This window comes from Culex quinquefasciatus, chromosome 1, assembly GCF_015732765.1.
Source record: "Culex quinquefasciatus strain JHB chromosome 1, VPISU_Cqui_1.0_pri_paternal, whole genome shotgun sequence".
Classification (NCBI taxonomy): domain Eukaryota; kingdom Metazoa; phylum Arthropoda; class Insecta; order Diptera; family Culicidae; genus Culex; species Culex quinquefasciatus.
Window position 1 is genome coordinate 49,417,900 of NC_051861.1, and position 144,179 is coordinate 49,562,078.

Consider the following 144,179-nt stretch of genomic DNA (forward strand, 5'->3'; position numbering starts at 1 on the left):
CCTTCAAATGCCAGGCAAAAATATTCTTAAAATTTTATCCTTTTTTTTCGTTTCAGCTTTACTATGTTCTTTACTAATTTTAGTTCTTCTGACAAAAGAAGAAATGGATGAAAGCAGCAATTCTAAACTAGCTTGTGAACGGTCTTAAAATGTGTTTTTATCGATTGGTTTACATCAAAGGAAACGTTTAATGGTGAGCCAAAGAAAAAGGAGAAAGAAAACTTCTTCCCCTGTAACCAATACCTCAACGGAAATTTCTACTGCCATCAAAAAACTTCGTAGTGATAGTGTTGTGAATCTTTCAAAAAATGAAACAAGATTTTCCAATAGTTCCTAAACGAAAGTAAAGTGCTTGCAAGTTAATCTGGTTATGTTGCATTTATATTTAAACTCAGTTTGAGTGAGCCTACGAGAAGAACTGATTTCGCACGGTGAACCACCGCAAGTTTCGCTAGGCCACGTATTCGGTGGTGATGATGCCGCCGTGTTCCTTCCGAGTGTCCTGGCGAACGCAACGGCCGCAAAAACGACGACCCCGGGACTACTGAGCGCACTCAGTGAATCCGTTGCAGCCGGCTACTTGAGCGTAACGGGCGGTGTAGACCACGAGCAGCAGCAGCTCGGATCATCCGTGACGGATGGCCTCACGACCGCTGCAGACTTGGGCAGCAGAATCGGTCGATTGGTGTTGAACGCCAGTGTCACCACCGGCCAGGGCTTTGAAGATGAGTTCTTCAATGGCAGTGGCAGCAGCAGCACCAGCAGCTTCAACGAGTCACTCAACGACATGCCACAGATTCCGGAGTACATCCGGGCGACCTCGATGGTGTTCTGCATTATCATCATGTGTTTGGGTGTCATCGGAAACATTATGGTACGATATTGGTGAATGCTTCCATCAGTGAATGCCATTTAAATGACAATCCATTATCTTTCAACCACCAGGTGCCCATTGTCATCCTCAAGACGAAAGACATGCGCAACTCGACCAATATCTTCCTAACGAACCTAAGTATCGCGGATCTGCTAGTGCTGCTCGTCTGTACGCCAACGGTTCTGGTGGAAGTAAACTCACCACCCGAAGTATGGGTACTGGGAGAGGAAATGTGTAAGTTGTGTACAAAAAAAAAACTAATTATCACAGTCACTTGTTAAATGGACGCCAACCCACAAAACCGCGCACATTATCACTATCGCTGGCAGCGACCTTAATTGCATGCAATTTATTTGAAAACAATTCTATTCATCGCGGCTGACAGCGAACAAGAAGGTTACTTCAGGGCACGGCTGAGGAACCACCACGCGCGGTTCATTCCGCCAGTAATTACCGAAAATTGTCCACATTCCAAATGACAAACTTTAATTAACGCGAACGCCTCATCTCGGTGAAAAGGCAAATCGTAATCGACACTCCGGGAGCAATTCCGGCGCTGACTTGAGAAACTCCCCCTTCAAACAAAGTGTTGAGCTTAAGCGAAGCAATGTCAAAATACCTCTGTATTGAAATTTAATGTGTTTTGCTTGAACCATAGACGGTACAGTGGGCTCCGTTGGGAAAGGTCTCCTCTTCCGACAAATTCGACGGGCGGACGGGTTTGGCTTGGGAAGTAACCGGTTTAAAGCGAAATGCTTGCGAAAACTTAATAAGCACCAAGCACAGCCAGTGTCAGCTGATGTTGGTTGGGTGAACTGTTGATTGGAGTTGAAAAATTTAATTTCATTCTAATTATGAAATCATATTGGTTCGAGTCGTATTCACACACTAAAAAATTTGGAATATTACATTTAATGGAACCACTCATTTGTTGTAATATTTGTTCATGTAAATGAGAATTTGATGTGAAATTAGGTTTGTTTTGACGTAATAATCCCAAATTTACACTGTCATGCCTTTGCCAAACATTACATTATGCGAAATCTAATAAAGCATAAAATTTAACCTAATATTACATCAAATTTGATGCACATAATTGGAGCGTGTTTTTAGATGTAATGTTACATCAGATAAAACAGAATATCACGCACATTTTTCATTCCACGTGTGCCGAATGTGTTGTGCAAAAAAGTGACAGCCATATTGAAAATCGTGGATGTAGCTGTGACTGGAGATTTCCCCTTCAATTATTGCCGGTATTATTACGGAACTTGGATCAAACGACCAACGGAGGCATTTACAAGCAGTAAGCAAAGGTAAATATACTATTTTTCTGTATTAATCGGATCAATTAAACCTCAATTAACTCGGGTTCTCATTACAGGTGGTGCTTTGTTTACTTTCTTTCAGACATCTTACAGAAAGCCGGTTGACCAGGAACCAAGTTCTGGACGCCGTGGATCTGCAGTTTTTAAAGCGGACTATCCGGTCGAAGAAATCATTGCCTTTTTAAAGTGAAAGATTCAGTGAAAAGTGACGGTGTGGTGAAGCTCCTAAGTAGAAGCAGATTCCCATGAACAGCGGATTCCTTTCAGCAGGTAAATGGACGCAGTAAAATACAAAGTAATTTCAAACAAATAAGGAAAAAAAGCCGGAAAGAATTGTTTTGGTTATGAATGAACAAAATTTGTATTTAATTATAATGAGGTCCAATAAAACATCGGTTTTGGTCAAGCTAAACATGTGTTTATTCGTCTTATAAGAAACTGCCATTTCCAATAAGAAAATCGTCCAACAAAAATTGCGTGAGATGTAATTTTACACGACCTCGATTTGTGGGTTGGATCGTGTCATTTAAAATTTGACGTAATTTTACGTCTCATTTGATGCTCCAGTTATGTGCATCTAATTTGACGGAAAATTACACGATTTTTTCGTAGTGTGCACTGTCAACGGGATTGTAACATCTTCTTATACCAACTTATTGACTTTGTGACAGTTTTCCATTATCGTGATATCTTGTCGCACGTGCATTTTAGACCAATTTGTGTTAAAGAACGCCATTTTTGACAGATCTCAATGCCTCACATTTTGACCTAGATAAATCCCCAAAATATCAATCCTTAGATATTTAATAAAAACCGAATAAACTCCGTGCATTGTTGTCGCTTTGTTATGTAAGAAGTTTCAATCTTGTCGTGCTATCTGGACACACTCTGAAAATTGTAAGTGCGACAATTTTTCCAAAGGGATTCCAGGTCAGAACGCGTTTGAGACACGTGTGGCAGGTTGATTTATTTTAACGCGAAGCTCTCATCTCTAAAGGCACTCACTTTTGTGGTTTAGGTGAGCGTTTGAGCAGAATGCATTACTAGGAAAACAAAGGGACGAGTTGTTCCTTTTAATTCCGCTGTATATACAGTGAACAACTCGCTCACTCACTTTTCACATTAAATTTTTCAAGAACGCAAATGTTCATTTTAGGCATTCTTTCATTTTACTAATATATACTGATATACTAGAGTGTAACAAAAATGACTTTTTGGCAGGCATTCAAGGGTTTGTTCCGGTGGGCATACTAAGCCCAAATTCAAAATATAAGCTTGATTGGACGTAACAGGAGCTGGCGCTTGGCATTTGAATTTTAAATGGGATTTTACCCGTAAAAAAAGATTTTTTCTAAAATGTCACTCTTTGAGGCATTTTGGACCCTGAAGTGTTTATTTTCAACATCATAGGCGTGTAGGCCAGATCCTTGCGCACTTTTTGGTATATATAACATTAAATTTGGAGCACCCTGGAGCTCAGTACTGACCTTCAAAGTTTGGCATTTTTTTTCGAAAAATTGACCCCAGCAAAATCAAATTAAAGTGTCTAAGGCGTCGCGAGGCGCGACGCATATCTTTTTTGCCGGGGCCGATTTCTTGAAAAAATGCCAAACTTTGAAGGTCTGTACCGAGCTCCAGGGTGCTCCAAATTTCAATGTAATAAATACCAAAAGATGCGCAAGGGTCTGGCCTACACGCCTATGATGTTGAAAATAAACGCCAAAATGCCTCAAAAAGTGACATTTTCGAAAAAATCTTTTTTTAACGGGTAAAATCCCATTTAAAATTCAAATGCAAAGCGCCATCTCCTGTTACGTCCAATCAAGCTTATATTTTGGATTTGGGCTTAGTATGCCCACCGGAACATACCCTTGCCCGCCAAAAAGTCATTTTTGTTACATCCTACTGATATACCCTACTGGTAGTAAAAACGATTCCATTCGAATGAAAACAACGATAGCTCAAATGAATATATCACCCAATTCAATGTAGCTATCTGCGTATCAATATGAAATTGATTTATCAATCTAGTCTTGGTGTCTGATAACATCAAAAACAGGGGAGATATCTATTTTTTCCATGTGTGATCCACACTCACACAAAAAGTCTAAAAAGACAAAGCAAAATCCCGCTTTCTTTGTGCAAATGTCAGGTATAAACCAGTGAGCGTGCGTTTTTAAGCAACACACAAATTGATAAAATTTTATCGGTCATAAAAAAATGGGCACAATGCATGATGTGCTCGCTTTTATGCCGGTTTATAATTTATCGTTGTTCAATATGGTGCAGTATGTCACGGTGCCACCGACTCGCGAAGGTATGGGGTGGGAGGAAATTTACTACAAATATGGTATAGAATGAGCTTTTCCTTCCTTCCCGCCTGCCTGTCAGCCTGTTGAAGTTAGCCAGACCAGTTGGTCACGCAGCGATAAGCTCGCGAGCGCGAGTTGCGAGCCGTCGAGGAGGAGGCGCGTTCTTCCTCTTTTGTTGTCTGCGCCGGTTCATTAGCGTAAACAACAGGTATTAATTGGGCAATGTTCTGTGTGTCAAAATTGACGGCAGGAAACAAAACACAGACACTTTTGGGTCGCGTTGGATCTATTTCCAGCCTAGATTTGAGAGGCGAGTGTTGCTTTGTTTTGTTTCGATTCAACTTAAGCGCTTTTGATTTATGATTAGCAAAGAATGGTTTCAACAGAAACAATAGTTTCATTTGCTTTCTTTAATATAACAAGTTGATGACACACTAGCATTCATGAACGGATTGATTACCAGAGAAACTCGTGGACTACGAATTATTATCTTGTATTTAAAATTGTAAAAAAAAGATTTGTACAGTAACATAGCACACTAAAAAAATAATAAATCAAATTAATATGAAATTTCGCGCTAAATATAAACAAAAAATTGAATATCAAGTTTCACTTAATGTAGGGGATTACTTAATGTAGGTAATCAACGATTTCAAACATGCATTGCTATTAAATGTTACGAGTAAACCACGTACTCCCATTTCTTATATTTTGAATAGAACATTTGTTAAACAACTCAATGCAAATTTGTTTTTGGTCAATAAATCGTGCTTTGCTCCTTTTTCTAGATGCTGTATTTAAATTGGATTATGAACGTAAATTTCTTCTGAAAAATATAGCTCTCTATCAAGGTATTATTATAATCCTTACAAATTGGCAGCTTTTGCTATTGATTTCGATAGCATTAGCCGCCCCAAAAAAAAGCTCTACATGGCACAAACAGACCATCCACCCCCGCATCCGAACTTCCTCCACGCCATTTGGGAACGTTTTTAAGGTGGACTTGATTCAGGTCAACACCGCCTCGTGGGAGTACGCGGACCTCAGTCGCGGCCATCGCTAACGAGCGAGCTTTAAATATTGAACCCAGGTAAACATCATCGCCGTATTGGATGTCACTGACTGTTAAAATAAACCATAAATCAGTGCCCCGGAAAGGGGAGGGTTTACACTTGTGTGTGATACATTTGGACTTTGTTGTCTAAATTGCTCGTTCTGAGCGCACGCGCTTGGAGAGGCGCCGATAATTAATTTGGGCCTGATTTCAAACCCATTCTTGTCAAGTCCACTCTGTTTCATAACAATTGAAATTAACATTTTATCAAAGATAAATTAAATCAATAATGCAAAAATGGTTTCAAAAATTCTGCCTTTTTTCGATACTGGACTAAAATTTTGTTTGGCACATGTCACTTTATGGGAAATTTGATGTACTTTTCGAATCTGAAATAACCCAGATGAGGCATTTTTCATTTAGTCAATAATTTTTCACTTAAAAATTTCGTGTTTTTGTAACTTTGCATGGGAGCAATTCTCTAAGAAATCGGTCTTTTTTCTTCAATTTTAATTTTTATAAAATAAAATTCAAAAATCTGTGGGTAATTCTCTGCCAACTCATACAGCAGTTGCCCCGACCCCTCTTCGATTTGCGTGAAACTTTGTCCTAAGGGGTAACTTTTGTCCCTGATCATGAATCCGAGGTCCCATTTTCCGTTACTCGACTGTAGAAAATTTTGGAACAATTTATTTTATGGGAAATTTTATGTACTTTTCGAATCTACATTGACTCAGAAGGGTCATTTTTTCATTTAGAACAAAATTTTTCATTTTAAAATATCGTGTTTTTTCTAACTATGCAGGGTTATTTTTTAAAGTGTAACAATGTTCTACAAAGTTGTTGAGCAGACAATTACAAAAAATTTGATATATAGACATAAGGGGTTTGCTTATAAACATCACGAGTTATCGCGATTTTACGAAAAAAAAGTTTTGAAAAAGTTGGTCGTCATCGATCATGGCCGTTCATGGTCACCCGCGACAGACACGGACGACGAAACTAAGAAAAACGCAAAAAGTAACTTTTTCCAAACTTATTTTTCGTAAAATCGTGATAACTTGTGATGTTTATAAGCAAACCCCTTATGTCTATATATCAAATTTTTTGTAATTGTCTGCTCTACAACTTTGTAGAACATTGTTACACTCTAAAAAATAACCCTGCAAAGTTAGAAAAAAAAACACGAAATTTTAAAATGAAAAAAATTGTTCTAAATGAAAAAATGACCCTTCGATGAAAAATACGTTTTTTTGGAATTCTGAGTACGCCATCAAATCGGGCGTCTAATTTTACATAAAAGTCCCTTTGACACCAAATTTCTATCTCATCACCGTTTCAGGCTGTAAATTATTGAAAAACACCTCTCTTTTCGCATGTTCAAAAATGGAAGGGGTCGTACCGCCCCTCCGTCACGAGATATCAATAAACGGACCTCGGATTCGTGATCAGGGACAAAAGTTACCCCTTAGGACAAAGTTTCACGCAAATCGAAGAGGGGTCGGGGCAACTTTTCCCGATTTCGTGTGAGTTGGTAGAGAATTACCCCTGTATCTTTTGAATGAATGTTTTGATCGATTTGTTGTCTTCGGCAAAGTTGTAGGTATGGATATGGACTTCACTGGAAAAATGATACAAATGAATGGAAAATGATGGAAACGATACACGGTAAAAAAATTGGTGATTTTTTATTTAACTTTTTGTCACTAAAACTTGATTTGCAAAAAAACACTATTTTTATTTTTTTATATGGTTCAGAGGACTTCAAATGCCAACATTTCAGAAATTTCCAGGTTGTGCAAAAAATCTTTGACCGAGTTATGAATTTTTGAGCCAATACTGTTTTTTTTTTTTCAAAAAATTGATATATTGGTCGCACAAATTTTTCAACTTCATTTTTCGATGTAAAATCAAATTTGCAATCAATCAGTACTTTTGTGAAATTTTGATTAAGAGCATCGTTTTCAAGTTAAATCCATGTTTAGGTGACTTTTTTGAAAATAGTCGCAGTTTTTCATTGTTTTAAACATGTTTGCCCACTTTTAATAAAAATATTTTTGAAAAGCTGAGAAAATTCTCTATATTTTGCTTTTTTGAACTTTGTTGATGCGACCTTCAGTTGCTGAGATATTGCCATGCAAAGGTTTAAAATTTTAAAATGAAAAAAAAATAGTTCTAACTGAAAAAATACCTATCTAGTTTATTGCAGATTCGAAAAAAAAAATAAATTTCCCTTGAAATTACAGATCTTAATTTTTTGTACGGTTGTGTAACGAAATATGGCTGAATTTTTGAAACTTTTTATTGTATATTTTTCGATGAATATGCGTGTTTATTAAATTTAGAGTACACCATCAAATCGGGCGACCTATTTTACTTATGATTCCCCCAGACACCAAATTTGTATATTACACCATTTCAGACTGCAAATTATTGAAAAACACGTATTTTTCGAATGTTCAAAAATGGAAGGGGTCGACAGCCCCTCCATCACTAGATATCGAAAAAGTTTTCTCTTAGGAAAAAGTTTCACACAAATCGGGATCGGGGTAACTTTTTCCGATATCGTGTGAGTTGGCGAAGAATCGCCCCTATTGTTTTGTCAACATGTCAGACGAAACTAATTTCAGCAAAATTCAAGTTTTAATTTACGCACAACTGAGTTTAAAACAGTTCCTTTGCTGTGGTGTCACTTTACGGTGTGGCCAAAAATATGAGTCACTTATCACCGTGTTTCCAGTCGAATAACCAACTAAATATGGCGAGACGGGCGCTGATTGACGACGACACAAAGTGCCTACAACGCGCAGCCGGAAGGCGTTCATAAATTACGAAATGTTTGTTGAGGGTGGTAGATATTTGGTGTGAAATGTGGTAATTGGACTGTTTATCACAGTGTACGCATGAATAATTTAAAAATAAATCTGTGACGGGTTTCGTGGATTCTCTTCCTCCATCCAAAATATATCGGCAGAGGCGTGAAAATTGAATCGTTAACGGTCCTCGACGCACTTTGGTCATCTTGACACTCCAGTGGCTGCTTCGCGTTGCTACATTTGGCACAGGACGGCCTTTGGAGGACGCTCGCTGGGGCAGCTTTTATGGATACCCAAATTACTGGCTGAAAGGAAGCCAGTTGCAAATGATAGTAGCTTAAATAAATTACAATTAGCATCATTAGCGCCACACCGCGGTGGAGCCCAACTTAACCTCTTGGCTCGTCGTACTCGGAGGGTTCGTCAACAGGTCGATCGTTGGAGAGGAAGCGGTTTTATTGGGTGCGTAGGAGAGCGAGTACAGGTCTCGGGGATTACCGAAATTGTGGGCATAAAATTGAGCAAATGGTGGTAAACAGATCCATAAAGTCGCGCTGAGCTGAGCCCAAAAGCAGGCGACAAAGACGACGACGACGATGATGATGGCGAAGAGATACGCGCCGAAAATCTGTCTGATTGACTTCTTTGAGCCTGCAAAGAGTAATGAATGGGGGCACGCTTTAAGGAATTTAACCAAGTATGGATCATAATAGTAAGATTGTGTCGACAAAACGGATCATAATTTATGATAAACAAGCTGTCAGTCAGGGGTACTCACGGCGTGGATTGGAATTTAAAATAAATCTATAAAAATAAAAAATAAGTCGAACTTTGCATCATCATTTTACAAAAAAATCTTTTATCCAATTATTTTGACTGCACCTATTCTTTTCATGTTTGGTCAACACCATCAACTCACATGTCGTCAATATCGTACTAACTTGTCGTACGTGCATTTTGATCAAAATTGAGTTAAGAACGCCATGTTGTGCAGCTCACAATGCCTCACCTTTCCTTCACGGATCTCGATTTCAATCCTGAGATATTCAATAACAACCAAAAAAAACTCCGTGCATTTTTGTAATTTTTCATATGAAAGAAGTTTTAATCTTGTCGAGCTATCTCGACGATGTAAGTACGACAATTGGGCAGAGGGATTTCAGATCAGAACGCGTTTGAAATCAAAAATCTAACCACTAGCTTGGTTTCAAATTTGAGCTTGATCTGACGGTTCAAGTTTGAATGGGAAAATTCATTTTACGGTTAAAGAATCTTTATATAATTTAAGGTAACTTTCTCCAAGATACGGGAAAAATATCCTTAAAAATATGGTGTCTTTGAGAAATACTCTAAATCCGTTAGGATCGGACAACGCCCTAATAGTTCATATCTTCATAAATTTTGAAGATTATTTCCTATAAAAACTTCAAGGACTTACAGGATGGGCTTCGCGTGTTCAGATCGAGCTAAAATTTTTAGACAATCTTAGTTTTTATTGTCAAAGTTGTTCCCTATCTAGGACATGACCTAAAAGCTATTTCTGAAGATCAAAGTACAGTTTGATTCGATCTGACTTCTACATAATGAAACGTGCAATACTCAAATCAGTTTTTGTCGAGCTGTGTAATTGGTTATACTCAATTAGGTCATCAATAATATTTTTTTTTCAAGACTGGAAACGATTACCACGATGAGTGTTTCAATCGTTTCGCCCATACACAACAAACCAACCGGAGAATCTGCACGTCAAGTGAATTAATTGAGCTAAAATGCATCTCGCTAATTTCTTCAGCCTCTCATCACTTGAGCGAGGGGAGTAAAACTGATGGTTATTTGGCACGAATCTTGTGTGCATGCTAATTAGCACCCAACCGAGAGAGTAAGGCGTCATTGCTTGCATACCTGCTACCGTCCCTATCTACTTCCATTTTGCGCTTTCAATAACCGAAGGACTTTGATTACCGGACAAATTAAATTACGGCCGCCGCCGCTGCCTCCATGCCGAGGCGCGAACGTTGCCAACAAGTGGTCGATGTTAATAAACCTCGCCACTGCTGGCCAACCAGAAAGCTGAAGTCCGTCATTCACACTGGTTTTTGGTTCGGATTCCGGAGATGCAAATCCGCAATGGAAGTAGCAGGGGCGGTTGGACCAAACTGCTACCACACGCTACCACAAATGAGACCCCCGACCGATGAACTATCCAGGCAGAAGTTGAGCAATAATGCACCTCCGGTTGTGGTCGGCAATGTGGGGTAAAATAGGTTTTTATCGAAAACAATTAGCAGTTTATGACATGTTTTCTTACAGAATCATGACGGGTCTCTGTTGACTCACAGTTAATCTGAAAAAATACCTAAAATTAATCCTGAAGGGTTAACCTCACAATTCTGTAATCTGCATTTCTTTTGAATCTAAAATCAAATTGAGAGATTCGTTTGATAACATACTCAAAGTCCGACTCACCCCACTGTCCAGATCACACCTCTCTAGCTACCCCCGGAGCTCGTAAGAGATGGCAATGCTGGATAGTCTACAACAGCGGGCGTAAATAACGGCTTATAGAAATAAATTTTATTGCAGTCCATTAATCCAACAGCGAGCATGAGCCGGGTCGGGCTGAGAGTGGCCAGAAAAATTATGCACTTGTTGCACTCTGGCTGCTGCAGCTGGCAAGAAAAATGACAAATATTTATCTGTCTCCTTCTCCTGTTAGAAAACTTTTGTGTACAGAGGAAGCTTTTATATTTAGATAATTTGTTGATCAAAGATTTTTCAACTTATAATAACTTTTATTAAAATTATTACAAATTTGCATAGGAACAAAAAGACAAAGCTAACAGCATACGTCATTACTTAAATGAATTTCAGAAATCCACAAACTGTAGTGGCCACTTCAAAACTGAATAACATCACAATTCGCCAGAAACACACGCGACCTACGGCAAGAGCAACAGATTCAACACACATGTTCAATGTTCATAGGGATTTAGGCGAGAGTTGTTGCAGAAGTCAACAATCACTTTACTGCAACGTTTTTGTTTCGATACACCAGCATCCGTTGCCGTCACGTGCCGCGTGATGTCAATGCTGCACTCTGCCAAGATGTGGTGTATCTGTGCAATGCTGTACAGTTTTTATTCATGTTTGCTTGCGATCGCACGATGCACCTCCCACCGCACCGTCAGTTGGACTGCATTCGGTGGAATCCGTTTGGGTGAATGCTTGAATGAATGTAGCAATAGTATTATTTGTATTTCTCTTTATGTCTTTCTTTTTTTTATTGTATAATGGAGTTATTTTAAATCCTCCGAAAAAGTAGCAGCCAGATCATCAAACTTTGTGAATAATCAAAAATGAATTCAAAGTTACGAAAGATATTTCTATTCAATGTTCAAAAGTTCGTCAAAGACGATATTCGATGACAGGGTTGTCAAGTCTACAAAGTTGTTGAACGTTGGAAAAGTCTTTGTAATTTCTTCACAACCATTTTGGCAATAATTTTTATCAAATTCACGACAGAATCAGATTCGCTATTATGTTTCTTGCCAGTTGTTTCTGAACTTTTCCCAGTCATCTCGGAGATCCCTTTTAATAAATAAAACATAGACCATTTTGGTCGAAAATGAGTTAATGATGACGTTTTGCTATAGAGCGATTCTCTGAGATTTCGGTCATTCGATTTTTTTTTGTATTTTTTAATCCGGCTGAAACTTTTTTGGTGCCTTCGGTATGCCCAAGGAAGCATTTTTGCATCAATAGTTTGTCCATATAAATTTCCATACAAATTTGGCAGCTGTCCATACAAAAATGATTTATGAAAATTCAAAAATCTGTATCTTTTGAAGGAATTTTTAGATCGATTTGGTGTCTTCGGCAAAGTTGTAAGTATGGATAAGGACTACACTAAAAAAAAATGATACATGGTACAAAATAGTGATTTTTTATTAAACTTTTTGTCACTAAAACTTAATTTGCAAACAAACACTATTTTTATTTTTGATATGTTTTAGGGGACATAAAATGCCAACTTTTCAGAAATTTCTAGGTTGTGCAAAAAATCTTTGACCGAGTTATGAATTTTCGAATCGATACTGATTTTTTCTAAAAATCGAAATATTGGTCGCAAAAATTTTTCAATTTCATTTTTCGATGTAAAATCAAATTTGCAATTAAAAAGTACTGTAGTGAAATTTTCATAAAGTGCACCGTTTTCAAGTTATAGCCATTTTTAGGTAATTTTTGCCTTCCTCACGTTACTGAGGAAAGGCTATAAAATCACTCGAAAATGAACTTCTCAATTAGACCTCCTAGACCCACCTTCATGTATACCTATCGACTCAGAATCAAATTCTGAGCGAATGTCTGTGTGTGTGGTGGGATGTTGATAAAAAAATTGTCACTCGGCTGAACCGATTTTGTCCGTTTTGGCGTCATTCGATCCGTCTTGGGGTCCCATAAGTCGCTATTCAAAATTATGCAGTTTAGTTAAGTACTTCAAAAGTTATGCTAAAAAAACGATTTTAATAAAAGTCCGGAAGATTGTAAAAGGGTGGTTTTTGTAAGAAAACCCGTCATGCTATACATTTTCAGGAAGGTATTTAAAAGAATCTTTCCAACGCATCCAAGACATTGAAGATCTGACAAATCTATCAAAAGTTATAAGCACTTAAGTGTTATTTATACGCATTTTGGAGGCCGGATCTCAGATATGTTGATGAAAACGTTGTCCGGATCTCTCATGCGACCTATCGTTGGATAGGTATTCAAAAGAGCTTTCCAACGCGTCCAAAACATTGAAGATCTGACAACCCTGTCAAAAGTTATAAGCACTTAAGTGTTATTTACGCACTTTTTCGAGGCTGGATCTCAGATATTTTGATGAAAACGTTGTCCGGATCTATCATGCGACCTATCGTTGGATGGGTATTCAAAAGAACTTTCTAACGCGTCCAAAACATTGAAGATCTGACAACCCTATCAAAAGTTATAAGCACTTAAGTGTTATTTACGCAATTTTTGCATTTTGGATGGCACCCTTTAAATGTGAGGAAGGCGCCAACCACCTAAGGGTGGATTAAGTAACGGTTTTTTGAAAATAGTCGTTCCATTTTTTTAAAATTAGTGCACATGTTTGCCCACCTCTGAAAAAAAATTAAAGGCTGAGAAAATTCTCTATATTTTGCTTTTTTGAACTTTGTTGATACGACCTGAGATATTGCCATGCAAAGGTTTAAAAAGCAGTAAAATTGATGTTTTCTAAGTCTCACCCAAACAACTCACCATTTTCTAACGTCGATATCTCAGCAACTAATGGTCCGATTTTCTATGTTAAAACATGAAACATTCGTGAAATTTTCCGATCTTTTCGATTTTTTTTTTCAAATCAAGACTAACATTTTAAGAGGGCCAAACATTCAATTTTACGCCTTTTTGAAATGTTAGTCTTTGCCGAAGACACCAAGTCGATCAAAAATTCCTTCAAAAGATACAGATTTTTGAATTTTCATATATCATTTTTGTATGGACAGCTGCCAAATTTGTATGGAAATTTGTATGGACAAACTATTGATGCAAAATGGCTTCTTTGGGCATACCGAAGGCATCAAAAAAGTTTCAGCTGGATTAAAAAATACAAAAATTAAAATGAAAAAAAAAAGAAAAGATTTCGTAGAGAACTGCTCTATACATAACAAACACTACAAGATGCTTTAACCCGATTTTGGGAACACGCTTCCGTTTCCCGGATATCGCAATACACAATTGTGACATAGACCAATTTATCATCAAAATGTTTGTACACACTTGTGACACGTCATACATGTTGTTGGAAAATGTGGAAAAATTTTCTTGTTTTTCAGAAATTTATGAAATATGCACACTTTCTAAAGGCAATGCAATCTTTTGTTTTTGAAAATAGATTAATTAAGTCGGTTGAACTATTGATTGAAGCCGCATCTCGGAACAGGGCTAATTTTCCGAGTCCTGCCAAGACTATTCTTATGTAAAAAAGTCCTAGGAAGCGATTGGAGAGAGTTTCATCCTGGGTGCACCACGGGAAACCGATATGTGGCTGGATTTTCCCTGGAACTTGTATTCCGAGAATTTTACAAAATATCCCCTATGGCAAATTGTGTGACGTGTTCGTGCTATTTTGACACACCCGCCATTTCAACGTCCCGAGAAAATGCGTTTAAATGTTTGACCTTAAATGAACAAAAAATAAAGCACGCAATAAAAAGTTCTTCATTTACATGCACGGATAGAAATCCTGTAAGAAAATCTGATAACTCTGTCTGCCCAATTTGTCAACATTGAAATGTTTCCAAAATTGTCAAATTGTTTTTCGATTTCATTGTAAATATTTTCAAAATCGACAACATTGTACCTAAGATCGAAAAAAATGTTGACGATGTTGGAAACATTTCAATGTTAACAAATTCGACACCACGGAGTAACCGGATTTGCTTGCAGGATTTCTATCCGTGTGCACTAGGGTGGTCCAAATTCGGGATATCTTGGGGCTACCCCCTGAAATCAAAGATTGATCCATCGTTAGGCTGAATTCTGTATAAGGCATTTGATAGTTATTGCGATTTCCATAGGTAAAAACCGAAACAGTTGCTTTTCTCCATACATTTTGACGATTTTTCCTAAACAAACTTCAAGCGATTAGAGGGAGGGGTTCTCGTGGTCAGAATGAGCTCAAATTTGAAATTCAGCCCAGCGATGGGTCAATCTTTGATTTCAGAGGGTAGCCCCGAGTAAACCCAGATTTGGACCACTTTGGTGTGCACGGTGGTCCAAATCTGGGCATACTCGGGGCTACCCTCTGAAATCAAAGATTGACCCATCGCTGGGCTGGGTGAATCTATGACATTTCCCCGAAACACACATTCCCGAAGAGACATTTCCCCGAATGCCACATCTCCAAAAAGACACTTTCCCGAAATGTCATTTACCCGAAAATCATTTCCCCGAACGATCCATTTCCCCGAACGGCTACATCCCCGAATGGCGACTTCCCCTAAAAACCATTTTCCCGAATGGCCACTTCCCCTAATTTTCCACATCCCTGAAAATCATTTTCCCGAATGACCATAATCCCGAACGGCCATTTCCCCGAACGCCACTTCCCGAACCCGGTCAGGCGGGTATGGCCGTTGCCCAGAACCGCGCGCGGTTCTGGACAACGGCCATACCCGCCTGACCGGGTTCGGGGAAGTAGCGATCAATAAAGTATCATGTCCACAATAGAGCTTTATGACGTTTCGCGTACGCACACTAGTGCACCATTTGATTTTGCTGGCAGACAACATTTAACCTCACTTATTTTTTGTGTACGTACACGCAATACAAACGAACGTTGATTACTCTATTGAACGTTCAAAAAATTCCGAGCTTCACTTGAATTTTGAATATTCAAATTGATGTAAGTGCGACAACTGGCCAAAGGGATTTCAGGTCAGAACGTGTTTGACACACGTTCAGGCCCGACTACCGCAAAAATTTGTAATTTTTATTCGGGACCTTGGCAACCAAAATCATCTGTCGAGCTTAAGTATAGCCCCTAAACTACTTTAAAGTGATTTAGTAATTTTAAATCTAAAATGGCGGCGATGAAATATTCAAAAAATGCTTTTTGTAATTCAATAATCAACTATTTAGATTTGATTAAAAGTGTTGGTCACAGAACTCGGATTGGACGTAAAAAAATAAAAAAAAAATTGTTCAAAGCCTTCATCCAGCCAAAATTGATAAAGACAAATCAGTTCAGTTAAACAAAATCTAGAACAAACTGAATCCTGCGCATCGAGTCGTCGCATGAAGCTATCGTTGCTGTTCTATCCTTACCACGTAGATACCGTTTTGGAAAATTGTCCTTTGCTGAAAATGGCCGCTACAAAAAAAATCTTTTTTTATGGAACGTGGATGATCTCAATACCCCGCACTCTTGAAGTGTCCGCGTGGTTTATTAATGGCCTTCTACGGTAATTTGTTTTTTTTTAATCTTACAAAACACGTAGGAGAATTAAATATTAACGTCATACTTTTATAAAAAAAATCCCTAAATAACAATTTAGTTTATATGTAGGATATTTTGGTGAAGTGACCATTCGGGTATATGTAAATTCGGGAAAACGGCAGTTCGGTAAAATGGCCATTCAGGTAAATGACATTCGGGGATATGGAATTTTCGGGAAAATGATTTTCGGGGATGTGGAATTTTCGGGAAAATGATTTTCGGGGATGTGGAATTTTCGGGGAAGTGGCACTTTCGGGGAAATGATTTTCGGGGATGTGGAATTTTCGGGGAAATGATTTTCGGGGATATGGGATTCGGGAAAGTGGGATTCGGGGATAAGGGATAAACACGCTGGATAAATGTACGACTTGTGCAGAAAAAATCCTGTTTTTGCACCTTGTTGCATAATCTATCATTTCAGAATTAAATTATATTTCGGTAAAAAAAACTATTGATAAAATAACCCCACTGTTCAGTAAAACACGCTTTCTTCCTCTTCCGTGCACTGTTCCCCGTTTATGACAGCCAGTCCTTTGAAGATCGCGGGAAGCATTATCAAATTTCAGCCAAAGTTTAAACGCTGCACGAGATTTCAATCAACCGGTGCGGTAAACCACAGCGCACTACAACAGCAATTTAATGACACACTTTGAGCTCCCCAACTGTGCCGCAGATTTATTCCAATCTTTGGCCTCTTTACTGAAGGGACCGGGCTGGGTGGGGTTGGCTTCGTGTCCAACTGTTGCATATTGATTATGCAGATGAAGGAGCAATTCTTTTTCGCGTCACCCCTCTCAGGATGGATAAACATCAGTTCGCGTCCCGTGTGATGGATTATGGTGAAATTTGGCTCGCGATTCATTCAGTACACCTTTTTATCCTGCTCTCTATCTCTCTCTTTCTCAACCAGCAGTAATCATCCGCATTTTTTAATCCCAATCTTGACACGAGAGCTCTTGATCGCAGCTGAAATGTGCAATTTTGCATCTTCTTAACAATAAGAAAGACCGACCGCGGAGATCTTTGTTGGTTTTTCGAAGAAAAGAAAACATTGATTTCGTTGTTTATCCATTTGTATGTTATTATCTGATGTCATTTTTGTTTGGATTGTGTTCACAAATATGCGAGTTGATCTCCTGGGGAGTTTCAGTTTATTTTTTGTGAAATATGGAAGTGGGGGATCAACAAACAATTGGCCATCGTATATTTTGGAACTTTATTGGAGTGCAGAAATGTTTCACTATTCATATGATAATGAGTACGATTCATTATTTTTTTCAGTTTATCTAGGAATAATATCATTCTGATTTGCTTTTAATAAAATGATTCTTATATATGTTGTCATTTTCGATGCAAAATAAAAATGAGTTCACAACGAAACAGTCATTTTTTTTTAATCAGCACAAAAGATCTTTATAAAATACATAATTCTGAATACAGTCATCTGAAGCGGATCGGGCCACATTATGCGAATTGAGGCAGCTGTTCTAGTCTTGTGACTGCACTGCACAATATTTGGATGTATTTGATTGGGTTTGGATAGCATAGACACAGAACAACAAAAATAGTGCATCGTTTCTAAAATTTCAAGCTTTTAAGAGGCAGTATTTGTAAATATTGCTCGGTTTGTTCTAGAGGTCGTATCGAGGTGCTCCGATTTGGATGAAACTTTCAGCGTTTGTTTGTCTATACATGAGATGAACTCATGCCAAATATGAGCCCTCTACGACAAAGGGAAGTGGGGTAAAACGGGCTTTGAAGTTTGAGGTCAAAAAAAACCATAAAAAATCCTAAAATTGCTCGCATTTCCGTAAAACTTCATCAATTCCAACTCTTTTAGATGCATTCAAAAGGTCTTTTGGAGTACTTCAAAATGTGCCATAGACATCCAGGATTGGTTCGACTTTTTCTCTTAGCTTTTGCAAATTACTGTCAAAAATAGATTTTTTTAAAACCTTAATATCTTTTTGCAACAGCCTCCTACACCCATACTCCCACAGGTCAAAAGATAGGTAATTTCATGGACTATAAGCCTACGGTATTAACTTTTTGGCCAATCGCAGTTTTTCTCATAGTTTTTTGATTTTTCTAGAACAATCATTTTACAACGTTAGTTTTTGCCCTGTAGGCCAAGAAGACTGCATTTTTTGGTCTCAATTTTGCCATATTCGGAATCCTCGGACAATTTCACGTATGTTAGAAGTATTGGGGTTGAAAATTTGATTTAAAAAATAATTAAATAAAACATATTTGAAAAAAGAAATAGATCTTATTTACCCTGTTATCAATACGTCAAATGCTATATCAAGTAGGCGAAAACCTGTTTTACCCTTAACCCAACAAATTGTTAAAAAAAATTTAATTCATACTAAATGGCAATTTTTCCAATCAAATTTACAACTCCAATACTTCTAACTTACGTGAAATTGTCCGAGGATTCCGAATATGGCAAAATTGAGACCAAAAAATACAGTCTTTTTGGCCTACAGGGCAAAAACTAACGTTGTAAAATGATTGTTCTAGAAAAATCAAAAAACTATGAGAAAAACAGCAATTGGCCAAAAAGTTAATACCGTAGGCTTATAGTCCATATAATCACATATCTTTTGACCTTTGGGAGTATTGGAGGCTGTTGCAAAAAGATATTAAGGTTTTAAAAAAATCCATTTTTGACAGTAATTTGCAAAAGCTAAGAAAAAAAGTCGAACCAATCCTGGATGTCTATGGCACATTTTGAAGTGCTTCAAAAGACCTTTCGAATGCATCTAAGAGAGTTGGAATTGATGAAGTTTTACGGAAATGCGAGCAATTTTAATTTTTTTTTGTTTTTTTGACCTCAAACTTCAAAGCCCGTTTTACCCCACTTCCCTTTGTCGTAGAGGGCTCATATTTGGCATGAGTTCATCTCATGTATAGACAAACAAACGCTAAAAGTTTCATCCAAATCGAGGCACCTCGATACGACCTGTTACACATTGGTGAAAAACTCGCTCTTAAGTGTTTTATAAATTTCTGTTCCTCTTCAGACTGCAGTCCCGATTCACCCCAATTGACGGTACATGCTTTGTTTAATTCATCTAAATGTATTTATTTGTTTTTAATTTAGAATATGGGCAGTGTAGGTCAATGTCAAATTTACACTCGGGCCAAATTGATGAGAGTAAGTTGTCGGGACCCGTGGTGTAGGGGCAAGCGTGCTTGCCTCTCACCCAGTCGGCCTGGGTTCGATCCCAGAAGGCCCGGTGGCAAATTTCGAGACGAGATTTGTCTGATCACATCTTCCGTCGGACAGGGAAGTAAATGTTGGCCCCGGTCTAATCTAGAGGTTAGGTCGATAGCTCAGTCCAGGTGTCGTCTCCCTGGGTCCTGTCTCGGTGGAGTCGCTGGTAGGCAGTTGGACTCACAATCCAAAGGCAGGGAAGGGAAATAGAACCCTAACTTGAAGTAAGGTAACTTTGATAAGCACTGCACTTTGAAAAAATCGAGTGCGGTGCTAATGTTAATATGAAAATTTGGTGTCTAAATTCATTCATTTTTTAAAATGTTGTAAAAACGGAATCCACGATGTGAAATTATTGGAAAAGACAATACTTGAAACCTGGTTCTGTTTCCACCTTTTTAATATTGTTTTTCACCATCAAAAGGTAATTTCCTAGTTTGCGTAATTTAGATACTTTACTTGCAGAAATCTCAATTCGAATGTAAATATTGCTTTATATTTTCAGTAAAAAAAAAGCAAAAAAATCACTTTGAAACGGTTTGGAGAAGCTAGGGGAAACAGATATTTTTTTAACTTTTTTTAACTCGCGTGAAGACAAAATTCTCATTCACCTTTGTCAACATTACAGATTCTTCATCACGCATCAATTTTTACACTGGAACCTATGTTGCATTCTTATTTATTGGTTTAGAATAAATATTCTTTAAAAATCAGTGGAAAAATAAACACCTTCAACCTAGGTGCTTAAAATAAGCACCGAAAAAACTGGATGTATGTGACAACTAAAACACAGTACCTTGTTTTTTTTTACAAATCTGGGTGGCTATGTAAGTTTGTCATTTTATGAAGCAAGGTTTACAATTTTGAAGTATTAATTTCTTCTTTCAGAAGAAAAAAAAAACATTTTATTGGAAATATGCCAGATTCTCACGCAAAAAATGCAAGATTTTATCTACTGAAAGAATACCCCACAATTATCAAAGGAAATATCAATAATTTCATGCCACAAGAGATAAACACGACCCACTTTACTGGCTGGTCACTGGCCATTCGATTGCATAATGGAATCGCCTCCACCGTTGACAAAGGACACACCATTCATGGGCAATATTTAACTGTGGAAAAGGATAAGAAAACCGCTCTCCATCAATCGAGGAAATCTCGTCGAGCTAAAAGCTGGTTCCTGTGAGTGTCAGGATATTTCCACTTGTATGCGGTTGACTTGGGAAAAAGCACTCGTCTTGGTACGGAGGATGCTGGATTTGTTTGCGTACAAGAAACGATATGCCATTATGGCATTCCGAAGATATTTGCACTGATGAGCTTCGGAAAAGGGTTGGAGGTTGGCTGGTGACCCAAATCTTTCCGTATTTTCCCGATCATGGACTTGTCACTGTGGGAAGGTTCCGATCCGGAATACAATCAGAAAACCACTTGGTGTGAATTTGTGGTTCATGGAGTTGCATTAATGATGTTTTCAGTGGTTATCAATTCAGTGGTAAAATTCCAAGTAATCGTATCCGATCTGAGAACCCCTGGTCTGAACATTTTCCACAGAAGAAAGTGAAAAATAATCCATCCAGGAATGCAATCGTCATGTGTTTGCGTAAGGGTGCAGTCAGTTATGGAATTGACAGGAAAGCAAATCCTGTCAGCTTCATAACATTTATCATCCAGCCTTCCACCGGATACTTCGAGAAGAGTGAAAATGTGCAATTTGAGGTTATGCATCATGAATCTCAGCATAGTATTCAACAGCTATGATTGGCACTTTTCCAAGAAATTCCACACCTGAAATGTTCAGTAAGGCACTCTCAAAATTAATTTACCCCGAAACTATTTACCTCTCCTCTCGCCCGGATGACCACAATTCTCATTACAACCGGGGATAGAATGACTCTCCTCCGAGCAGATAAGGCCTACGACCTCGGAGTTGGTGTGTTGCCGGGCGGCCGAAAAGAACGCAGTTGGTAGCATTTCCTAACTAATTATAATTTCCGCTCACTCGGAAAGTGCTATCCCGTGGTGAATTTTCATTAGACGCTGACAATGCCGAGATGCTATTGTCCTGGTGTCCGTTTGTGTCCGGAATTACCAAGTCCATGTCCATGACGCGGGCAGCTTCTTGACATCGTCGTCACCCACTGGACCAGAGGAGCATTTGTCCAACAGGGTCCAGTGCTTTAAAATGAAAATTGTTGGCTGTTGACTCCCATGTGACTTTTGGACTATGTTTTTTGCACAAGCTGTTGAGGCAACTTTGTTTTTTTGTCCAGGAGAAAATTCCAGTGAAATTCAATACATATTCATTAGGATGTGTAATTAAATTTTGCTGTCCCGTTTGTCACGGGGAAATGCGAAGGGAAGATCTACGTGCAAGATGGTGGAAACGCTACGTGTCGAACAGAATTTGGAAGTCAAACATCGAATGTTAGGTAATCAAGCCGAACTTTTTAGCTGGTTCAAATCAACGTATGAGCGGTTATAATTCCTACAAATTCATGAAGATAGCTGATTTTAGTATTGTTTGATCTTTTCCCTTCTGGAATCGATTTCTTAGTAAAGGGAAGGTAGTGTATTGTCACAAACTGGACCTTATCAAGACACCTAAGGAAGACAACCTATGGAATGTTAACATTAACGTCAACATGTTAACATTAAGTTGATCAATAAACTGTCACTGAATCCGCTTTTTAAATCAACTAGCGTCATAGACTAAGCAAATCATGAAGGATTTGGATAGCTGTGCGAAGTAATCTACCGTATCGCTGGCTGCTTCCGGATAGTTGTAGCTCACGACTGATAGCGCGCTGGAGATTCAAACGATTTGATCGAAGGCTCCTGATCATTGGAACAGGGCTTTTGCCTACAGGCCTAAGCAGTTCTAAGTTTGCTCACCGATCAGTGAAAAATTATGACCACAAATGATGTTCAGAGAATGTTTCTCTTTTCACTATACCTCATCGCAGGTCATTAGATAAAACAAATGCGACGTTTAATTGCTGAAAGAGTGGCTATTTTAATTAAAACTGATTACAAACAATCCATCGTCGACGTTACAATCTTCCGGCTGCTACACGTTACATTTTGTTTCTTTCACCAATAGACGTCCAAATGTTTACTAAACTACGATCATTCACTTCGCGCCAAATTCCCAGACAATAAATATTCACCTCCTGCAGGAGAGTTCGAATGCACCGTTTTCTGCACCTTGGTGCAAACCAACACAAAAAAAAATCACAGAATAATAATTTATTACTGCAATCCTGTGCTGTAAAACGAATGTATATTTACAGTTGCACCGGCAGCTTGTTTACAGTCGCCACTTTACACGCACTGGAACGATCGCAGTTTGTGTATACCAATATTGGTCCACTTTTTGTTTGTTTGGCCAACATTCGGTTGCAACTCTTGCTGGGTGCAAGGTGATGGCGGATGCAGCTTCTTGAGAATAGCAAATAGCCCTCTCACTTTCATGGCCTAGCGTCTTGTGGAGCGGCGGACGAACCCTTGTGACGTCTTGCGAATCTGGAGTTTGTTTGGACGGCGCTATAAAAGCCAAACATAAATATACGATTTAATTGACTGCCTCAGCTCGGGATGAATTGACGCGTTTATATTGGGGGGGTTATTTATTTGTTTGACCCTTTAGCTTCACCTGTGCGTGAATGCTTGTTTGAGAAAATGTAAGGTTATTCTTGTCCCATAAATATAAAAGTCGTTTATGAGTTGTTCAAACTTTAAGTAATGGTAATTTTTGAGCATATTAGATAGTATTGCGATTAATTTCAACATCATATACAAAATAATGCAAATTTTAAGAAAAATACTTAAATTCTCATTCATCTCTTTCCAGGCAAAGCGGTCCCATTTGTGGAGCTGACGGTGGCCCACGCGAGTGTCCTGACGATCCTGGCGATATCCTTCGAGCGGTACTACGCCATCTGTGAGCCACTGAAGGCCGGCTACGTGTGCACCAAGACACGGGCGTTGCTGATCTGCCTGGCCGCGTGGACCGTGGCGGCCATCTTGACGAGGTAAGTTAGGGTAATGGAACGAATTTTGTAAGTTGACTAATACGAAAGATTTGTTTATTGTAAATTAACTTACGTTGCATGCCATAAATCACTGTTGAATTCTATTTATTAACAATGTTTACCCGTCTTGTTTGTGCTGGGTGTTTGGCTATTGTCTGCATGTAACTAACAAATTTTAAACTTCAAGCTTGTTGTGTGTTCATTTGGTGTATGTATTTCAAATTAATCCAATCTAATTTCTCATTGCAACATTTTCAACCGTTCACAAGAAAAATAAACTAAAAGCAAAGAAAATGAACTTTCCAAAAGCATCGTCGTGTCAACCGACATGAACATTTTAAATTTATTGCACCATTCTGCTCAGCGAACTTTCCACGAGGGAAATAATCACGTGGGAAAATGAAACTGCAGAGTGGAGTGATAAAACTATCATCAAGAATTGATAGATTGCTTTTCGTTAATCCAGCTCGGTTTGTTTAAGAAACTATCAGTATTTGGTCAGAGCACAGACACTCGGGGTGGGGATCTTTACTTGATTCAATCATCGTCTCTGCGCGATCCGAAAGGATTAGTAAAGTTTTTCATGAAGAGATTTTGTCTTCTTTCGTTCGAAGACAGAGATAACACTCGTGGCAAAGATGAGTGAAACATGAAATTTCTATGAATCCCTCCGGAACAATTTAGCAAATCCCTTTAAGTTTTTACAAAAAAATTGATTGAATCTTATAAAAATTTAGTAGTTTCTATTTCCATACATTGACTGAAATTCGCTAAGTTGTTACCACGAGTTGAGCAAAGATTTAACGAGCGTTATTGTCGCGCGAATTTTTCTTCGGCCATGATTACACAGGAAGCCAGCAAAGTTTCCGCCTAATTGAAGTCTTCTCACAAAAATGGCAATTTTTCTCTTTTATCTCGTGCGTGTCAGAGGCCGTTGAGGGCCTGTCGTCAACGAACTCTGTGCCTCATCCTCTTCACGTCCCATCAGTGCTACGAGAACTTCTCCGAACGTTGGGCGAGTTTTCACGCCTTTTTTTTGGTGCGAGGTCGTCGCCGGCAACAATGGCCAAAATTTGTCCCAATTTCAGTGAACCGTACCGGTGCGAGGTCACCCGACTGTTGCAGCCCTTTTCAGGAATGAAGAGGAAGCTGGGGTGGATTGGAGGCTCGCCCGACATCAAGAAGGAAAATTGCCCATCTCATTATGTTGCTTGGGGAGCAATTGAGCAACACTCTTAAGTATGTATATTCAAAGGCAATAATTTTCCAGCCGGTTTCCTCGGTGCAGACAGTTGCGCGGTGGGATTTCAGCGAGAATTCTGAGCAAACTTGAAGTACATGTCCATAATTCATATATCTATACCTCTCAGTCAAAACATATTTAAAATTAAATTTAATGCATAAAAGTGTTTCAAATTGTTTGCTGAAAATGAAAAACTAATCTATTATAAATAATAGCAAAGGCCTGATGAGATAAATTAATTCTTAGCTTTCGATAAGATGCTATATAAATACCAGATTCAAGGTATGCCAAATAATAATGAATTGGATTATAAAAGACTAAGATTGTGTGATTGTGTATCTTATTTCAAGATATATGTTAATTTTATAAATTCGAGCAATTGATTTCATATCAATCAATAAAATATATACAGCAATTCCCCACGAAAACAGCATGATTCGCAAAAAAAATTGTCCGATCGGGCTCAATATTTAGAAACATCTAACTATTTTTCCTTGAAGCCTATTTTATACCCTTTCGTTTGCGTCTAAGACAGCTGAAATTGGTTGAAATCGCAGGGAGTTATGCTAAAATCAACGAAAATGGCAACACGGCGTAGGACACCCTAATGGCCAAACCAAAAAATACCGGTCTGATTACTTCGGCCACTGAACAACCAGAAAATTTCTAAGCCCGAGACAGCTTTTTTTGCGAATCCTGCTGTTTTCGTGGAGAATTGCTGTATAATCAGAATATTTTCAAACTATAAAAACTTTTGAAAACACCGTGTCACACATTTCGAAGCCAACATTGTGACACAAACGGAAGCAAAATGATTGCTCATAAAGCGTCCATTATACGCCTCGCAGATAAATCGCGTGAATATTCGTCACGGCACTTTGATGCGATTTTTATTCGGCTTGTTTACTGCTCCCGAAGGACAACACTCGAAGGGCCTCTGTTTATCATGGTGTTGCCAAGTCACAACATTTTGACCGGATGGGTGAGCAATGATTCAAGACTGATGGTATTGCTTATTTTTCTGAAATCCTCTCCTGATTGATAGCATTGTCGACAAGTTTTGGGGTGTTACTTTATTTTTTTGCCAAGCATTCTATGGTAAAATAGCATGACACAATTTTTACAGAAAAAGCTCATCAAATGTCTGTCCAAATCACTTAGTGAACTCTAGATCAAAGAGGCCTCAACCACAACCATCAATCAAGAGCAAAGTGTTGACCCAATCTACGAAAAGGATCATTTTGTCATCAAAGAAATACTCAACCTTCAAGAAGGTGAATTATTGACCCAGTGAGTGATATCTACGTTTCACGCTCCTAAATCCTCCAACATGGAGAGCACTTATTATGTCCTTGATCAACATATTTTTCGCCGCAAAGTATATTAAATCCTGTCCCATCGTTCTTATCCTTAGATTTTTCAACCGTTAAGCTCCTGGTTGCCTGGGCTATCGAAATATTTATGTCCTTTTTCCACTTTAATTGTACAGTTGTGTACCACCGCAACCACAAAGCGCTTTGTTCGGAACTTTATGTCCACTTCAACCTTCCCGCGCGCATCTTCTTCCTCCGGAGGATTTTTTTTACTCCGAACAACAGAAGCAAGGAAAAATCTACCGCGGAATCAAAGTGTCATTTTTAATGTATTGATTCTCATCTAATTTTTCATAAATAATGATGCTCTTCCGTGCCTTCCAGACTGTGACTCTCAGCAGATTCCGACGAAGACACGAGGACGCACACTTTCACTGACCACCCACTTCTCCCACGGAAATGGGATAAACCTGAACATTGAATTGTGTGCCCTTTTCTTTTGCGTGCACCAATGGACTAGGAGGGGGTGGTCGGGGAGAATAAAACTGTTTGTGTAATCAGAGTAAGCAAACAAGACTTTTGCGCTGGTGCCGTCCAAACCATATCGGGTGGACACAAAGTGCTCCACGGGATATGTTCGGAACTTCGGAGCTTGGGACTTTTGGGGGGATGGACTGGACATCCAGCAGTCTCCTGTGTGTGGGAAGAAGCAGCATTTCTTTGATAGAGGATATACATCATTTAGTAGTGATTTCATGTAGTTGATTCAACAGCGATGTCCTTCGTAACGATGAAAAGAAAAAAAGAGAGTAGAATTTCACAACCATTTCTGAAAGTGAAGTTTTTCTGCTCTCAACACTATTAAATAGCATTAAAAATTTAACTACTTAGGTATCTCATGAACTGTTAGTACTCGTGGTTTAGCTCTATGGAATAACTTTTGTTTGATTGAAGTAAAAAGCTCTTGGTTCAATTTAGTTAAAAGAGTTAAACGTTGTTTTTTGACTCATAAATATATGATACGAATACACTGTTTTCACAAATAGTCCTTGAATGAGAAAACAACAAATATCAAGCTCATTTAAAAAAAATGGAGCAAAAAGTATCACAAATGCAGTATACATAACTAAAGTAATACTATCAGTGATAAGTTTTATGTATTTTTCGATTTGTAGTCTCGTAATTGCTGTTGAAAATGCTGCCAAAGCTGTAATTTTTTATGTAAATAATTTAAATATTTGCAAAATCATAAAAACCTAAGGTAATTTTTTCAAAGGACGTAACCTGGCTTGCAAACATCCAAGGTTACGTCCTACTGTAAAGTTACCTTAGAAATCAAATCTATCATCTCTTCTATTTCCTTTTTGCAGAGTTTAAATCATGATTATCTTGAAAAAATATATTCTTAGCAAGCTGTTGCTGCTATTAAGCACCATATGAGATTTAACTAGATTTTCAAAGACCAGGTGTGCCTACATGATTTTAACGATGCTATCACTTGAAAGCCTCGTAAAACCTCAACCAGAAGAAAATTTACCATTTCAATTTTCACTTCTGGATCTACCCCAGTATTTCCTTCCAATACTCTTACTTTGGAAAGCCTAAACTGGTACCTCCCCCCTTGTGAGCTCTTATCAATCCTCAAATAGCGCAATCTGGAACAATCCCTCCCTCTCCAACTCTCTCAGCAAGAAGTATAATTTATGGCCCTGTTACGCGTTCGGATTACCAGCCACAAAAATGATGCCAGTTAACGCCGTTGACAGCCCAACCAGCCTTGTTGAGGTTTTGTTGCCCCTCCATACGCACCAGGAAACGGAACAACTCACGCTTCCGGCCCCCCAGGGCAGCAGGTCTTTGACCTGGAAAGCATCTTGAAAGATTTTTTGCCCCTCTTCACATGATTCCCCGGATCGACAGGTCCACCGCCCTGATGGACATCGATTACGTTTTTCTGACATTGACCGCCCTGCCCCTTCTGGAATGCCGTTATTTATGGGCGATAAAAGTAAGCAGCTGTCTCCACCCATCAGAGAACATGACTTAGGCCTCCGACGCGTGGTCGCTCGATTCGGTTTGAGGGGATTTCCGGGGAACGTGATGATAGTGCAAAAAACTTGCAGGATCATAATTGGGCCCAAGGACCAAGCAGCGATTGAAGCTGGTGTGATACGGATGGGGTTTCTTTGTTAGAACTGCTCAGATACAAATCATTGACAGGATACAAAAATACTTTGCAATTATTTTAGTTATTTCATTAAAATAAAAATATGAATACTCTAATACAAAGGGGGTAATATCAAAATCACAACATCCATTTTATCAAATTGTAATCTTGAGAAAGGATTGCCAGATTTTCAAACTTTAAGATCAGTAGTCATCAGATTAGTGAGATCTGACTATGAAAAAGTACATGGATATGTCTTTAGAAGTTATAAATTGAGATAGGATTGCCAGATTTTAAAACATTAATAGTGGAAAGACTAATTAAATGGAATAAATCCAAGGAGGTGCTTGGTTTCTTCGAATGACTTCAGAGCATTTGTAACCAAAATTAGAGCTATTAATAACCGGCCGGAAATGAACTGGAATTTAACTCTGTCGATTGATATAGCATCGGGGAACCTGATACTAACAGCCCAAGACGTAAAATCATCAGTATCCCCCATTGACCTTTAACATTTTTAAATGTATTACCAAGTAAATGATGTAGATAATGATGGTATTTGAGTTGATTTTCAGCTACATATCTAACATCCGAATATATGTGAAAACGGGTTTTATTCATATTGACAGATTTATCTGAAATCCTGAAAACTTTTTAATTATTCTGATAGCAGTTAAAAAATCTATGTGTCTTCCTCACTCATAACCAACATAATCAACAATGGGTGACATAATGGATCCCAAATTTCATCTGATTTATTTTAGATCCGGATTAAATAATACAGCAAAGTGAGATCCTTATGGTGAAAATGAACGAATTGTCATTGGACTCTGTTTTCAAAAGGAAGCTATATCAATTACCGTAAAACGATAGGTTTGCAATTTTTCCGCAAAATAAAGAGTACAACTAAAATACGTACGGAATGGTTTAGAATCATACTGACCGTGGTAGAGAAGTGTTCAAAGTACATCAAAAAGAACTTTTCATAAAATTTTGAAAAGTTTAAAAAGTTAGTTTACCATAGTTAACAAAATGTTGATGAAAGTCATTATTTTAAGCTTCTCAAAGTGTCATAATTTTCTCAATGAACATGATTTTGAATCGGAAAGTGGAATGGATTTTCGGATTCTTTGGAAAATTTTCCACTAGGAGAAGGTTAAATAAGTTTGAAAATAACAAATAATATGTGTTTTTGAAAAATAATTTAAAAAAATCTCCAGATTTATAGGCATTTTCAGTAGAACAAATTTTATACAAAATGTGAAAACATGTGATTCGTGCTTTGAATTCAGTATAAAATGCAATATAAATCGATAATTTTATAAACAAAACTAGTTTTAACAAATTTCAGACAAAATTCCGACTTTTTAACAATTTTACTTAAAATTTATGTGTATTTTGTTAAAAAGCTTATAAACTTAGTTAACTAATCATAAACATTGATTTTTGTTTCTTAAAAACTATATCAGCTACTTTAGTGATGGTACATTTAACGTACAAATAAAGTTTGAACATCTTAAATATGATTTCAACAAGAAAAACTATGACTATCAAAGTCACCCCGGAATTTAAACTAAGAATTTTTAACGTAACTCTTTTTCTAAACACTATTGAAACAATTTTTTTTTCCAAAATAGTGCATGGACTTTGTGTGGCCTACCCCAGTACATGTTTTAAAAATAATAAGCTTGAGAAAAACCTTACCTGTTGGAAAATATTCCAAAAACAAATTGAAATCCTATCAAAGTCACCCCGGTTTACGGTACTTTTAAAACGTATTAAAAGACTTTTCCAGAAAAGTATGTGGTTCGAGATATAGGCAAAATCTGTAAAAATCACAAATGCGCACTAGGGTGGGGCTTTTTTGGTGCTACCCCCTGAAATCAAATATTGACCCATCACTAGGCTAAATTCCAAATTTGAACTCATTCTGCATTCTGACCACGGGAACCCCTCCCTCCAATCCACAGTGGTCCAGATCGCAAAATTAAGTGGAAAATGGATTTTCCGAAAAATGGTTAAGTTTTGGAGCTTTGGTGTCTTGAGAAGAGTTGTTGCATATGGAAAGGGGCAACTTTTGGTTTGGTTGAAAATTAGGGTGGTTCACGATTAGGGTGATTTTGGAAATCTAACTTTACAGGAATATTTTTGGGAATTTTTTCGTCTTCTAGAAAGTTGACGGGCTTGCCAATCCAAGCAACTTTGTCGAAGACACCAAAATTTTATCTCGTAATGTACGCCTTCTACGACAAAATATATAGAAAGCATCTGAGCAAACCTTCAAAAATCAGTTTTTTTAACGTGGCAATTCAGGGTTAAGTTTTAGAGAAAAGTGGTATTCGGAGCACTTTTAGAGCTCTAAAAAACAAACATTTTTATTATCTGACAAGTCAATTTGGACTTAAGGGTCAAAAGTTACAGCGATTTTAAGGTAAAAAAAAAGGTTTAAATGATAATTTTACATGGAGACCCAAAATATGACCAAAAATCGATTTTTCGACACTTTGGGTCAATTCTGAGGGCAGATTCAGATTCAGCGGGCAAAATTACATGGAAAAACATATATTTGGACAATTTTCGAAATTCGTTAGGGTGGTCCCATAAGGTTTTCCCTTGAAAATTAGACTTTTTCAAATGAAGATATCTCGAGTTTAAAGAAAAATACCTCTGAGATTTTTTCAGCGTTTGTAGTGCTAGATCTCTTCTTTCAAATGCAGCCTAGTGCTTAAAATTTGGCTTGCGCCTTTTCGAGATATTTAAGTTTAAAATTTGCATCTTTTTTACCTTAAAATCGCTGTAACTTTTGACCCTTAAGTCCAAATTGACTTGTCAGGTAATAAAAATGTTTGTTTTTTAGAGCTCTAAAAGTGCTCCGAATACCACTTTTCTCTAAAACTTAACCCTGAATTGCCACGTTAAAAAACTGATTTTTGAAGGTTTACTCAGATGCTTTCTATATATTTTGTCGTAGAAGGCGTAAATTACGAGATAAAATTTTGGTGTTTTCGACAAAGTTGCTTGGATTGGCAAGCCCGTCAACTTTCTAGAAGACGAAAAAATTCCCAAAAATATTCCTGTAAAGTTAGATTTACAAAATCACCCTAATCGTGAACCACCCTAATTTTCAACCAAACCAAAAGTTGCCCCTTTCCATATGCAACAACTCTTCTCAAGACACCAAAGCTCCAAAACTTAACCATTTTTCGGAAAATCCATTTTCCACTTAATTTTGCAATCTGGACCACTGTGCAATCGCTTAAAATTTGTATGGGAAAAATCGCCAAAATGTATGGAGAAGAAGCAACTGTTTTACTTTTTTACCTGTGGAAGGTGCCATAATTATGCGATTCTTACAATTTCTCAGATGTAGAACCTTCATTAAATTCAGAACAACTTTCCCGAAGACACCATATTTTTTGGATTTTTTCCCGCGAAGTTATAGCGCCCAAAACTGACAATTTTTTTAAGCGATTGGAGGGAGGGGTTCCCGTGGTCAGAATGAGCTCAAATTTGGAGTTTAGCCTAGTGATGGGTCAATATTTGATTCCAGGGGGTAGCCCCAAAAAAGCCCGAATTTGAACCACCCTAATGCGCGCCATGCCCCGGCTGTGGGGCAAGTGTAATGTATTTTTTTTTCATCGTTTTAACCTGGATGATGATTAGAGGGAATGAGTAACGTGATTTTCGAATGATCCCACTTTGTTTACATCTACATAGTAGGAGGCTGTTCAAGCACAAGCATGACTATTTTCTTGCTGGTAAATGAGCTGTTTAATAATCAGTAGTATGTGTTTTATTTTGTCTAGCTTTTGACATTTTTTGCCAGAAAATTTTCGGGTTTCGATCGGTTAGAAGAGATTTTTTACGGGTGACGAAGAACTGCGGCGAGAGTGTCATTCTTGTGAGTGCCTGAATGATTTTGGAATCCTGCAGCTCTTCCTGGTCCAGCAAAAAAACATCGTTAATTCTAGCGAAGCTGTTCCAACAAGCAGAGAGAATTTTAACTAAACCAGGTTTTCAAACGGAATCAAACAATAAATGATTGCGACAGGATCTTACGCTTTGACTTTGCAGTTTAAATGGGATTAGGGAATCGGGAATGGGAAATCGGTGCGTTTTGGTTTTTGCCTGTTTTTAGCCCTTAACTATTTTTGCATTTTTCAAAAACCTCTCGAGCCCATAGTCGAAGAGTGCAAAAAGAAAACTAGTTTAAAAAATTTATGCAATTTGCCAAAAATATCTGACTCCAATTGAACTTCGATTAATTCAAGAAATCTTACTACAACTTCAATCCTCACTGTCGAAAAAGCACCCAAAGCTGCGCGGAAAAACTTCCCAAATTTTTTCGTTCTATAAATACCGGTGCCCTACAATCGACGACCCGCTATCTCGCGATAAAAGATAATTGATTTATATAAAAAAGCTATAATTGCATGTTGGTCGACATCGTTCAGCAATTTCCAGCAGCGAAGCTAGGATTCCACTTGTTGGGTGTGGAAAAAGTAAATTTACGCAAACTGAACTACAGAAGTGTTCGAGGGTGAGGAATCGCGGGGTTTAGCCATGAAAGACGTCACCACAACTTTTCGCTCTGGCATTGTGTCGGAGCAAATTTTCTAGCCACAGAAGCAGAACTAAACTTTTATCCACCTTCGACGGAACGCGACAGGGCGCCCCGCAAAATTTTATTTACGACCAATCCGGCCACCAGTCAACTCTTGGGGAGGTCCGGGGTCTCGGTGGCGTTCGCTCCCCAAAATGGGAAAAAGAAAAGATATTCGCTTTTTGTCGTAACTTCCCGGAGCAGCCCGTAGCTACGAAACGTGTTCTTCCTTCTTTATGCTTGTAAGAAGTGTGAGAGGACTTTGCTATGGCGTAAAGTTGCTAGGTTTTCCACCGAAATGTGGTCGTGTCACTACCGCAATCTTTTAATTTTAGTGCGTTTGTAAAAAATGCTATTTACTGACCCATAAAGAAAGACATTTTGCAGAAGATCAACCTCTAAATCTAATAGTAGAAACATATTTTTTACCTGTAAATTCAACTTTTCTCAAAACAAACAAAACAAAAAGCCGGAAGATTTAACCAGCGCGACGCGACGAATAACAATGCTATAGTTTTCTCGTCATTGATATTCAATTCTTTTTCTATCCTCTTGCATTATTTTTTCGCCTAGGGAAAATTGAAAGACTGCTCGGCAATAGACATCAGACATTGCTTCTGCCTTTGCTGCGGTAATGAAGCGTGAATAATGCTTGACAGTTTGGACGCGGAAAATGACATTCGCATCCAACGGGAAAGATATTGAACGAAAGTTGAGGGAAAAAGTTTTTTTCTCAAAAAAAGATGAAAATGAATGGCAATCCATTTGTTTTCGGTTGAAAATGTCTCGCCATGGTTTTGGCCTGTTGCGAGCGACGGGAAAGGGATACATATTGCAGCTGTTCAGAATTCCGTCCACGTCGCCGGGAAAGCTTACCCACCCGCCACCCTTTGCTCTGGTTTAGCACGATAACACTTGAAACTTTGTGTGCGTTGATATGCGTAAGAGTAACCAACTAAAGTGGCTTGAACGAGATCCGTACAAAGTTTGAAAGGATTGTCTTCAGGGGGTGTTTTTGTTGGAAGACTTTTTGAGAGCTTACTTTAAGCGGTGAATACTACCGATTTTTTTTTGTTAAATTCAGCCATGGGTTTTTTGTCGGTTTCTTTTCAAAACGAATTTAAAATACTCATGAGAATATTCTATTGATTTGTAAATGATCAAAATAAGCTCTAAGGTTTAAAGTTGATAGCTTCATTCGACGTTTGGCAATACTTAAGAACCTCAAATCTATATTTTCTCTATATTGTTATATTAAAATCGCAATAATTCGTGATGGTTACAAGTAAGTTTATATCATTTTTTTGTAGTTGTCTGCTCTTCAACTTTGTACAACATTGATACACTTAAAAAGCCTGCAAAGTTAAAAAAAAACTAAAACCTTTCTAGATTAAAGCACATTAAAAAAAATTAAATTTTCCATAAAATGACATGTCCCAAAAGTTTTTTACAGTCGAGTAACGAAATTTTTGAAACTATTTTTGTACCTTCTTTTTATACAAGACATACATTTTTTTGGAACTCTGAGTACACCATCAAATTGGGCGTCCAATTTTTAATAGAGGTTTTTTGATACCAAATTTCCATCTCATTTCCATTTAAACTGCAAATGATTGAAAAACACGTCTTTTTTTAATGTTGCCCCTCCGTTACGAGATAACGAAAAATTGAGCTCGGATTCTTAATCGGGGAAACAAGTTACCTCTTAGAAAGTTTCACGCAAATCGAAGAGAGGTTGGGGCAACTGCTGTGTGAGTTGGCAGAGAATGGCCCAACAATGCCGATTGAAATATTTTTCAAAGTTTTTGTCCCTCAGCTCTAGCCGGGGTCAAGGGATGGGGGAGGGTCAATGAAATATATGAATTGAAAGTCTCAACATTTGAATAAAAAAAATGTGTTATAAAATACATTTTACACTAGTTTAGTTGTTTTGCAAACAATAATTTTCCAAAAATGTAGGAATTGGCGAAACAAAAATTTTAGCGAAAAAAATCTTATTGCGATCCAAATATTAAAATATATTACAAAGTACATAGCAAATATTAAAAAATGTCGGAATTATGCATCAATTCAAGATCTTTTTAAACGAGCCCCAACAGATAATGACTTTTTTAAACCAAAAGGCAAACCTGTAGTACACCTATTTGTTTTTTCTCTTCCGAACCTTAATTTTTAGCCAATTTTTCAAACTAAGGTTTGTGAAACATTATGTTGCATTTCTTGTAACTGTTCAACCAAAGACTGTACTAAAATTTCAACATATCCAAACACAACAAATAAACTGAATTGAGCATCCTAAACCTAAAATACCTTAACTATTTATTATCAAAAAAGAATAGAATTTAATCTAAAATTTGATCAGTCCAATCCAAAGGTTATACTAGTCAACAAAATAAACAATTACAACCGTAGAAACAGTTCAATAGGGTGAATCTGCGATTGTAAACAAGCAATCGCAGATTCACCCTTTTGGACAAGTGACAGTTCACGTCAAGTAAGAGGGGGATAGACTGCTGGTTCACAATCGCAGATTCGTTCTATTGAACTGTTACTACGGACATTTTAAATTGTTCAGGTCTCGAAACTAACAGTTGCTTTAAAGCAGTTCTCTCAGATTTCGGTCATCCGAATTTTTTTGTATTTTTTAATCCGACTGAAACTTTTTTGGTACCTTCGGTTTGCCCAAAGATGCCATTTTGCATCATTAGTTTGTACATATAATATTCCATACAAATTTGGCAGCTCTCCATACAAAAAAGATGAATGAAAATTCAAAAATCTGTATCTTTTGAAGAATTTTTTTGATCGATTTGGTGTCTTGCGCAAAGTTGTAGGTATGGATAAGGACTACACTGAAAAAAATGATACACGGTAAAAACAATGGTGATTTTTTATTTAATTTTTGTCACTAAAACTTGATTTGTAAAAAAAAAACTATTTTTATTTTTTTTATTTTTTTATTTGTTTCAGGGGACAACTTTTCAGAAATTTCCAGGTTGTGCAAAAAATCTTTGACCGAGTTATGATTTTTTTAATCGTTACTGATTTCTTCAAAACATCATAATATTGGTCGCAAAAAATTTTCAACTTCATTTTCCTATGTAAAATTAAATTTTCAATCAAAAAGTACTTCAATGAAATGTTGATAAAGTGCACCGTTTTCAAGTAAATGCCATTTATAGTTAACTTTTTTGAAAAAAAAGTTATGCGCAAGGAACCAAATCGATCAAAAATGCCGTGAAAAGATACAGATTATTGAATTTTAAACATCATTTTTGTATGGACAGCTGCCAAATTTGTATGGAATATTATATGGACAAACTAATATCGCAAAATGGCTTCTTTGGGCATACCGAAGGCACCAAAAAAGATTCAGCCGGATAAAAAAATAAATAAAATAAAAATTCTCAAAAAAGACCGATTTCGTAGAGAATTGCTTTACATTACATTACATTGAGCAAAAAGGTTGGCTGAAGAGGAATCATTATCCGAAAACAAATCATCCCTCCGTCATCGGTCACACTTAGTTTGGGATCATTTCTTGGGTCACACGGGCCAAACGGTTTACCCATTGTCGTTCATATCTCAACGTTTGACCCGAAAATCATAACAAAACCACGCACGTGTAGCGACCACCCTCTACGAGGACACCAAAGTATCAAAGGGCGATTAAGCAAACAGAATACCGATATCATGAAGCTATCAGCATCAATTTCATGCTTGGTCTCGCTTTGGGGCTCATCCCTTGTTTGGTCTGTGCTGCCGGTGGCGCGGTGGGCTGTGAGAGGCGTGACCATGCATGAGTTTATTTACATTTACGCCAATCATATTTACCACCCTGCCACTCTTGCTTTTTTCTCCTTGTGAGAATGTGTAGGGCCAGAATCGATGGGATTCTCATGTTTACTGTAAGTATTTGTTTCGTGACTATTTTATTTTTTTGTTGTTGTAATTAACCTATAAAATTTGCTATTTAAAATAAGTTTTGTTCTTTTGCCAATTTCTCTAGATTTAATTTTTATCAGAAAAAAAACTTCCAAGTGGTATTGACCTATCCAACTTAAACGGCTTTCAACGGATCAGGTTCAGTCATAAAGCGTTATGACGACGGTACACGAATCATTTGAAGATTGCCTTCGTATCGTTTTCTTTCCCCACGAGTTCGGTGCCACAATTCCGGTTTAGGCGTACATCCCAGTATTCGGTTCCGGAATTGTCATAATGTTACTTTTTATCGTTTGCTGATATCCTGCCCCCTCTGGCACTTAAGGTCGTTGAGCTGGGCCAAATTTTTGCGGAAATTTTCTTCTATGAAAGTGAAGAGCTTTAGCTCGATTATTATGGCTTGGTCGATCAACTCTCACTCCCTTGGGCTGGTCAGGATAATAAAAGGATAATTTATGCCAAAACCGTCACACGGAACCAAGTGGATGAAGTCACAAATGCAAAAAGTGGATGGGGAGCTGTAAATTTCGTTCTAGAAATAATGGACGGTATCAATTAACGAAGTTGAGGAAAAGGGGTCTGTAATCTGAATGTAATTTGACGATGGTGGTGATTTAGTTTTGAGTGGAATAATGAACGACACCTTTTTATCAAATTTGGCTCTTGGATATTGAGAAATAAAATAAAATTAACAAACAATGAAAATTCCAACTGCAGGAAAGTACGATACGTACAACACTTTGCTGCTTTTATCCGGAAACCTGATCAATTCATTTGATTAAATAAGAGCAAATCAAATCCAACGTAAAAAACACGAGTAATTTATATGAAGAAATTTGATCTTTTTCCTTCCATCAACCATGGGAAACGACTTGATGCTTTCTATGGTTCGATTTCCGCATAAGTGATAGACAGACCGAAACCCCTCAATCCGGGAAAAATCTGCTAGGCCTGTCAGAATGTTGTCCATCAATATTTCTTCCTTTTTGTTACTCGCTTTACGAATGTCTATAAAAGTGAAAGTTGCGTACTGATATCACACCCTTTTCGAATCATATCTATCCTCTCAAGTTTGTTCTTGAGCAGGAAAAAAGAAGCAACTTTTATGTATGTGGCATCGGTTACCAAAATTACCTCATGACGTCACACAATTTCTTGTAAAAGTTATACAAATCACAAAGGTTTATCACAAAAAGAACAATAAATAGCGGAAACTAAAAAAAAAGCTTATTTGTATTTTCGATATCATAGATCACTTTATATTGCAATCTTAAATATAAATAAATAAATCTTCTTAAAGAGCAGTTTGAACACAAACAAATTATAATCTATCTATTAAAATTAGGCTTTAAATTAGGAATTTGGTTAGCCAGTGCATGAAAAGAAAAACGACAAGAGTTATCCTCGAATAACGTAATATAATTATCCCAAAATGTTCAACCTACGCCATTTATGAATTCCCTTACACTCCTTTATCCCAAACCTGCCTTAAAATTCACAGCTGATGATGCTTGTTAACCCTCTACTTGGCACGTGCGCTGCCAAAAATATCCCACGTGAGTAACCGTGTGGCACAGCGTGACACCTAACCTGGCAAACGATAGTACATTTGTTTGAATAACCAACTAATGAAGTTTGAATGCCTTTTCCTCACATCTCTATATTACTCTACTCTGCTGCTGTTGCCTGTTGGCCCGGGTACCCGTGTATGGTGTGTGTAAACGCGCGTGTTTTTTTGGTACATGGTGTGGTAACTGGTAATCCTCTAAACAGCTGCAATGACGCTTCTTCGTGTAACCCTTGAGGCTGCGGGGGCGGGTGTGTATTCGCACCAACCAACCCAGGACGGAAAGTGAAGTGAAACCACCCACTAAACCCAAACCAAAACATAACCTCGTTCTCTCTCTCTACTCTGGTTGCGACGCAGGCTTGCTGCCTTAACTTTGGTTTAGGAACTCTTCACATACCTACCAGACCATGTGTTTGACGATGAATGATGAGCCGGAATTTCGTCGGGAGAGGGGATTGTCAACATTTTGCCAACAAATCTCAATTCAACGAAGGACTCGAGCCAGCTTGCGGGACTAGACTAGACGAAAAGTTAATTTAATTATGGCGAAATTCTTTCCAAATTCCGCAATCAACCAGACGACCTAACAGCGGAAGAAGCTAAATCAATGTGAAACACTTTGGTGAGACGTTATGTCATCAAGGAAACTTGTTATTATTTTGATTTTTTTATTTTTTGGAAAGATACATTTTAAGAATTATTGTAAATTTACTGGGTTGATTGGGATATTCTCAACATTATCACGCGAGAGCCATAGTTCACTGATTTCTGATTAATGTGTAATGTCTTTCCGGAATGTTACATGGGGGATTAATGAATTTCACCCCCATTATTTCGCTTGTCATCCTTTGAGGCCTAAAGCGCGGGTAGCAAAACTTTAGTTGGCTTGTATTAATTGATGATCACAGAAGTGGAAATTTGAAAAGCTTTACAGAAACGAAGTAGAAAATTAGGTGCTGAACGTCTTAACATCGTCACCAGACGATGATTGCGCCATACTAATTTATGCGTTTTTGTATGACCCAATCTCACCTCCCAGACTCAATGACTTTGTTGAGTTGTTTTGTAACAATAATAAAAAGAAAACTTTTAAGGTTTTCAAATTAAATGTTTTGAAATAAAAATATCGACCAATGCATTTATTTTCACTACGGATAATCGAAACATCGGAAAATCGAATCACAATTTTTTTTGTCTTATCTGTGATTGTCGTGCTTAAGTATGCCCCCGGATAATCGAGCCTGGACTGTATTATATAAATTTAAAAAAAAATATTTTTAGTGAGATCAAGTGCAAATCAAGACTGATACTGATACAAACAAATTTCTCCTCAATAAAGTGGATCACATTTCAACAATCTTTATAACCTGTAATCAAAATTCATATTTCTCTTTAATATTAAATTAACTTATAATTATAAAATCCCAACTGACGATAAAATCAGAGAGGTGCACAAATCTATCACACCGCGTGCATACGACATTTCACGCCAAAGTAATTGTCCGAATTTATGGTTTTTATGGTTGTTTTAACACTTTCTTAAGGGCATAAAATTCCTTGTTTTTCATATTACAATGCAAAAACGTGTTCCCTCCACCACCGTGTCGGGGCTGTTCCACAACACTCGTGCACGGTAGCACCTTGTTTTTTATTTTAGCCTCGTCTTTACGGTTTTGTCATCGCGGCCAATTTTGTTCCTTTTTTGTCGCTGGATCGGGCGATCTTCATGTCGCAATAAAATTATAAGCGATCATTAAAAACGACGGCTTCGGTGTGTGTGTGTGTCGTTTTGCGTCAACTGATGTGACCACACGGAATGCTACAACTATGGGACGCGACCGACCGACAGAGTGGTGAATGATTTATCTTTATGGTGCAATTAATGTGACAACGTTGCATGTAATTTCACCATCGGCTCGCTGATAAGTTATTGTTTTGGGGTAATGAAGTGAAAATCTGAAAATTTTACGTTTCCCGCTCATCATTCATCGGAAGATCGTGGTTTTCTGAATGAAATAATTGCATCCTCTAAATATTCTGACAAGCTTTTCCTCTCTCTTTCTGTATCTTCCAACAACTTTCCTGCTTCGAAATCGCCACGACATGAACACCTTTACACCATCACACACACACGTGCACCCACACAAACACAAACATACAAATACAGTCCCATCTTATTGTTTGCGGAGTACAGCTTCGAGGAGTACCCGGATGGGAGCCGGGCCGCCGTCTGTCTGACCAAGGCGTCCAACGTGTGGACAATCACGTTTTTCCTGATGACCATTTCGCTCTTCTTCCTGTTGCCACTGATCATCCTGATAGTGTTGTACGCCATAATTGCCAAGAACCTGATTGCGAGCAACAACTCGCGGATGAAGATCCGACTTAGCAAACCGGAACTAAGCTACAAGGCTCGAAAGCAGGTGGTCCTCATGTTGGGTGCCGTCGTGCTCGCATTCTTCACCTGTTTGCTCCCGTTTCGGATGCTGATGCTGTGGATCATCATCGTGTCCGAAGAAACATTCCAAAAGCTAGCCGTAGAAAAGTACTACAATCTATTGTATTTTAGCCGTATAATGTTCTACCTCAACTCAGCCGTGAACCCGATCCTGTACAACCTGATGTCGTCCAAGTTCCGGAAGGGCTTCCTGCGGCTGTGCCGCTGCACACGCCTCTGGACCCGCTCTGGTCGACGCGGTGGCAAGGTACGGGGCCGATCAGCCACGTTCACGACCACCACAAACTCTTCGTATCTCACGAGCTCATCGATCCGGAAGAGCAGTGAGAAATACACATTATCGTTGGACGATTTACGCTTCCAGCAGCAGCAACAGGACCAACCACAAAGGGTCCAACCGAATGGGCTCCTGCTGGCAGCATCGGATACATCTCCCAAACCCACCCCATCGGCCACCAACAGTGACGACGAGGAACCCTTTCAGTTAAGCCGATTCTATCGGATGAACCTACTCCGGCAGTATTCCACCCCACTGCTGACGACGGGAACCACATCACCGACCCCGACAACGACGACGACGACGATGACGACAGCCATCGTCCCGACAGGGATCAATAACAACAAATCAGTCGAAAGTGCGGTCAAGCGTCCCTTTAACGTGACCTTCATGGAGACGGCCGTCGAAAAGAGCAACGGGTCCAACGAACTACGACCACTGGATGGGAATACCGGCAGCAGTAGCAGTAGTGGCAATAATATGCTAAATCCCTGGAAATTGAAACTCAACCGACGGCCAGCGATGATGGTTCTGACCGCCAAGCAAATGTCGTTGGATGAAAGTTTGCTGGGTCCGAGGAAGCAGCATCCGAATCTGGCGATGATGACCATTGTGGCTGGAGAGGGAAGCTCGAACGATGTATGAGAGGTTTGAAAAATGTTAAAATTATGGTGGACAGACGAATTCAAATATCACTGGTGGATTGTTAAAGTCTCAATAGATTTGTTTGCTGTTCTACATTGTCAAGTTGTAGTTTGTATTTGAATAATTAACCATTTTAAATATTTGATGTGCCATGATGTTTTTCATGATTCAACTAGCCTCCCCTTCCCTCTAAAGTAATCAAGGGCGGTTTCTAACTGTACGGATAGAAATCCTGTAAGCAAATCCAATAACTCTGTATCGTCGAATTTGACAACATTGAAATATTACCAAAATCGTCAACATACTTTTCGATTTTGATTTTGAAAACATTTGCAACGAAATCGAAATAAATGTTGACGATTTTGGAAACAATTCAATGTTTTTAAATTTGACGACACAGAGTTACCGGATTTGCTAACAGGATTTCTAGCCGTGTACTTAGTCTAAATAGTTACTTAAAAAAATAATTTGTCATTTGTAGGTAAGGAACACTGTGAAAAAATGTTGACAGTTTTGTGCCAGAAAAATGTGTAATATTCCCTCGAAATATCCGTAAATTTACATCTTTTCATGTGTAAATGCACTTTTCTATATCGATGCCTCTGTACTCTCTTGTACTATGCTTGGTGGGATTCCTATCTAGTGAGCCCAAAGGCATCGAAAAAGAGATAAGGTAAGAACCTAACTGAGAAAAATGTTAAAAACAATCTTTTCGATCAAAAGTGTGATAACTTTTTTCAATTACCACCATTCGTTTTATCAAGATTTTTTCCGATCAAATCTTGACACGGCTGTCACTGCGATTGCTCCCACGCTCCATAGTATTCAATTTAGCTCCTATCAAACAAATCACAGTCAATCAGCATCACGTAATCTCGCTAAGCATTCCATAAGACCATCATCACCAAACCCGATTATCGATTGGCACAGCATCCCTTTCTTATCCAGAGGAAAAGAGATTTCCCTTTAACATCTCCACTTCTCTGCAGAAGCCGGGTTGCAGTGTGTGCGCGTATTCTACTTATTATCATCATCAGGGAGTCCGTCACCCGCCACCCACAAAAGACCAATGTCAAAGTTGAGCTGAGCTGATCTGAGCCCAAGCTACTCTCCTCAGACAGTTGGTGGAAATCGTTCATTTACTGATGGTAACAGGGCTGATTCGATTATCTGGAATCTTAGTCATTCGGATTTTTTTCAGCTATCCATTCAGAACGATGTTATTTTAATACCTTGTCTAAATGTATGCCTAAATAAATTCTTGAATTGAAAATTTGACATGAAACATGAAGTAATTGAAAGTGTCGAGATAATTGAGGCTACACTGTGCCATCAAATCGGTGAAAATCACTCTTTCTCTTTGTGGCTCCCACAATCGAACTGCGGCGAGACGAAACGCGTTGAGGCACTTAACATCCAGCTGTGAAGAAATAATTGAATTTCTCTGTTCTATGACTAGTTTTTTTGTTGTATTCCACCACAAGTTCTTCAAAGTCAGTCCATCGTTTCCGCTCCTTGCTGCTCAATGCTTCCTGTTTCCTTTCCTTGCAAGGGTGAAATTAATCTAATTCAACCTCCTCTTGTGTACTCACTGTTGTGTGTGTGCATAATCTTTTGTGTGACAGGATTGTGGTAGTAAAGAAAAACTACTCCCTCAGCTGAAGTAGCTATTTAACTTTATCGATCCTAATAAAAAATGTGAAGATCGAGCATTCCTCCCAGGCCAAAACACGTTTAACTACTGGACTTGCGGTTGTTGGTTGGATGATAAAAAGACAAACTATTCTACTCTTCGCCAAGTTCAGGAGCAGACAAAGTAAAGGAAAACAAACTCGAAAGTATTATTAATGTTAAGAGTACACATCAAATTTAGAGCTTATCACAAATATTTCATTGGAACAACGCAAATCTATTTGTTAATTCGATGTAGTTCGAGTAGTAAATTATTATCCACTTTATGTGAACGTTACCAATTACCAGCTAGCTTTAACAAATGTAACAGTTCATTAATTTATTATGTTAAGTATAATTTGTTGAAATAAATATAATATTATGATATCATGAAATTGTGCATTAATTCATTACTTCAAATCATAAAAATATAAACAAATCAATTGAACAAAATTATGTGCAGGATAGGCCGAAATTGTGGCCAAAATTCTTGAGATTGGTTCAAATCATATTGAACCAATTCAAAATTAATACACGCATTTTTTTTAAAGATAATTTCAGTTTATATGAAACAAACATTAATTGAAAGTTATGCAAAACAAACCTTTTCCAAAATTTCACTCATACTTTTAATCCTATTAGAACCATGACATGCTAATTACACCTACCCTGAAAAAAAAAGTTTACATTGTCAGATTTGAAGAGCTCTTGCAGGACGAACCCATGTTAGCCCCTTTGCGAGGATGTGCCTTATTCAAGTTTTTAACGTAAGCATGGGCAGGATTAGCGTCAACCCTTTTCACACACCACGTTGCGTGGGTTTAATTCAAGATAGAGTAATCAACGATAGCACACTCGCGTTCGCGTACTAGCTTATTTTCGGGAGGTGAATTGTCACTGATTTTGCACACGCGAAAGCTGTCGCCGAGAAATGTTGATCCTCTCACATGGCTATTAATGCCAACATAACATACTTGACTGCTTTGTCGGTTTTATGTTCTGGTTGAGATTAGTAGATTTGTTTGTTACAAGAAATTTGGTCTGATCACATGAATTTGAATATTATCACTATTAACAAATTGATGTTTTTAAATTTATGATAAAAAAATTTTTTAACAAGTTTAATCAAAAACAAACGAACAATATTTTTAAAGCGACTAACAAAACACGTTTCCCTGCCAATACAAGACCAATTCTACTGCCAACAAGGGGTAACGAACGTTAACGAAACAGTAAATATTTCGTGTCTCGATGAATAAACTTTGCATGCCAGGCAATGATAAGTAAGGCAAATGCACGTGTTAATCCAAAAGTGTCGACTCAATCAATATTTTACTAGTATATCGTAAAGAAATTTGTTTTTTTTTTTTTGGTTTTAGGTTCACAACCTCTCGATTTCATTTTTCTATAAAAACTATGAACTCGTTTCCAAATAAAGCTCAGTGGAAAGTGTCACACGACAATCCCAGAGACCGGCACTTTTGTATATAGATTTGCATAAACACGACCATTACCTATAAATTACCGCCAATCGTAGTAAAGTCATTGGTCGGCACAAATCTTCATCGTCTACCAACGAAACAAGCAGCCTGTGTAATACTATAACCTCAACAGCCGTACAACGGCATACGCAGATCCACGATGTGGGAAAGTTGTAAATCACTATTTTATCACCCACAATCATTCCCTCACATTCACGATACTAAGAGTGGTGCTCTGCTGAAAATCGCTGTTAGTGGATTATCTTTGGTAGGAACGATTACTAATCCTCTTTCAGTCGGATCCGGTTAACAGATTCGATCGTTTTTTCAAACATATTTGATTTTTAAAAAGATAAAAAGTTAATTGAAGAAATATATTTCTAAGCCAAACATCTTGAGCAGGAAAAAAATAATTGGCTGATTTTTAAACATGTTGGTATTAGGCATATTAGTTCAAAGTAGGACGAACTACCCCAACAGAAAATTTTACGTATAGAGATTGGTCGAGGACAGATGGAACGCATGATACGGTCTGTCGACGATGACTAGGCCAAGTATTCATCATCAGCAGCGATGTTGTAATGTGTTGGATGTGACACTAGAGTATCAAGAGACGCTTCTAACATATTGACCAAATCTGGAGTTTTTTTTTAAAGGTCCAAAAGCCAAATTTCCAGTTTTTGCTTTTTGAGTGTTTTTGAAACCGCCTTGAGCCTACGAAATCGGTCTTTGTTCTTCAATTTTAATGTTTGTATTTTTTAATCCAGCTGAAACTTTTTAGGTGCCTTCGGTATGCCCAAAGAAGCCATTTTGCATGATTAGTTTGTCCATATAATTTTCCATACAAATTTTGCAGCTGTCTATACAAAAATGATGTATGAAAATTCAAAAATCTGTATCTTTTGAGGGATTTTTTTGATCGATTTGGTGTCTTCGGCAAAGTATAGATAGTATAGATACGGACTACATGAAAAAAGTTATACACGGTAAAAAAATTGTGTTTTTTTATTTAACTTTTTGTAACTAAAACTTGATTTGCAAAAAAACACATTTTTTATATATATTTTTTAGAGGACATCAAAATCCAACTGAGTCAGATTTGCGATTCCTTTCCGTAGGGTCGTAGAATTTTCGCGTCCGCCGTCGGTGTGTTTTTCGTTTTTTTGGCGTGCGTGTGTGCGTGTGAAGGTGCGGCTGGCTTTGGCTGTCCCGATGACAGTTGAGCCAGTCAGATTTGCGATTCCTTTCCGTAGGGTCGTAGAATTTTCGCGTCCGCCGTCGGTGTGTTTTTCGTTTTTCTCGCGTGCGTGTGTGCGTGTGAAGGTGCGGCTGGCTTTGGCTGTCCCGATGACAGTTGAGCCAGTCAGATTTGCGATTCCTTTCCGTAGGGTCGTAGAATTTTCGCGTCAGCCGTCGGTGTGTTTTTCGTTTTTCTCGCGTGCGTGTGTGCGTGTGAAGGTGCGGCTGGCTTTGGCTGTCCCGATGACAGTTGAGCCAGTCAGATTTGCGATTCCTTTCCGTAGGGTCGTAAGAATTTTCGCGTCCGCCGTCGGTGTGTTTTTCGTTTTCTCGCGTGCGTGTGTGCGTGTGAAGGTGCGGCTGGCTTTGGCTGTCCCGATGACAGCTAGCCAGTTTGATTTGACCCTATCAACACCCTATCATACCATTTCAGCTCGATACACATCGAAACTCGTCGTTCGCACCGTTAATCAGTACCTCACTAAACATCAATCATTTAAAACTCGTAAGATTATCTCAAGTTAAAAGTTACATTGTTTAATCCTTCATTCTTTAATTACAAATGATTTTGGTTCTATCTTTCCACAGCCGGCTGTCTAAGACTAGACCATTTCATTTAAAATTTAACAACCGATAAACGGAAATGTCTCATCCGCAGCATTCGATTGTTTGCCTTGAGAATAATATATAACATCTTTCAACAAACACTATGATTTTGGGTCGCATCATCATCTTCTATGATGAATCCTGACCAAACACCATATCCTACTAACAAGTTTTCAGGTTCCTGGCGCTCGTGGGGTGTAAGCACAGAGTAAATCAGCTGCCCTAGTAGCAACCTGCGCTAACTAACATTCCCGTCCCTTAAAATCGAGGTCTACAAACTGACATGGCGGGCGCCGTTGGTGGCCAATGACTGTTACCTATTCGCAACTGATCTAGCTTTAGCAATCATGGTGTTTTATCTTTTCAGCGCATTCATACATGCTGTTGATAAGGGAAACACCACTAGATCGTCGAAGCCTATAATCAGTAGTGCTGAAAGGATAATACGGTTCTGTTCAGCAACGGAGGGGCAACCATGGGTGATCTCTCATGCTCATGCTCATGCTCATGCTCATGCTCATGCTCATGCTCATGCTTTAGAGGACATCAAAATCCAACTTTTCAGAAATTTCCAGGTTGTGCAAAAAATCTTTGACCGAGTTATGAATTTTTTAATCAATACTATTTAAAAAACGATACTTAATCCACCTTTAGGTGGTTGGTGCCTTCCTCACATTCATAAAGTCAATACATTCAGTAAAAATAGCAACATTCCCTTAACATGTTTAACAAATCAATTTTATTACTCATTTCTTTTGATAGGGTTCGCAGACCTTCAGTTTTTCTGGCTCATCGGCAAGGTCTGATACAAAAAACCTATCCAACGAAAGTTCACATGGAAGATTCAGACAATATTTTTATCACAATATCTCAGATCCGGCCTCAAGAAAGTATACAAATAACACTTAAGTGCCAATAACTTTTGATAGGGTTGTCAGATCCTTGATGTTTTAGGCTCATTTGAAAGGTCTTTCAATTATCTAACTAACGATGGGTCGCATGATGGACCCGGACATAATTTTTACTGAAATATCTGAGATCCGGCCTCCAAAAAGTGTATAAATAACACTTAAGTGCTAATAACTTTTGATAGGGTTGTCAGATCCTTGATGTTTTGAGCTCATTTGAAAGGTCTTTTTGATACCTTTCTTGCAAAAACCACCCTTTTACAATCTTCCGGACATACGCCAAAATCGTTTTTTAGCATAACTTTTGAAGTACTTAACTAAAGTTGTTGATTTTAAATACCGTAAACTGGGGTCAATCGGGACACATGGGGCGAATTGGGACAGCAGTTTTAAGCATGTTGGAGCACAATATTTTGATTTTTCTGGTTGGTTTCGGTTAGAACAGACTCAGGCCCACAAAATGTGTACATCCATTTCCAAATTTAAAAGCTTTAAGTGCTCTAAAAACTGCTGTCCCTATTCAGACTGTAGTCCCGATTCACCCCAGATTACGGTAGAGACCTATGGGACCCCAAGACGGATCGAATGAGACTAATACGATCAAAATCCGTTCATCCAGCCGGAGATAATCGAGTGACATTTTTTTGTCCACCCACCTACACACATCCACACAGACATTTGCTCAGAACATGATTCTGAGTTGATAGTTGGTAGTTGGTATACGTGAAGGTGGGTCTACGAGGTCGAATTAAGAAGTTCATTTTTCGAGTGATTTTATAGCCTTTCCTCAGTAAGGTGAGGAAGGCAAAAAAAATCGAAATATTGGTCGCAAAAAATTTTCAACTTAATATTTCGATGTAAAATCAAATTTGCAATCAAAAAGTACTTTAGTGAAATTTTGATAAATGCGCCGTTTTCAAGTTAAAGCCATTTTTAGGTAACTTTTTTGAAAATAGTTTTTCATTTTTTTTAAATCAGTGGACATGTTTGACCACTTTATAAAAATATATTTTTGAAAAGCTGAGAAAATTTTCTACATTTTGCTGTTTTGAACTTTATTGATACGACCCTTAGTTGCTGAGATATTGCCATGCAAAGGTTGAAAAACATGAAAATTGATGTTTTCCTAGTCTCACCCAAACAACCCACCATTATCTAACGTCGATATCTAAGCAACCAATGGTTCGATTTACAATGTTAAAATATGAAACATTCGTGAATTTTTTTCTACCGTGTATAATTTTTTTCAGTGTATCCATACGTACAACTTTGCCGAAGACACCAAATCGATCGAAAAATTCCTTCAAATGCTACAGATTTTTTAATTTTCATACATCATTTTTGTATGGACAGCTGCCAAATTTGTATGGAAATTTATATGGTCAAACTAATGATGCAAATGGCTTCTTTGGGCATACCGAAGAAACCAAAAAAGTTTCAGTCGAATCGAAACGAATGACCGAAATCTTAGAGAACTGCTCATTAAAAAACACCCAAAAAGCAAAAAATAAAAATTTGGTTTATTGGACCTTTAAAAAAAACTCCTCAAATGTTCCCTAAATCAGACACTCTTATTTATTTTAATTATCATACAAAAAGCAAACTTACACACTTTGTATTACTGAGCTATATTCACAAAGTGTATCAAAGCCATTTAAAATATATATATATGCTGATAAATTATACCCATGAGAATAACGCTCTCGTCAATCTCGGGATTTATCCTCTGTGTCCGTTCACAGTACCTTTATACTACCAGATCGTGTTCTTTATTCTCTCGGATGGCGCTGCCTTTCACCGTGTAAAAAGTGACACATTTGGTTAGACATTGTTTAAAAAATGTTTATTAATAATAAATACGACAGATAAAACTAAAAAAATACTAAAACACAAAATATAGAAAACAAAGAGTTCATATTTGAAAAATGTTTAGGCATTTGTCAACAAAATTATGAAAAGTGCGCCAAAATGATACCTTCAGTCGCGCACAACAACATCATCGTGTTTCACAGGTAGGTGTGCGACATCGCACTCAAATGGTAAGTTGCGTTGCATATACATAAACATTTCAAGCAGTGAATGTCGCACGACATTTGCTGGTCACGTATAAATTAGGCCAATCATGCGTACATTTCCACAAAAGAGTTTTTCATCCTATTTTACTAAAAATGTTTCCGTTTTCCTTCCTGTGAATGCCACACCCACTGTAGATACTCATCTACCTAGCTCTTTACAGCACTGCACTCTTCTCTTCACTGGGAAATTGTGTTTTTTTGACAAAAGTAAAATTAACTCGCTGTTTAACGATGTGATGACGAATGCTTGCGGCAGGTTAGTAGTTTGTAGAATGTAATCTTCAATTAGAACTAGTATGTAGATAATATCATGCAATTAATTCTGTAACGAAGTAGAAGTTTGCACCGTCATTAATAAAAACTCATTTTCAATATTTAAAAATAATAAATCTATTTTTGGTTTAATGTGTGACTTATTTGTTAGCAACATTTATTTTCAAAAATAAAGATTTTTTTTCATTTTTTTTTTATCTTGAGAAGAATCAATGATCATTCATCCATATCAACCAGCAGTTGAGTAATTCGATTCTTTTTACTTCACAGCCCAATCCTAATGATCTCAACATACGAATACGTGGAGTACGTAAACGGAAACATGGTTGCCTCCTGCCTGACTCCAGTGGAAAACTTCTGGCATGCGGCCTTTTTTGTTGGTAGCATCGTGGTTTTCTTTATTTTCCCGTTGTTCATCCTGGTGGTGCTGTACTCTGTAATAGCAAAAAACCTGATGGACAACCCTAGCATCATCATGTCCAACGCCAGCGGAAACCGGAGCAACGTGCTCAAGTACCGAAAGCAGGTTATGTTTATGCTGGGTGCAGTAGTTGTCAGCTTCTTCTTCTGTCTACTTCCATTCCGTGCTCTAACCCTGTGGATAATCATCGTCCCGAGCGAGAACATCGTGTCCATTGGGTTCGAGCGATTCTACATTATCCTGTACTTTTGTAGAATCATGCTGTACATGAACTCTGCAATCAACCCCATCCTCTACAACCTGATGTCGTCCAAGTTTCGGAACGGTTTCCTACAACTTCTCGGCTGTGGCAAGATGATCCGCTCGGGCAGTATGTCTTCGACGGTTCGCAAAGGAACGTTCCATACGGCATCAACAAATCTGAGCAGCTCGCTTAACAGCTCCAGCCAGAGAAGACTTACGCGGGACGAAAGCAGTGTCAGTGGAAGAACTATGGAGAGCAACAACAGTCGGAAAAGGTTGCTTCATCAACGCCACAACAGTACGATCTCTATCAAATCTGGCAACGATGAAGCACGAGATGCGACGTTGATCGGTAACGGTGGATCAGTTTGCACACCCTCGGAGGTCGTTCCTCTCAATGCAGATAAAATCGAAGAACTGGACGAATCCACAACGACAGCTGCTTCATTGCCAAACGGTTACGGTTTCCATAGGTTTAAGCATCTCAATGGTAGTTGTAGTGTTATTAGCAGTAGTACCAGTAAGACTAGTCAACGGTTGAACGGGATTGTTTCGGTTGAACCGATAACCGTTCACCAACCGGACAATAAATATCTTATAGTAAGAGCTGCCGTTATTGTGGTGCAAGACAGGCCTCCTGGAGATGATGACCCACCAGTTGGGTCACCATCCGCGGAACACGCCGTCGTGAGCTCAAACGGATGTGAACCACTAGTATCTATCATCACTGCCAAAGATGAGAATCAGAACAGTAACTATATCAATCAAGGACAGCAACAGCATCAGATAACCGCAAACGGTAAAGACAGTGTCAATGTTCAATCGGAAAACATAATGCCCACTAAACAGTGCAAGACAGCTGACGGACAGGAATCTTTAGAAGAGGTGACTAAAATAAGACAGTTTTATGGCACGATGGAATGTGATATCTAAATGAGAAAGAAAAAACTGAAGTGATAAGCGAAATGAAAGACGTGATTTAGTTCAACTAAATGCTCGATGGGAATGATATTTTGGCTAGGCTTTTTTTGGGCTTGAATGATAAAAAAATGAATCTTTAAACATACATGAAAATGGTGCGGATTAAGTCAGCTGTCTTTGGCGCGTACATTTTGCTACTACAGATCGTCAAACGAGGAAAATATAGTATTGTGCACATTCTATTTATTGTAAAAAATAATAAAGAAACACATTTATGTAATAAAACTAGTAAAACTCTTTTATTTTGCTTTCAAGACACGGTTACTTTTAGGGGTAAACGGAATGAACTATAGAAACAAGCATAAAGTGATATAAAATCAATGTTCAACTAAATGTTTGATCGAGCCACGTAGCCTAGGTGGTAACGCTTCCGTCTTGTAAGCAGTAGATCGGGAGTTTGATTGCCTGCTAGGACCAACACAACTGGTGTCCCCCCGCCCCTCGTGTACAATTTCTATACACACCAAATCTGTTTTGTACGGAGCATGGTCAATCGCTGAACACCCGCTCCCCCCCCTCCAAGGTGTCCACGTGGTTTATGGATGGTCTCTAAGGAACCGTTCAAATTCATATCAAATTGGCAGCAGCGGCAGCGAAAAGTTTGAAGCCAAGCTGCCAGAAAAGCTTGAAGAAAAAGTTGATGTTTTCAGCTGCATTATTATACGTCGTCGTCCGGTCGCATCCATTCAAGCTCATGTTCGGGAATCGGGCTCAGTACACCTAGGGGATCATACCCTAAAATTCCCGTTATACTGACCCATTTTGTTGCATCCATTTATGGATTTCTTTTTCATATAAGGCCATCGTAAGAATATGTACATTTGGTAGGGACAAAGTCAGATTCACGGATTTCTTTCAACAAAACAAATACAACAGTTTTGATCATAAATTGACCAAATTATATTCTACAAAAGTAAGTCCTAAATTTTATTATAAGATATCACTTTTCATATCTTTTTGTGTTGACGGTGTGCTCGAAAAAAATGCTTCAGCTTAAGAAACGAGGTTTGCTTTTCAATCACTCGCAGATGTCCTACTTTTAACTGGAGAGTCGATAAAAATACCATCGATTTAAAAAATATTAGCAAGTAAACGGAAGACTTGAACGATATTATTTTGTATTTTCCAATCAGCAACATGTGGCAGTTTTGTTGGAAGCTATTGCATATTCCAACTGATTAGAGCAAGTGAAGTTTACTTGAAAGTCATGCGTCTTGCATGGGGGAAAGCTAATAAATAAGTTCAAGAAAGGACAAATAAATATCGGCTACAGGGAAAACCATATTTTCAACCTGTGGCGCACCGCCGCGCCTTTCTGGCATCACTGCCAACCACAGACGAACTGTCATTCTCAACCACGTTTTCTCGAGTAGTAATAAACATTAGCTGTTAGTTTTCCCTAAGCAAAACACGCGTTTATTCTCGCCTCCGGAACCGTCTTCGAACTCTGGGATCTCGACTCGTTCCCACATTGGTGACCGCCGACGAATTCACGTTACGCTAAAATGTCCACCGAAAACCTCCCCGAGGCTCCTGCTGCTTCCGCCGCCGTCGCCGTAAAACTTCCGGACTTCTGGAAGTCAGATCCGGCGATGTGGTTTGCACAAGCTGAATCCCAGTTTGTGCTGGCCGGAGTCAACAAGGATGAGACGAAGTTTCACCACATCGTTGCAAAAATCGACCAGACAGTAATCTGCCACGTAGCTGACCTGGTCAGGAAGCCTCCTGCGACGGGAAAGTACAACGCTATCAAGGAACGTCTCATCGCCCGTTTCGAACTAACGGCACAGGAAAAAATGGAAAAGCTGCTCGGTTCTTGCGACTTGGGAGACCTCCGCCCAACGCACCTCTTGGCTAGGATGCAGGAGCTTGCTTCCGGCCTCAAGGTCGACGACTCGCTGCTGAGAATGCTGTTTTTACAACGACTTCCGGCGAACATCCGTGGAGTACTCAGCATCAACGATGGCAGTCTCTCGAAGCTGGCGGAAATGGGCGATAAAATGACGGAGTTGGTTCCACAAACTTCTGCTGTCAAAACCCTTGCCGTACCGGATTCGCAGGAAAGCCTGGCGGATCAAGTCGCTGCCTTGACAGCTGAGCTGCAGCGCATGAAGGCACAAGGACCTGAGCGCAGAAGACCGCGTTCCGTTTCTCGCAAACGCGACGATGAAAGCACAATCTGCTGGTATCATCGCAAGTACGGCAGCCAAGCTGACCGTTGTCGAAGCCCGTGCAAGTTCCACCAGTCAAAAAACTAACTTCCCGCCCATCCGCAATCGACGAGGTGGGCGGATCAGGAACCAGCCGCCGTCTACAGATCTTCGACAAAACTTCGGGCGTTCGGTTTCTCATCGACACAGGCTCGGATGTGTCGATAATACCAGCATCCAGGACTGAAAAATCTCGAGGACCCTCGCCATTCGTACTCCACGCAGCAAACGGAACGAGAATACGGACGTACGGGAGCAAGTTTGTGGCCACGGACCTCGGGTTACGGCGAAAGTTCTCGTGGAATTTCTTGCAAGCGGAAGTGACCTCTGCAATTATTGGTGCCGATTTCCTCGCACATTTCGGCCTTCTCGTGGACCTCGGCAACAGGCGCCTCATCGATGGAGGTACGAAACTGCACACCGTTTGTGGTTTGACGGAATCTGCAGTCTACGGCGTCACAACTATCGCACTTGATCACCCTTTCCGGGATCTCCTTGCAGAGTTCCGAGAAATCACCGCCCCATCCACGATGCGCACCGAGGTCCGGCACGATGTGACGCACCACATCCAAACCACCGGTCCGCCGGTCGCTTGCAAACCACGCAGAATGCCGCCAGACAAGCTACAAGCCGCCAAGAAGGAGTTTGAGACCATGATGGAGCTTGGCATTTGTCGTCCGTCGAACAGCAGCTGGGCAAGCCCTCTCCACTGTGTGCCAAAGAAGAACGGTGACTGGCGGTTTGTCGGCGACTACAGGAGCTTGAACCGGATCACCGTGCCAGACCGATATCCCGTGCCACATATCCACGATTTACTCAACAACTTCTTGGGTAAACAAATCTTCACCACCTTGGACATGGTACGAGCGTACCACTACGTACCAGTTGAGGAAAGCGACGTACCCAAGACAGCTGTAATTACTCCGTTCGGGCTGTTCGAGTTCACGAAGATGCAATTTGGACTGTGCAACGCGAGCCAGACATTTCAACGCTTTATGCATCGCATCTTCGGCGATCTTGATTTCGTGGTGGTCTTCGTCGACGACATCTGTATCGCCTCGTCCACCGAAGAAGAACACCGCCAGCACGTGAGGATTGTCTTCGAACGGCTCAAGCTGAACGGCCTGGTGTTGAATCTGGATAAGTGCAACTTCGCTCAAAACGACGTCGACTTTCTGGGGTATCACATAAGTGGATCTGGCATCACGCCCCAAGCAGGTAGAGTCCAAGCCGTCGTCGATTACTGCCGTCCCGCTACTGTGAAGGAATTGCGACGATTTTTGGCGCTACTGAACGGATACAAGCGTTTTATTCGACACGCCGTCTCGCTGCAACGGCCTCTACAAGAGCTGATACCTGGAAATAGAAAAAACGACACACGAAAACTTCAGTGGACAACCGAAGCTGAAACAGCATTCACGAAGTGCAAAGAGAGTTTGGCAACGGCAGCCCTACTGTGCTACCCGGACTCTTCCAAGCGGATGGGTCTTATGATCGACGCGTCGGATACCGCGGCGGGGGCGGTGCTGCAACAGTATGTCGACGAAGCCTGGCAGCCGTTGGGATTCTTCTCGCAGAAGTTTTCGCCCTCCCAGAAGAAGTATTCTGTCTTCGGCCGCGAGCTGACGGCAATGCAGCTGGCCGTGAAGTACTTCCGGCACCTCCTCGAAGGCAGAGATTTCACCATCTACACTGATCACCGTCCGCTCACGTACGCGCTCAACTCGAACTCTAACCATCTTCCACACGAGGAACGGTATCTGCAGTATATCTCGAGCTTTACCAAAGATATTCGGCACATCAGTGGCAAGGACAACTCTGCTGCTGATGCCTTATCCAGAGTCGACGCGATTGTAGCTCCTTCAACGGTGGACTTTGAGCTGCTATCACAAGCCCAGCAGGATGACCCGGAACTGCAGAAGCTGTTGGCCGATCGAACTTCGTCGATGAATCTACAGCAGAGGGCGTCTTCACATACAGACAAGTCTTTGTATTGTGACGTCTCCGAAGCCGGACACGCTAGGCCGTATGTTCCAGAGAAGCTGAGACTACAAGTTCTTCGCAGCATTCATGGCCTTTCTCACCCGGGCGTTCGAACGACGAGAAAGATGGTCGCTGAAAGGTACGTGTGGCCATCAATGAACCGGGACGTCGCCCGATTCGTCAAGTCCTGTAACGATTGTCAGCGATCCAAGATTCATCGCCACACATCTGCTGCCCTCAACGAGTTCGATCTCCCCAAGAGCCGCTTTCGCCACGTACACATCGACCTGGTGGGACCACTGCCGATCTCAAATGGAAACCGGTATCTGCTAACCATGATAGACCGGTACAGCCGGTGGCCTGAGGCAGTACCGTTGCCGGACATGCAAGCGGAAACAGTGGCCAAAGCGTTTTGTGGAGGGTGGATTTCTCGTTTTGGCGTTCCGGAAACAATCACGACGGATCAGGGTCGCCAATTCGAATCCGAGTTGTTTCTGGAATTGACGAGACTTCTTGGTGCTCTTCGGATCCGCACTACGGCATACCATCCCGAAGCTAACGGTCTTATCGAACGCTTCCACCGCACGCTGAAGACATCGCTCACCTGCGTCGACCCGAAACATTGGTGCGAGAAGCTTCCGTTGGTCTTACTCGGTTTACGTACCGCGATCAGGAAGATATCGATTGCTCTGTCGCCGAGATGACTTACGGACAGCCGCTACGGATTCCCGGTGAGTTCTTGGAGCCATCAACGAAGGAGATGTGCCGCTCAGAGTTTGCGAAGCAACTGTGTCGTACCATGCAGCAAGTCAGCCCGATCCAAAACTCGCATCACGCTAAACGATCCGTTTTCGTCCCGAAAGACCTGCGAAGCTGCAAAAGTGTGTTTGTAAGGATCGACGCAGTGAAACGACCTCTCCAGCACCCGTACGAAGGACCCTTCCAGGTTATCAAACGACACGAGAAGTTCATGGATGTCCTGATAAATGGCCAAAAACGAAGGATTACCATCGACCGCATCAAGCCCGCCTACGTCTGCAACCAGGAGTCGGACGAAGATGATGGAAGGACGAAAGTTACGCCATCCGGACACCGCGTTCGGTTCCTGGCGTAACTGGAGGGGACTATGTGGCGCACCGCCGCGCCTTTCTGGCATCACTGCCAACCACAGACGAACTGTCATTCTCAACCACGTTTTCTCGAGTAGTAATAAACATTAGCTGTTAGTTTTCCCTAAGCAAAACACGCGTTTATTCTCGCCTCCGGAACCGTCTTCGAACTCTGGGATCTCGACTCGTTCCCACAAACCGGTTAAGTAATATAAAGAAAAGTCTGAGTAGGATAATTAACTAGTCAGTTTTGCGTGTGTACACAGTTTCATATTTACAGTCACAACCCTTGACGCTGCCACCAACGACAGCCATGAGTAAGTAGTTTTTTTTTCCATGATCTGAAAGTAGTTTTCGCTATTTAGTTTAATCTAAATATTAAAAAAAGATGCCGGGACATTAAACAGCTTCCGAAGGAAAAGTTTTTTTCCGCGAGTTTATCCTTCGCACCACCATCTCGTTCCTTCAGGAAGCATACGTCTCTTTGAAGCGGCGTTGGACGTGCTGGTAAGCGTTGTAGATTCTGAAGGAAATGCAAATAAGAGAGAGAGCGAAAAAAAAGCGTCATTGTTTGCACACCACGTGGCCATAGTCAGTGGGATTGTGCCGCAAGGGTGGCACTTACTTTGTCTTTGCCGTTTTGAAGGACTTTTTCCGGTTCTTTGGTTTCTTGTCCATCGAGTCCAGCGAGTTGGAGGAGCTCGAGGTGGGCAGTTCGAACGGCTCGATGTCTATGCAGTTATCTGAAAAAAAAAACAATTTGTTAGTGAGTCAATTATTTCGACTTCAAATCGCTAATGTATCAATCAAACACGTAACGATGATAAGACGCTTACCAGGGTGCACGAAAAATGCTATTGAGTGTCTACCGCGGGTTTTGAGGGCTTCTTCTTCCGGTATCACAACGCGGTGGAGCTGTAATTATAAAGAGGTGTCAATTTCCAAAACATAAGAGAGCTACAAATCCTCAAACCCACCAATGCCGTAATCTTATCGTTCGTCCACGTGGACAGAAGCTCGCCCGCGTTGATCAGAATCGCCCCCGGCAGATGTCCCACGCGCTTCCACTTGTCCACTCCGGGCAGCTTCACCTCGAGTCCACCTTCGGAGTCCTGAACCAGCAGGGTAAACGTTCCATAATCACAGTGTGCCCCACAACGGGTTCGCTTCTCGTCGTCCTCCCTCCGCTCCTCCTCCTCCTCAGCTCGCTTTTTCCTGTAATCCTCGGGAATCGAGAGGTCAATCTCGTCCTTGGCGCAGCGTTGCTGGCTGTACTTGCAGGTGCCCCGTTGCAGCTCGTTCTTGCCATCGTCCTCGATCAACGGCGGATAGTACAACAGGCGGAATGTCGACTGGTTTTCACTTTCGCCGTCCAGAATGTGCGAGTGCTTCTCCAGGAAGTACTTGGTGGGCTGCTCCAAACCAATGGCCAACGCTTGCAGCAGCAGGGATGACAATCGCTGGAAATCTGTGGCCAAATCGGAAATGTGTTCCCGGAATCCTGGTAGGGGTTCCTCAGGCAGGGGTGCTTCCGGCTTCAGCGTGCAAATGTTGAACGTGTGACGGATGTCCTTGGATACTCCGTCGAATCGCTCTTGACCGGGTTTTATGTAGCCGTGATTACCGGTTTTGCGCAGGTACATCTCCTTTGTATCGTCTGGCAATTTGCAGAAATCGTCTAAATGACTGTATGCCATTTTTATCTGGAAAATACAAACAAACAAGTTAACACCAAAATCCACGATGACTATCTTTTTTTGAAGAATGTTGTTCGTGATTCATTATCACTACGTTCATGTGCGCAAACAGATAGATTAAATTTGTTGATCATACTAAATATCTCCTTGGATTAGAGGATTTATTGCCTAATTTTGTTGACTTCCGTCCACTGGATTTACAGTTTAGACCACGAAGCTCAATGATGAACATTAATTAAATAATTGGCTAGATATTTTTGCACCAAGCAAACTGAAAATATGATAATCATTTGCAGATTTTTTTTCCATTTCGGGTGAGACAACCTCGAAAACTCGAGAATCCAAAGCTAAGTTTTATTTTCTATTTAAAAATGCTTTTTAATATGAGGAAAGTTACATGTCAGTTTTTGGCATTTTTGAGCACAATTTCATTTTTTTCGTTTTATATCTTGGTACTTCAAATGATAATTAAACCCGGCCCACTTAGAAGTCCTCATGAAAAGTAATCTAGAAAAAAATACGGACAAATTTTCTTTGACAAGGAAAAATTATGAAAAACTAGTGGAAAAATGTGAAATCGAAATTCTATTTAATACAGAAAAAAAATCACTTCGGATAAACGAATCACAGGATTTTTTTCTTTGTCTTTTATTTTGTATGGTAAAGCATTATTAACACCCATAGAGAACTTATGATTTTGAAATTTTAAATCCAAAATGGCGGCCAGAATGGCAATGATCAAGCAATGATAACATAATGAAAAAAATAATTCAATTATAAGGCAATCAAATATTCAAATTTGACTAAATTGGGGCTGAAGAACTCGAATTTGATGTTTCAAGTAAGAAAATAGAAACATAAAAAAAATTTTTTTTGGTCATGATTCGATTATCCGAAGTTCTATACAAACCATCGGATAATCGAACTTCAAATATTCGAAACTTCGGAAAATCAAGGCTTCGGATAATCGAGTCTGGACTGTACCTACAATTCTTAAAAGGATTTGTTAAGACTTTTTATTGTTTTCGATCTCCAAAATTCAAGCCAAAATTCATTAACCTAAGAGGATCGGAAAACTTTAAATGTTTATGAAGTTGAAGTCTTTTTTAGAACATAAGTTTTTTTTTAATATGGTTGCTACTAAAAAAAACTTCCTTCAAAAATTAAAATTCGTATCAAATACATATCGAGATTTAATCTGGGTCAAATTAACCCTTCATAGGACAAAAAAAGGTTTGACAAAACGATGCTCAAAATTAAAAGTCTTGAATATGGAATAATTATTAAAATCAAGAACAGACTCAAATTTTAGGAAATTATATTTATAAAAAAATAAGAAACTTTAAAGCTATATAAGTTGTTTGTCTTGTTGATTGAATAAAAAATCGACAAGACATAATTACAAAAATTGACATGATTCCATAGCATTTTCAACATTTTCAATTGTATTGATTGGCTGGGAAACCGTTTGAACTCATTTCTTTCGATTATATTTTCTGATCTTTTTTTTTACTAAACAGAGTATATAATTCGATTAATTAATCGCCGGGAAAAGTATTGCTTGGTAATAATGATGTTGGAGATCAATAAAAATATACCTGTTTTTGTCAGTATTTATGCATTAATTTTTGAAATAAAAGAACCAATGCAATTTTCTTAAAGACAAAACAACAACAATACAAAACTTGAAGTTGACAAGCCATATTGTCGTCGTCATCGCCGGCCGGCGACCATGCTTCTTCTCCTCACCACGACCTGGCCTGGGCCGCAGAAGCATTCAATTATCACGTGCGCTGATGAACCAACCACGATTTGCAGGAAAATGATTAATGTCAATATTTTTCCACCGCACAGACGTCAATTGGTGAGAGAGACACTCTTTAGCAATAAACTCGCAAGCTATCGTGCCATACCGGTGCTGCTCGTGGCTCATAATTTCGGTTGATGCCGTTTTGCAACAGTTATTCCAGCAAGCAAAGTTGCTAATTTGTAGCATGCCAACGTTCATTATTTAGGTGGAACGTGCGGTGACAACCAATGGGTAACCAACTCGAGCGTTATCGAGATTGAATCAAACGAAAGTTTGCCCTGCCCTGGGACTTGTTTACGAGCTCTAACGGCAAATTTAACTATAAAAGGATTCGTCGTCCAGAACGTCCGGAACGACCGAGTCTAGACTGCCATCATAGGGGCACAATCAATGCATCTTGACACGCAGAGTCTGGAGAATCAGGAGTTTAGTTGCACTATAAAACAACAAGAATAAAGTTGAGGCAAACGCTGCTCCAAAAAGCCAACGAAAGAAAGAACACAAGGTACAGCAGTTTAAGGGTAATTAGCTTGCCAGGGAAAACAGTCGATGAGTGCAACAAGTGGCCAATAAAAGTTGGAATTGCATGTCGTGTGTTCGTTGTGGGTTTTAGGAAACAGACGAGCAATTATGTGTAGGATAGACGTTGAATGCAGCTACAAGTGCGCAGCAAACGTTTTTGTTAGCCAAAGTTATTCCCGTATTGCTTGCCTTTTTAACACACTTTTGAAACCAGCCAGCAAAAGTTGAAAATTTTAGACAGCAATCAACAAGGTTGGTATCAATACGAGTCGACTCACCTTTTCCTCGGGAATGCCATGGTTGACCAGCAGTGCAACGCCTTTCTCCGACAGCGCACGAAACAGTTGTCCACCAACGCGATTTACGACCGACCGGATCGGACATTCCTCAGTGCCTGAAAATCGTTGTTGTGGGGAAAAAAAAACAAGGATGAGCAATCAATCGACCTCCTCATACTAACTATCCATGGTAATGGGTGTCGGTTACAAGTTCCAATGAACGTTATCAACTAGATCAAGTCTCGATGGAAGAATAACCTAATTGATCAATTCAATGACCTGCTGATAGTGTGTGTCTACAGAGATAACGCGCCACATTGATGGATCATACCTCATGGAATGTACGTTAACTCACTCGTGAAAGGATAGTAACTCTATGAACTCAAAGATTTGTGTTTAGAATTAAAGATGTTTTAGTATGCAATTACAAAAAAAATCCTTTTATAATTCAAACAAATACTCATTGAAAACGCAAACCGACAACGACATCTTTCCGCCAGTTGTCGGCAATCTAAAAGTGGCCAAGTAGTGCTAAATTTATGCACGCAGTTTGGTTAAAAATAGTCACACGCCAGAATGTTGTCTGTTTGTAATCACCATCATCGTCATCATGATCGAAAGAGCGAGATGTTTTGGTTTTGATAATTACCTTAGCAATAGACGACGACCGGCGCGGTAGTCGTGCCCGTTGCTTCTGGGGCACATGTTAATCGGACACGTTACTAGCATCTGCTTCCGATTCTGGATGGTTCAAGTCAACGGAATTATGACGATTTAAATTGAGCTTTTATTATAGAGCTAACACAGACAAACAGACGTAAATTTGATATGAAAACGATAATATGAACTTTAAATTTGAGAATTCTTCAGTTAGGCTATAGCACATTTTATAAAAAGGGTGTATCACTCTCCACTGGTCGAAAAATTCAAAAAATTGGTAAAAAAGTTTAAGAGCGAGTTTTTCACAAATGTGTAACAGGTCGTATCGAGGTGCTCCGATTTGGATGAAACTTTCAGCGTTTGTTTGTTTATACATGAGATGAACTCATGCCAAATATGAGCCCTCTACGACAAAGGGAAGTGGGGTAAAACGGGCTTTGAAGTTTGAGGTCGAAAAAACATGAAAAATCTTAAAATTGCTCGCATTTCCGTAGAACTTCATCAATTCCAACTCTCGTAGATGCATTCGAAAGGTCTTTTGAATCACTTCAAAATGTGCCATAGACATCCAGGATTGGTTTGATTTTTTCTCATAGCTTTTGCAAATTACTGTTAAAAATTGTTTTTTTTTAAACCTTAATATCTTTTTCCAACAGCCTCCAACACCCATACTCCCATAGGTCAAAAGATAGGTAATTTCATGGACTATAAGCCTACGGAAATAACTTTTTGGCCAATCGCAGTTTTTCTCATAGTTTTTTTTATTTTTTCTATAACAAACATTTTACAACGTTAGTTTTCGCAATGTAGGCCGTCATAGCGGCACATTTTTGGACTAAATTTTGTCATATTCGGAATCCTCGGACAGGTTTTTAAATACCTGGGCAAAAAGTAAGTTTGATCCACGCGAACAAAAATTACAAAATTTCATACATTTTTGGCAGGTTGCTCAAACGAAACCATAACAACGTTTTTGCTTAGGTATTTAAAAACGTGGGTTTTATAGAAAACCTGGATGTATGGGTATCAAAAGATCGGAAATTTTATGCCCTTTCTGATGCCACATAGGTTGACTTGTGAATTGTGGACCGGTTCGGATGCCGGCGGATTTTCCTACGACGTAATTCCGGGTTGGTACGAAGTTCCAACGAAAAATCTATTCTATCGATACAAATGCCCTCAAAACGATGTTATACCCACTCCAGTATGTTTATTTAGCAATTCATGTATTGACATTTAGTTGAATTAAAAGTTTGCAAAATTAAGTTAAGATAAGTTTTATATAGAATTTCCAGAGTTATATAAACTTTTATACTAAGTAATTAGTAAACTTTATATTCAATCCAAATTATTTTTTTAATCAGTCAAGGATGCCTATTTGGAGTTGGGAGACTGGATTGATGGTGATTTGTCAACAAATAACATTATTTATGTTAATTTTTCGAAAGGTGTACAAACTTTTTTTGAACCTTTTTTATTTTCGTAATAGTATTTGTTATATAACTTTTTATAGAAATCATCTTTTCATGAGCTTTTTGTAGCAAAATGTCTGGCATGAGTTTCTGAACAAAACGTTGTACTAGGTTCCTGTCAAACTTTAAATTGTTTACATGTTTCATCACAAAATGTGCATAGTGCCAAAGGGGTGTAAATACTTTTTTTACATACTGTATAAGTATTGAAAAATCTCCATTGTAGGTTGAGCTGAGATCCCCTCCCCTAATAATCAATAATATTCATTAAATCACTCCGAAGGAATCCCGCGATTCGTGACAAACTTTGCGATAGTGCAATGTCGCGCCAAGAGTGATGACATTGAATCACACTGCCCAACAACCAACAGCAAACAACAACAACAACCGATACGGTGAAGCCGGCAAGTGTCCGGTCAGTCTCTCTGGTGATTCCAGCACAAGTGGCTGGGCTATGGGGGGGAACTTGTTTTACAACTCTTCAAATCGGGACCGTAAACGGTGTCGTGTTCCGTGAAATGTGGTGGACAAACAGCTCACATATACTTGAAATGCGAGTGTTTTCCCCCAATCGACAGACACGGGGCAGACAAGGTGGGACTTTTTTTGTATTTTGGGAAATACCAAATCAAAATGCGGAACATGTTGTTGGTGGACCCCAGAAGAACGAGATAATAAAAGTTTAATAGTTTACTTTTTGCATTTAACAGCCTTATCAGTCATCAACAATCACGAAAAAATGAAAGGCGTGAAAGCTACCAAACTAACTAAACTAGTTCGAGGGCGACGGTGATGAAACACACCTTGATAGTTTCAACTGCATGACTCACGATCTTGCCACCGTTATCGCTTCGATTACAGGAACTTGCAGAAATCAGTGTCAACTGATCGGGACTTGATCGACAAATGGACCATGTGCACTTATAAGGTTCACGACTAATGAATATTTAGCACGAGCAGAGAAAATGCTTGCGCAAAGATTTTAAAAGATTAGTCACTGACGAAGTACCCTTGCTGGCTTGGTACAAAGAAACAAGTTAGTAAGTGCGACTATTATCGACAGCTCGCTAAATGATTTATAAAGTGTAAAACTTTGCGGAATGTCAAATAAGTGGCACCTTGATTTAAAATTTAATAGAACGTCGCGACAGCTTATCTCAGCGAGATGGATCGCATTACGCTCGTTTTTTGCCTTGGAACAATTCTAGGTGTGAAAATACGCCACAAAGTGTGACGTCACCAATTTTAAACCAACTGCTAAACGAAACATTTCTCAAAACGTCACATCGAGGCCACGCTTACGTTTTCACGCCAACAAAGTGTCGTTATCATCCGAAGTAATGCTGATTCACACACGCGGTTGGTAACAGTAACAGTCTGAGCAGTGGGCTAAATTTGTTTGATTGCTGGTTAGAAATTTACACAGCTAAATTTACAGTGCCAAGAGAAACTCCACGTGATAACGAAGTGCAACTTGTTCTGGTAAACCTGATGGATATATTAATATATTATCAAACTTTTTTGTGGTCTCAAATCATTTTCAATAGAGATTCTACAAACAAGCCATCAGGCGGAGGACGTCTCAATAATTGTTCCAATTTATTTTTTAATTATGTTGAAGTATCATGTTTTACTTAACGTTAACGTTTTTCGTTCAAAGATATAACTTTTGCGTCGCTTTCAATATTTTGACAAAATTCCTTCAACAAGTTGTTTAAAATAGTGACATACACATGCTGATTCCTTTTGGTAACGATTATCCCATTCCTTGTAAAGTTATGGGAATCGTCATTAATCAATGATTGCCAACTAGGACGTCAATGACTGCGCCACAAAATTATATAAATTTTGAAGCACAATTGATTTAGATCAAAAATTCCTTCAGTGGCTTCAAGAAGGCAACAACCGGCACATGCTGATCCCTTTTGGTGCTGAATTTCGTTAAATTGAATTTAATACAGAATATTTTATAGTGATGATCATTTTTCTTCGAAAATGGCTTCACCTTAAAGGACCATCCATAAACCTTGTGGACTCGTGGGGGAGGGGGAGGGGAGGGGGAGAAGGTTCAGCGATTGTCCACGCTCCATACAAAAAATATATGTTTTGTATGGAAATTGTCCACGTGTCAAAATGTCCACGTTATTTATGAATGGTCCATAAACAAAATGTTAATCTTAGCAACTTAATTTTGTTGATTACGGTGTTATAAATTGTTTCATACAAATATAAAAAGCCATTTATAAAATATTCTCTACACATATAGCATACATATAGTAAGAAGTTTCAAAGTATTTCCCAGATTAGAATATTCCGGAAATACCTGCTACCATTTAAAGTGTGACGAAATTCTTACTTCATAATTTTCCTTTGTTCTAATTGGATTTAAGGCTTTAGAATTTACTTCACAAATTTTCTGGAAATCGATGCTTGTAAGCGCTCTTGAATTATTTACCCAGCAAGAGGATTCACATTAAAAGTTAATCTGTAATTTATTTTTGAGCAATAAATTTTAAACCTGTATGGTTTTATTAAAAGAATTTAAATTAAAAATGACCATAACAGAATACAGGGCTTTGATTTTAAGTAATAATTGTTCAGAAAAACAAAAAAACATTGATTTGATTTGCACTTTTTGGTCTCGGGAAATTGTCTTAAACAATGCAAGGGGAACAGCACGTAGTTCCTCCGAGCACATAATATGGGAAAAGATCATTTTGACGTTCAATTACGCAATTATTCAACTGAAATCAAGTAATGAATAGCTAAGTGTAGGCATAAAATTTTCCCGGCTTTTGAATTTCCTGAGAAATTTTCGAAACAGTAATAAAATCTATGTTTCTATCATATTTGTTATACAATTAATTGGTGATAATCTACACATAAATCAAAACATGGATAGTAGTTTTCAGATAGTTTAAAATAAATTATTTTTTGTTGTGCTTTAATTTTTAAATGCAACGCCATTTCTTGTCCAATGTGATTCAAATTTAATAGGTCTCTTATACATATTTAATTTATTTTTTTTTATAGCTCTTTACTAGAAATGCTTATTTTTTGAATGTCTTTAAAATAATAAAATGACAAAATAAACAAATAATACCAGTCAAAGTAAAAATTATGAAAAGTTTAGATTTTCATGATTGATATACTTTTTAATAAATTATATTAAAGTCACACAACTGCTCCAAACTTCCATCGGATGGAGGAGTAAAACGTCGGTCGCCGGCCTTATTTGTTGTTATTCCAAGTGTAAGAGTCGACTTTACGCTATGAGTATAAACAACCTGTTCTCGTTAAAGTGGATAGTTTGATTTGTTTTTTTTGTCACTTCCACCTACTGGGGAAAATCGGGACAACAGTCTGAGAGGGAAACAGGAGATTTTAGAACAATATATCTGGAAATCGATGTATTAATTGTCTTGTTCTGTTCCTCCATTATGCAAAAAATAGCTTAAACAGGTGTCCTTATTCGATACATTTATCCTTATTTGCCACAGGTGCCGGTGTTTGATGAAAATAATTTAATATGATATGATATTGCAATTTTAATTAAAAATCGTTTTAAAATGTATAAAATTAAATAGATTTTTTTAAGCGCTAGGCATTTTGCGGATCCATTTTTTAACAATTTTCAATTTTGTTTACTAAGTATTCAACTGTTTATCTATCTTCACAACATTATCGGAATTTACAGACCGAAATTTGTTTTTTTTTTCAATTTCGGGAACTCCCGGGACAAATTATAAAAAAATCCCGGGATTTGGAAGACGGGAAATGTTCATGTTTCACTTTTTTAAGAGGATTAGGGAAAAGTTAGGGACAGTTTTTGGAAAGGTATAGGGTCTAGGATACGCTCTAAGCAAGTGATGCGACCGTTGGCATGAAATTTTTCAATGGTATAGTTTTAATCGCAAGGCAAGCGATCGGTTGCTGCAATAGAATAATTGAAGTGGTTTATTTCCCTTGCAAAATTTCTTAAAACTTATCTTGTAAGAAAATCGAACCATCGGATCAGCTAGAGCGCACTCGGACTTAGCCATGTTTGCTATTTGTTTTTTTTTTTTGCTTTGCTGTTTTGGTATATCGATTTCTTAGAAATAATAGGTTCTCTGCATATTTAAGTTTATTGAGTATTCTTTCATGTTCTTTCAACTATCTTATCAGATTCAAAATAATTTGATAAATATCAGGGTCAAGCTCATCTAACAATTCGTCGTCGTTTGTGTGCTATCTTGTGAGTAACTTTTTCTCGAAAAAGTACTAAATGCATTTCCTGATGTATACTCAAATACCTGAAGCAGATAAGATGAAGCAAGTTTTTCATTAAAATGCTAAGCGAACTTTTACATCTGCATGAACTTAGGACCCCCGACTTAAAACCAAAAAAAAAAAAGAAAACTCACCACAGTGGGCCAGATCAATGATCGGTATCTGGCTGGTGGACAGCAGGGTGTCCATCTTTTCCTCGCTGCCGGGTTTGCCGGCACCGCCGCCGTTGCCACTCTTGAGCATGTTTGCGCACCTGGATTCTCCTTTGCTTTAAACGGAAAATTTAGATCTTTTCTTCTTCAGAGATCAGTCTCGTCGGAAGAAAGAAACTTTTTTCTCTCTTCTCGTCGTCTCTCTTTTGGAGTTCACTTTAACAAGTTCTTTTTTTCTTTGTTTCGTGGATATTTTCCGCGTTTTTTTATGTTCCACTCTTCGTACCTCGGCGTGTTGAATGTGTATTATTATTATTATTGCTGGTATCTCTTTCGCTCTCCTTCCTGACACGCTTGTTTTGTAGCCATCCAAGCACTATGGGCCGCCTCAAAGAAAGAGAGAGGATCACCACACGCAAACCATACCATGTGAATGGCTAGTTTTGTTGTTTTGGTCTGCAGCTCTGGCTGGAACCAATACTAGCAATAGCAATTTCGAGGGCAACTTTTTTCCGATCGACGAGTTGAAAGTACTTTCCATTCCAGCAAACACCACCCGAACCCGACCTCTGCAAGCTCACAAACTGCACTGCACTGTTAGATGTTGCTTACGCGTACGCGTACGACACTTGCCCGGAAGTTGGGCTCAAGCTGTATGTGATAAGTCGTGGCGGATTACGCCACACTGCAGTGCGCCTCAAGAAAACCACACCACTCGCGCTCAGTAACAACCCGTGACGTGACCTGTTTGACTGACTGAAGGTGGTCACCGCTGAGTACGCGTACAAGATCTATTTCCGAAACGGCTTCGGCGCCCCACAACGAACCTCGCAACGCTCTCTTCCTATACTATAGTCAGTCCGTCCAAGCAGCAGTGACGATGACCTGTGCTATGCCTGAGAGAGTATCGACCGACCGACCAACGCGACAGCTACCGACTGGCTCACCAACTCACTCACTCTGCCTGCTGCTGACAAGGAACGATCGACGACTGAAAGGCGCGCGCGTTTCGTTTTACTTTGCTTCGTTTGCTCAGCTTTGGTCCGACTGCTCTGAACCTATTCCTCCTCCTCCTACTCAGCTCAGCAGCGCTGATGTTGGTGGTAGCATAAACGAGCGGGGAGGACGGGTGGTTTGCAGGGATTCTCATGAAATTGGGGTTCATGAATGGTTTGTTGCACTATTTTAATTTTAAATTATTTAATGATTTTTTGCACTAATTTGCCAGACAACACAATCCCACATTAAACAAGTTGCTTTTTGCCTTCTTCACCTTACTGAGGAAAGGCTATAAAATCACTTGAAAAATCAACTTTTTATTGATCTTCTCATTGAAAAGTGCCGGCGACAAAATTGGGCGAAAAGTTCACCGCCCGGAGATCGCGAGTTGGCGCGAGCGAATGAACACCGCGAAAAAAGATTCGGGGGTGCATTGGGGTTAAATGATCATTTTGTCATTCGGTTTAATTAAAAAATAATTATGTTTTCGTAAATATCGCTACTTTGATGCGATGTAATTCATTTTTACAGTAAATTAGGCATTGTTACATCAAATTTGACCTTTCAAATGCACTAGAATGGCCAAATTTTAAAACATCAATGTTTGCCAATTTGACCGTTTTACCCCAATTCCCTTGTAGAACAAAAGAAAAGTTCATCCGCGGTCTGTCAGCAGCGCGCTGTTTTGTTTGCTGGATCAACATTTGGAAATGTCGAACGTTGAAGGAAATCGCTCAAAAAATGGAAATTAACCGATTTCAAATGTTATGGCCGCAAATGAAAGGTAAGGGTGGCTATTTTTTTGATTCCGATCTGTAAAACTAGTTCTGGTGAGGTTCTGGGCACTGCGGCAATCGATTTAACAGGCGGGTTGCTTCCGGTTGCATTTGATTTGAAGAGAAGGTTTTTCAATCCACCAGGGGCTTATTCGGGGGCAACAGTTTCGGTAATCCGGAACTTCCGGTAAGTTTCATATTTGCAGTGTTTAGCATGAAAAACAAACTTAGACCAATCTTTCAAGTGTGCGCTCTTTTTGAGGAGGGTGCGCAAACCGAAGAAGAGCGCAACTCGGGGGAGCGTTATTTCGGGGTTTGTGCGCAAATCGAAGGAGCGTTATTGCAGGGGTTTGGCGTAAAATAGGATTTTGTTATTAAATTTTATTTTGCAATTAAACGAAACATTTATATAAGGGGTCATCCACAAAACACTGATAATGAGCCATCCTCAAATCTGGGTATCCAAGAACTCCCGGATGTCATGGCCTAGATAGCTACCTGATCAACGGAGGTCTCGACGGAGGTCTATGTGGGTGAATTAACCATCGGTATAGCTTCAGATAGCTTTAGTGAACCACGATGGATACCCTTCGCCATGTTGGATTATTATGGGTCCTCCAGGAACTCCCGGGAGTTATGACCTGATGATTTACCTGACTTCCGAGAGTTCCTGGGAAACCCATAAAAATCCAGCATGGTGCAAAGTGTCCATCATGGTCCACTGAAGCTTCTTGAAGCGATACCGATGGTTGATATACCCATATAGTTTCGCGTTGATCAGGTAGATCATCAGGTCATCACTTCCTGGAATTCTTGGATGATCGATAACAACGTACCCCAACGTATCCATCGTTGTTCACTGAAGCTACCTGAAGCCACACCGATGATCAATTCACCCATATAGACAATAGGGTCCTAAAGCCCTGAGTCAATTGTTATGTTAAACGGTTAAAACCCATTTTTGATCATTTTTTTTCATTTAAATGCAAAAAATAGGACAGGACAACATTTTTTTGATGAATCAACTAAGTTCCGCTTAGAACGAGCTGTGATTTTTTTTTTAAATTGATTTAAAATCGATTTTAAATCCTTCTCGGTCGTACAAAGTGTCATTGTACTCAGAAAAATAAGCTTTATCGTTGTGAACAATAAGATCACAAATGTAAGCTTCATCTTTGGACCCAATTGAAACATCACTAGCGTGCACAGGGTGGGGCAACATGGGGAAACTGCCCCACCATCCTCAGAAATTTGTTCAAATTTGGTCAGGGGGTGTCCACAAATGACGTATTTTTCAAAACGTCCATATTATTGCCCCACCTTCCTCAAAGAGCTGGGAACGCTAGTGTGAAACATATCAAACGAAATATTTGAAACCAAACCTGTACAACAACAAACAAACAGAAAAATGAGGCGTTAATTTGGATTCAACAAAGTATTTAATTCATTTCGTTATTGCAAATCGACTTTTGATTGTATTTTCAGATTTGTATGAAACCTTGTCCATTGATGTTTTTTATGGCCAAAATAGTTATTGTGCACTATTGCCTCATATTCTTCATACAAAATGGTGTCTGTCTATACACAAGTCCTGTGAATGTTTTCGCAAAATTTTCTGAATACCAACCATTGGCAAAGTTTTAAGTTATGATCAGGTTTGAATTAAAAACTTTTTTTAGTCTACAAAAGATTATAGTTACAATGGTTAATACACCCTTATAGACCCCGTTGATTAGGTAGATCATCAGCATGGCTTTCTACCTAAGGTACTCGCGAGTGTGTAGTAGTGCGGCTGTCAAAATCGTTATCTCTGACTCTCTCACTCCACTGCCACTGACATTGTTTATGTTTTGCTTTTCCTGGCACGGTCCATTGTTCGTTTGTTATTGTTTTGGTTTTAGTGGCACGGAGTCATGCACTCACACTAATGCAAAGCAAGATCGTGAGTACCTATGATATACAGCCTTGGATCATCAGTTCCTGGAGGACCCATAATAATCCATCGTGGTTCGCTGAAGCAACCTGAAGCTATACCGATGGTTAATTCACCCATATAGACCTCCGTTGATCTGGTTGATATCCAGATCATAACTTCAAGGAGTTCTTAGAAGACTTATAACAATCCAACGTACCCCAGTGTATCCATCGTTGTTCACTGAAGCTACACTAAAACCCCGATGGTTTGACACCAACTGTTGTCAGACGAACGGGGTCGCTTTTTAGTTTGACACCCCTTTTACACGGAGTTCACGCACACTACCAAACGTGTGTTTTGATAGTGTGCGTGAGCGCCGTGTAAAAAGTGCCAGTTCGTCACTTTTTAGTTTGACTTTGACCAACCAACGGGGTACAAACTAAAAAAGTGTCAAACGAAAAAGTGACCAACCATCGGGGGTTGAGTGTATACCGATGGTTAATTCACCCATATAGACCTCCGTCGAGACCTCCGTTGATCAGGTAGCTATCTAGGCCATGACATCCGGGAGTTCTTGGATACCCAGATTTGAGGATGGCTCATTATCAGTGTTTTGTGGATGACCCCTTATGTAAATGTTTCGTTTAATTGCAAAATAAAATTTAATAACAAAATCCTATTTTACGCCAAACCCCTGCAATAACGCTCCTTCGATTTGCGCACAAACCCCGAAATAACGCTCCCCCGAGTTGCGCTCTTCTTCGGTTTGCGCACCCTCCTCAAAAAGAGCGCACACTTGAAAGATTGGTCTAAGTTTGTTTTTCATGCTAAACACTGCAAATATGAAACTTACCGGAAGTTCCGGATTACCGAAACTGTTGCCCCGAATAAGCCCCTGGTGGATTGAAAACCTTCTCTTCAAATCAAATGCAACCGGAAGCAACCCGCCTGTTAAATCGATTGCCGCAGTGCCCAGAACCTCACCAGAACTAGTTTTACAGATCGGAATCAAAAATAGCCACCCTTACCTTTCATTTGCGGCCATAACATTTGAAATCGGTTAATTTCCATTTTTGAGCGATTTCCTTCAACGTTCGACATTTCCAAATGTTGATCCAGCAAACAAAACAGCGCGCTGCTGACAGACCGCGGATGAACTTTGCTTTTGTTCTACAAGGGAATTGGGGTAAAACGGTCAAATTGGCAAACATTGATGTTTTAAAATTTGGCCATTCTAGTGCGTTTGAAAGGTCAAATTTGATGTAACAATGCCTAATTTACTGTAAAATGAATTACATCGCATCAAAGTAGCGATATTTACGAAAACATAATTATTTTTAATTAAACCGAATGACAAAATGATCATTTAACCCCAATGCACCCCCGAATCTTTTTTCGCGGTGTTCATTCGCTCGCGCCAACTCGCGATCTCCGGGCGGTGAACTTTTCGCCCAATTTTGTCGCCGGCACTTTTCAATGAGAAGATTAATACATAGACCTCATAGACCTACCTTCATGTGTACATATCGACTACATATCGAGAATCACCAGCTGAGCAAATGTCTGTGTGTTTGGCTGTAGGTAGACATGTGTATGTGTACCGAATCAATGTCACTGGAATATCTCGTCACTGACTGAACCGATTTGGACCGTTTTGGCCTCGTTCGATTCGTCTTGGGGTCCCATAAGGCCCTATTGAAATTCATAAGATTAAGTAAAAAGTACATCAAAAGTTATGCTTAAACAACTGCTGCATGTAAATTTCGAAATTTGCAAAAAAGGTGGTTTTTGCATGAAAACCTGCCATATTATAAATCTTTAGAAAGGTTCTGAAATGACCATTCTTGTGGATTATGAATTTTCAAGATCTGACTTACCTATCAAAAATTACAAGCAGTTTAAAAAATGGTCTGAGCTTACATAACCTCAAATGATCGGGTCTGATCGCCACGAAAAAGCCGTGTAGAGGGGTGCCATTTTCCTCAAAGGCGATGTCTGTGTAATCTTGACAAAAAGTCTGTAGGTAGTCTGTTTTTTTTACTCATCACTTATTTTTATTAGGACCTTCAGGTGCTGCGATCACGTTAGGGGAAATCCATAAACCATTTGGATGCTTTAGGGGGTAGGAATCACTCTATAAAAGAGAGGAAGGCACCAACCACCTAAAGGTGGATCAAGTAACGTTTTTTTTTTATCAAAACACCTTGCGTCTCCATAACAGTTTCAATATGATGGAAACACATGGCAGTTTGATGATAAAATATTATGGCCAGTAGGGACACCCCTTAACTAGAGATCCTAAATAGGCAGACTGGTCTAAGCTGGCTAAATCGATCTGGCAACGTATGTTTTGAGCTTGGCAACACTGATAAGTTCTGCTGGGCGTAAAGGCAAATGCTCGTTTGGATACGTCAAACTCGTGTCTGTTTGGGTTCGACAAATTCACTTCGACCAGTCTCCCTATTAAGAATCTCTACCCTTAACTCCGTTACATAGTCTAAATAAGATAAAAAACTTATCTTTGCCAATTTTGAATCAAATCAGTTAAGGCTTACGGGTGAGCGTTGAAGTTAGTAGGGGAGAGTGGGGAGACTTGATCCCCGGGGACACTTGATCCCAAGCCTGTATCTCGTCAGCATGTGGGTAAAACAATTAGCTTTGTTCTAGAAAGTTGTGCGAAATTGACTCATTGTGGAAAACAAAGAAAAAAAATTTAAAAATGTTTAGATTGAGTTACAAACATTTTTCTAAAAAGTGCTGCAAAAATATTCCAAGAGATCTTTTTTCTTTGTTTTGATAAGTATAGAAAGCACTCAAAAATTGTTCAAAAACATATTTCTTATGCATGAATTGTTTGATAAACATATCAACTCCAAAACCCTTACGCATTTGACGTTAAATTTATCGTCATACTATTTTTACAATCAGTTGTTTAAAAAAGTGCGTTTAGGGAGACTTGATCCCTGCATTTTTACATTCACTGGAATCAACCTCAAGATTAAATAATTGGGCTGGGTTTTCGTACATTGTTTCCTTTGGTATAGTTGCACATAACTTACTGCAGTTTGAACCATTTTTCAAAAGTTTTGGAAACAAAAATTACCAGCTTTTGTAAACATGCTCAATTTTGGTTTAAAAAAGAAAATTTTAAGTTTTTAAATATTTTGCATGCTGATCTTGTTATATTTTTAACACAAACGTAGACAAAATGTGAAATTGCTGTAACTTATAAAAAAATCAAAGTTTGGATGAATATGAAACATTTTGCTTAAGATTTTTTTTCAAAGTGTTGAAAGGGGGATCAAACTACCCCCAGCATTTTGAAAATGCCGGTTTAAAATATTTTTTAAAAACGCTTGGCATAATTCAAAGAGTGTATCTGATGAAATACCCTTATCAGCGAAACATAGTTGAATGTTTAAGCTTTCAATTCATGCAAAAAGATCATAGTTTTGTGAGAAATTGACAGAGTTATGTGCGATACAAAAAAAGGGGATCAAGTCTCCCCACTCTCCCCTATGGGAAAAATAGCGAAAAATCCCTAAACAAGCTTCAATAGGATAAAATTGAACATTAGTAAATTTCACTGCTAATGTTTTTTATGTTTTTTTGAACAATCCGATAATTCTTCAAAAATGTCTTAAAAATCTGAAAAAGGTGCAAAAAAGCATGGTTGGGCTCGTTCACGAATATTTTAATTTTTTTAATAATTTTTATAAAATTTTGATGTAGGTACAGGTACAACTATTTTTTTCAAGGCATTTGTTAAAAAAAATCGTCAAGACTTAGGTCAATTTTTAGAAACTAATAATTGCAAAACAACTGGACAGGTGTATAATGCATTTTAACATTCCACTTCTCAGCCCCATAACAAAGTTGGAACGGCAACTTAAACTCGCTGGTTCTCTGGCATAACTTAACCAATCGGAGCATTTTTTGTGAATTGTAAGGATGTCTAGATGATCATAGAACTTTGCAGAGCTCGATTTGATCATATCTTTAGTGATAGTTGGCAAGCAAAAATGCCTTCCACTTAACCGTGGAGCAATGGTAGCTCGAGGAGGACTGATATAGTTGAATCCAAGAATCGGACAAAGAATAAAATTGAATGCAAGTTGAATATCAGAACTCAAATAAGATTGCATACAAGATTACAAGCGCAGTTGAAATTGAATCTAAAAATATGTACCTCGCTAAAAATAGGCGACTGATAAAATTCATCCAATAAGAAATGAGAAGAATTGAAAGCTATCCCATTAGAAATGAGAACACACGAAAAAAATTGCTGGATTTGTCGGATCTCAAATTATTTTTTCTTAAAAGTCAAACTAATCACCTTTCATTTGCATCCAAGACAGCTAAAATCGGTAGAAAAAGGCACGGAGTAATGATTTAAAAAAAATGGTTTTGCGAAAATCTACGAAAATTGGGTACTAAAACCCTACGTCAATTTTTATGTACAATGGTAAAAAACACGATTAAAAACCATTTCTGATCACTTTTTTCCATTTTAATGCTAACATTTTTTTTTACAAGACAACATTCTTTCGATGGATCAACTATGGTCCCCTTGGAACGAGCTGTCAAGTAGGAGTTTTTCTGTCAAGAAGGACCGCGAGGTTAATGTTTCAAAATTGATTTAAAAATCCATTTTAAACACTTTGTGGTCGTACAAACAATAATATCAGAAATCTAAGCTTCATTTTAGGACCCAATTGCCGTTTTTGGGACCACCCTAGCATCTAGCATGGTGCAGTAGGGTGTAATATCAAAATCGATTTTCCAGCACAGCACTTTTTATGTTCCTTTTGGGGTCCTAAACAACTCCCCAAAGTTTGGGACCGATTGGTTTAGTCCTCACTTTGCGCAAAGCGATTCATTTTTCCATATAAATTTTTATGGGGAAAACTATTTTTTAGGATTTTGATATTTAACAATTCGACGTTTCATGCCATATCAAAACCGGACTCATATTCGGATGCTCTGGAAGGTGCTCTACAACTTTGCCCAAGAGAGTATGGTGCTAACTTGCTCCTGAAAGAAGATATAGAGCCCTCAAAACTCGTCTAAAACGTGATTTTCGAGCAAAAAACACGTTTTAGACGAGTTTTGAACACGCTGTATCTTTTTTTAGGGGCAAGCTAGCACCATACTCCCTTCAGGAAAGTTGTAGAGCACATTCCAGAGCATCCGAAAATGAGTTCGGTTTGGATATAGCATGAAACGTGGATTTAATAAATATCAAATTCCAAAAAAAATGTTTTCTCCATACAAATTTATATGGAAAATTGAATCGCTTTGCGCAAAGTGAGGACTTAATCAATCGGTCCCAAACTTTGGGGAGATGTTTAGGACCCTAAAAGGAACTGAAAAAGTGCTGTGCTCACTAAATTTGGACAACTTTATTTTTTTCCATACAACCATATTACACCCTAATGGTGCAGGTCAATATTTTGAGCCCGATCGGAGAACTGTTTTTCGGTTTAGGCTGTATTCGGAACCACAAATAAAATGTTCAAATTCCATGGCACGGTTTTGAAACCCGCAACATGTCATTTGAACACTTTGTTCGTGTTTCTAAATATCATAAACGCTGGTTCACGATTTTGTGAACTGAGTTTCCTCCGTGTGAGTGACTCTTCATTAGAATTTCAATTTCAATTCAATTTTGTTGATCGGGTAATCGAAGGAATCTTGCCCAAACAGAGATAACATATGAAAGCAAAAAGTTAAATAAAGAATAATAGATAGTAACAAGGACTTTACTAGGAAATTCATAATTGATTTGAAAGATCATATCCGTTATTAAACTAAGTTTACTAAGAAGTGACTAAACAAGTAGTCCGAGTAGCGAACAGCATACTTCTCCATACACACTTTGGAGAAAAACTCCATACACATTTTGGAGAAAAATCATTCGTTCCTATCTAAATATTTTTGAAAAATTCAAAGTACATGTGTTTCTGGGGACCCCAAACTTCATGCTCCCCCTCGAGTTGAAACTGCGCTGAAATTTTGTTGGTCGGTGATATCTAAGATGATCGCTAAATAATTAATTTCATTAACTTATTCAAATTCTGCCAGCCTTAAAACAACTTTAAAAAAAATACAAATTAAAATCGGATAGGCATAAAATTAAAAAAGGGCCACAAACTGAGCCCTGAGGAACTCCAACTTTAATTACGGAAATTAAGCTATACATCAAGTTCAATCAATTCAATTTACAGTACAATTTATTTTTGTTTAAAGTGTTAATTAGATTAAAAGGTATAATAACCAAAAGATTACGTTGCCATTTGGATTGAGTTCAATTCTAGTAACGCGTTTTGAAAGCAAGTGAAAAGGGTCAATCAATTGAATCCAACATCTTTAATGGCTAGCGAAGACTTTGCCTCGCTTCACTCTATAGGGAGCATAAATAAATTTGAAAAAAAATGTTATAAAATTATCTCATGGATCACAGCCAGCACAACCTTCAAATATATAATTTAGAACCACTGGATCCATTCCGTCGAAGAACTTTTCACAGTAGTATTCGTTACTTTGTAAAATGTTCGACAGTAGTCAACCATCGTGATCGCCTAGACGTTAAGTTGGTTGATGCGCGCTCAAAAATGTTCAAAAGTCCGGTCGTTTGTTGCCCGCGACATTTTTGCCTTAATTCAGACGTTAATCTTGTTCGCCACTAATTCACACCGCTATCAGCAGGTTCCTCGGCTCATAATCTCTCGGTGGTGATAACAGCTTGATAACACAACGTGGTGGTGACTTCTGGAGAAACCTCACCACAAACATCTCAAACGGAGCTAACGAACGGAGCGTTAACCTTGAGGACGTTTCTTCGCGCATGCAGAAAGCTAAATTCGGTGACTTATCCAAAGCTTGATGTAATATCCGTGATAGCATGCGAATAATTTAGACAGACAGTTGATAGCTTAATTTTACCGTACACACCGTGAAACGGGCAGTCAATTTATTTTCAAATTCAAAATTTGTTTTAGCACGCATAGCTTATGGTTTTGCAGTTAGTTTGTGCATCATTCAATAACTCGAATAAATACTACTAACACAGACTTAAACCCTAGAATTATACTTGTTCATACTACGGCAACCAAGCCATAAATGATGACAATGACGCTCAATGATGATGACCTGGTAATGAATCACATTAGGTAGGGGAGAGTGGGGAGACTTGATCCCTTTTTTTGTATCGCACATAACTCTGTCAATTTCTCACAAAACTATGATCTTTTTGCATGAATTGAAAGCTTAAACATTCAACTATGTTTGGCTGATAATGGTATTTCATCAGATAAACTCTTCGAATCATGCCAAGTGTTTAAAAAAAATATTTTAAACCGGCATTTTAGAAATGTTGGGGGTAATTTAATCCCCCTTTCAACATTTTGAAGAAATCTTAAGCTAAATGTTCCTTATTATTTCAAACTTTTAATTTTCTATAAGTTACACAATTTTAAATTAAACCTCTGCGTTTGTGTTCCAAATTGAACAAGTTTAGCATGTAAAATATTTAAAAACTTAAAATTTTCTTTTTTAGACCAAAACTGAGCATGTTTACAAAAGCTGGTAATTTTTGTTTACAAAACTTTTGAAAAACGGTTCAAACTGCAGTAAGTTATGTGCAACTATACTAAAGGAAACAATGTTCGAAACCCCAGCCCAATTATTTAATCTTGAGGCTGATTCCAGTGAATGTAAAAATGCAGGGATCAAGTCTCCCTAAACGCACTTTTTTAAACAATTGATTGTAAAAATAGTATGAGGATAATTTTAACGTCAAATGCGTAAGGGTTTTGGAGTTGATATGTTTATCAAACAATTCATGCATAAAAAATATTTTTTTGAATAATTTTTGAGTGTTTTCTATACTTATCAAAACAAAGAAAAAAGATCTCTTGGAAGTTTTTTGCAGCACTTCTTAGAAAAATGTGTGTAACTCAATCTAAACTTTTTTTTAATATTTTTCTTTGTTTTCTACAATGAGTTTTAGTCAATTTCACACATCTTTCTAGAACAAAGCTAAATGTTTTACCCACATGCTGACGAGATACAGGCTAGGGATCAAGTCTCCCCACTCTCCCCTACTGAATAAATGGAAGTGTCCCTCATTTAAAGATTGGCAGCAGATAATGCCACCAATGACAATGTAAACATTTTTTTGTCATTTATATTTTCAATGTAAGATTGTATCAATTCATATAATTTCTAAATGTTAATATATATGAGTATACAATAGGGTGCCCAGAATATGGGATTTTTTTTCAAAACCTCGCTCCACAAGCTGAATATTTTTCCTTGACCTATTTTAGGACTCTGGGCCAAATATGAGCAAAATCGGTCATCATTTACCCATTGATACTCGGAGGTGAAGTTTGTATGGGAAAATCGAAAAAATGTATGGAAAACCCAAGATTCTTACGGTTTGGTCTGCATGGGGCGCTACTTCCATCCAAATATTTCCAAAAGTGAGATTCTTATTGAAAATTTAATGCTCTACAACTTTGTAGAACACACCAAAGCTGTAAAACTCGATCCTGAAAAGTTATTAGCGCTTTAAAAAAGTCATTTTTGTATGAAAAACATTTTTTTCGCCAACTTTAGGCTCGGGTATCAATGGGTTAATCTCATCCAATTTCGCTCAAAATTTACACAGATGCTTAAAATAATCCAAAAAACCCTTTTTCGCTTGTGGAGCAGGGGGTCATTTTTTCTGGGCACCCTAGTATACAATCAATTACTTTACCATCGCTGCGGTGAACTTTATGTAGTAGACCTGGCCGCTTTCACGTTTGTGATGTTTCAATGCATTCTAATGCAATTACGCACTACAAATGTTGATGAATGACAAGAAAAAGGGTAGGCACCAGACGTGCATCGGCACTCAATAGCACTTGACAGTTTTTCTAGGGCCATGGCATGGAAAAGGCACCAAATCAATTTGTTTTGTGCCTAAAGTATGTTTTTTGCAATGCACTATGAGGTTCTGAACGACCGAAACCTTTATCTTCACTTATTCCCTAGTTTTAGTGATGAAGTGCTATTTGAGTGCTTAATAGCACATTTAGCACTTGAAATTTTGTGATATTAAAATCACTATTAATTTTTTGCTAATCCAAATTGCATAGTGAACAACGATTATTAAAAGCATCGAACTAAAGCTTTTTTAGATGCACAGTGAGCAAAGATTCACTCTGCCGGTTTACGAAGGCAATCATCTCAAAATGTGGTGAAGTGATATTGAGTGCCGATGCACGTCTGGTAGGCACCCCTTCGAAAGATTGGCTGCGCTAGGATTTGATTAAATTAGATTAGAAACTTTGTACTTTTAACATGAGTTTAAGCATTTAACTTATTAGAACAGACCTGCAAGAAAAGCGGAAGGAAAAGAAAAGATTATTCGGCTGCAACGATGCCCCTCTCTCCCCACGGAAATGGTTGAATAATCACACAAAGAAGGCTGCCTCGATCAGTGGACATCAGTGCCAATCAGCCATCCAGTAATTTCATGCAATATGTACAAGGCGCGAACCGTACAAATTCTCCGGCTCTATCTAAATATTTTCGAAAAATTTATACATTTGGGTAAAAAAAGAACAACTTTAACAACTAATCCTTACTTAAAACTAAAAAGGTGGTGTTTTGCGACGATGTGGTCGGTGCCTCGTTGTCGCTTGCTGCCGAATTTTTACAAACTCATCTCGTTTTGGGCAGCTTCGATTCTTGGTCGAATGGTCGCCACCGCAATTGAAGCATTTGGCTTCGATGTTCTCGCTGATTGTCTTGCAAGCTTGAGTTTTGTGCTCACCTCCGCAGGTTGCACAACGACTTTTGATGAAACAATTCCTTCCACCATGTCCAAACTGCAAGCAGTTCGAACATTGCGTCACGTCACGGTGCACTGGACGATAACGTTCCCAAGTCACGAAGATGTTGGAAATTGCCCGAACTGCCTTCAGCTCAGACGGCGTTGTCGATCCTTTCTCGAAATGAACCAGGTACAGTTGATCACGATACTTGATGTCCTTGTTGTGTCTCGACATCTTAAAGACTTCGATCACGTTCAACTTAAGAGTTTTGAGCTCTTCTTTCAGCACACTCACATCCATGTCGTACAGGCCTCGGAGGACCTGTTTCATGGGGCGTTTACCTGTATCGTCATGGCTGTAGTATTCAATCTTTGTGTTGTTCAGGAAATCCCGAACGTAGTTGTAATCCTTTCTGGTAGGTAGCAGAATTTTGAGCCCATCAGCACACAAGCGAATGGAAGCTCGTAAAGCACCAGATTTGATAAATCCGGTCAACCACTTTCGCACCGAATCCGATGACGATGTTTTCACAAAAATGGGTGGCAACTTTTCCCGTCGTTCAAATTCTTCATTCTCGCTCACGTCCACAGGGAGGGTAGCGAACTGGGTTCCAGACGAATTTTGAGCGTCCTTGCTCAAACTGCCTGGCTTTGCAGGTAGCGCTTCGGCATTCTGCAGCTTCTTCAAATCTGCCGATCCTGCTGGTGAGGACCGCCTCTTTTTCTTGCCCTGAGGCATTTTTTGCACTTTTTAGCACTTTTCAGGAGCTAATATCGAGGAGTACCTCACTGATTTGTGGTCCACAAGGGAATGGTGGGGACTTCGGATAATCAAGTCTGGACTGTATAAACAAAGTATGCTCGAGACGCCATGCAAATCAGAATGTCATGCATGCTTATACACTCAACCCCCGGTGGTTGGTCACTTTTGCGTTTGACACTTTTTTGGTTTGACAAAGTCAAACTAAAAAGTGACGAACTGTCACTTTTTACTCGGGAATCACATTTACTATAAAATCTAACGTTATAAGGCTAGTACGCAGATTGGAAGGAAAGGGGTCAAGAAACAGCTTTACGAACAGCAGAACAAAGGAGAGGGAGCGATTTCTTGGGGCTTTTCATCACCCTCTCTGGCTTGCTTTCGCTGCCGCTGCTGCCCATTTGAAATTTTTCTTGACCGATTCCTTCCGAAGTGCATACACCGCTATAGTATATAACGTTATAGAGTTATCTACGTGCGCATGTATTGCGTGTACGTACACGAAAAAGATTGAGGTTAAATTTTGTACCCGCCAGCAAAACAAATGGGGTGTTAGTGTGCGTGAGCTCGGGCTTAGATAACTCTATAGTAGTTATAGAGCGCATAGAGTTATCTAAGCCCAATCTCACGCACACTAGCTCACCATTTGTTTTTGCTGGCGGGTACAAATTTTAACCTAAAAATCCTTCGTGTACGTACACGCAATACATGCGCACGTAGATAACTCTATTCCGGAGCATCCGAATATGAAATCCGGTTTTATTATAGCGTGAAACTTGGATTTTTAAAATATTAAAATTCAAAAAAATGATTTTTCCCATACAAATTTGTATGGAAAATTGAATCGCTTTGCGCAAAGTGAGGACTAAACCAATCGTTCCCAAACTTTGGGGAGTTGTTAAGGACCCCAAAAGGAATAGTTCCTTTTGGGGTCCTTAACGCTGTACTGGAAAATCGATTTTGATATTAGGGGTCGTGCATAAACCACGTGGCCTTTTTTTGGAGAAATTTTGACCCCCCCTCCCCCCTCATGGTTTTTCGTGGTTTCACGCAAACCCCCTATATGGCCACGTGGCTTTTTCCTCCCAGGTGAAAAATCTTTAAAAAAACAAAATAAGTATAGATTTCAAAAATGTTTATCCACAAATGATGTACCGTCAGTGGTGGTGACTTTGGTCAAAAACGATATGACTGTTGTTATTTTAATACAATAAAAACATTTCAAATTATATCGAAATAAATTTTGTTGGGGAATGCTCCTGAATTTACCAACATTTTCCCAGAATATGGCTAGTATAATCACACCGTTCATAAATTCCAATCGTTTTAAAATTAACTCAAACTCACCCTTTAGAGAGGGTGACATTGGGTCAAACAGAAAACAACACCATTAAAACCAATTTAATAATATATAAAAAAAACTGAAATTCACTTAAAAGTGTGAAAAAAGTATGATATCACAAAGTTTAAGGTAAATAATAACAGTATAACAATTTATTGAAATGGTATAGAAAGTAAAAAATACTCTCAACAAAACAAGCAACTTAGTAAAACATATGTATTCAAAATTATGGAATTGCAGTGCAATTAATTGCATCCAGAATAAATGTGCTTTAAGAATTAAAGCTATTTTGATATATAAACAGCATTCATGATTTAATTTGCGCTTTAATGCGATTTGCGATTTTTTAATGCGCTTTAAAATATTTTCTTAAAATCGAAATTAATTAAATAGAAAAGTTTTGTTTCAGGAAAAAAATAATTTCATTTTATTTTAAGGAAAATATCTAGTTATGACAGCTCCTAGTTAATATTTATTTTATTCCAAACATTCATAAAAATCCAAACTAAAGCAACTTTTCTTTTTAATTAAGCATGATTGATTCCAATGATTCAGTGTGTCCAAAAAAGTCGAGCTGTTTAATTTTTTTCTCCATACAAGAATCAGAGACAGGGACAAACATTCAATATTACGACCTTTTGAAATGTTAGTATTACTTTTTTTGAAAATATTGATTTCGAAAAGATCGGAAAATTTCACGAAAGTTTTATTCATAAACATTGAAAATCGCACCATTAGTTGCTGAGATATCGACAGAAGAAAATTATGGGTTGTTTGAGTAGTAAACATCCATTTTTCTGTTTTAAAATCTTTGCATGGCAATATCTTAGCAACAAGGCAACAAAGAATTTTCTCAGCATTTCAAAAATATTTTTAAATTAATAACTGCAACTAATTTTAAAAAAGTTACCTAAAAATAGCTATAACTTGAAAACGGTGCACTTTATGAAAATTTTACTAATGTACTTTTAGATTGCAAATTCGATTTTACATCGAAAAATAAAATTGAAATTAAGTTGCGGTCAATACTTCGATTTTTTTTTAATCAGTATTGATTCAAAAATTCATAACTCGAACAACGATTTTTTGCCCGTTCTGAAAATTTCTGAAATGTTGGCAAAATTTAAAAAAAATAAAAATAGTGTTTTTTTTTGCAAATCGTGTTTTAGAGACAAAAAGTTAAATTAAAAATCAGCAAAGTAAATTACCATTTACCATTTTTTTCAGTGTAGTCCTTATCCATACCTACAACTTTGCCGAAGACACCAAATCGATCAAAAATTTCTTAAAAAAGATACAGATTTTTTTAATTTTCATTGCTGCCAAATTTGTATGGAAAACTATATGGACAAACTAATGATGCAAAATGGCTTGGGCACCAAAAAAGGTTTCAGACGGATTAAAAAAAAAATCAAAAAATTAAAATTTAAGAATAAAGACCGATTTTGTATAGAATTGCTCGAAAATCGATTTCGTGTCTTTGGAAAATTGGTAGACAACGCACTAAAAATCATTCTTTTAGTCATGGACATCCAAATTGTTTAAGTCTTACTCTTACTTTAAATTGATTTTGCTATCGACTACGTGTTTTGATAAATTTAAAAAAGATTAAGCTAAAATTTATTTATTATTTTACATTTTTTTCAGTTGTTTAAATAGGCAATTATCTACGATTTAAGATTTTTGATCCAACTTTTGGTTGGAGATATTACCTCAAAATAAATACAAAAAAAATAAGTTAATTTTTCAATCTTTTCAATATCTTTGAAATTATTAACACTGGGACGCCCAACGCATGTCCCACGGATGCCAAAGCCTCCCTAAAACGTTGGAACGGTAACTTCAACTCACAGGTTTTCGGGCTTGTCTCCGCGGATTTTCGGGCGATTTTTTTTTACTAGAGCAAACAAAAGTTGGAACGACGTTTTGATCGCATAAATTACAGATTTGATCATATCGAGTTCTGCAAAGTTTAAGGATCATCTAGACATCCTTATAATTCACTCAAAAAAATGGCCCGAGAACCAGCGAGTTGAAAGTACCGTTCCATCTTTTTTTAATGAATTTTATTTATGTTGATCTTGACGGCATTGTATTGAAATTTATTTCACAAATTGATATTGGCATTTGAAAATTAAGTGACTCTTTAAAACTTAAATTATTTTAATGTGTCTATATATTTGAGTGGTTTTATCTCAAATATGAAGTTGAGGGTATAGTATATTTTCTCAGCTTAAAGAAAAACTAATATTTTAGGAAAGGGCACCTTTGGCCCCTATTTTTTTATCTTCAAATTAATTGAGAAACAAAAACAATGTTTGCTTGAAGCTCGTTTTTTCTCTAAAATCTAAAATGTTTGCCCATGTTTCTCTTTGGCTCAATAGATGGTCCCTATTAACATAAAAAAATACCTACAACTTTGACGATGGATAGTAAACGTGTATTTTATGAAATGTTATGTAATATAACAATCCGAATAGTGTAACCCATGAAAAAAGGAATATATTTTATATCAAAATATTCATCAAATTTTTTGGTGAATCTTAAAGTATGTATCGTTCGTTTTTTCGTTACTGGTTGTTTTTTAATGTTAGACGTTTCACTTGCAAATGAGGTAGTGAAACTGAAATTTTGCGCGATAATCCTGAAATTGGGGTTTTTAGTTTCTTTGAACTTAAAAAAATATTGCATGAGAGAGGAGATACAAGATATCTTGAGTTTGTTTTAAGTTTCAAAAGGAAATCTTTCGATTAAGATTCTTCGATCACTTATAGGACCAGCTACGGTAATTAGCTAAGATCTGAGTTTTTCATTTTTTTTCGCAGAGAATCATTTTTAGACACTTCATTTATAATACATATTTAGTTTTTTGCCTTGTTACGAAAATCTTATAAAATTGTCAGCAATATTTATTTTTTAAGTTGTTCCAAAATAGAACTATCGAAGACTACATCTACTTTCAATGCAAATTTGCAAGCACATTTTTAGCTACTTGATACCATCAACAAAAAAATGAAATTGTGTTTGCATTTTGGTACGCATTTTGATATTAACTTTGGATATTGTCTCTTTATTTTTTAACAGCTTTTAAACTTTTGCAAAACGTAGTTACATGAGTATTAAAAAGTGTACATTCAATTACAGGCTCAAAGTATTGATATATACATAATTCAATATTGAATTGGAAAATATTATGACATTGAAATATAAGTAATAATTTTAAACACAATAATTGTTTGGTTGAATTCAAAGCGCGTATTTTTTTGTTTTTTTTTTAAGAAAAGATTTTTTTATAAAGGCCACGTGGTCAGCCGTCGACCCCCCCCCCCCTCCCCCCCATGGCTTTTCATGGTTTTTTTCGGTCGGATTTCGGACCCCCTCCCCCCCCCCCTAAGGAGACCACGTGGTTTATGCACGACCCCTTACACCCTATTGGGCATATCTCTGCTTATATTGAACAAAAACGGATACTTTTTTATGGAACTTGTTCAGAAAACTGTTTTCTACAATGTGATTGATTCTAAAATGTAATGGTGTAATGTGGCAGAGGATTGAAGAAATAATTTCCGGAACCTATTGGGTAATAAGAGCTTATTAAATAAATAATCTATGTTTTGCATTGTTTAATGCTCAAATTGGTATCTGGGCAATGTGTTGCTGTATGTGCATGACAAATTGTACAAAGAAAAGATTTATTTTCGGTCGTAGCGAGGTTTCCAGCTTGGATTTTGGGGTAATTTCAAAGAAAGCTAGAAATCTGGTAAATCCGGTTCGATTTTTTTTATTGGAGGTCAAATATGGTTGATTAAAGTCCCCAAGGCATATTCATAAGAAATTTGAGTAATATTAACATGAAAGCACCGATTTTCTTTGAATTTTTTGAAATAAATCGAAAAATAATCTTCAAAAAAAAAAGTTGCTCTAGACCCCCGACGAAATATTTCGGTATACCCCGCAAAATGTCGGGAAAGAGGTCTTCTTTCACGGTGCCAAATATCAGACATACCGTTTTTTTATCATTAGTTTGTTCTAAAAAACACACCGTGAGACTACCAACTTCATTTATTGAATAAAACTTCAATTTAATACGATTAAAAGCAGGTAAAATTATAACAACGAACACATTCGCGGTTCGGCACACTCCGGAGTGACGTGTAACATTGTGTTTAGGTACTATTCGAAGGCACAGCGAGGCGGCAGGTAACGATGCTTCAATCCTGCATGACGCGCACACTGTTGGACAAGTCCACGTGCCCGTGGAGAACTTTCCGTTGGAGATTCTGCAAAATTGCGAGTTGATTAGCAAGGTTGTGAGATTTTATTTTTGTTAAAGGTACCTTGTTAAACTTATCCCTGAGGATGAGATTTTTCCGCTTGAGATTGTTAATCTTCTCGATCTCCTTTTTGCGCAGCACCTCCGGCAGGTTCTTCACCTGGCGACGCGTGTTTTCGCGGATCGCCTTCGACGAGAAGATGCGCGTTTGAGCTGATACGAATAAACAGAATGCAAGATTAGAATGCGATTTAGAGAGAAATTAGTCGGGATTCTCACCAAGTGGTGGCGGCGGCAACCGCTGCTTCACATCGCACCTCCGCAGCGAATCATCCGACGTTAGCAGAAGCAACTTCTTGCGCTGCTTGTTTCGCTCCGAGCGCAGTTTGTGCAGTTCGTTGACACACTTTTGACGCTCCTTCAGCCGCGACAGCGTGCTCGGTCTGGCCCGCCGAAACTGCTCCTTCAACGGAAGCAGCTCCAGCTGATCGGGGTCGTCGTTTGTTTTGCTGCTCGTGTCGGTTGAGCTGGTCCGGTAGACTTGGTCTTTTTCGGGATCTCGAAGCTGTCGCTTTGTATCGCCGCCCTGGAACGTGATCACGTACGCGATTGAGCTGGGCTTGGTCTGCTGTTGTTTGTCCTGTTTGCGGTGCGTTCCGTCGACGATTTCGGTGTGTTTGGTTGGTTGTGGCTGCTGCTGACGGTGGCGGCAGGGACAATCGCACGCGCAGTGACATCCGGCTGCGGACGGAACCTGCACGGCGGTAGAAGTTTTGGGTTGGGACTCGAAGATCGGTTTGGTTCGGAGGATTGAGCTGGTGGTTTGAGTGCCGGCGGGTTTGGCGTTGGTAGTGAGGCTTTCTGGCGAGGATCGGGTTGACTTGATGTCATATTGGTGGGTTGTGGTGTTTGTGAGGGTGTTGGCTGCAGGAATCGACATGGAGTCGGAGGAGATGAACACGTCGATACTTGGGGGCTTGGCAAGCTTTCGTACGCTGTACTTTTCGTCTAGCCGCGAGTAGTGGTCCTGTTTGCTTTGGCGTCCGCTGTACGGTTTCGTGTACAGATGCTGCTGATCGTCGAGCATCGATCGCTTGCGATGTCGTTCGTAGTTTTCGATAAACTTGTCCTTTCTTGCTTTGATGAACGTTGCAATGCTTTCGTCTGATGTTGGTGTTTCCAGTTTTGACCGGTTCTGGATCATCTTTTTCAGGTGGTAGTGCGAATTCCAAGCCGATTCCGACTCGGTTGAATATTCCGTTTCATTTTTCGAATCCGCGCTGGGTGTGTCGCCGTGAACCGATGTATAAACGGGAGCGCTGGCCGAACTCCGAACCCGGCGTTGAGTATTTTCGTAAATATTTTCCTTTTCCTCCGATGTTGGCGGAGCCAACGGCTTCCGGAACTTCTCCTGAACCGGAACCGTCGTGCCCGTACCGCCCCGAATCTCCCGAACCGCTTGCTGCTCCTCCAGCAGCAGCAGTTTGATCGCCTTCAGGTGTTCAATCTTCTTGTCGACCTTCAACAGCTGCGTTTGCTTCTCCTTTTGGAACAGCGCAAAGATGCGATCTCCACTTGAAGTTGTCGTCGTCGGAGCACTGACCGTTTCGCGACTTCGTCGCAAATCCTGTTGATTGGCGTAGTCCACCTCGGAGCGGGTCATCGGTCGCAGGTAGTCGGTCATGGCTTTGCGGATTCGCTGATCGCTGGATCGAACACCGTCGGACAGGGAAGATTTTGGCAGTGAGAATTGCGAGCGGTGCTTTGCGGTTCCTTTGGACGAGTCTGGGCGCGATGAGGACAGCGTGGGCTGGGACGAGGTGAGGGAAGTTGCAGGATTGCGGCCTTCGTTACTTTTGATGCTCAGTTCCTGGAAGTTCTTCACGATTGGATCTGAAATTTCCTGACTCTTACCATCTCTCTCACCCTCTGTTGACGCCCGTGACTTCTCTTCCTCTACAACTTCTTCAACAGCAACAACAGGTGTGTCCGCTCTCTCCTTCCCTCCCCTTTCGGACGTCCTAGAACTGCCACTACTAGCCACCTCCTCGACGCCACTCATGCCCTCAAGCACCTTCCCTTCGTCCCGCTTTACCTTCCCACAATACTCCAACAGCTGCTCCTTCGTGCGCCCCCGCGGGTCGTTCTTCACCATCTTGCGGAATATCTTATCGATCAAACTTTGCTTGACGCGCGCGGGCAAGCTCGGCGACTCGTAAATCGTGTTGTACAGCGTCATGCCGAGGCGAAGTTCGTCGTCAAAGTTGTACTCCCCTCCGGTTGACTGTTGCATTGCGGAAGAGGATGAGGTTGATGAAGTCACTTCCGGGGAAGTTTTCAATGTGGATCCGGTTGAGGATTGATGGACTTGGTTGCTTTCGTTGATACTCGGGGGAGACGAAAAGAACTCAAAACTGTCGGCCACGTCGGCTTGGTCGGTGGTGGGTTCCACGACGGAGGGGGTTTTGTTACTTATGGAAGAGAGCGACTTTTGGGGAGATGTTCCAACTTGCTTGCTGGTCGTATCGATTGATTGTGCTGCTTGAATTCCTTTGGTGAGGATCTTCACGAGGCTGGTTTGGGTTGATTTCACCGGTCGTAGAGGCACCTCTTTCGACCCTACGACCTTTGGAGTACTTTGAGCATCCGGGTTCATCAAACTGAGCGATATCTCCGATGGATTTGGGTATTTTTCCTTGTACTTTTGGTAAACGTTTTGCCACTTTCTTGGTGCGTCCACCTTTGGCGTCTCTTTTGGCTCTTCCACCTCAACCTTTTTCGACGGAACATTTTTAACCACGACGATCTTCTCGTCAAAGTTCAACCCCTTCTTGGCAAAGTACTTCTGCAGGCAGCGCTTCTCAGTCTCGTTTAAATCGGACGCTCCACAAAAGTAAAACTTTTCGTTGGAATCGTATCCAATGTCCCCGAGGGAGTCCCACTCCAGCTTCTGTTTCGCCGAAGCCACACTACTGGACGGCGAAATGTCCCTCGTTGTTTCAATCGTCTCCTCGGCAGGATTTAAATTGCTCGGTTTTAGCACCGGACGAATCGGTTCCTCCGTTTGCTGCTCAACGGAACGAGCCTCCGGCATGGTTTGCGTCGCCGCCGAACTAATCTCGTGAATCGCTGGGCCAGGTGCCGAACCTAAAAGATACATTCCCATTTAATTCAAGTAAAAATCAACAAACCAAATTTAAATCACACCTAAAATTGCCTGCCTCGGCGAGACCAGCATGGCCGGTTGCACCGGCGGCGCCTGCGGTAGCTTAATCTCAATCACCGACTCCAAATTAAAGTTGAAATTCCTGCCCGACTTCTTCTCACTCTTCACCTCCTTCACCACCACCTCCGGCGCAGCTTCCACCTTCGCCGGACTCTTCACACAGGACGACTTGCCACTCCCCCCAGAAGCATCCAACCGCTCCCTCGACTTCCCTTTCTCCTTTCCCTGTTCCTCACCCCTCATCGTACTCAAATTCTCCATCGACCGCCCGACTTTTTCCGCCACCCGCTCCCGCCGGTCCAACTCCTCCAGCCCGGGCAAACTTCCGTCGCTCGAAGATCGCGTCGTGCTGGCCGCTCGCAGCCGCAGGAACCGCTCCAGGTCGCGGTTCTGGCCGTGGCGCACGTAATAATCCATTATCTGGTCCGTTATCCGGGCGTTGCCGGAAATGTTGGCCATTCTGACGGCGGCTAGAGGACACTTTTCTTACATAAGGCAACCGAAACTCAAACGACGACGATCAAGCTGAAAAAAAAGCTGTTGTTGTTTGCTTCCACGGGCAACGAACGCGAAATTCCGTTGGAAAGTGTGACAGCTGCAGCAACTGTTTTTGATGCGTGTAAACAAACAAAAGTTAAGCAGCAAACGGAATGCCGCAGCCTGATGACGGAAAGGTTTTGTGCCAAGGCATTCAAAAGCAGAAGGTTAGAATTGATTGATTGATTGTTTATTCGGTAGGAAAAGCCACCAAAGCAGTAGCGCCAAAAACCTATCGAGATGTCAAATCTGCAACATGGAGTTAAACTTTCTGTGAAGTTGTTGTGAAGTTTACCATGGCACTTCGAAAAGTTTAACTCCATGTTGCACCCACACACTCTCACTTTTAATTTCTCGATATCATTTAAATACAATAGACAAATCCAGCGAAAGCTCAACGCTGCTTTTTGATGGTGAGAGATTTGACAGCTCCCATACTAAATGTCTCGATTTTCATACTTTTTGTTAATTTTCTTCTAAAATAAAACACTTAACATATGAAAACTATATATTTTTGGTGCCCAAAATTCCTGCTGAATCGAATGGTGTACTTATCTCAATTGCACATTTTTTGAACAGTTTTTATTTTAATAATATTCTAGACACATTTTGTGCACCTAATCAATCAATACTTTTATCATAAATAATCATTTTATTGCTTAAAAATTGAGTTTTCCTGAGCTCCCATATTCAAATACATGGATGCTGTCATTTCTAACACCATTGGCCACCTAGCAGCCATTTCAAACTGGATACGTCTATATACAATTGTTTTTGCAAGCAGAACATAACCAAAGTTTTCCGTACCCTAAGCAAACGTCAAATCAATACAAATTGCTGCCGGATCATTTTCCGGATCTCTCCCGGAAAAGATCCGCCAGAAATTTTGTATGGTTTGACGTTTGCGAAGGGTATCAAAAAAGGTAAACAAATCACTTCGTGCATCAGCCAATAAATTTTAGTGTTTACAATTTTTTTTTAATATCCGGTCAAACTCCATTGGTTTCCACCCGTGAAGGAGTTTGGTTGATCCTGGCAAGAGAAATCTGAAAAGATATAAAAAAGTGCATAGATTATGGCGATAATGGCAAAATATAGAATAAAGATAAATGTGTCGGAAAACTAACTATTTAAACTGAGTTTTAGAAGGAAGCAAAAGTGAAAAAATAAAAATGAGAAGATTGGAAAACAAAATAGTCTACCATGAAACAAAAAAATCGAAGGATTTGAGCAATCGGCTACCATACGTTTCCATCATACGGAAGAATTAACCATTGAGTTGGAAATTGGAAATTTTGATAAAATATAAAATAAAAGTTGCTCTGCTGATAATCTGTTGCCATCAGCGATGGAATAATCATCATCAAAAGAAAATCTTCGGAAATCCATCAAGAGAAAAAATCCGAAGGGTGCATCACTTTCCTCTCTAGCGCACGAAAGACCGATAAAAGCAACCGTCCCCTAACATGACAGTTTTCGTGAGTTGCGCGTATACACCGACAGATGGCAAGTGGGCCTCGTCAGAGTACGCCCATCAAATACGCAACTCAAAATTTGCATAGCAAACTTTTTTTTTCGTGACGGCTTTTGTGGCACGCTCACTTCAACAGTTCTAGACTAATATTTGAACGTGGCTTATCTCTAAACAAGTTTTTAAAGAAAATGATTCCATAATGCTTATTTTGTCGTTTTAAACCAAAACAAGGCAAAAACTATGTTTAATTAAACTATTCGCCATTTTCAAAAATTTGGCTAGATAATATCGAACACCGCCATCTTAGGCCCACTGGGCCCACAAAACGGGGTACGCTCAGTTTGTATGGGAGATGTCAACATGCTCCCGGGCTGGATAAAAGGAATCTAAAAAAATCATCTTGATTATTCGGTGGAACATCGTTTTCACTATTACGCCTATAAGTGTAACGTCACACTTCGAAAAATGATCTGTCACATTTTGTAGATGGGCAATGTGTGTAAACAAAGTGAAATAAATGATTTTAAGTGGTGCTGACAAGGTAATTCACAAAAAATCATTAGCAGATTGATTTTTTTTTGAAGAATTTCGGGAGCGATTTTCTTTTTGCGAGATCTCTTTCGCGGGTGAAGAAAGTTCGCAAGCGAAATTGATAGTTTTGCGATTATTCCATCCCTGTTTGCAATCTATTCGTTAAAATATAGAGCTTGACTGGGGTCTTCGGAAGTGACCGGTGGCGTACCGTGAGAATCGGTACAGCTTGGACTATGATGTTGGCCAACATTTAGCAAAAAACAAGTGTTTTTTTAGCATGCTGTTTTAAACTTTTAAAAATAAATATAAAAATCAAGCTCATTTTTCTGAAATTATCACTGTAGTATTGAATGTAGTTTATTTTGCCATAAAAGGTTTCTTTTCCAATCAAAAGTAAAAAAACTTTTAACGATACAATGGTTTTGTTCCATAAATGCATGGTAGTATCAAAAACTTTTCAACTTTTAAATTAAAAAGTTTGAACTTTCTACGAATATTCACCAACGCAAACTTTTAATCCAACGAGCGATCTTTTTAAATTTAGAGTTTTTTTTTTCTTTGTGTGTACTTACTACTTACTTTAATTTGATAGGTAAAATCAGCAAAATCAGCCTAGAATTTGCGATGAATAAAGTACTTGCAAATTAAGTTTAAAGGGAAGTGCGCAGAAGTGCGTTATTTACTGTTTATACCCCACAGAAAGAAAAATAGAAACTAAAACTACACCCTAACCAAAAATCATGATTTTCTGAGTTCAATATCCTACTTCCCATACATTTTTTGTGTAATCGCAGTCGAACTGAAAAAACCGTATAAAAAACGAACTCAGCAAAGTGTGATTTTCAGTTCTGGAGTTTTTTTTTTGAAAAGGTCCAATAAACAAAATTTTCAGTTTTTGCTTTTTGGGTGTTTTTCAATACCCCTGACTCAAGGCGGTTTCAAAAACACCCAAAAAGCAAAAACTGGAAATTTGGTTTATTGGACCTTTAAAAAAAAACTCCAGAGTTACAGTGTAGCTCTTTCAACCCAGTTCAACCCATATAACCATTTTTATGGTTGTAGTACCTGAACTCATAAAATCGTATGAAAAAGTGGGATACTAGTAAGGGTGTAAAATGATCATGACTAAAAACTAAAAACTAGATCAGGCCCAAAGGGCCAACATGTTGGGCACCCCTGATTTATCAAAACGATTATGACTATTTTTCTGAGCAAAATGACTTTTTGTACTTAAACAAAGTGTTTAAAATTGATTTTTAAATTAAGTTCAAAATATTGGATTACTGATTTGTTTTGTTTGATTGCTAGAATTTTTTAAACTTCTTCACCCAAACTTGAGTAACTTTGAAACAGTGTGTACACAACTCGCGACAACCCCGTTGAGCTGTGACGTTTTTTGTAACCTCATATTTTGACAGTTTCCAGGTAGTTAGTTAACATTTTGCTACGAAGGATTAATCTTTTCCTGTAAACAAGTCGACTCAAAATGTCAAAACAATTCACTCTCCCTCAACATTGCTGACGTCACCCCGAGTTTTCTCTATTCACCACTAGCGAGCTGTCACATGAGAGGGTGGTGAATTCGCAACTAAAATCGTCATCGTCGGTCAGAGGAATTTTTTCACCCCACACAGCAGACAACCCTCCTTCGGTTCGATTTGGCAGCCAGCGCCGATCGCGAGAAGACGACAGTGTCCAAGTTTGTTCCCGTCCACTCGCCAGCAGCAGCAGCAGCAGCAGTTGTGTGACCATCTCGTCGGTGGATTTCACGGGTCACGCGGCCGCAAAAGTTAGCACTTCTTTTTTTTCCCCGAGGGAACAACCCCCAGCGCGGAATAATTCCAGGAGGAATCTAGTTTGAAGGAGGAGGAACACGATAATCGACGCCAAGATGTCCCTTAACCGTGCTCAGGCCACCAAGGAGCATGTCCTGGCCGTGTCCAGAGACTTCATCTCCCAGCCGCGACTGAGTAAGTATCCGGATTTGTGCGGGGAGGAAAACTGGCCAACTTTGATTTGAAGGGGCAATTTGGGTAGAGGCAAAAGTCGAAGCCTACTTTTTCGGATGTGTCATGTGATAACCTTTATTTGCAAAGGTCTTTGGTTTTGAACACTTTTCCCAATGGATTATTCCCTAAAGTGCGTAGTTTGAGCAGTTTCTACAAAAATTAAACATTGTTTTAGATGCAAGAAGTTGTGCAAACGAAATTATCGATTGGATTGCAAATTTGGCATCGAAATGAGAGAAATCTCTTGCCGAAATGTAGGGTTCTAGGAACCTCAAAACAATGCTCTTCCCTGTGAGAACAATGGTTTGATTACCTAATCAGCTAATAGTCACATAGTGGCAATCAAATTCATTATTTTTTTAACGTTTTCATCAAATTTTCCTCAAAAATCATTCGAAAATTCTGTTTTGATGTCACATGACACCACTGTCAAAACACCTGACTCTCCCTCTTTCGCTCTCTCTCTTCGTCTCACTCTCTCGCGTACCCGACGACATCAATACATTTAAGCAGGCTTTGCTGGTGTGCGTGTGACGAAACAGCCGGTTGTCTCGCTCTCGCCCACGAGTGTTGTCATAATCACACACTGACTGATAGTGGAATGTGTGAAGCAGCTCATTGATGATGCTCTCACGCACTCGTGCATCAATGAAAAAAAAAATAGAGATAATCCTCGCCTGCTCTGTCAACGGCTGGAAAATGGTCATTGATTGTTGGTTGTCACTTTTTTACCATGATTAATTAATCGGGGATGTTTAATTGACTGCACGGCGGTGCAGTTTAAATCAATAAATTGCACAAAAATAATGATGGCAGGGCAGGGGTGGGAAGCAACGACGATAAGATAAACTCTGTGCTGGCCGGTTTCTGGAAGAAGAAACTCGATAAGACATCACATGCTCTACCCGATTACATAAAGAAATCGTCGCAATCAAGTGGTGCTGGGACGTCATTTTGAATGTGATGATAACTCAAATAAGTAAACTTTATTTTACGGTCGAACATTTGTCTCGGTCGTTTTCTGCTCTAAAAATTTCGAGAGTCTTGCTTGTCTTATGTCAACAAAGCATTACTTCAGCATTAAATTGCTAATTACAAAAAATAATCCATGTTTCCATTACCATTGAGTTGAAAGCATTCAGAGTTCAACTAAAGGGTCCTTTGAAAATGGAAATTTCCATAGCATAGGACATTAAAAAAAACTCTAGATTAGAAATGATTGAAAATCTAAAGCATTTTGAAATATTTTGCAGTTCATACTTGATTTCCGAAGACTCGGATATCTGAAGATATTTTTGTCACAATTTTTCAAAGCATGATCTATTACCCAATTGAATAGTTGAACTTTTTCGCACTCATGACCTTTTTCAAAACTGGTTCATTTCTCACCTAACACCACGTGATGGTGGTGTACTGTATTCAACGAGAACTAGCAGGATACCGGCTGATCATTTGCATTTTGCAGTTTCTTCAGTTTCCAAGCCATTGCTTTACAAAATTGAAATTTCAAAAACCTGAATCTCACGTTTTTATAACCTTAACCCTCTACAACCCAACCCCGCCTTTAGACGGGCTTCGATTTTTAAAAAAACGTCAAAAATCCATTTTCTACCAATTTTTGATCTCTAAAAAGTATTGGAGTTACTCTTAAAATTTCACAAAATTTATGGGTTGGAAGTTTTACTTGTTTTATGTGACTTTGTCAATGTTTTAAAAAAAGTTTACTTTTTAAGGAATCAACTTTGGCTGTGTTTTTTACTGACATTTTTACGCATTTTTTTTTTTAATTTAAATGATAATGGTGCCACATAATGTGAAAATCAAGCGAAAAATTGAAAAAGTGACTGTAAAAACATGAAAAAATTAGATAGGCAAAATGTAATGATAGGAGGTGGTAGAATAGGCCAAATACTACCAAAAATATGCATAAACTAAACAAGATAAATGCAAATTAATATACTAAAAATTAAACAAGAAAAACATAAAACAAGAGAAGTCAAGTTTTTCGTAGAAGTTGCTCAAATTGACCTACTGAACACAAGAAAAATAAAAAAAATCACCAAAAAAGGGCAATAGAGGGTTATTTTTTTTTTTACAAAAAATCCTTTTCTTTGCGAATTGTAATCGATATACATAAGTAAGCTATCGGCTGTTGAAAATTAAGTGCTTTTTAGGTGACACTTTCTTTAATTTATATTTGAGTGGCAGTATCTCAGATACGAAAATATTAATCTTCAGCGACAATATTATAGCAAATTTTCTGAACCTTAAAAAAATATGTTTATAAATGGTCACTCATGGTCACTATTTTTAGAATCGAAAAACTGCAAATATTTCGCTAAAATCAAACTTTCGGTGGCTATATCTTGAAAACGGAGCCCTTTATCAAAAAATCTGTAAAGTACTTTTCGATTGCAAATTCAATTTTGCATGAAACTTTAATTTTTTCCAAAAATCACTGATTTTTTTTGACCATGTTTCTCTATGGTTCAAAAGTTGCGGATTTTTGTCCTCTAAAACATATCAAAAAATCTCGAAAATAAAAAAAAATACGTATTTTGGGAAATTGAGTTTTAGTGAAAAAAAAGTTGATAAAAAAATCACAAATGTGCAAAAAAAAATCCGTGTACCTATTTTTTCTCAAAAGTCCTCAACAATATCTACAACTTTGCCGAAGGCACCAAATTGATCTGAAAATTCATTCAAAAGTTACATATATTCAAATATTTACGTACCATTTTTGTATGGACAGCTGCAAAAATTGCATGGAGACTTGTATGGGTGAACCAATGACTGAAAATAGCTTCTTTGGTCATATGGAAGGCCCCCACAAGGTTTGAGTCAAATCAAAAAATATAAAAAATAAAGATGGGCCGATTTCGTAGAGAGTTGCTCTGTTGTATCAAGTGTGTGGTTATTATTGTGGAAAAATTGCGAAGCGAATTGCTTCACTTCACTGAATTTCAGCTGTACAAAAGTGTCCAAAAGCGTGAGTTTTTGACATACCAAAGCCAATAGCAATCCACAAGTGTTGCCCCGCCGGAAATCACGATCAGAGCGGTGCCTTCTCGATGTCTGCGATTTTGGCAAACAGTCAAACGCGAAAAAGTGCGAGTTTGTTTGTCTGTCATAGTTTAATATCTCCTTAAAAATGTGTGTGGTTTACTGTTATCATCAAAAAGTTTCTATGAAACTGTAAGGAACATGCGCTCAAACCTTATTTCTCCACTTCTCATCCCACAGCCTACAAGACCGTGTCCGGTGTGAACGGTCCTCTGGTCATCCTGGACGAGGTCAAGTTCCCCAAGTTTGCCGAGATTGTGCAGCTGCGGCTGGCCGACGGTACGATCCGCTCCGGCCAGGTGCTCGAGGTGAGCGGCTCCAAGGCCGTCGTCCAGGTGTTCGAGGGCACCTCCGGTATCGACGCCAAGAACACGGTGTGCGAGTTCACCGGCGACATTCTGCGCACGCCCGTCTCCGAGGACATGCTGGGCCGTGTGTTCAACGGTTCCGGTAAGCCCATCGACAAGGGACCGCCGATTCTGGCCGAGGACTTTTTGGATATTCAGGTATAGGGATTTTGACTTGGTTCATGTTTGGCGGAAGATGATTGTGAATTGTTTGTTTTTGGTAGGGTCAACCCATCAACCCGTGGTCCCGTATCTACCCGGAGGAAATGATCCAGACCGGTATCTCGGCTATCGACGTGATGAACTCGATTGCCCGTGGACAGAAGATTCCGATCTTCTCGGCTGCTGGTTTGCCGCACAATGAAATTGCCGCTCAAATTTGTCGTCAGGCCGGTCTGGTCAAGCACACCGGAAAGTCTGTGCTGGACGATCATGAGGAGAACTTTGCCATCGTGTTCGCCGCTATGGGTGTCAACATGGAGACGGCTCGTTTCTTCAAACAGGACTTCGAGGAGAACGGTTCCATGGAGAACGTGTGCTTGTTCTTGAACTTGGCCAACGATCCGACCATCGAGCGTATCATTACGCCGCGTTTGGCGTTGACGGCTGCCGAGTTCTTGGCTTACCAGTGCGAGAAGCACGTGCTGGTCATCTTGACCGACATGTCCTCGTACGCTGAGGCCCTGCGTGAGGTGTCTGCTGCCCGTGAGGAGGTGCCCGGACGTCGTGGTTTCCCCGGTTACATGTACACTGATTTGGCCACTATCTACGAGCGTGCCGGACGTGTTGAGGGTCGTAACGGATCGATTACGCAGATTCCGATCTTGACTATGCCTAACGACGATATTACCCATCCGATTCCCGATTTGACCGGATACATTACGGAGGGTCAGATCTACGTTGACCGTCAGCTGCACAACAGACAGATCTACCCGCCGGTCAACGTGCTGCCGTCGCTGTCCCGTCTGATGAAGTCCGCCATCGGTGAGGGCATGACGCGCAAGGATCACTCGGACGTGTCCAACCAGCTGTACGCTTGCTACGCCATCGGTAAGGACGTGCAGGCCATGAAGGCCGTCGTCGGTGAGGAGGCCCTCACGCCGGACGATCTGCTGTACCTGGAGTTCCTGTCCAAGTTCGAGAAGAACTTCATCTCCCAAGGTAACTACGAGAATCGTACCGTGTTCGAGTCGCTGGACATTGGCTGGCAGCTGCTGCGTATCTTCCCCAAGGAAATGCTCAAGCGTATCCCGGCCTCGATCCTGGCCGAATTCTACCCGCGAGACTCGCGCCATTAAGCTGCCGCTCTCCTCCCTCCCCCACGTCAAGTACTGCTTCACCCTACTTCTTCCCACCCCTTCCCCTTATGTTTTCTTTTTCAAAGTAATTGTTGTATTCTCCTTGTTCGATTTTGTTTTTTGTTATTCAAGTTTATATTTTTTGCCATATTTCATGTGAACGATGATCATGAGCCGAGAAAGTATTGTTATTTAATGTAGACGGTGAAACATCTTTCCACTTTTTGCCCCGCCCTCCCCTAAGATCCAAAATATTGTCAACATCTTATCGAAGCAAAAATAGTGCGAATCAAAAAAAAAAAATAGCCAGCGCGTTTGATTCAACTTATCGGACTTAAATCGAGTAACAAACAAATTATACGTGTGTGTGTGTCTCAAATCAAGCAAAATGTCATTTCGCAATTTCCCACTTTAAGTGTGTGTGAACAATTCAACGCTGTGCAAAAATGAAGCATTCCTTTTTAAAAACTACGAACCCAGCACGTGTTTACCCTCGACGCAACAAACAACAAAAAAAAAAAACGGCCCAAAATTAAAAGTGCACCCGCCGAGCGCGCGACTTTCCCTCGGGCAATTTTCCCCGCGCAAAGATCCCGCCCTGCCCTCCCACTTTTAAAAGCCCGCGCCAACCGATCGCGTGTGTGAAAAAGAATCGACTGCCAAATCCCCGACTCGAAACACACAAAAAAATCGCAACCAACGCAATCAACCAACAAGGAACAACCAATAATAGCACGAAATGTCATCTTGAAAGTGCAACCGGAACGAAAGAAGAGAAGCGAGCGAGCGAGGGTTTGAAATTGATTCCAGCGGGGAAACCTTTTCAGCATCAGGATTCTCCGCGGTCAACAGTTTCCGGTGGCGCACGCCGGCTCGGAACGAGATCCCAGTCCAAAAGCAAAAGAGTCGGTGGGGGTTGGTGTGGCGTGGCTTTGGAAAGGTGGAGGTCATTGGCGGGTTTTGGCGGGCAAGATTGCGGTCCGATCTTGGAAAGCCGCTTTCGGTGCGTGGTTCTTCTCTATTGATATTTCTGTGTAAGGACCTTTAAAATAATCAACAGTTAAACAATTATTTTCTAATCATGCTTTGTGCTCTTGTGTGCTAAGGAAGTATCGAAATAAGCGAGGAAAAAGATTCAACTAAGCGTAAGAACAAATCTTAGTTTCGGTTTCTTTGTTTACTTTCGTGCTAAAAAAACAATCATTTACTGCAAATTATTAATTTTTTCTTTCCTTTTTTTTGAAAACACAATTGTTAATATATTTTTAATCGCTAGTACGTAAGACCCCAAGCGTTTCCTTTTTTGCATGTTCTTATTCGTCGTCGTGTTAAATGGTGAGAAAGCCCTCTCGAAAGGGGGCAGTTTGGTCACTTGGCAAGTGGCCACTAGCCTCCCGTGTCCAGCGGGCATCTGTTTCCTGCAAAGTTGCCCCATCACCCAAGTCTCGTTTAACCGCTCGCGAATCCCCTTTGATTATCACCACGAGAGAAAAAGAGGTTGTTTCAGCTGGTTCGTTGACGAATGGGAGAAACCGCCATCTGCTTTCCCACGTGACGAACTTCTCGTTTTACCATCCCGGAGCTGGAGTTCAACCCAATAGCGACGGTTCGAAACTTTCAACTCGCAAGGAGTTAGATCTACCCTGAAAATTGGACTCGAGCGGTTCTGTGGACACTTTCAAGGCGATTCTTTCACACCTCCGGCAGAGAAGGCTTTCTGAACAATAATTAGTTTGTAAGGCCTCTAAATCTTAGTGAAAAAAAAGAAGTAAATCACACATAACCGTAGCGTTACGCGCGACGTCACAAACGCTACTGTAGCTGAGAGTTTGAGTAAGCACTTCTTAGAACAAATTTCAAGCCCCCTTAAAAGAAAAATTATTCAAGCAGAACTCTTAACACAAAGACACACGAGAGAGAGAGAGAGAGTGTAGAACCGATTTGAAGAGATATTTAAAAAATAGAAGAAATCTTATTGTAACTGTGCAGACAAAAAAAACAAATGATTATATTACGATACTATTAGCTGTTGATGAAGAGTAACATTATTCACTGTATACACACTAAAAATGGCGAGAAAGAAAAACAAACAAAAAAATCAATAAAAAGCGGACAAAAAACTTAACCTCGCAAATGTTTCAATTGCCGAAAATTTGAAGAAATACGAGATGAATCCCCCGGGCGAAATGGGCAAGCATTAGTCCCACACCCCTCCTAATCTCGCACCGGGTTGGCAAGAGAAATGATATCTAATCAGTTGGCATCCATTTCTCGAGGCAGTGGGACTGTGTGTGGAACGACGCACGTTTGTTGCATGGTTCAATCTTCATTTCACTCTCTCGAAAATTGATGGTCGCTTTTCGCTCGCAGGTAAATCTTGGTTATGCAAAAAATTCCACTCTGAATGGTAAGTTGGAGCATTTTTCAGGTCGGTGTGAGTGGTACTTACTGAAGGTTATTTGGAATTCAATTTTCAAATTTACAGTAGCTGCCCAGAATGGGAAATTGTTTGTAGAGAAAACCAAACCGAATTCAGAACAATGTGAACCTCCAAAGTATTGTTGTTTTCTGAGCATCTGTGCAGAATGCTTTGCTTTTCTCGAAGTATACGAACCCCCTACGACATAATTGCTCGGGCGGCCCCGGTCAATTCGAAGTTACCCCAGGCACCCCGAGTGCAGGACACATTGAGGGTAGAAAGTGGATTAAATTTTCAGTGAATACAATAATTATGACAATACACTCAACCCCCGGTGGTTGGTCACTTTTTCGTTTGACACTTTTTTAGTTTGTACCCCGTTGGTTGGTCAAAGTCAAACTAAAAAGTGACGAACTGTCACTTTTTACACGGTGCTCACGCACACTATCAAAACAAACATTTGGTAGTGTGTGTGAACTCCGTGTAAAAGGGGTGTCAAACTAAAAAGTGAACCCGTTCGTTTGACAACAGGTGGTGTCAAACCATCGGGGTTTGAGTGTATAGGTTCATATAATCCTTATTCCACGATCTTACCTTTTGACACTATCAAACCTAGCAATATATTGCATCTTACCATTCAAACCATAATTTCCGCTATATTCTTCATGCGGAATCGTCGTCTACTTTCTTCACCGTATTATCTGATTATCACGGTGTTGCGATGTTGTTCCAACATTTTTTTTTTAGCTTCAACGACCGATTATTATTCACGCACTTATAAAAATACTTGTTCTGTTTCGCGGATTTGTCTTCTTAAATTTTGGACAGATTATTTATCTTTTCACTGTGAAAAATACACGTGTGTTGGCTGATACAATTACTTTTTTGGTCATCGTATGCTCGCAGAGTACATGAAAGAGAAAAAGAGAAAAAATGGGATAAGTATAATTTAAAATTAATTCGAACTGTTAACGCCCAGTTAACCAAAATTGACGATCTAGTAGGAAAACACTTTCAGGCAACACTGTAGATTATGTTACACCACACACACAATCTCAGTAGCCCTTCGTGTACCTTTATGTTCAATGTTTGTAATCGTTTCAGGACACGAAGTGGTTTGTCTTTTGTAATGTTTTGTAGACTTCCCGGTCGCAAGAACTTGACTAGCTTAGAAATAGACTAGACACTTACCACAAAACACTTCTGACCAGATGGTCGACCGGGACAGTCTCCCCTCCTCAGGGGCAAGATAAGTACTCTTAAATAAAAGTTGTAGAAAAAGTACTCTTTAGCACAATAAAGTCGCCCCTTAGTAAATCGCATTTGCTTACCAGATCACAAGTTTCACCCCCGACACACAGGACCACATCCGCTACGATGTGCGTCAACATTTTGTTTTTTTTTTTTTTTATTTTTTTTATTTTTTTTTTTATTAACCGCGAATGGACACATATGAACGAGACATGTGGTGGTCAAGTAGATGACGATCACTTGTGGTAGTCAGGTTGAAGCATCTTCTTCGTTGTTTTCCCGCTACAGCTTCCAGTGGCCGACGTCGAGCCAGCGGTAGAAATCCGAGTGGCAAGCTGTAACGAGAAGAGGTGAGCGCAGGGGCTGCTGGTACGGTAAGCGAGTACTTAACTTGGGTTAAGTCTCAGTCACGGGGTCCAGTTTGTCTCCCAGACCCACGTGACGAGGCTTTTCGTCGACACTAAAGATGCTCCTCGTACTACTGCTGGGTTGGATCGACGGTTCTGGCGCTCTGGTAGATTGTCGGACGGCATTCTTCAGCTGGTGTGGTTGTTGCTGGAAAGAATGGGCGACTGAGGGTCTGGTAAGAGAGGAACACAATGGGTACTTGCCTGTAATCAAGTCCCAGCCGCGGGGTTCCACGAACCCACACGGCGAGGCCTTGTTCCTCTTTACAGATGCTCCAGGAACGCGCTCGATTCCCCCGAGCTTGGGCCAGGAGTCCACTCGACTGGCGACTCTTCTAAAGAGTGAAGACCGGATCTCGCGCCGGCGGCTCCTTTCCCGTGCGAGGCCAGGAGTCCACTCGACTGACGTGCGGATGCGTGAGACTCCACCGTGACCGGTAGAGTGCGAGGACAGCTCGCTGGGTCGTTTCGGTTCTCGTGATGACCGCGTGGCGAGAGTTGCTGGAATCCGCTCCAGCGGGTTGGTGTTCGTGGTGAGTGTAGCCGGCCGTCATCGCAACTCGTGCCGTACAGCAACGGCGGTTGGTGATAATGTCGCTTCGTCCGGTGGCGAAAGCGTCGTGCGATGTGCTGGCTACCTTGCAGCTCGGCGCGCTGCTTCTTGGTGTTATGTACACCCCTCGTTCGTTGTACTAAATTAGAACGCAAATGTCAAACGTAGAGCGTAACGTTCTGAAACGACTTCGCTGTGAGGTTGAATAAATCTTTCCTTTTTATCATCTAGAACTCAAACCGAGCACATCTTTTCTAAAAAATCCGGACTTCTTCGTATTAATTGGCGACGAGGAAAAAAGAGTTTTCTCAGTTTTCCTCGGTAGAAATCGGTGTAGGCAAGCGCATCGGTTGGAGGAAAATTTGGGAGAAGTTTTTCTTTGGTTACCGGGGAAATCGGTGATAACTGATTGGCCCGTGAAGCAGCGGAATTTTTGTTTCGTGTGAAAAAGGCAGTCGGTGATAACACAGTTCAACAAAAAATCAAATGTTTCTTGTCTCTGAGACGAGAATAAGTGTTCCTAGTAGATTTTTGCATGCTGAATCCGAATCCGGGTCCAGAATTGCTCCAAGTGGTCCCAATTTTGAGATACACTCGTTTGAAATGTTAGTTTAGGCCAAAATTAGCTACATTGTCGACTATTTTACAAAGAACTATTGAATAAACAACTAAACCAATACATGTATCTTAAAGTTCACGTTTTCCCTTTCTGAAACACCCTGGTTTTAAAATTCGATTGTTTCTACGCATATTTATAGCCATTTTAAAATTAGAATTTGACTTGCATGCAAGTTGGAAAAACTTGAATGAGAACCAACTGAAAATAAAATTATAAAATGGCTATAAATATGCGTAGAAACAATCAAATTTTAAAAACCAGGGGTGTTTCAGAAAGGGGAAAACGTGAACTTTAAGATACATGTATTGGTTTAGTTGTTTATTCAATAGTTCTTTTGTAAAATAGTCAACAAAGTAGCTAATTTTGGCCTAAACTAACATTTTAAACGGGTGTATCTCAAAATTGGGACCATTTGGAGCAATTCTGGACCCGGATTCGGATTCAGCAGGCAAAATTCTACTAGGAACACATATACTCGTCTCAGAGACAAAATCTTGTTGGACTGTGTAATCGATTGTCCCGGAAGACTACGGATTTGGTCCGTGTGAAAAGACAGTCGGTGATAATCGATTTGTCCAGAAAATACAGAATTGTCCGTGTGAACACGTCGGTAAGCAGCAAGTTGACGAAGGAAAGAACAAAAGGAATCGCACGAGGGGCAGACAAAAGAGAAGCCATTTTGTTTTCTTTCCCTGACGCGGAGCGTGGAAAAAGTGGTTTTTTTTGGAGTTTTCTGTAGACGGTTAAGCAAAAAAAAAGTGCAGTGTTCGTGGTGTAGAACCTCTTTTTTATTATTGAAACTATAACAATAATTAATTTTTAACGACTGCCTGTTTACGGCAGGTCTAATATCTTTGTTTGAAGAGTAATAAGAGTGTAATCTTTTGTTTTAACAGGGTCGATCCGAGGAGCCGGACATTTTGGTGTTTTCTGGCCGGGGCGGTGTGTTCTGCCTTTGTGACGTGTCGGGAATCATCAACGAGGCGGTGGATTGTCCTTCCGGTGATTTCGGAACAGAACCAAGTGATTTCGACGTTGTCGGAAGCTGATAGGTGACCGGCTGGTAATTTCTGTCGCTACGGGTGAGCGGGGAACGAGCCACGTGTTGCAGTACCTGGAAGCGCTGATTTTTGAGGTTAAGTTGCCGCTGTGTGGGTGAGTCACTTCAAACCTTTATATATATTGATTTTGAGCCAGACTAATAGGTCTCCTTGTGCTTTTTTTTTTTTTTAAAAACTATTGATTGAAGTTTGTTGAAATGAGCCAAGGAGGCATGGTTTCATCCATCGAGCCGTTCCGCAAGGGTTCTTCGTTTTCGGACTGGATTTGCCGTCTGAAATATACATTCGACGGTAATGACGTGACAGATTCTAAAAAACAAAAAGCTCACTTTATGAATTTATGCGGTCCTTATCTATTTACTCAACTTAAAACGATTTATAATGAGAAGGATTTGGCCAATGCAACCTTCAACGATATTGAAGCCAAACTTAAATTGAAGCTAGATAGGGTAGAACCTGACCTTGTTCAAAGATTCCGGTTGAGTCTGCGTAATCAGCAGCCTGACGAAACGGCAGAAGAATTTGTACAGGCCGTCAAGCTGCAGGCGGATTTTTGTGGTTTCGGTGCCTTTCGTGATGTGGCCATCCAAGACCGCATTTTGGCGGGCTTAAGGGATGATCGGTTGAAGGAAATGTTGTTGAAGGAGGAAGGTTTAACGTTAGATAAAATGGATAAACTAATTACGACGTGGAATATAGCCAGGGATAACGCGCATGCATTGAACAATAACAACAACAACTTCAATTATTATAATCTTCCTGTCGGGTTTATCGATCAATATTCTCCACAACAACATAATTTTCGTTCTTCTGGGCAAGTGAACAACTTTCGTAGATCGGTGCATGAGAGATTAGGTTTTCGTCCGTACATTAGGCAAAACTCACAGTCACAAAATAACAACAATAATAATAACTACAGACGTGATGCGAACAATTTTTATCATCGTAATCAAAATCATCGCTATTCTGGCAGATACAACACACAATACAATAATCGCAATGACAATCACACAAACAACAACAACAACAGAAACAATCAACAACCGAACCGTTACAATAACAAAAATTTTAGAAATAATGAATCAAACAGTAGATATGGGCAAGGTTCTCAGCCAGAGTTAGAAGAGGAATCTGTGGTAGTCTGTGAATATTGCGGGGTTCCTGGCCATGTGAAACGCAAGTGTTTTACTCTCAAGAATTTGAAGCGTGATGTGGTCAAATTTGTAGATCTAGCGAAACCTGGAACCAGTTCAGAGAAGCAGCTCACGGACATGATGGGTCGATTGACAACAGCTGGCGACATGGCTGGAAGTGACAGCGATGATAGTTACTCCGAATGGAACTCAGGTGAATTGCAGTGTATGTGTGTGGAGTCCATTAATAAGATTAGTGAGCCATGTTTGATGAATGTCAAACTTGATGATATTTTGGTGTCGATGGAAGTAGATTGTGGTTCTACGGTTACTGTGATGGGCAAGAGCCAATATTTTACTCTTTTGACAAACCTTTGAAACAATGTGATAAGCAACTTTTGGTGGTGAACGGAAACAAGCTGGAAATTGAGGGAGAAACAGATGTGTTAGTTGAGCTCAATGGTTCTAGACATGTTTTGAAGCTTCTTATTTTGAATTCAAACTTTAAATTTATTCCACTTTTGGCAGGAACTGGATGGATATTTTCTTCTCTCAATGGAGGCAATTTTTTCTAGCAATTTGATTGTTGATGAACAAGTCAATAGTTTAACTACACCAAAACGTGAAGAATTGATTGAGGAAATTAAAAATGATTATGGTGAGGTTTTCATTAAGGATTTTTTACTCCTATTAAAGGTTTTGAAGCTGAATTGGTTTTGAGGAGTGATGTGCCCATTTTTAAAAAGGCTTATGACGTACCTTACAGGTTAAGGGAGAAAGTTTTAATTTATTTAGATCGATTGGAGAAACAAAATGTGATAACTCCGGTAAAGTCGAGTGACTGGGCGTCTCCTGTTATTGTTGTAATGAAAAAAGATAATCAGATTAGATTGGTGATTGACTGCAGGGTCTCAATCAACAAGGTGTTGGTTCCAAATTCCTATCCTTTGCCGGTTGCATGTGATTTATTTGCTAAATTGGCAAATTGCAAGGTTTTTGTTGTTTGGATTTGGAGGGAGCTTATACTCAACTTGCTTTATCGGAGAGGTCCAGAAAATTTATGGTTATTAATACTATTAAAGGTTTGTTTACATATAACCGTTTACCACAGGGGGCTTCTCCTAGTGCGTCAATTTTTCAATTTGTCATGGACCAAATATTGGGTGGCATTGAAAATGTTTTCTGTTACTTGGATGATGTGTTAATAGCAGGAGAGAATGTTGATGATTGTCGTCAGAAGCTGTTAATTGTTTTGGACAGACTTGCGAAGGCAAACATTAAAGTAAATTGGGAAAAGTGCAAATTTTTGTGCCTGAATTAAATTATTTGGGACATATTATTGGGGAGAAAGGTTTAATGACCAGCCCTGACAAAATTTCAACTATACAAAAAGCTAAAGTGCCTACAAATGTACATGAACTAAAGTCTTATTTGGGATTGATTAATTATTATAACAGATTTGTGCCTAATTTATCTTCCAAGTTATATCATCTCTACAATTTGTTGAGGAAAAATGTTAAATTTGTCTGGAGTCATGATTGTGACACGGCATTTCAAGAAAGTAAACAATCTTTGATTAAAGCCAATATTTTGGAGTTTTATGATCCCCATAAAGAAATTGTTGTGGTGTCTGACGCCTCGGGCTATGGTCTGGGAGGAGTAATTGCTCATGTAATTGACAAGGTTGAAAAACCAATTAGTTTTACTTCTTTTAGTTTAGATGACGCACAAAAAAAGTATCCAATTCTGCATTTGGAAGCTTTGGCATTAGTTTGTACTATTAAGAAATTTCATAAATATTTATTTGGACAAGAGTTTATTGCTTACACTGATCACAAACCCTTGCTGGGGATTTTCGGCAAGGAGGGCAAAACTCAATATTTGTAACGAGACTTCAACGCTATATTTTGGAGCTGTCCATTTACAAGTTTGAGCTCAGATACAGGCCTTCTGCGAAAATGGGAAATGCGGATTTTTGTTCGCGATTTCCATTGGAGCAGGCGGTGCCTGCTGAGTTAGATCAAGATTTTGTTCGGAGCATAAATTTCAGTAACACATTGCCAATAGATTATGTTATGGTTGCGAAGGTGACAAAGGACGACGTTTATTTACAACAAATTATTAACTATCTGCGTGATGGTTGGCCGCTTAAGTTTGACAAACGCTTAATGGACGTTTTTGCAAATCAGAAAGATTTGGAAGTAGTTGAAGGGTGCGTTTTGTACCAGGACAGGGTGGTTATACCACGTTTAATGCAAAGCGGAATTTTGACACTTTTGCATGCCAATCACGCAGGGATAGTGAAAATGAAACAGTTAGCACGAAAACATGTCTATTGGTTTGGTATAAACAAAGATATTGAAAGCTTTGTCTCAACTTGTGATGTATGCGCTAGCATGGCAGTGGTGCCAAAACCAAAAATTTTGTCTCAGTGGACTCCAACAACAAGACCATTTAGTAGGATACATATTGATTTTTTCCATTTTTCTCATAGCAATTTTCTTTTAATTGTGGATTCAAACACAAAGTGGTTAGAGATTGAGTGGATGAAGAAAGGTACGGATTGTGCCAAAGTATTGCAGAAATTGGTTGCATATTTTGCAAGATTTGGGTTACCAGATGTTTTGGTATCGGACGGCGGTCCTCCATTTAATTCTCATGCATTTGTTTCATTTCTTGAAAAACAGGGCATTAAGGTGTTGAAAAGTCCACCATATAATCCATCTAGTAATGGCCAAGCTGAAAGGCTGGTGAGAACTGCGAAGGATGTTTTAAAGAAGTTTTTACTAGAACCTGCAATGGCTGAGATTGATTTGGAGAACCAGATTAGTTTGTTTTTGATGAATTATAGGAACAATGTAGTTTCTAGTACCGGGCAACTTCCTGCGGAAAAGGTGTTCAATTATAAACCTAAAACTTTGCTTGATTTACTTAATCCCAAAAACAATTATAAGCAGCATCTTCTCAAGCAACAATCCTCGCCTGATGAAAACCTAGATGATTGTCTTAGGGATGTGGAAGTTTCTAATGACTTTTTAAAAGATCTGATTCCAGGGGATGTTGTATGGTACAAAAACCATAATGCGCATATCCCAAACAAATGGATTAGAGCACATTTTCTAAAACAATTTTCCAAAACTTATTCCAGGTGTCGGTTGGAAGCGCTCGGGTGATGGCCCACAAGATGCAGCTTAAACCCCATCACGAGCGTAAGGAGCGCCCGAATGTGCACCTGTTTCCGGTGGTGCACGGCGAATACGAGGGCGAGGAGGAAGCAGTTTGTACGGCTGCAGCAGATATTAGTTCGGAAGAAGAATTTCGAGGATTTCCGGTGATGGCTGGAGGAAAAAGAAGAAAAAGAAGTGCGCTTACGGCAGAATTGCCTGAAGAGTATCCACGTAGATCAAAAAGGCTCAGAAAGCCGATTCATGATTTGAATTATCAATATAATTAGTGAATTCAGAAGACTAGGATTTTTTTTAAATTAAATAATCATTAAAAGTGATATCAGAGAATTAGGAGAAAAAAACAAATTCGTTCAGATAAATTAACTAAATTGAATTGTATTCATTAGAAATCTTTCTTGCTAAAAGAGGGAGGAGTTGTTATGTACACCCCTCGTTCGTTGTACTAAATTAGAACGCAAATGTCAAACGTAGAGCGTAACGTTCTGAAACGACTTCGCTGTGAGGTTGAATAAATCTTTCCTTTTTATCATCTAGAACTCAAACCGAGCACATCTTTTCTAAAAAATCCGGACTTCTTCGTATTACTTGGTTTGTTGGGTGTGTTGGCCGGCCGCCATGGAAGAACCATGCTTGCGGCGCCGGTACGCTTGGCGTAGATGGCTCTCGCTGAGCCGAGGTGGTCCGATCCCGCCCAGGTGGCGGAAACGACAATTCCGGATGATCTGCCTGGTGAGATTCCGGAACTGGTGGGCACTGCAGAAATCGCGCGTGAGTTTCTGGCAGTCGCGTGTTGTCCCGTTTGGCACGGGTTGTGCTTTGTCGATCTGAATCGTCCAAATCGACGGCTTGAGCAGCTCGTAGCCGGCCATGTGCAGACCGACCGCTGCGACGGTTGGGTTTGGGGTCAGATCTCGGAGTAGGCTGGTCTCTCGTAGCTCCATCGTGCGCCGACGGACTTGAAATCCTGCTGAAGCGGGTTCGCAGGGCACATTGAGAGGGCTATCCTTATCTGCCACGATGCGACGATCCTCGGCGGACTCACGTCGTGGAACTGGCACGGCCAGTTGGGTGTGGTACGATTCTTTTGTGGGGCTTGGACGCCACCAGATTCGCGGGAACAACTGGCCCGACGGTCGGACCAGAATCTGCCGGAACATGTCCGCACAGACCGGAAGCGGTTGGAAACTGGTGCACGAGATGGCGGTGGGGTTGATCTGGATGCTGTGACCAGGGGTTTCTTCAAGAAAGTCCGATTCCGAGCGACAAGAATCCTCGAAGCCGGCACTGAGCGTAGGAACGGAGTTGGTCTTTGGTAGACACGTTAAAACACAGTGTGGGAGAGTATCGACCTTGGCGCGGACGACCTCTCGTACGTGCCCGAGCTGTGCGCGCTCGGCGATGTGCTTGTGGGGAAGCTTGTTGGTGTAGGAGTGCGTAGCGGAGTGACGGTTGTCCGTCAGCTGCAAGAGCAGCTCTTCGCGTTTGGGGAAAGCTCGAGGCAGGACTCGAGGCGCATTGTCCAACAAGCAGCGAGCGTAACGCTCTTGATGGACGTGAGGACACGAAGCGGACCGAGAATGCCGAGAAACTTGGCACTGTTTCTGGCCGGACATAGTGGGAATGGCTTGCGATTGGTTCGCGTGGGACAGAGAGTCGTGCTTCTCGCTGCACGATCGGCAGTGCGTGCCGGAACATTCGTAGGAGGATTGGTTGGGCGATCGCAAGTAGCTTGGGTTTGAACTGGATTGACTTACCGAGTCCGTCCCTTGGGAAGGAACCAAATTATGTCCACGCACTGGACACAAGTTTCGGCCGTCCCGGATCACCGACGGCCTGTTTCCCCAAACTTCACTTTCCCCAGAACCTTCCTTTTCCTGCATGAACTTCCTACCTCCTTTTCCTTTATTCCGCTCCTTGCATGCCTCCTTCCTTCAATCCTGCTGCATGTTCTCTCCCACTAATCACACCCGCGACTTAGTATTTCGGACTTGGTTCAAGTAAAATTGCCGCTTTTACTGTGACGCGAACTGAACTCCGCAACGGTTCGTTTTAGACTTTTCATCACGGTTTTGTTCGGAGTTTTTTCCAACGGTTTGGACGGTTTCGCGGTCAAGTTCACGGCAGAGTGATTCTTCTAGTGGTCGTATCACGATGGCAGAATCGTGCTACGTGGTCGTCAGGACAGGATGGCGAATCCTTCCGACGGACTTAGCGAGAGGCATTTTTGGATCGGCGCCGCGATTTTGCATGGAACGTTTTCATGAAAATGCACTGCAGTTTATGCTTCACCGATTTTTCATGATTGCAGGTGAGAAGTGGACGGAACTTCTGCGATTGAACGAGCACTGATGGACAGCGACGGAATGGCGCTTGGGCCATTTTCACTTGAACATAACTTGATACGCGGCGCCATCGCGGACTTCTTTACCGGCGGATTTTGTCCTTTCTTCGCGGGTCCCGACACACTATCCGGTTCGATCGGACCAAAATGTTGACGCACACGAACATTGTTAACATACACTCAACCCCCGGTGGTTGGTCACATTTTCGTTTGACATTTTTTTAGTTTGTACCCCGTTGGTTGGTCAAAGTCAAACTGAAAAGAAACGAACTGTTACTTTTTACACGGCGCTCATGCACACTATCAAAACAATCGTTTGGTAGTGTGTGTGAACTCCGTGTAAAAGGGGTGTCAAACTAAAACGTGACCCCGTTCGTTTGACAACAGTTGGTGTCAAACCATCGGGGTTTGAGTGTATATATTAAAATAGATTGAAGGCTTTCTGAACGAACCTGTAATCATTATAACAGTTATGTTCAAGTTTCTTACCAATTTTTTTCAGCAGTTGCATTTCTACAATAATGTATTGCGATTCCAAGTTTGAAGAATAGAGTAGTTAAAGTTTGTGGGGTATGAGACAAGTTAAAGCAATACCAAAATAAATAGATGGATAGATTTTACTAAATTTTATTTTAAAAAATATGAAAAATCTAGCTGGTTTTTTTTACCTTACCGTCAACATGTTTTAAAATTTGTGAAATAATATATTAATTTCATTGTTCTGCGTCTGTTCTAAACGATACCGATAAAGAAATCAAAGTATTGCGCGTTTAAACCGCTGCCCCGATTACAGTACCTTCTAGTTGATCCCACCAATGATGCTATTCCAAATTTTCAATATTTATGACAGACATAAATTGAAAACTTTCTGAAGAAAGTGATCATAAGAAGCCGCACAATTTAACAGTGCGGTCATGCTCAAAAGTGATGCTTCACTTTCTCAGGTGCCTCTATTGGAGACATCAGGTGGCATTAGAGAGACATTTTTGCTCCCACATTAAAAGGGTATAGCTGATTGCTTGGGTCTTAGGAGTAATGGTTTCTCACATTTTTTTAATCAATCGGGTAAAATGAATAGTCGATTATTGAGTCGATATCATAGTTAACGAAATATCTTTGAAGACTTTTTTAAATATTGAAACCTACCTACTGATCAAATCTTACAATCCTCAAATCTCAAAATATACAAATCTTTCAGCTTACCCAAACTGTCCCTTTTTACCGGTGTTAAGTGCCCCTTGGCTAGGAGAGACAGCTGGGAAACCCCATAACCAACGCCAGACTCAAGTGGCTCTTAAGATGAGCTACCACAACATTATTCTTTATCTTTACCCGCTTGAAAGCTTCTGCCGTCCTCTCAGTCCTGTGGTCGGTAATAGAAGCACGTGGTTTATTCGCAGGGACACAACGCCGGAATTAAGAGAAAAGTGACGACAAGAGTTTGCGGTTTTCGCATGCCAAATGAGGAAGACAAGGTTTTAAAAAACGGTTTGTAAGTAATTTTTTTAAGTAATCCAAAATATAAAATGTATAAGAGGGTGACAAGAAAAAAATGATTTTTTTGGAAAATTTGGCTCGATTCTTTAGGCTGTTATATGAAACTTTGCCAATTTTGAGCCAAATCGTTGAAGTTTATATGGGGAAAATCTCGAAAATGTATGGGGACAAACATCGCTTCAGGAGTTTGACAGCAGGTGGCGCAGGTCTCGCCCAAAATTGCCCAAGTGTGAGATTTTCCTAGGAAATTTAATTTCCTACAACTTTGTCGAAGGGTGCAAGAAGATCCGAGTTGATCCTGATGACTTATTAACAATGCGATGAATAGAAATTGGCTTATATACATGAACGTATATAAGGGGTATAAAGAAAGTATATAAGAAAAAAAAAATACTTTAAAAAAAAACCATAAAACTCAGGATCAGCTTCGATCGTTTTGCACGCTTCAGCAAAGCTGTAGGGATATGAATTTCCTACAAGAAACTCACATTTGGGTAATTTTGGGCGATTCCCGCGCCACCTGACAGAAACATCCTGAAACGATGTTTTTCTGCATATTTTTTTTCGATTTTCCTTTAACGATAAAAAGCGACCCAAAAATTATTCGATTTGGCTCAAAATTGGAACAGTTATTTAATATTTTGCCCGAAGAATCGAGCTAGAGGGTATCCCTGATGTTGATTTCATTGTCACCCTAGTGTACAAGCTAGAAATGCTATATAATATTAAAAAATGTTTTTTTATGAAAAAATGTTTTTGAAAAATTTCAAGCAGATCATATTTTGAAAAATTAACTGAGGGACAATAAAGATTTCTGAAAAGGCTTTTATCGTCGAATAAGGTCAGTGGCGTTAATGTTAATATATACCCGATTTAATTCCACCTGGGGTGAGATAGAGCCTTTCTTACTAAAGAATATATGGTAGAACTTCTATCAGCTGATAACATCGACTTTGTTTATTTATAACGTCAGCACAAAAGAAAGTGAAATGCTTCCAAAAATCCTATGATGAAAGCAATGTATTATAAATGATATGTTTTCCAAAAGAAATTAAAAACGCAATTTCCACCGAAACAATATTTTGAATCGTACATATTCCTAATCAATCATGCGTTCATCACAAACGCGAGCATAGCAAGCCGCGGTTTTGGTTTTCTAGCTTCGGTACGAGCCCAAGCCCATTTGTGTGTTGGTATTTTGGTTCATCGTACCAGCGCACCAAGACACGCGTCGGCTCGTCTGTTCGGTTTCGTGTCTGACAGTTATGCACAAATGGACAGGGCAAAACAAACCGAAAAGCTACGATATCTTATAAGCTGCAAATAAGCTGTAGGAAATATCGGTAGACAAGCTAATACAAACAAGTATAACTCGAGCCACAAACTATATGCGCCAGTATACGATGTTCAACTTGACAACTTGTCGACTTGATGAAGAAGCGCCAAAAATCGAAGCAGTGTGATTTTTTAGCCATTTTTTCGAAGAAAATTCATGCGGAATTGTAATAATTACGAAGATGAAAATGATGTTCAGCCATAAAGTAAAAACTATACCTTTCTTTAATAAGAAAGACAAAAGATGCGAATGCAGATAAAAAGAAGACCTGTTTTTCCTAAATCAAAATGTGCTCAAAATTACAGCACAAAAAAACGTTTTTTTATATAAAAATAGTGCGAAAAACATTTCAAAGCTTCTCTACCGATCTCTGTATGATTTGAAGCAATTCCGAATGTTCATGTTAACTTTTATGTTTGTAGGCAAAAATGCAAAGGAAATGTGCACGTTTTATATGAAATAAGTCGATTCTTTTGCACAGCGTGTCTCTGGTGTGGCAAAATTGATTCATACTTAAAACGTGACGCAAATTATAAATCATTCTACTTTGTGTTATCTGTTTTATATGTTACCAAGCACAGTGCTTCTGTATTGGGCATCATTAGCTGGCCCTCCCCTTTGTTTAATATTAATGAGCCGAATTTATGGGGATCGATTTGTTATTCCATGATGAAAGATCCGTTTGTTTGCTCCGCTTAGTGATTATTTATAATTGAGTAAGTACTCCGTTGCTTAGTTTTAAATAATAGATAATATAATACATTGAAAAGCTTTTCATTAATCTTATTACAGACTTGAATCAACAGTCATTGTCACTGTGAAATCAAAAGATAATGTATTCAAATATGATTTTAGCTATCATTCGTCCCTTTCATCACATAAATTGTGCAAACCCAAAAGTTAGAGTTGGAAATAAGTTTCCCAGGAATCCATTAACTTTACAAAAAGAACGGACGAAGCTCTAACCCAAAAGTTATCCATTTTCCCCATGCTGATTGATTTGCTCCGTCAGTTTCAGAACCACGCACAGATCGTTCACAACTAATATTGTGCACACGTACCAGGACCGAGGGTGCTCGACTTCCTGTGCACCACGAAGGAAACGAATTTTCGTGGTTCATTAGTTTCCCAATTGACGCAAATAATTACATTAGCAGATTCCTTTACGCTGACTGGCTGACTGCGGGGAAAATCCTGCAGCCCGACCAGTTTACTCCAACTTAGTGGAGAAACCCACAAACATAACACAACAACGCAACACTTGCCAAAACCAGCAGCAGTTGCCTAATGAGAAAGTTCAGCACAACTTTGGCACCTTCTCGAATTGGATGGGTTTGAAGAAAATCGTGCTCTTTTCGGCTCATTTTCGTTGGTGTGGTTCATTTATGAGAAATTTTGTTGAGCATAAAATTTGAATGTTGTGAGTTTTTGGCGATTATCTACGCTCCATGGTTGGTTATGGATGGTCCCTAGTTTTCTCTCAACTATTAGTAAATTGCCCCGCCCGTGTGGATCAATCGGACCGCGCACTGGACTCACAATCCAGGTGTCGCCGGTTCGAATCCCGCGGCGGGCGCTCTAAAATTCTTTGTGTAAATATGGGTATTCGGCTCCGTGCCATACTTTCATACACTTAGGAGCCCAGGACGGCGAAGTCTTTGTAGATAAAAGGAAGACACTAGTGCAGGGGTGCTCAACCTTTTGGCCCTGTGGGCCAGATCTGATTTTTCTGAAGCAGTGGCGGGCCGGAACTAATGTTTGATAAAAGTTGAAAATGCAAAAAAAAAATCTTAACATTATATTCATCAGATCATTTAAAAATAATCAAATAAAAAAACGAGTATTGCATATAAGATTCATTTACCTGGATTATAAGAAAGAAAAACAAAAATACATTTTAAAATTAAAATTAAATAATAAATAGAATTAATTTAAACGAAATTTGGATTCAAATCTTCTTTACAAAAAAAAAACCTTTTTGTTTTATTGTGCAATTTTTTGCAAATATCTTACACAATATTTTAAAATGATTTGAAACATACACAAAATTAAAAAAAAAGTGTTTCTTAATGTTTCTTCAAACAATTGAAATTCAGTAAAACAATTTTTTTGCTGTTTTGAGACATTTTTCAATATTTCAAAAATATTTGCAGCGAACTCCGTTATCTGTGAGAATAATCTGCTTTTTTAAGCTAAATTTACCTGATTTTTTTTTCTGTGTAGGGCATTTAACTATTCTTGAATTGTTGAAGGCTTAAAATTTCATTTCATTACACAGTTCAACAAAAAATCAAATGTTTCTTGTCTCTGAGACGAGAATATGTGTTCCTAGTAGAATTTTGCATGCTGAATCCGAATTGCTCCAAATGGTCCCAATTTTGAGATACACTAGTTTGAAATGTTAGTTTAGGCCAAAATTAGCTACTTTGTCGACTATTTTACAAAAGAACTATTGAATAAACAACTAAACCAATACATGTATCTTATAGTTCACATTTTCCCCTGTTTGAAACACCCCTGGTTTTTAAAATTTGATTGTTTCTACGCATATTTATGGCCATTTTAAAATTATATTTTCAGTTGGTTCTCATTCAAGTTTTTCCAACTTGCATGCAAGTCAAATTATGCTGGGATATCAATAATAAAAATCAAAAATGTTTGGCAGAACGTTAAATAAGTTTGTCTCGGTAATCGAATTGATCATATTTCATGTAATTTTGTCTGTTCAGCTTTTTGAGTAAAAATTGAATTCTCGATGATTTTTTCAAAATAAAATCTATTTTATGCTAAAGTATGACTCAGAGATGATTAAATGTCGATGTCTCGTCAGTCTTATTGATCATTTTTTATGTATTTTTGTCTGATGAATCCATTCCCATCATTGGATTTTTTCAAAAAGGTCAGGTTTTTGATTAAATATAGAGTTTTCGATGATTTTTTCAAAATAAAATCTATTTTATGAGCAATTCTCTTTGAAATCGGCTGATATCGACCATTTTTATTTGTTATATTTTTTGATTTGGCTAAAACTTTGTGGGGGCCTTCCCTATGACCAAAGAAGCTATTTTGTTCCATTGGTTCACCCATACAAGTCTCTATACAATTTTGGCAGCTGTCCATACAAAGTGGTACGTGGTTGATTTTTGCCTTCCTCACGTTACTGAGGAAAGGCTATAAAATCACTCGAAAAATGAACTTCTCAATTAGACCTCCTAGACCCACCTTCATGTATACCTATCGACTCAGAATCAAATTCTGAGCAAATGTCTGTGTGTGTGGTGGGATGTTGATCAAAAAATTGTCACTCGATTATCTCGACATTGGCTGAACCGATTTTGTCCGTTTTGGTGTCATTCGATCCGTCTTGAGGTCCCATAAGTCGCTATTAAAAATTATGCAGTTTAGTTAAGTACTTCAAAAGTTATATTAAAAAAACGATTTTAGCAAAAGTTCGGAAGATTGTAAAAAGGGTGGTTTTATAAGAAAACCCGTCATGCTATACATTTTCAGAAAGGTATTTAAAAGACCTTTCCAACGCGCCGGAGATATTGAAGATCTGACAAATCTATAAAAAGTTATAAGCACGTAAGTGTTATTTATACGCTTTTTGGAGGCCGGATCTCAGATATGTTGATGAAAACGTTATCCGGATCTCTCATGCGACCTACCGTTGGATAGGTATTCAAAAGACCTTTCTAACGCGTACAAAACATTGAAGATCTGACAACCCTATCAAAAGTTATAAGCACTTAAGTGTTATTTACGCACATTTTGCATTTTGGATAGCACCCTTTAAATGTGAGGAAGGCGCCAACCACTTAAGGGTGGATTAAGTAACGTTTTTTTTGAAAATTTTGTTTTTGAAAAGATCGGAGTTTTTAACGAATGTTTTATGTTTTAACATTGAAAATCGGAACATAAGTTGCTGAGTTATCGACATTATAAAATTGTGGGGTTTTTGGGTAAGATTTAGACAACCTCAATTTTCCTCTCTTTTTTTTGTTTAAACCTATGTATCTCAGCAACCAGAGGTCCAATATTCTATGTCTCTTTGACAATTTTATAGAAAATCAAAGATCAAAATCTTTTAAAATTAGATATTTTTAGAAATGGTCAATATTTTTTAAATCAAAAAACTGCAAATATTTTGCTAAAATCAAACTTTGGGTGACTATATCTTGAATACGAAGCCCTTTATCAAAAAATCTGTAAAGTACTTTTCGATTGCAAATCAAATTTAACATAAAAAAATTAGGTCGATTTTCGTTTTGTATGAAATTTCGATTTTTTCCAAAAATCACATTTTTTCAAAAATTCATAACTTGGCGGGAGATTTTTTGACCATATTTATCTATGGCTCAAAAGTTGAGGTTTTTTGTCCTCTAAAACATATAAAAAATCTCGAAAATAAAAAAATACGTATTTTGGGAATTTGAGTTTTTGTGAAAAAAAGTTAATAAAAAATTCGGCCACGCACTGCAACACGCCAAATTGATCAGCCAAAACGCCAAATTGATCAGAAAATACACTCAAAAGTTCCAGCTTCTTTGGTCATAGGGAAGGCCCCACAAAGTTTGAACTAAATAAAAAAATACAACAAATAAAAATGGTCGAAATAAGCCGATTTCGAAGACTGCTCATAAAATAAATTTTATTTTGAAAAAATCTATTTTTACTCAAAAACTTGTCCTTTTCGAAAAAATCTAATGATGGATTCAGCAGAAAAAAAATACATTTAAAATGATCAATAAGACTGACGAGACATCGACATTTAGTCATCTCTGAGTCATATTTTAGCATAAAATAAATTATATTTTGAAAAAAAAAACATCGAAAATTCAATTTTTACTCAAAAACCTCGACCTTTTTGAAAAAATCCAATGATGGGAATGGATTCAGCACACAAAAATACATTAAAGATGATCTGATTGACTGACGAGACATCGACATTTAGTCATCTCTAAGTCATACTTTAGCATAAAATAGATTTTATTTTGAAAAAAATCATCGAAAATTCAATTTTAAATCAAAAAGCTAACCTTTTTGAAATAGATTAGAATAGAATAGAATAGAATAGAAATCTAATGATAGGAATGGATTCAGCAGACAAAATTACATGAAATATGATCAATTAGATTACCGAGACAAACTTATTTAACGTTCTGCAAAGCATTTTTGATTTTTATTATTGATATCCCAGCATAATTTGACTTGCATGCAAGTTGGAAAAACTTGAATGAGAACCAACTGAAAATATAATTTTAAAATGGCCATAAATATGCGTAGAAACAATCAAATTTTAAAAACCAGGGGTGTTTCAAACAGGGGAAAATGTGAACTATAAGATACATGTATTGGTTTAGTTGTTTATTCAATAGTTCTTTTGTAAAATAGTCGACAAAGTAGCTAATTTTGGCCTAAACTAACATTTCAAACTAGTGTATCTCAAAATTGGGACCATTTGGAGCAATTCTGGACCCGGATTCGAATTCAACAGGCAAAATTCTACTAGGAACACATATACTCGTTTCAGAGACATAATCTTGTTGGACTGTGTTATTTTTATTTCGTTGTTTATGCATTTGGGGAAATTGATGCAAGTGTAACAAGCAAAGGAAATGCTCATTAAACCCATCACAAACGCGAGATATTAGCACAGGTAGTAAAGGATGTTCCAACCAAACTTGAATTTCACTAAAATAGTGTTTAAATTTGGCTGGCGATGCAAAACACAACGGCTAATATACCACTCTTATGGGAAATTGCCTTGGAGGAGATTTGGTGAAAAACACTAAAACGCGTTTATCTCGGAATACTTCATTTGGCATAATAGCTGAATTTTCAAATAAGGCCAGCATTTTTTCCATGCCTTAAATTCATATGGTACACTAGGGTGTATGTATATCTAGTTGTATGGGAAAAAGAGAAATTTCAGATCAAATCAGCAACACATTTTTTCGGTTCTTTCTGGGGTCTAAAACAACCTCCTGAAACTTGGAAGCGATTGTTTGAGCTCCCGATTGGCGCAAAGCGATTGAATTTAGTATGAGAATTTGTATGGGGAAAACCTGTATTTTGCATTAGGATTTTTATAATTTTTTTTAAACTTCCTGAGATTCGGGAGAGCCGGGATTCAAAAATGATTTTCCCGTTTCCCGGGAATTTCAAGACTCAGGAAAATTGTATGCTCTAATTCCAAATCATCTAATAACCTTTTTTTAATGATTTATATTCTACGAGTAATTGTTTTTACTTTTCTTGTTTTACGGTTTTCTTTTTTTATTCAATTTAGTTATTATTTCACATTTTCTGTTATAGAATAATTGTAAAAAAATGCAAACAAGCATAGTTCAGGACAAAATGAAAGCATATTTTTTTACTCAAAACTTTAAAATTTAAAGAGTCCTTCCCTCCAATGCTTTTGGGGTCATTTTTGACAATCATTTTTGAGACAACGAAAACCATTTTTCCAAAAAAAAATCTAGGCTTCGGATAATCGTGTCTGGATTGTATACATGTTTGACTGTTATTGTCGAGAAGATTCTGGAAAATTTGTATTTAAATAAGAAAAAAACCAGCTGTTGCTTGTTTGGGCTATTAAATTGTTCCTACCTTCTCACTTTTTGTTTATTTTCAATGGTATAAAGTTTTTAAAACGATTCAATGTTGAGGGACTTTAAAAGTGCATAGCAACCAAGGAAGTCGTGTTTTTTTTCCAAAATTCTCAACTTTATGGACCCAATCCTGCTTCAAACTGATTGTAAAAATAGTAAAAATAAACTTTGTTGTGTTTGTTTTGTGGACTGATATTTAGGGGATGTGAGTAGGTAATCAAATTTTTGGTGCAAAAAGCTCTGGTTGATGTTTAACACCGTTAAATATCAATTTGAAAATAAGAATTCTGCTTGAAATACCTTTATTTTAGAAATAAATATGGATGACAACAGTGAGTGAACTCACCTACTCAAATGCATCCTTCTCAAAGAGAGCAACGAAAAGTTTTATATGGAGTGGCTTGGTACGGTACATTCGCGATAAACGATAAATACTCTCGTCTATTAATTGAACCAAGTTGCGCTGCTTTCCTTCGGGGTTTGCTTTCCTCCAAAACCGGATCTCAGGTGGTGTAAATTTCAGCTTACAAATTGAACCCATTAATCACGCTCAATGGTGTAGCTAATTGTCCGTTCCGTTCCGAGGCCAAAGAAAAAGTAAAACTATCTATGTAGAAATCTAAAGTAATGTGTGCTGTAAATTATTCGGTATTTGTTCATTCGACCTTTTCAAAACGTCGCTTCTACAGATTTAGTAAATTGTGTGCTTCAGAAGATTAAGTCATTTCGTGATTCGCTTCGAAAGGCCTTTTGTTCGAGGTCTGAACCGATCGTGTCACCAGCTCGCATTCCACCAGAACTTTCCCATCCGTTCCATGATTTAGCACATTTTTCTTCTGTTATTTCCTAGCCCACACCGTCGCGTCGTCGCGCGCCTCTGAAAAGCTATTAATTTGGTCGTTAATTGAGCGTGGATAATGGCCAAAATCCATCAACGCTGTTGGTTCGCATAAAAAGTGCCATCAGTCGTCGTCGTTGACTTTGCCCCAAAGGAGATTACCACCACTAGTTGGAGAACAGAACCGTTGTAGTACCTTCGACTTCGATACGGCGTTTATGGATGAGCCCCTGCACCCACCCGTGAGAGGTAAGCGAGAATCACGAAATTTACGATTATTGGATTTTGTCTGATGGGGTCGCGCGAGAGGTGTATCTTGGCCGGTATCAGAGTTAAGGTAGAAAGTGAGAGAGAGTCGGTGAAACAAACCATTATTTTGTCCCGGACGGAAGAAAAGTCCTGCCTCGAGGACGTGAAAAAATCTAGGAAAATGTAGAAAAAAGGATTGAAAATATGCTAAAGGACCCTTTGTAGCCCAGAAAGCGATAATGATCGGATACAACTTACAACGAATGGATGATAATGAACTTCTGAATGGAGAATGATATTGTTGAATCAGAACCATTACGTGTAGCAAAAAATATGGATATTTGTTTTAGTGATTTTATGTTAACACTTTTTGTGAAACTTTTCGCTGAAAAAGACCGTTCTTTTACTACGTAATGAGAGGATGGTCGAAGGCTTTGTTACGCTTCATTCCATTTTTTTAAATTGTATGGAAATTTAAAAGCGGGGGAGCAGTTGTCGAGTCTTGTATTTATCCAACGAGGTTCACCGAGTTTGATAAACACGACGAGTGCTGAAAAAATCAAGCTTTGCAACGAGTTCCAAACAACATGTTTCTGAAAAACACCATTTCATTGTAATTGTAAGTCAAATGTCCATGTGTTAGTCAATCCACCATTTAAATCAAAATAATGTTGAAAAGTATTACTTTTCGAAACAAGTGCTGAAAAGTTCAACTTTTCAGCATTAATTTCAGTGCTGAAAAGTAGAACTTTTCAGCATACATTTTGATAAGTGTTTCTATTCGGATTTTTTTTTGGTAGAGAAAAATAGGCCGTTTCGTCATTCTAGAATGACAGGACAAGTAGGGTAGGGTAGTCATCAATGAGACACTATTGGTTTTCAACTTTCAACGATTTTTCTATTTTTTTTCATCAGCATGTTTTAATGAGCTTTTCGTTGTATTTTCTTTCTTTTAGCGTGTTCTAACATTGACCAAAATATGAGATCGATCCGACATCTACAGCCAGAGTTATTCAACTGTCTTATTGTAGACGCACTTGGCAGGAACAATGAGACAGCTGGGGAACAATGAGACACTCTGCGAAAATCAATATTTTTCTAGTAAAACATCATATTTTTGTATTGTTCCATTGCAGGGGCCTTGCTTTGGACATTTTAAAGCAATTTGCCAACTTGAAACTTTAATTAACAAAAGTTATACTAAAAAGTATTTAAATTTAGTAATAGTAGTTTATGCAACAAGTTGCAAAAAGAGGATTTTTTCAGCACGAGTCGTACATTTATCCAACGAGGTTCACCGAGTTGGATAAATACGAAGAGTGCTGAAAAAATCAAATTTTGCAACGAGTTCCATACAACATTTTTTGCAATTCCAAAAAAACACACACTGAGTGATATTTTATGTAAAATTTTAATGTATTTTGTCAATAAATCGTTTAAATCAAAAAAATGTTGAAAAGTGTTACTTTTCGAAACAAGTGCTGAAAAGTTCAACTTTTCAGTACCCATTTGAGTGCTGAAAAGTTTAACTTTTCAGTACCCATTTGAGTGCTGAAAAGTAGAACTTTTCAGCATTTATTTTGAAAAGTGTTGCTATACGATTCTGTTATTTTTGGTACAGAAAAGTAGGCTATTTTGTCGGTCAAGAATGACACGAAAAGTAAATAGTTTTACGACGGAATTGCAAAAATTTCATTTATTTATACCAAATAACTTTGTATGTTTGGATAAATGAAGTTAAAACTCTATTAATATGCCAAAAATCATTTTCAATTCATATATTCTAGATAGTATATTCTAGTATATTCTAGATTTTGGTCAAACCTAATGAAAGGACATTGTAGCCCAACTCAATCCCTATGCAACGTCGAAAGAAATTTGAAGAAATATTAGTTTTGATGTAAATGGCAGCCTATGAGCGCAAAAGTATTTTTTGTCCATAATTTACTTTCACACCCCAGAATCAAACATGTATGAATAACTTTTCATGGGAGCGTCCATAACCAAAGCCACTATTATAGCAGACGTGTATCCAGTAGATACACCTTTCCCCCAAATATGACCCTGATTGGTTGAAACTACGACTTGTGAGAGCCATTTTATCATTGTTCCCCGTGTCTCAGTGATGACTATTCTACCCTAAACAGTTTTAAGACGGAATTGCAAAAAGTACTTTTTTCAATTCCGTCGTGAAATGACAAACTTTTCCTGTCATTCTCGAAAGACGAAACTACTTTTCTTAACCTAAAACAACAGAATCGAATGGAAACAATTTTCAAAACAAATGCCGAAAAGTTCTACTTTTCAGCACTGAAATGTTTTTATTTAAACGGTGGAATGACTAAATACATCGACATTTGACTTATAATTCCACTCAAAGAGTGTTTTTTCGGAATTGCAAAAAATGTTGTATGGAACTCGTTGCAAAACTTGATTTTTTCAGCACTTGACGTATTTATCCAACTCAAACCTCGTTGGATAAATGTTGGATAAAAAAACTTCTTTTTGCAACATGTTTTGCAATTCCGTCGTGAAACTACTTACTTTTCCTGCCATTCTCGAGCGACGAAATGGCCTACTTTTCGCTACCGAAAATAACAGAATGGAAAATTAATTCCTTTCAGTACCACTTCTGAAAAGTCCTACTTTTCAATAACTGAAATAGTAGTTTATGCAACAAGTTGCAAAAAGAGGATTTTTTAAGCACGAGTCGTACATTTATCCAACGAGGTTCATCGAGTTGGATAAATACGAAGAGTGCTGAAAAAATCAAGTTTTGCAACGAGTTCCATACAACATTTTTTTGCAATTCCAAAAAACACACACTGAGTGAAATTTTATGTCAAATTTTAATGCATTTTGTCAATAAATCGTTTAAATCAAAAAAATGTTGAAAAGTGTTACTTTTCGAAACAAGTGCTGAAAAGTTCAACTTTTCAGCACCCATTTGAGTGCTGAAAAGTAGAACTTTTCAGCATTTATTTTGAAAAGTGTTGCTATTCGATTCTGTTATTTTTGGTACAGAAAAGTAGGCTATTTCGTCGTTCAAGAATGACAGGAAAAGTAAGTTGTTTCACGACGGAACTGCAAACATATTTTTTAAGGATTTTTAGCATATTTTACGTAATATATCCAAAAGTGGTGAATATAAATTGACAGGATTCGAAAATTTGATATTTAAAAATGATTCATCTGATTTCAGTACAATGATTAAATTTAAAACACCATGCGGCTCCAGCAAAATGTACTGCAAATTTATTTATGTGGAAAAGCATAGTATTTAAAGCTTAATTGATATATGTACTTAAATCCTATGAATTGCTATGAAAATGATTTTTTCTCGGAATCCTGTAATAGTAGTTTATGCAACAAGTTGCAAAAAGAAGATTTTTCAGCACGAGTCGTACATTTATCTAACGAGGTTCACCGACTTGGATAAAAAGGACGAGAGCTGAAAAAATCAAGTTTTGCAGCGAGTTCCATACAACATTTTTACAATTCCGAAAAACAACATTTGAGTAGAATTATAAGTCAATTATTCATTATTCCACAAGCAGAAGAAAATCAGTTCAATTTGTTGGGTGGTGACGCGCGGTCAATTATGTGGCATTGTGTGTGAAAAGAAAAGAATTTTATTTCGTGTCTCATCCTGGTTGGCTTGCCCACAAGCAGAAGAAAATCAGTTCAATTTGTTTGGTGGTGACGCGCGGTCAATTATGTGGCATTGTGTGTGTGAAAAGAAAAGAATTTTATTTCGTGTTTCATCCTGGTTGGCTTGCCCACAAGCAGAAGAAAATCAGTTCAATTTGTTGGGTGGTGACGCGCGGTCAATTATGTGGCATTGTGTGTGAAAAGAAAAGAATTTTATTTCGTGTTTCATCCTGATTGGCTTGCTCAAGTCCTTCCTACATCATCGTTGATCGGGAGGCACGACGTCGTGTGAATTGTTGCATTAAAATAAGTTTAAGTATTACTGTAAATGACTGTAAAAAGTCCTTCCTATATCATCAATGTCGTCTGGGTAATCGTGATGAAAAATTACATTTATTCAGTATTTAAATACCTGTGCGCGAGTGTTTTGGTGTGCTAATTAGAAAGACCTTCCCATAGCATCGTTGCTCGGAAGGCTCGCCGACGGGTTTGTTATGAAAGTCCTCCCCATAGCATCGTAGCTCGGGAGGCATCGAAAAGCCAATACCTTATCCTACTAACCAAAAAAAAATAATCACGTGATGCTTGAAGGAGATGCTGTGGATTCAACGGTCTCAAGCGGTATCAACAAGTATATAGCGAAAAACTATGTGCTTGATGAGTCTGCAACTTCAACTATCGGACTAACATTCCTCCCTTTTGTTGAACTGCAGGCTTCTTGGGAGGGCGCCGGTATTGACTAATAAAGTCGGGGTCTTCAGGGGTTAAACAGTGAACGGATGGTTGGCTCCCACTGATCATTTTTGATTCATTGTTTAACTTCAGCTGATCTGTCAATAACGGAGTAGCAGCTCATTGGCAGTCAACCATGCTCATGCTCATGCTCATGCTCAATGTTAGTAAATTGAATGTTTGTTTATTTTACACCACCACCCTTGATGATATAGGCAATAAACAAAAAAAAAAAAAACAGTACATCTAATTTTTAACTTAGAGCGCCAAGTTACGTTTCTATAATTAGAACAAAAGCCACATCTGTTGATTGTATTTTGTTTTCCCCGGCACATTTTCTTTAATAAATAACCTCCTTGTCTGAACTTTTTTCTTTCTTCTCCACATCCTGACACTTTTGCTTAATAAGTATGAAAGGAAAAAAACTGAGTCAAGGCAGATGAAAAAGGGTGATACTAGTCGCAGTGTTGATAACATTGTGCACCTCCACCGGGACACAATAATATCCCGCTTTGGTAGCAGCCGACAGTGTCATCGTCGTCAGGATCTTCGTTGTCTCAGCAGCGGAAACACTTGAGTGCAGCAGAAGCATCACCGCAAGGTTGTTAGTTTGCACTATCCTTTTCTTAGCGCAACACACATCCACAAGTTGTGTGTTTAAAAGGAAGGTCCTTCATAAGCTTATCTCTAAGGCATCTGCTCTGAACTCACACAGGGCCGGTGATAAGGTCAGTGTGGCACTCCAGAATGATGTCAACAGGAGTGGCACCAGGCGCAATCTTCTCCAGGAGCAGAAACATCAACCAGCCAGCCAGCCAGCCAGTCAGCCATGTGCAAGAAGGGTCGGGACGGGATACTTCGTGCCTGAAATTAATTACGAAACAGCGAACTGGTGAGGAAACAGGATGACACGGCAGGAAAAAAGGAAGAAATGAAACACTTCACAAATATAGCGACAGGATGTGGGAATTATCGCAGGATCTCGTTTTGTTGCACGTGATACAAAACGCTATAGTTGACGTAAAGGTAAATGAAGGAAAATTGAATTTCCGGGACAGAATGTCATGTATTGCTCAGCATTTTGCAGCAATGTCAGTAATTACTTTCATGAACATATTCTAAATTGAAATTGAAGGCTCATGTGACAATTGAAAACTTAATGCAATAAGTGATGTCAAAAATTGTTTTTTTGTTTGATTCCATTATGGATGCTTATGAATTTCTCGTCGCAAGCGTGCAAGGGCGTCTATGCAAAGTGACCCTACAACTACTACAATATTGCGGCGCATGGGGAGGGAAGATGGAAACCATGTTTGTTGTATGCGCCGGTATTTGTAACATTTCGAGCAACAAAAAAATTTGCTCGTGGGTGTACAGATTACGGAGAAAAAGTTGATCGATTTGTTGACATGAAATTCTTAAAAATTATAAAAAAAAATCGATATATATTGCATTTTAAAATAAATATGAATCAGGAATCAACAGTTTTCACATTTTATAGGATATTTGTTCTACTGAAAATGTCTATAAATTTGAAGATTTTACGGATTGTATGTTCGAGAATACATATGAGCAATGCTTCAACAAAATTGGAAAAGGATTTTAGCTGTTTTTATTTTTGATTTGGTTCAAACTGCGTGGGCTTCCTTCCTATGACTAAACACAGAAAAAAATCAATTCCCGTAATCGTGAATTAAGTTCACGAATGTGAGATCCACGAAGGAATTTATTCATGAGTATGGTGCATTTGCACCATAAACGTGAATATATTCCTTCGTGGTTCTCATAATCGTGAACTGACTTCACGGTTTCGAGAATTGATTTTTTTCTGTGAAGAAGCCATTTTGTGTCAAGTCAATACAAAAATGGTACATAAATTTTCGAAAAAAAACCTGTAACTTTAGATGGAATTATCTGATCAATTTGGTGTCCTCAGCAAAGTTGTAGATATTGATGGGACTATTCAGAAAATAATGGGTACACGGAATAAAAACTTTATCGATCTTCCAAAATAACTTTTTACAAAAATTCAATATTCCATAATCCTTATTTTTTAATTTTGGATTTTTATACAAAAACGAAAAAAAAACCGCAACCTTTGAGCCATAGAGAACATTTTAGCCGTTGCATTATTTTTTTTAAATGTGTTTTTAGGAAAAAAATGAAATTGTAGTCAAAAATATTGCTAAATTGCAAACTTGCAATCGAAAAGTACTTTACAGTTTTTTTTATAAAGTGCAGCGTTTTCAATACATATCCAATTAATGGTTATTTTTAACTGGAAAATTCCCATTTGTAGATTTGCTTAAATAGTGTCCATGATTGTCTCTTCCTGAACATATTTTATGAAAATTAAAGAAAATTTACTGTTAAATTGCCTAAGAGACATTGAAAATTCGACCTTTGATTGCTGAAATACAGCGAATTAAGAAAATGAATCAAGAATATTGAAGTTTTTAAGTCACATCCAAACATTCCCACATTTTCTCATGCCAATATCTCAGCAACTAATGGTTCAATTTTCAATGATTAAATATTAATCATTTGTCACTAGTCACTGCCGCTTTGTAAATGCCGGCCCTGATACTCTTCAAATGTGCTATTGCTATTGAAATTTTTTTCCAATGAATCCGAAAATGCATTCCGTGTTTCGATTGGAATCCATTTTCATTAAGAAAATCATAACACTTTGAGAATATACGACCATGAGTATAATTCCATACCGTTTCATACGTACCGTAAACCGGGGTGACTTTGATAGGATTTCAATTTGTTTTTGTAATATTTTCCAACAGTTAAGGTTTTTCGAAAGATTATTATTTCTAATACATGTCCTGGGGTACGCCACACCAAGTCCATGCACTATTTTGGAAAAAAAGTTTTTCCAATAGTGTTTAGAAAAAATATTTACGTTAAAAATTCTTTGTTAAAATTCCGGGGTGACGAGATGTTCCAACTTTATTTGTACGCGAAATGTACCATCACTACAGAAGCTGATATAGTTTTAAGAAAAAAAAAATCCATATTTATATTTATTTAACTAAGTTTATAAGCTTTTTAACAAAAAAACATAGAGCAGCCGTGGCTGACTGGTTACGGTGTTCGCTTTGTAAGCGAATGGTTCTGGGTTCGATGCCCATCTGCTCCCAACGAGAAAGTTAAGAACACATAAATTTGAAATTGAACGAAAAATCATAGTCGCTCTAGGCGGGGTTCGAACCCCCGTCCTTTGAATTGGTAAGCAAAAATGCTAACCACTAGGCCTTGACGACTTGGTGAGCGTGGACTGGATTTAGGAATACTGATACAGAGAGCGAGTTGTGGCGCTATAACCACGGCAAAAAGTGTCCAGGGCATTCGTGGAAATACAATGTCCCATCCCAGAGGGTCCCGGAGTACCAAACCTTCTTAGCATGGTGCTCCCAACGAATACAACCAAAATCTCGGAGCGTATGGTGGTGTGTCCCCACGCTTCTTCCTCCCCTGTCGATTCAGAATTGTGTTGTTGTTCGAACACTCAGTGCTCAAACTCAACCCAATTACGAGTCATCTCTGCGATACGGCTTTACGCAGTAGGCCTGGCCGCTTTAACGCTTGTGATGTTTCAATGCATTTCAATGCAATGGCCCACTACAAATGTTAATAAATGACAAGAAGAGTGCTAGGCGTCATCTAACCTAAGGCACTCTCCAGGATCCCTTCGACAGATTGGCTGCGCTAGGGTCTGATTAGATTAGATTAGATTAGAAGCTTTTTAACAAAAAACATAAAAATTTTTGGTGGAATTTGCCAGAAATTTATTAAATCTTGTTTTGTTTATAAAAATATCCATTTAAATTGCATTTCATACTAAATTCGAAGCACAAATCACAAGTTTTCACATTTTACATGAAATTTGTTAAACTGAAATCGCTTATAAATTTGGAGATTTTTTTTTTGAATTGTGTTTCAAAATCACATATGACCGATTCTTCGGCTCCTTTTAAAAAAAAAAAGTTTTTTTCAGCGTTTTGTCTGTAGTGGCACAATTAAAGAAGAAACCCCCCAATGTTATTACATATTTGAAAAGATAATTGATTTTTCAACATAGAAATAACATGCATATTGAACAATAGTATACCTGTGCTTCTCCTGAAATGAAAATGTAGCGTGACGGGACAGCATCGTAAAACTGGAATTTTAAAAGGCACACCAAAAAATCGACACAGTTTTGCCAAATTGATTTTTTTAAACTTTTGCTCTTCTACACATTATCACAAATTGAAAAACGAATCTTTTGCTCCTTGAACTGAAAGATTTGGTTGAGATTTGAGTTTTTGCCACCCATTTCTTTTCGTGACGGGATAACGAAAGGAGCAGATTTATGAAAAACTCCTCTCCCATTCAATGACTTGCAGACCTTATTTGGTCAATATTTTTGGCATTTCAGATAAGAAAACGCATTTAAAGCACATTGCAATTATTAGATCATAATTAAAATGAAATTTTTCTTATAAAAAATCACATTGAAAATTGAAAAAGTGACATTTTGGTGTAGCTTCGCTAAGAATCGGTCATATTATTTTTTATTTACAAACTTATTTAACCTTTCCCTAGTGGAAAATTGTCCAAAGAATCCGAAAATGTATTCCGTTTTCCGATTCAAAATCATGTTCATTGAGAAAATCATGACACTTTGAAAAGTTTAAAATAATGACTTTTATCAACATTTTCTTAACTTACTTTTTAAACTTTTCTTTTTGAGGTACTTTAAACACTTCTCTACCACGGTCAATACGGTTCTAAACCATTCCGTGCGTATTTTAATTGTACTCTTCATTTTGCGGAAAAACCTGTTAAAGTGATCCCGGCTATCAAAGTCACCCCGTTTTACGGTATTTAATTTGTACTCTTCATTTTTGGAAACAAAATCAAACCTCCCAACGTCACCCCGGCTATTATTGTTACTCCTCGGTTTACGATATGTTAGATTCAAAGTGATTTTATATTTGCCCACATATACCTTCACTGCCACGTGCGGTTGCAAAAAATTAGCTGCGTCACGTTTCCGAATGAGATCCGTGATTGTTGTTGCTGGTTGCACGTTGTAAGTCAGAAGTGCCATTCCCCATCGGTAAACATAGTCCGCAGCCTGCAGCATCCCAAGGCTGCTTCATCTAAGCAGCTTTCCCCACCCATCCTCCCTATGCCATGTCAGGAAGTGAAATATTATTGCCATCAACCCTAGCCAAAAGCTGCTGATGCTGTGGGAATGCTTCGAAATGTTGTTCATCATGCACTTTTTACCTCCCAGTCGTTTCATCTCTGACTCGGAACATGATTCTCCTTCTTAGGTATAGTGGATGTTCCTATTTTGGATCAAACATGCTTCCACTGATTTCGACATTTTTCCCCCTAAACGATTAATTCATGAGCTGCGGAAGCTTAGGTCGAAAATTGGGACAGACCAAACCGAGGGACATCTGCGCGATGATGAAGTAACATCAGTGGGTGGAAAGTGGCATAATACGATGGGAGGAAAAGTGTGATGGCTCAGTCCCTCTTGAATGGAGCTTTCCCTCCATTGATTTGAAGCATGGTTGAATCAACGAATGGATTGTTTTTCCTCTTGCTGCTAGTGGTGTGCCATTGAGCTACTTGTGCTCATCAAGAGAAAAACCTTGATTTTTTTTTTTCATTATACGCTAAACTTGCCTCGAGCATTTACAGCAAGGACTCGCGAGGAAGTGTTTATTTTGCGAAGCCAGCGACAACAGCAGGGGGAAAACATCTTGGTCCACAACCTTGGCTCGTCATTTTCCATCATTCTGCTGAAAAAGCCTTCACGTCACTGCACGTCGTCGTAGCTTCCGGTGTAAAAACAAGGATGCATGAGGGATGACATAGCAAGAGTCACTTCCCCCCTTTCATGCAGCAGCCAGCAGGAAAAAAGGGGTTGTTTACCACATTAAAGTATTCTGCAGCTAAAAGCTTTTAAGAGTGGGGAGCTCGGAAAACCTAGCGGTAGAAAAGATGGCAAAATTTATTCAATTTGTTCCTCGGCAAGTCGATGCAAGTGCTTTGCACCTCAGTCAGGAACATGAAAAAGCACCGAGAAACAGAAGGAGAGTGAGAGATGAGGGTTTCCACAAACATAAAAGGATCTTTCCTTATCACAGATGCAATGTGACCTACATTGCACTTGTACCTGGAAGCAATGTGACTTACTGGAGTTATGCCTCACCTTTTGATCTTCACAATGCCTCACCTTTTGATCTTCACAGATCCCCAAAATTTGATTTCAATCCTGAGATATTCTATTAAAACCAAGAAAGCTCCGCGGATTTTTGTCACTTTTCATACGAAAGAAGTTTCAATCTTGTCGTGCTATCTTGTCACTCCCTGAAAATTAATGTAAGTGCGACAATTGGCCAAAGGGATTGCAGGTCAGGATGCGTTTGACGCACGTACAAGTAAGACTACCGTAAACATTTATAACTTGGGACTCCAGCAACCAATTTCAACCAAACTTCGGGGCAACGCACTGAATGGTCAACCAAACAAAACGTGTTATTCATTGTTTACATTGCGTGCTCTCGTTTTTGTTTATTCAAGGTCAAACATAAAAACGCGTTTCTCTCGGAACGTCGAAATGGCGGGTGCGACATGATAGCACGACAGCGTCGAATTGAGACAAAAAAATGAAATAAAAAATTGAAATTTAAACAACAGGCAATGGTTTAAAAATTTTGGTGAACAAATTGTTTGAAAATGCATTTTATACCAGTTTATTTGATTTGCAATAATCTATATTCAAAAAATATAAGTGTTGGTACTGGGCGCACGGCCGGCGATGATCTACCGCAAGGCCCCTCGGCTCAGGCAGGAGCCCTACCATGACTTACTCGGATCCGTCACGTAGCTGGTAGCCGTCACTGACTGATCGTGTCAAACTACATGATACGACAAAGTTGAAGCTGATGTCTACCACGTTCACTGGTTTGCAGGAAGAATTTTGGTTTTCCTAATATTAATATTAATATTTCGGATGATATCAATTTGCGACTCGAGATAGTTATCTTGCATTTTTTGAGCAGTACGTTTGTTGTTTCCCTTTTTTTGCATTTATTTGTAACTATATCTAAATTTTACAGTTTATTGAGCAGTTTATTAGAATACGGTGTGACAAGGTGTTTCGAGCAGGTTTCTTACAACCTCAAAGTTATTTAGTTGACGTATGTTAGTTGACTGGTTTCTCCGCTCATGAATTAATTACATAACTATTATTTCAGCTTAGATATTGATTAGACGGTGGTTTGGTCAGGGCTTTCTTCCCCCTTTTTTACTTTACGAAGAAATCGTAAGTTTATGAATTTATCGTACCATATCAGTTATTAATTGAACTAAACTACCCAGGGTTGAATTCGCCATAAGTTGTTTACCGGTGGAGAGGAAACTAGCAGTTTAAGCAGGTCACCGAAACTGTAAGAAAACCTAGTTGAAATGGTAAACAGTTTATTAATGCTCCTTATTGGCGATTGTAGCTTAATAGCAACATCTACAACAAATATAAATCGTCGTTCGCTAAAGAGTCGCTGACTTAGTATTTCCTCCCGGTGTCAACAATAAGTTTTGACGTAACAATATCACGATTCACTTAAAGTTTAATGATTCTTTTTGATAACTTCACATCTAACAAACGAAGAAGGAATTTCTATGCATTCAAGATTCTCGTTGAAAATGATCCTTTTTCATTCAGTAGAACAATAACATTAAACATAACTGTGAAATGATTCATGGGTAATTCTCTACCAACTCACACGAAATCGGGAAAAGTTGTCCCGACCCCTCTTCGATTTGCGTGAAACTTTGTCCTAAGGGGTAACTTTTGTCCCTGATCACGAATCCGAGGTCCGTTTCTTGATATCTCGTGACGGAGGGGCGGTACGACCCCTTCCATTTTTGAACATGCGAAAAAAGAGGTGTTTTTCAATAATTTGCAGCCTGAAACGGTGATGAGATAGAAATTTGGTGTCAAAGGTACTTTTATGTAAAATTAGACGCCCGATTTGATGGCGTACTCAGAATTCCGAAAAAAACGTATTTTTCATCGAAAAAAACACTAAAAAAGTTTTAAAAATTCTCCCATTTCCCGTTACTTGACTGTAAAAAAATTTGGAACATATCATTTTATAGGAAATTTAATGTACTTTTCGAATCTACATTGACCCAGAAGGGTCATTTTTTCATTTAGAACAAAATTTTTCATATTACAATATTCTACAAAGTTGTAGAGCAGACAATTACAAAAATCGGGATTTTACGAAAAAAAGTTTTGAAAATGTAGCTTTTTGCGATTCTTTTTGTTTCGTCGTCCGTGTCTGTCGCGGGTGACCATGAACGGCCATGATCGATGACGACCAACTTTTTCAAAACTTATTTCTCGTAAAATCGCAATAACTCGTGATTTTTATAAGCAAACCCCTTTTGTCTATATATCAAATTTTTTGTAATTGTCTGCTCTACAACTTTGTAGAACATTGTAACACTCTCAAAAATAACCCTGCAAAGTTAGAAAAAACACGAAATTTTAAAATGAAAATATTTGTTCTAAATGAAAAAATGACCCTTCTGGGTCAATGCAGATTCGAAAAGTACATTAAGTTTCCTATAAAATGACATGTTCCAAATTTTTTTACAGTCAAGTAACGGGAAATGGGAGAATTTTTAAAACTTTTTTAGTGTTTTTTTCGATGAAAATACGTTTTTTCGGAATTCTGAGTACGCCATCAAATCGGGCGTCTAATTTTACATAAAAGTACCTCTGACACCAAATTTCTATCTCATCACCGTTTCAGGCTGCAAATTATTGAAAAACCTCTCTTTTTTCGCATGTTCAAAAATTGAAGGGGTCGTACCACCTCTCCGTCACGAGATATCAAAAAACGGACCTCGGATTCGTGATCAGGGACAAAAGTTACCCCTTAGGACAAAGTTTCACGCAAATCGAAGAGGGGTCGGGGCAACTGCTATGTGAGTTGGCGGAGAATTACCCTCAAACTGGGGTTTGAGTAATTCTAGGGAATCAATATTTCAGAGAAACGAGCTTCTGCGAGTAGGTTTCTAAGGAATGAATTTTAGAGGAATAATATTTGTGAAATTGCATAGAATCAAAATTTGCTGTTAAAATTCTTTGCTGATATGTATGTGAAAAATTTTACAGCAAACCAAGCCGGACTATCCTCTCATTTCAATTTGTGTGTTTTTCAAGTTTTTTAAGTTTTTATCTAGATTTATATAATTCAAGACTTTTAAATAGTTACGTCGTAGAATATTACTTGCCATAAAATTTAGATGATTGGCATTCTGCATCTTCTTCAAATCCGTTCCGGTACTGCTGCAGCATGACTGTCTCAATGCATCGGAAAATAGCTGTTGGTCTCAGCCAGGAAGTAATCTCCCGCTGGATAATGTTTACACAGTTTAATAGACTTACTGCCCTCAGACTGACAGCAATCGTTCGGTCTAAGATGTTGCTAGAGTCTTTCATCGGGTTTTATTCGGTATGCTTTCCGGGTAAGTGAGTGGAAATGATTTTCATTCATAAATATTTGCCCGGAACTCGGACTTTGGATGTCACTTTGCTCCAAAACGGTGGATTGGTTTTCGTCTAATTTAATCTCAGCTCAGGTGTATTTATTTTTCAATCAAGTCTGATCAGATTTCTGTAGCCGAAATTAGATTCTGCGATGGTTGAAGAGAGTGAAATTATATTCTGATGCTGGGGAAAATCCTGGAATTGGCTGCGTGATTTGAATAATGTTGTGCGCCAGTGATTGGCATTTGCATTTAAATTATTTTTGTACTTTCTACCGGAACCACTAAATGGCTGAGATTCAATTGGATTTTTCGCAATTTTTTTTGCACCGGTTGTTGTCATAATTGCGTTATTGATTATAATGAGACCGGCTCCGGACGCGCGGTGGTTTTTTCGGATAATCGGCCTAGAGCTGGAAATAAATAAACACACCACTTTGACCGCAATATGCAAACCATAAATTATCCAATTAACACACTGTTTGGTGGCCCGCGTTCCTTTTTGGTGGCTTAATTTTGTTTCGCATTTATTTTTCCACAGCCGTGGACCATTTCCACGAAAAAAGCATCACCCGTCCACCCCAGTAACCTCAAATTGCTCAAAGTTGGAAATGTGGGAGGGGGGGGGGGAGGACCACCCTCATCATCACCGCGGCTGAACCGCCAAATTAAACACGATTAAACGGAGGACGACGTGATTATGTTGTTGACCTCTGCGGTTTAATTTTTCGACACGGATAACACCTTAACGGTCCACTGGGTCACTACAAAGGCTGGCTGACCGAGGAGTGAGAGTTGAAACAAAAACGAGTGGGCATCATTCGGCGTTTTTTTTTTTTGCAAAGTTGCGTTGGGCGATGTGGTTCTCCCCTGGTTCAATTAAAATTTCCATTAGGCTCGTCGCGTCGAACATGGGAACGCTTTTTTAACGATCCGGTACACACAATTCTCAATTTGTTTTTCTGGATCGGAAAATGGGTTCAACGTAGTGACCTCACGTGGGTGTTAATGGGAATTTATTGTACTGTTGCTGGATTTTAAAGGTTATCAACTACAATGTTGTGGGCTGATTAATTTCATGAATTTGAAGTTCTATTTTAAGATTTAGATTTTTAAATATTTTTCATTATGATGTGTCATGTGTGATGTGTCATCCAAATGAAAAATACACAAAAAAATACTTTCAATGAATTTGTTCATTACAGTGATGGAATAATCATCATCAAAAGAAAATCATTGGACGTTCATCAAGAGAAAAAATCCGAAGGGAGCATGGCTCTTCTCTCTCGCGCACGAAAGATCGGTTAAAGGAATCTAAAAAAATCATCATCTTGATTATTCGGCGGAATATCTTTTTCACTTGCAATTGTAACGTCACACGTCGAATTATGATCTGTCACATTTTGTAGATGGGCAATGTGTGTAAAAAAAGTGAATTAAATATTTTTAAGTGGTGCTGACAAGGAAATTCACAAAAAATCATCAGCAGATGATTCTTGGAGAAATTCGGGAGCGTTTTTCTTTTACGTGATTGGCCTCCTCTCTCTTTCGCAGATGAAGAAAGTTCGCAAGCGAAATTGATTTTTTTGCGATTATTCCATCCCTGGTTCATTATTTTGAAAACTGCTATTTTATTTTATGTTATGAATCCAATGCATTATACAGAGGTATCAGTTTAGATCAACTCTCATGGGCTTTTTCATTTATACCTCGCTTAGGAAACCCATGTTAAAGCGGAAATAAAAAAAAAAGTCTTGAATTACATACTAAGATGAAACCAAAATAGTGATTTGTCACTGATTTTGGTTATCAAACAAATATAAAATAGACAGATTTTTATAAGTCTGCTAGAAAATGCTTCCAATACCTCATTACTCGGAAAAGAAAAAAGATACTAGACTTCACAGTGAAATTTAATTTCAAATAGCTGCATTTGAATAATCTGCTCTTTGATAGCTGACTACGTACTGATAGCATTTTGTAAAACTCGAAGACTTTGATTCGGACTTTCTTTTGATTAGCAAAACAGGAAATCTGAAAAGGGCAAGATAAAAACAGTTTATGCATAGTTATGATTCGTACAGATTTTAAAAGAAATGTCCATCAAAAGCAATCTAAATTTCATTTATTAATTAAACTAGGGAAATTAGAGTTTATTTTCTGTTACACAAAATATGTTTGTCAAATTGATCTTCCTGAAAATTAACTCAAAATAATTCACCCGCAGCTCAAACATATATCATCATCCAAAAAAGTACAGCACATAAAGTTCCCCGTAGTGATCTTTCCTGAAATTTCAAACCAAGGAACACCATTATACAAACCAAACAATCCGCAACAGAGCGTAACCTTTTTTCCTACAGCAAAATATTGGTGGGAAGCAAAACATTTCGTGTCGTTTAGCATACATCTCTTCCTTTCTGTGCACACAAGAGGCAACTCCGATTTTTTTCTTTCGTTTTTACTCAAATATATTTCAACGATGGGAAGGTGGTTAATTATAATTGCATTCCAAAATTTACTTTAATTAAGATATGGGTAATTCTCTACCAACTCACACGAAATCGGGAAAAGTTGCCCCGACCCCTCTTCGATTTGCGTGAAACTTTGTCCTAAGGGGTAACTTTTGTCCCTGATCACGAAACCGAGGTCCGATTTTTGATATCTCGTGACGGAGGGGCGGTACGACCCCTTCCATTTTTGAACATGCGAAAAAGAGGTGTTTTTCAACAATTTGCAGCCTGAAACGGTGATGAGATAGAAATTTCGTGTCAAAGGGACTTTTATGTAAAATTAGACGCCCGATTTGATGGCGTACTCAGAATTCCGAATAAACGTATTTTTCATCGAAAAAAACACTAAAAAAGTTTTAAAAATTCTCCCATTTTCCGTTACTCGACTGTAAAATATTTTGGAACATGTCATTTTATGGGAAATTTAATGTACTTTTCGAATCTACATTGTCCCAGAAGGGTCATTTTTTCATTTAGAACAAAATTTTTCATTTTAAAATTTCGTGTTTTTTCTAACTTTGCAGGGTTATTTTTTAGAGTGTAACAATGTTCTACAAAGTTGTAGAGCAGACAATTACAAAAATTTTGATAAATAGACGTTTGCTATAGGGTTTGCTTAAAAACATCACGAGTTATCGCGATTTTACGAAAAAAAGTTTTGAAAAAGTTACTTTTTGCGTTTCTCTTTGTTTCGTCTTCCGTGTCTGTCGCGGGTGACCATGAATGGCCGTGATTGATGACGACCAACTTTTTCAAAACTTTTTTTTCGTAAAATCGCGATAACTCGTGATGTTTATAAGCAAACCCCTTATGTCTGTATATCAAAATTTTTGTAATTGTCTGCTCTACCACTTTGTAGAACATTGTTACACTCTAAAAAATAACCCTGCAAAGTTAGAAAAAACACGAAATTTTAAAATGAAAAATTTGGTTCTAAATGGAAAAATGACCCTTCTGGGAGAATGTAGATTCGAAAAGTACATTAAATTTCCCATAAAATGACATGTTCCAAAATTTTTTACAGTCGAGTAATGAAAAATGGGAGAATTTTTAAAACTTTTTTAGTGTTTTTTTTCGATGAAAAATACGTTTATTCGGAATTCTGAGTACGCCATCAAATCGGGCGTCTAATTTTACACAAAAGTCCCTTTGACACGAAATTTCTATCTCATCACCGTTTCAGGCTGCAAATTGTTGAAAAACACCTCTTTTTCACATGTTCAAAAATGGAAGGGGTCGTACCGCCCCTCCGTCACGATATATCAAAAAACGGACCTCGGATTCGTGATCAGGGACAAACGTTACCCCTTAGGACAAAGTTTCACGCAAATCGAAGAGGGGTCGGGGCAACTGCTGTGTGAGTTGGCGGAGAATTACCCATATAAAATTTTAATAACATAAAAATAAGTTATAATATGATTGAATTTCTTTAAAAAAACGTCAGGATTGCAAAATGAAAAAATGGCAAACCAATCTGCAAAATTTACCGTTGGTAACCAACGAGAATAAAAACAATTTCGAAGCTCGTTAATTTAAGAGCGCTGACCAGGCCTGCAAAAAGTTTCCAACCCAGCGTACACATGAAGCAAACCAAAATGTCTGTTCACTGCTAGCTTGTGACTGTAAGCCTACTGTGTCTGTTCAATCACTGCTGCCTGACTCGTGCCGGTCGGCTGCTTGAGAATAAGAGACATGAAAAAATGAGCTACACTCACTCAATTCATGTCATATGACTGGCTCGTAAAATCTTCTTTAAATGCTATTTTGACTATTTGTAAACAATTTAATGGTTCAAGACTCTGCAGAACACTTAAAACAACCATAACTTGTATTCAAAATTACATTTCCACGCATAAATACAAACTTTTTGTGTAAAAACTTGTTTCTTTAAGTGTGTGCGTGCAGCGTTGAATGAGCGTTGGTCGACTACTGCCACGCATTGCAGCCGCTCAATGAGCTAGGGCACTCACGACTGCGCCGGGTTTGTTTATGTCACGGTTTTGCGATTTGGTGAATCGAGATGAAAAGTTCGTGTCAGTGTCGCCGATTTTCAAGTCATGACCCCTGACATTTTCAGCACTGGCGCTGATGATGCTGTTGCTGTGAAAGAAGAAAATTAAAAAGGAACACATTGAATTTTCCTCGACTGGCACGAACAATATTGAGTTTTTCCGTGCGCTGGCAGAAAAAAATCTTTTCCCTTAAAAGTTGATTTCGTTGCCCTGTTGGCTGTCGATAATTTAATTAAAAACAAATTTTCATCTCCGTTGGCATTTTATGGTATCTTTGTTGAGAGCGTCGCAAAATAATCACGCACTGTTCATATTTTAAACCTAATTAAACAACTAATTTACTCGTAAACATACGACGACTTTGGGTGGGCTGCAAATTAGACCTAATCCCAGAAGCTCGAAACGAGTGGTTGGGGTCAGTTTACGAGGAGACCCTGCTAGTACAGGACCGTACAGAATGGTGGTAAGTAATTTTCTCTAGGACATCAATTAAATGGTGCTTTCATGCTGAGGCCAAAGCGTTAAGCTGAGAAAGCTCGTTTGCTCTCTTGGCACGCTTCCGTTTCACACCCGCTTACAGAAGGAAGTGTGTGTGTGGACTTTTCTTTTATTGCCCTTAGAAATTACATGATTAAAGAGAAATGAGTAGCGGCAGCCGTATGTTATAGGTGTCATTAAGTTGTCACTCACAGGGACATAAAAAGTTGTTTGTATGAGGACGAAGTTCAAAATATAATAAGCACGACATCTAACCCTTAATTACGGTCGAAGTAAATTTAAATGGTATATATAAGTCTCATGAAATTCAAAGGTTTGGAATCAGTTTTGAAACTTTGCTAGATGCTATTTTCCAATGAAACAAAGATAATTATTTTTTTGTCAATATACCCCCAAACTACTAACAACCAGATCTCAAAATGTAAACATAAATTTGATCGTCAACATTTTGCTATGGATTGCAACGAGCTATCAAAGAAGAAGCTTTCTGTCTTGGCCGTGATCCAAATTTATCAAAAACATTTTTTTTTGCTGATTGACATTCCTGGTTTTGAGTGTCTGGACAAATGTCAATTTAATGCACTCAAAGTAAAACATCAAAAAATGCCTAAATTTTATGGTTTTCAGAAAATGTTGATAATAATACAACTCGACATAAAATATTTTCCTGCACCAGTCGATTGCAGGCGGTTTTTCGGTATCTTTTTTTCGCGTTAGTAATAGAATTGCTTCGGAGAATTTACACAGTTCGCGTCGCGGTCAACAAGCCGGATTTTCGTTGCCGTTTCCGTCTTTGTTCCCCCCCCCCCCCCCCCCCGATTGTTTGTGTATTTCGACCCGGGTGATTTCGCGATGTTTGACAGTTGCTTTAGAGAATTTGAAAGGTTCGCGTCGCGGACAACAAGCCGGATTTTCTTTGCCGTTTCCAACTTTGTTTCCCCCCCGATTGTGTGTGTATTTCGACCCGGGTGATTCCGCGATGTTTGACAGTTGCTTTGAAGAATTTGATCGGTTCGCGTCGCGGTCAACAAGCCGGATTTTCGTTGCCGTTTCTGTCTTTGTTTTCCCCCCGATTGTGTGTGTTTTTCGGTTTCGCGTTTTATTTGGTTTTATCTTTCCACAGCCGGCTGTCTAAGATTGAATCATTTATGCTAAACTTAACACCAAATAACCGGGAATAATCTCATCCGCATCCTCCGACTGTTTGCCTTGAGAATGCATAATACATCACATCATTAAACAAAATTTATTGATTATTGGGTCGCATCATCATCCTCTATGATGAATCCTGGCCATTACCCTTTCCCACTAACAAAATCCCAAGTAGAAGTAGTTTTCCGGCACACGTGGGGGTGTGGATA

At 38.8% G+C, this 144,179-nt stretch overlaps 7 protein-coding genes and 2 long non-coding RNA genes across 10 annotated transcripts; 6 read left to right on the forward strand and 3 right to left on the reverse strand.

The window, feature by feature from the left end:
- The first annotated feature begins 405 nt into the window (after positions 1-405).
- LOC6034927 (growth hormone secretagogue receptor type 1) lies at positions 406-52,014 on the forward strand. Of its 2 annotated transcripts, none has more exons than XM_001845140.2 (4): positions 406-874; positions 946-1,108; positions 23,487-23,667; positions 50,412-52,014. In XM_001845140.2, the coding sequence occupies exons 1-4, from the start codon at positions 788-790 to the stop codon at positions 51,736-51,738; spliced, it is 1,758 nt and encodes a 585-aa protein (XP_001845192.2). In that variant the 5' UTR covers positions 406-787; the 3' UTR covers positions 51,739-52,014. The 2 variants fall into 2 exon arrangements, with proteins under 2 accessions (XP_001845192.2, XP_038111299.1); XM_038255371.1 differs by lacking the exon at positions 50,412-52,014 and adding an exon at positions 40,676-43,949.
- Positions 52,015-52,684: 670 nt separating this feature from the next.
- LOC6034924 (UPF0676 protein C1494.01) lies at positions 52,685-68,997 on the reverse strand. The gene is made up of 7 exons (XM_038255456.1): positions 67,934-68,997; positions 61,396-61,511; positions 58,066-58,791; positions 57,925-58,003; positions 57,714-57,831; positions 57,288-57,611; positions 52,685-53,078 (listed from the first exon to the last, which is right to left on the reverse strand). The coding sequence occupies exons 1-6, from the start codon at positions 68,040-68,042 to the stop codon at positions 57,554-57,556; spliced, it is 1,206 nt and encodes a 401-aa protein (XP_038111384.1). The 5' UTR covers positions 68,043-68,997; the 3' UTR covers positions 52,685-53,078; positions 57,288-57,553.
- On the forward strand, positions 53,292-54,044 carry LOC119769606. Its single transcript, XM_038262709.1, has one exon. The coding sequence runs from the start codon at positions 53,292-53,294 to the stop codon at positions 54,042-54,044; it is 753 nt and encodes a 250-aa protein (XP_038118637.1).
- Positions 56,680-57,093, forward strand: LOC119769610. The gene has a single exon (XM_038262726.1). The coding sequence runs from the start codon at positions 56,680-56,682 to the stop codon at positions 57,091-57,093; it is 414 nt and encodes a 137-aa protein (XP_038118654.1).
- Positions 68,998-87,613: 18,616 nt separating the features above from the next.
- On the reverse strand, positions 87,614-91,682 carry LOC119766532 (mucin-4-like). Its single transcript, XM_038251210.1, has 4 exons — positions 91,050-91,682; positions 88,122-90,989; positions 87,907-88,055; positions 87,614-87,849 (listed from the first exon to the last, which is right to left on the reverse strand). Exons 1-4 carry the CDS (start codon positions 91,525-91,527, stop codon positions 87,781-87,783), a joined length of 3,564 nt encoding a protein of 1,187 aa, XP_038107138.1. The 5' UTR covers positions 91,528-91,682; the 3' UTR covers positions 87,614-87,780.
- Positions 91,683-95,214: 3,532 nt separating this feature from the next.
- LOC6034923 (V-type proton ATPase subunit B) lies at positions 95,215-102,455 on the forward strand. The gene is made up of 3 exons (XM_001845136.2): positions 95,215-95,583; positions 98,866-99,191; positions 99,257-102,455. Exons 1-3 carry the CDS (start codon positions 95,505-95,507, stop codon positions 100,328-100,330), a joined length of 1,479 nt encoding a protein of 492 aa, XP_001845188.1. The 5' UTR covers positions 95,215-95,504; the 3' UTR covers positions 100,331-102,455.
- Positions 102,456-106,803: 4,348 nt separating this feature from the next.
- LOC119765230 lies at positions 106,804-107,865 on the reverse strand. The gene is made up of 2 exons (XR_005276583.1): positions 107,729-107,865; positions 106,804-107,247 (listed from the first exon to the last, which is right to left on the reverse strand). It is a non-coding gene; the product is annotated as an uncharacterized LOC119765230 (long non-coding RNA).
- LOC119765229 lies at positions 107,704-111,464 on the forward strand. The gene is made up of 2 exons (XM_038248702.1): positions 107,704-107,987; positions 110,922-111,464. Exons 1-2 carry the CDS (start codon positions 107,961-107,963, stop codon positions 111,225-111,227), a joined length of 333 nt encoding a protein of 110 aa, XP_038104630.1. The 5' UTR covers positions 107,704-107,960; the 3' UTR covers positions 111,228-111,464.
- Positions 111,465-135,358: 23,894 nt separating this feature from the next.
- Positions 135,359-135,822, forward strand: LOC119765430. Its single transcript, XR_005276717.1, has 4 exons — positions 135,359-135,433; positions 135,491-135,558; positions 135,615-135,682; positions 135,743-135,822. It is a non-coding gene; the product is annotated as an uncharacterized LOC119765430 (long non-coding RNA).
- Positions 135,823-144,179: the final 8,357 nt, after the last annotated feature.

Excerpts from the sequence above, each read along its gene's own strand:
- LOC119765229 (XM_038248702.1), top strand. The coding sequence starts at position 107,961 with ATGATAGTTACTCCGAATGGAACTCAG. Across the intron at positions 107,988-110,921 it reads TTACTCCGAATGGAACTCAG|GTGTCGGTTGGAAGCGCTCG; the intron begins GTGAATTGCAGT and ends AACTTATTCCAG.
- LOC6034927 (XM_001845140.2), top strand. The coding sequence starts at position 788 with ATGCCACAGATTCCGGAGTACATCCGGGCGACCTCGATGGTGTTCTGC. Across the intron at positions 1,109-23,486 it reads GGTACTGGGAGAGGAAATGT|GCAAAGCGGTCCCATTTGTG; the intron begins GTAAGTTGTGTA and ends ATCTCTTTCCAG. Across the intron at positions 23,668-50,411 it reads GTGGCGGCCATCTTGACGAG|CCCAATCCTAATGATCTCAA; the intron begins GTAAGTTAGGGT and ends TTTACTTCACAG.
- LOC119769606 (XM_038262709.1), top strand. The coding sequence starts at position 53,292 with ATGTCCACCGAAAACCTCCCCGAGGCTCCTGCTGCTTCCGCCGCCGTC.
- LOC6034924 (XM_038255456.1), bottom strand. The coding sequence starts at position 68,042 with ATGCTCAAGAGTGGCAACGGCGGCGGTGCCGGCAAACCCGGCAGCGAG. Across the intron at positions 58,004-58,065 it reads ACGATAAGATTACGGCATTG|CTCCACCGCGTTGTGATACC; the intron begins GTGGGTTTGAGG and ends TTATAATTACAG. Across the intron at positions 57,612-57,713 it reads TTCAAAACGGCAAAGACAAA|AATCTACAACGCTTACCAGC; the intron begins GTAAGTGCCACC and ends CATTTCCTTCAG.
- LOC6034923 (XM_001845136.2), top strand. The coding sequence starts at position 95,505 with ATGTCCCTTAACCGTGCTCAGGCCACCAAGGAGCATGTCCTGGCCGTG. Across the intron at positions 95,584-98,865 it reads CATCTCCCAGCCGCGACTGA|CCTACAAGACCGTGTCCGGT; the intron begins GTAAGTATCCGG and ends CTCATCCCACAG. Across the intron at positions 99,192-99,256 it reads AGGACTTTTTGGATATTCAG|GGTCAACCCATCAACCCGTG; the intron begins GTATAGGGATTT and ends TGTTTTTGGTAG.
- LOC119766532 (XM_038251210.1), bottom strand. The coding sequence starts at position 91,527 with ATGGCCAACATTTCCGGCAACGCCCGGATAACGGACCAGATAATGGAT. Across the intron at positions 90,990-91,049 it reads GCCGAGGCAGGCAATTTTAG|GTTCGGCACCTGGCCCAGCG; the intron begins GTGTGATTTAAA and ends TGTATCTTTTAG. Across the intron at positions 88,056-88,121 it reads GTTGCCGCCGCCACCACTTG|CTCAAACGCGCATCTTCTCG; the intron begins GTGAGAATCCCG and ends TATTCGTATCAG.
- LOC119769610 (XM_038262726.1), top strand. The coding sequence starts at position 56,680 with ATGACTTACGGACAGCCGCTACGGATTCCCGGTGAGTTCTTGGAGCCA.